The 144,179-nt window shown below is 48.9% G+C and overlaps 2 protein-coding genes and 1 non-coding gene across 4 annotated transcripts in view; 2 read left to right on the top strand and 1 right to left on the bottom strand.

Moving 5' to 3' along the window:
* The window catches only part of ADAR (adenosine deaminase RNA specific), a 29,226-nt gene extending 21,620 nt beyond the window's left edge, over window positions 1-7,606 (top strand). Inside the window, exons 3-15 of the mRNA XM_063946844.1 lie at window positions 746-929; window positions 1,234-1,364; window positions 1,850-1,985; window positions 2,823-3,037; window positions 3,731-3,884; window positions 3,990-4,161; window positions 4,242-4,335; window positions 4,547-4,663; window positions 4,941-5,074; window positions 5,255-5,437; window positions 5,710-5,822; window positions 5,919-6,043; window positions 6,297-7,606. Of these exons, the coding sequence (XP_063802914.1) occupies window positions 746-929; window positions 1,234-1,364; window positions 1,850-1,985; window positions 2,823-3,037; window positions 3,731-3,884; window positions 3,990-4,161; window positions 4,242-4,335; window positions 4,547-4,663; window positions 4,941-5,074; window positions 5,255-5,437; window positions 5,710-5,822; window positions 5,919-6,043; window positions 6,297-6,534 (1,996 nt within the window). The 3' untranslated portion in view covers window positions 6,535-7,606. The remainder of the gene's footprint in view (window positions 1-745; window positions 930-1,233; window positions 1,365-1,849; window positions 1,986-2,822; window positions 3,038-3,730; window positions 3,885-3,989; window positions 4,162-4,241; window positions 4,336-4,546; window positions 4,664-4,940; window positions 5,075-5,254; window positions 5,438-5,709; window positions 5,823-5,918; window positions 6,044-6,296) is intronic.
* An 8,528-nt stretch (window positions 7,607-16,134) lies between these two features.
* Window positions 16,135-16,255, top strand: LOC134981605 (U5 spliceosomal RNA). Its single transcript, XR_010190724.1, has one exon. It is a non-coding gene; the product is annotated as a U5 spliceosomal RNA (small nuclear RNA).
* Window positions 16,256-38,756: 22,501 nt separating this feature from the next.
* CHRNB2 (cholinergic receptor nicotinic beta 2 subunit) lies at window positions 38,757-125,543 on the bottom strand. 2 transcript variants are annotated; one of them, XM_063946839.1, is made up of 6 exons: window positions 125,388-125,543; window positions 49,248-49,393; window positions 49,007-49,051; window positions 48,011-48,120; window positions 46,529-47,501; window positions 38,757-39,275 (listed from the first exon to the last, which is right to left on the bottom strand). In XM_063946839.1, the coding sequence occupies exons 2-6, from the start codon at window positions 49,275-49,277 to the stop codon at window positions 39,105-39,107; spliced, it is 1,329 nt and encodes a 442-aa protein (XP_063802909.1). In that variant the 5' UTR covers window positions 49,278-49,393; window positions 125,388-125,543; the 3' UTR covers window positions 38,757-39,104. The 2 variants fall into 2 exon arrangements, with proteins under 2 accessions (XP_063802909.1, XP_063802908.1); XM_063946838.1 differs by lacking the exon at window positions 125,388-125,543 and adding an exon at window positions 95,519-95,830.
* Between the last annotated feature and the right edge of the window lie 18,636 nt (window positions 125,544-144,179).

The raw sequence follows: 144,179 nt of genomic DNA, 5'->3' as shown, positions 1-144,179 counted from the left end.
TACCAGGTGTATACGTATAGTCTCACATAGGAGGCGGTCATACCTGTACTACTTATATACCACTGAGTACCAGGTGTATACATATAGTCTCAGATAGGAGGCCGGTCATACCTGTACTACTTATATACCACGGAGTACCAGGTGTATACATATAGTCTCAGATAGGAGGCCGGTCATACCTGTACTACTTATATACCACTGAGTACCAGGTGTATACATATAGTCTCAGATAGGAGGCGGTCATACCTGTACTACTTATATACCACTGAGTACCAGGTGTATACATATAGTCTCAGATAGGAGGCCGGTCATACCTGTACTACTTATAAAGGAGTGATTGTAATAGAGGTGATATTATGGGTACACGCTCCCTGCTCTGCCTCGGGATCTGGGATTGAGGAGACTCTGGCTGTGTTTGCAGCGCATTGAAGACGTCTGAGAAACAGATGCAGTTCCGAAGCAGAGCAGAATAAATGTAGAACGATGACTTTTTAGGAAATGCAATGTTTTGAAGGCGTCCCATTTACTGATAAGTATAAATGATCTCTATTGCCCCTTCCTGACTTTACAGGGTGTTCTATCTAGAGGTTGTGGTCCACTCTTATAATGGTGTAACGCCCTTCGTTATAATAAGCCTAAACATGCTGGCGTGTCGCGGCCGTTGTACACCGTTTCGTACAGGTGACTTTGTTAGTGAGTCTGTAAAAGGCTCCTGCTCACCGCCCTTTTTCTCTTTGTTACACAGGTTTAAGATCCAGGCGGTGATCGACGGCCGACCTTTCCCGGAAGCTGAAGCTAGCAGCAAGAAAACTGCCAAGAAGGAGGCTGCTGCGCTTGCCATGCGCATCCTGCTGCGCGAGGCACAAGGTGGAACAGAAGAGGAGGTCCTGGCGGAGCAGTCTGCCATTCAGGAGATACAGGAGGAAGTGGTAGGGGGCTTGTTTCTCCGTCACGATATTGGTGCAGTCACAGATGTTGTAGCCTCCAGCTGTGGCTTCTGCAGTTTCGTGCTTATTAATTCATTTGAAATTGTTCTTAGCGGAGCACTGGGCTGGCCAGTGGAGGTTCTGTGGCATGGCTAGAAGGGACAGCTGACCCCTGATTGGATGACTTTCTGTCCAATCACTAGAGAGCCTGCCCTTCTTACCCTCGCACCTCCAGTGCCACTAGAGCTGTCAGTTTGAAATATGAACGTTAATGTCTTGTGTCAATCGCTGATTCCTTTCTCTGCAGAAGTCTGTACCACAGCCAGCGCTGACTATGGGTAAAAATCCAATCAGCATCTTGATGGAGCACAGCCAGAAATCTGGCAACATGTGTATATTCCAGCTGGTGAGCCAGGAGGGTCCCCCGCATGACCCCAAGTAAGTGTCTTCTCTGGATTGTCCCCACTTCCCATACGTCAGATTGTTAGCTTTCAGCCTTTGTTTAGGGGGTGTGAAGGGGTCTGAGGCATCGCTAAGCCAGTTAGGTTCTTAGAAATGGGTCCCGGACCATGTTAGTTACACTTCTCACTCCGAGTTGCGATGCCACAGTCACAACTGCCACTGCGTACTCTGCTCCAGTACGTCTGTCTGTGGTATAAATGAGTGTTGGGCTGGAGGATTTTCTAATGTAGATTATTTGTAACACTCTGAGCTGAAGCATTGGACCAATATGGCAGAATAGCTGCCTGTATTGTACATAAGCGGCTGTGTTTTAGAATAAAAGATGGCGCTGGGGGAGGACTGGGCTTCGGCGTAGATCTGACACAAGGTTAGTGATCTGCTGAATGGGCTCCTATTAGGGCCATACTCCCAGCTATGACTTCAGTCTTCCTGTAAATGTCACTTTTCTCTGTTTAATACAGGTTCACCTACATGGTGAAGATTGGCGATCAGACTTTCCCGGCCGTAGTAGCCAATAGCAAAAAGGTTGCCAAGCAGCTGGCGGCTGAGGCCGCAGTGAAGCAGCTGATCAGCGACAGCTCGTTATTCCTAGACCAGGTAAAAGCAATCCCGATCTATTGTACATAAAGGAGAATCACAGATCAAAATGGGGAACAAATCTGCAAAGATTCAGTGTTCTAATAACAGTATAAACAGGGTGGCAGCGCAGACGCTGAAGGCAAAGCTCTCCAATAGTGTAGGGTAAGTAAGATGAGCACACAAGTGATGAATACAGGAGGAAACTTGGGATAACAATTACAGTAGGCGAAACTATGGGGGGGGGGGGGGGGAATAAGCGGATGAATAATGGGCAGGGGGACGATATGGGGGAAAGGGGGAACTAAACAGATCGGGTCACACTCGGGGGCACACAATGTAGAGGCATCTGAGTAATGCATCCAACATTTGGGATACTCGGGGCAGAATGAACAGGGCTGGTAGGGAAGGGATAGGCTGTAGAATCCAGGTAGGGAGCGCGTCAGGGCCCGAGCTGTGGGTTCAGATACCTTCATTATTGAATAAAAATACTAAAATATCAAAAATTGGTCTGCTCTTACCATTCCAAAATTAGGGGAATGGGGGAAGTTCCCACCAGAGTTCCAATGTGTTCAGGTATAATATTGTGCAAATTGTAAATGTATTGGGTGGTGTGAAAGCAAGAAGGGAATAGGGGGGGGGTGTAATGTGGGTCTGCAATCTGGTATATTTCCCGAAACTGTTGGTGGAAGTGAAGTCCACCTCGGTCACATGTCACCAATTGCTGCAATCCCTTATATCTTACTGGTATAAAAGGTGGAACAAATCCCCCATTTATGTGTTGTAAGCGCTATCGTTAACTCCTTTGTGTGGGACATTGTTTCTTTGCAGCAGTATAACTATCTATTCTTGGTTCAGGCTGATCCGGTTTCTGAAGCCCCAGTCATGGAGTTTCCCTCTGTCCCAGAACTCTCGGTGGACGACATTAAGACGGCCCAGACGTCCAGCGTTGGGGATTTCATCAAATATCTCAACGCCAACCCCGTCAGCGGCCTCCTGGAGTACTCCCGTGCCAAGGGGTTTGCGGCAGAGTTTAAGATGGTCAACCAGACCGGTCCTCCGCATGATCCCAAGTAAGTAGCCACTTTGTCCTTTCTTGTGCTGGCTTTGTCTGATCAGGTCCTCAAGCTGTTGCGGTCTTGGCAGACGCTAGTGTTTCTTTCTAGCCAGCGTACAGGATTTGCCAATCACCGTGACTTAGGGATTTAACGCAACACCAAATCTGTGTGGAATGATGAGTAAATACGTGACTTGGATAGGACATTGACAACGTTGTGTCCCCACGTCCGGCTTCACTCACACTCCGCTACGGCTCTGCATCCACTGTTTTCTGTTCTCACTTTCCAACTTTATCCATATTCTTGTGATCCCAAATCTATCACACCCCTAGCGTCAGTCTGGTCCCACATTACATGTGCCACTCACTATGCATTTCTTGGGTCTTTAAAACCAGTCGCAGCCCCTGTTCCCTAACTTGGCGGATATGGGAACGTAGGTGAGGGTATGCTGGCAAGATAAATGGGCCTCTATAAATGATTGTATAAATGACGTTTTGCCATGTGGTATTCCATTTCATATCTCATCAGCGACAGTCTTTCTCGAACTTGGAAAGCTGCTGACTCTCCAGTCTGTATAATACGGAGGAGACAAATCTACACAGTGTTAAAGTGCCAGCTCCCAGTTACTGCCTACAATCTCCCCATTGTAACTGCGCTCCAGTGTCCCCTAGTGGATGAAGGAGAAATAAATTTGTGCGTCTCTTGCAGATTTGTGTTCCAAGCAAAAGTTGGGGGTCGCTGGTTCCCCCCAGTTACAGCATCCAATAAGAAACAGGCGAAGGCAGAGGCTGCGGATGCTGCCCTGAGAGTCCTGATTGGGGAGGCAGAGAAAGCTATACGAGAGGGGGACACTGTGACGGAGGTGAGACCCCATTAATCTCTCAGTAATGCATTGTGTTGCTTTGTAGCGACGGTAGAGTAAGGTTAAGTAACGGGCGCACTCACAAGGTCCTTCCTTCCCTCACAGCTCCCGGTGTTCGGCAGCACTTTCCATGACCAGATCGCCATGCTTAGCCACCAGAAATTCAACAGTCTTACGGCCAGAATTCAGAGCAGCCTACTGGGAAGGAAAATCCTGGCCGCCATCATCATGAAGCAAAACGGCACGGAGCTGGGCAAAGTGGTCAGCATTGGCACTGGTGAGCACCGCCCTCTGCACTGAGGTTCCTGTGGAGTGGGGGCCGGTATAAAGACCTTTTCTGACTGTCTTATCTTCCAGGGAATCGCTGCGTTAAGGGTGAGGAATTAAGCCTGCGAGGGGAGACTGTTAATGATTGCCATGCAGAGGTCATATCCCGGAGAGGGTTCATAAGGTGAGTTCACCTAGGACAGTGGGAGTGTTGTGTTGTGTGCCTGAGGATCTGTGCCCATGAGCTTGGTAAGACCAGCATTGGCCAACGAGCCCTTTTCAGCCCTGTTACACTACAGGTGGAAGTAGTGGTTTCCTGGTTCTTCATGACTGATCCCCTGTCTGATCTTTCGGGTCACAGCCATAAAGTGTGTGGAATTTGTTTGTCCCTGCAGATTTCTGTATGATCAGCTGATGAGGTTCAACCCGGACTCCCCAGAGGACAGCATATTTGAGGAATCCGAAGACCTGCTTAGGGTTAAACCAGCAGTGACCTTTCACCTCTACATCAGGTTAGGATTTATGGGGCTGCAGCTACAACCGCATCTTCCTGGCTATGTGTAGTGTGCCATATTAACACTGCTATAGCTGCACTCTTGGGTCTACTTTGACCAGCTGAAAATGGCAGGAGATTATCATTAACCACCTGCATCTGGATAGAAATTAGCTTTGTGAATAATGCCGTATAGGGGTAGGGTCCGATTGTGTTGGCTTTCATCGTGTATATAATCCATGTATTGTCAGGCAACTGTCTTTCTCTTTGAGTTGTAACTGTCTGTCTGCTTGCAGTACCGCTCCCTGTGGAGATGGGGCGCTGTTTGACAAGTCCTGCAGTGATCAGCCCTGCGAGGAGGGAGACAAGACCCATTATCCCCTGTTTGAGAACCCGAAGCAGGGAAAGCTGCGGACCAAAGTGGAAAACGGTATTTATATATTGCTGTGTATGGCTAGTTGTGGATATTGCAGAACTTAACATATATGGTAGAAATATCTGCGTTACTAATGCAATGGGAAATTAGCGGACTAGCGCTGCTGCTAGACTAATCTGTGGGGGCGGTTAGCGTCACCTCCACGATTTACCATGTTCTGTGTTCTCTGCGCAGGTGAAGGGACCATTCCTGTGGAGTCCAGTGATATTGTCCCCACGTGGGATGGAATACAGCACGGAGAGAGACTCCGCACCATGTCTTGCAGCGATAAGATCCTGCGCTGGAATGTTCTGGGCCTCCAGGGTGCGGCGCTGTCGCATTTCATCGAGCCGGTGTACCTCAACTCTGTCACTCTTGGTATGTAGCCAGAAGTACACGTTGCACCAGAGTGCCAGAACACACTTTAATTTTCAGTTGCCGTAATTACTGCTAATGGGTTTATCATCACTGAGATGCAGCTGGACAATACATGCTTCTCATTAAGTGGGGTACACTTGCATCTTTGATGCTTTCTGTAGCTCCATGTCCTACAAAGGTGTCTCCGTTCCACCTACTTGAATAATAGCGTTGTCCTTGGTCTCTACCCCCTGTGGAGTATCTCTAATGTCCGCTATCTGTGTATGTTCCAGGCTACCTGTTCAGTAAGGGCCATCTGACGCGGGCTATCTGCTGCCGCATGTCCAGGGATGGTGAAGCATTCCAGCAACAGTTACCAGAACTCTATATAGTCAACCACCCGGAGGTAAGGGGTCTACTCATCTTATTACTTGGCCCATGTTCACCTTGTCCTAACCGCTGCATCACGTTCAGGTCATACTTACCTCTCACTTCTTTACAGGTCGGACGGGTCAGCGTCTATGACTCGTACCGGCAGACGGGAAAAACAAAGGAGTCCAGCGTGAATTGGTGTTCTGCTGATGATGAAGTGGAGGTGCTGGATGGGACAAAGGGGAAAGTGGAAGGGTAAGAACCCTCAGGAGCCCCTTTTTTCCTGGATATTATAAGTGCATCTTGCATAGAAGTTTTTTTTACCAATCAAGGGAAGTCCATTTTAAGCATGGTTCTGGTAGTCCTGTTCTTAGCGCTTAGGCTCTCTCCCCCCCCCCCTTTTTTGAGATTATTGTAGTATAACGTGTTTCTCCACATGACTATTTTTCTATGGGGGTTTACAGACATGAGGTCATATAGGCTGAAATATTTCTGTTTTGTTATTTAGGGGCAGACTGGAAGTCTCTCGTGTCTCGAAGCTCCACATGTTCGTTTTATTCCAAAAACTCTGCACAATGCGTGGGCGCCAGGAACTCCTGCAGTGCACCTCCTACAGCGATATAAAAGCGGCAGCCACCACCTACAGGCAGGCCAAAGGACTGTTCATGAAAGCTCTGCAGGAGATGGGCTACGGGAGCTGGATCAGCAAGCCGCAAGAAGAGAAGAGCTTTAACCTCACAATATAATGACTTTCCCAGCATTTGTATGTGTATGTCTGCACTGAGAGGGGGAGGGGGGGGGGGTTAGTGTTGGTCAATGCCAGCGTGATTCTGCCAGGCACCTCCAGAAAACCAGCGTCACAGCTGACCGCTTCTCTGCTCTTGTTTTTGGATGAGTTATCGGTTTTTAGTCTCAAATGTAAAGCGCGTGGCCACTCATCTGGTAGTATTGTGTATCTGTGATATTTTTTTTTCTTTTTAACCAGGTCTCTGCTTTTCATTTTCAAATATTTATGGATCTGGAATATCAATTTGTTAAAAAAATAAAATTGCTGGCCTGAGTGCATGAAGCAGGGTCATGTATGTACTTCTCAAGTTTAGCGCAATGATCTGGACACAGGATCCACACTCTTGAGAGTTCCCAGCATTCAGTGCTGCGCTTTGTTCGTATGAACACCTGATGTTAGTAGTAAAACAAAGCAGTGGTGGCTGGTTTCTGAAGGTTTTCCTTCTGCCGCGCGTTTGTGCGATCACCTGCTGGTTTTTCTGTGAGGCTCTTGGCAGATCCTGGTTGTAGAATGTAATGCAGCAGAATTAATTTGATTTTAGGGTTGAGGATACAATTTCTTTTATATAGTTTTTGCGTTCTGTGTCTGTAACCCATCTGTTTGCCAGCACTCGCCATACTTCTCCTGTAAATACGTTTTTAAAATCTTAGACAATGGTTGGAAATTTACAATTTCCTGCTGTGTTTTTTTGTTTTAAAAAAATATATATCATTCCATATTTCAAATCTAGAATTTAGTTGTGTCCACTGAGAATTGGAAAGAATTTTTTTTTTTTAAATTGACAGCTGTCACAGTGCTACACATATAAATTCTTACCGGATCGTAGACATTGGCGCGCATGATTACTTTCATTTTCATATGTTCTAGCGTTCCTCCTAAGGTCATTGTTGGGCTTTCATTGAATTGGCCCATGGTTAAATCTCTACGGTGGTGTAAGACAAACTGCGCTGTGTCTGATCTTCGTACGATGTCTACTGTTGAGTAGTGATATATATACGTTTAAGTGACACAATAAAAGAATCTTACATCTGGTTATGTTCCTAGGTTTCATTGATGAAATTCAGCACAATGCCATCTGCACCTACTACTAAGTTCTGGAGCGGGGCACTTTCTAATAGAATGTATGGGATATTCTATCCTCCCAGAGTCTCAACCCTAATGCAGGAAACTTTCTTCTGCTCCCACCAGCACTACCACTTTCCTGAGTGTGGGAACTGAAGGGGGTGGGGCTTGTTTAGCGCATGTACTGATGGGGGAAACACAGTAGGTGGTGGTCCTTGCCTTTTGCCAATTGCGGGCAGCGATAAAAGAGGTCTCTGCACTCTGCCAGAGCTGCCCCCAAAGTTGTCAGCGAACCAATATTCTTGAGGATGCAGCTCATCCGTTCTCTAGTGACTGCATTCTTAGTGATGTGACTGGGCAGGTTGCTTTCTCAGAAGGCACTGGCTCCTAGCAACCAGATAGGCTGCCCTTTCAGTGATGTCACTGTTTCCTTGGTTCATCTTACAAAGATGTCTGCCTACACTTAAAAACTTCAGGCATTACTTGTGTGCTGAGTGTAGGACTAACATTACTGCATCACATAACATTTAGGTATATATTCAATAAGTACCTGATTCTGTCCGACAAGCATTGTCTGAAAGGATCAGACAATGACCTATTCAATATGCTCCCAACTCAGACTGTCTGATTTTGCCGCTGCTCCTCCTCACCGGCTGGGCGTCCACATCTTCCGTGCTGCTGCCCCCGGTGCTGCAGCACTGCTCTTCCTCCCTGGCCCAGAGCAGCTGGCCATCAGATAGCGGCGCCAGGTGGGGGAGCTGAAGGGGAGGGTAGCTGACTGCCGCAGCTGGCGGTGGGGGGAGGCGCTGCCAGAAGTAAGGAGCCTGGCCGGGGGGACGTCCTGCTCTATACGATTTTTTTTTTTTTTTTTTTTAATGTCTGATTGAGATTGTCAGAAAGGGGGCCAAAACCTGTCTGGTTTGGCCTTGTTTCCGACAAAAGCACACGGATCGGTGCCTATTCCGCCGATCCATGTGTTTTCCGACAAGTCAGGAATTATCCAACTTGTCGGAAAAATAGGATTTTGGTACTTACCAGGTAAATCCTTTTCTTTGAATCCATAGGGGGCACTGGAGTACTCTTGGGATATGGACGGGCGTAGCCGAACAAAGGCACTGAATATTCAAATTTAGGACTCTCCCCCCTCCATATCCCCGAGTACCTCAGTGTACTTTGTCAGTGTTTTTTACTGAGCGAACAGGATATAGAGAGGTTGACAATGGAGAATACCTATAACATAACGGACAACAACAAAGTTGACCCATAACCTTATTGTCAACTAAACAGTTGACACCATAACATAACGGACAACAACAATGTTGACCCATAACCTTACTGTCAACTAAACAGTTGACACCATAACCGATAGAACTTTATAATTTGAACCAATCGGTGAAAATGTGTTATTATAAGCTCCTCTGAGCTTAATATTAATCAAGTAAACTTGTTACCCTAAGCTCCCTTGAGCTTAAAACAACCCAGGTAAAACTGCTCTGGGTGGGCGTCCAGTGCCCCCTATGGATTCAAAGAAAAGGATTTACCTGGTAAGTACCAAAATCCTATTTTCTTTATCATCCACTAGGGGTCACTGGAGTACTCTTGGGACGTACCAAAGCTTCCCTCGTGGGCGGGAGAGCTGTTTGATACTTGTAACAGTAGGCAGCCCAAAGCTATATGCTGATGGCGCCACCATTCATAACGTGCACAAACGTGGTGCACTAAAGGCTATGTAGCCGCGTCGTAGACGCTCCACGACCCGCTGGGTCTGACATTCCCACAGAACCTGTGGGATGAGCTATTACTAACATAGGCGATTGTAACTTAGCCTTAAAGTAAGCCTGACTTGTAGTCATTATTATTATCCAACTGGAATAATGTCTGCTGAGAAACTGGCTAACCCCAGTTGGCAGTATCATAGAGAACCAACAACGTATTCATATCACGTACTGTAGACGTTCGGGACATATATAAACGCGTAATGCGTGTACCACATTCAGAATTCTAGAATGTGCTGTCCACACAAAAACCACTAATGGTATATTGATGTGAAGAATACGAAAGCGAATTCGTCCTGAGAAAACTGAAATACGGTGGCTTGGAATACAAGGCACCCAAATATGAAAACAAAAACCCTTTTCGAAGCCAAGGCTAGAAGCCAAGGCTATAAGAAAAAAAAGTGAGAAACTTAATTCCCATTTGTTGAAAAGGTCCAAAATATGAAAACTGTAAGAAATCTGAACCCCACCTCAAGTCGCCTGGCGCTGTAGGTGGGATAAATAGAGTCTGAACTTTGATGACACCTTGTAGAAATGTGTGTACAGACGCAAATCGATGCAACCGTCTTTGAATATAAGTTTACCACACCGATACCTGCACTCCTAGTGTAGATCAACGCAGTTTTCCATCCCACCCCGTTTAACAGAATACGGGTAACGTGAAGGATGATGTTGTAAACTTCCGAGGTTTACAACCTATGTAAGCACACGAAATTTTGTAATAATGAGCTGCCTTAAGCGGCTTACAAGTTAACATGGTTGGTATAACCGATACTGTAATGCTCTATTTCTTAAGAGGGCGGTCTGAACCCTCACCCCGTCAACCGCAAGTGCGGTACATAGATAATAGGTACATAGGTAACTATGGGTAAAAGAACGTTCCCTGATGTAACAGTTTGAACGTATTATGAGCGGGCCAAGATCGTGTGCAAGTATTCCTTGGAAATTCGAGAAGCAAGCTTTTCCGAAACCCTTGAGATACCACCAGTATGACTGTGACGAACTGTCTTATGATCCGTTTTAGCAACGGAGAGAGCAGCGGAAACTGGTGGGGCCAGATACACGATGCTGAATGACCACACGAATGTGAGAAACTCCACCGCCACTGCCCTTGTGATCTGTCGTTCTGTACACATACTGAGCGTTTGTAATTGTGGCGAAATGCCATCATGTATACCTGAGGGTAACCCCTTGTGTGGACTCACATATGAAACACCTCTGGATTTAATGTCCAGTTTTCAGGATCCAAATCCTGACGGGTGAGATCATCTGTCTAAGAGATGTCCACTCACGGAATGATCTCTTGACATTTTCACATAATGGTGTTCTGAGCCATTGAGGATTTGAGTTACCTGCCGCATTGCCATGCGGCTTCTTGGTTCTCCTGGTTGTTGTGTTATACAACTGCCGTTGCCTTGTCTGACTGTTCCTGGTTAGACTGAAAGCGAAGCATGTATTGCATTGTAAAATGCACGTAGTTCCAGGACCTTTTGCACATAGTTCCAGGACCCTTATTGACAGCAATCTGTCGTGATTTTGGAACCTTTGTCGCTGATATTATTTAACTACAACTCCTGAACCTCTGCGACTCTAGTCCAGAGTATATACCCCCTCGCCCCTCTGTGGGACACGCAAGTGAAGGGCGGCGAACTAAATCGCTTCGAAACACATCATTATTCTTAACAGGTGAATACACCAATGTACCGCTAGTGTGCGTGTTTTGCACTAATTACTAGCTGTACATTTGTCCTTGCTGGTGTAGTAGGTAAAAGTCTTTGATTTACCGTATTTATAATCTTACCTAAGAATTAACATCATTTAGACGGAATTAGATGCGATTATTTTTGAACTTGATCTGCTACCTCAGTCTATTTTAGTAACGCAAGTTAGAGGAACTTTGTTGAGACAGAGTCCTTATGAGCAGATCATCTAATATAAAGAAAACTCTGTTGAGACAGAGTTCTTATGTGAGATGAGCTATCATCACCAACATCACTTTGGTAAATACCCGAGGCGATAAGAAACAGTAGACCTGACATGGTTAATGTTGTGGCGATTAGCAAACGCTAGAACCTGTGATAAACCAACCAGAATGGATATGGCTGCAATATGCAAATACTAACCGCAGAAAATCCATTTCCCACTGCAGTAAGTGACTTGTGTTTGGTTTTGCTCAAACAGAGAGAAATAAGTCACTCTGACTCTGTTGGTGTACCACTGCCTGTTATAAAGACAGCTGAAAAGCAGCAGAGACTAAATGGCAACATGCCAAACTGTTCGACAGAGGCAGTTTCGCCCTTTAATCTGTAAATAGCTGAGACAACCCTGAGTTGAAGTTTTGAAACCTCGCAAATGTAACATGTAAACACGCGGTTCCACAATTGGAAAAGAGGTCATCAAACCACTGGCTTGCTGACTGTAGCGTCTTGTTTACAAGGCGTGACTGTTTTGTACCACCGCTTATAAGGGATAAAACGCCGTTTGCATTTTGATACTGGATGCGTAATGAGTGTATCAAATTTAGGAGCAAACAAGCTCTGGCCTTGTCGCGCTTAACTAGCGACGATGAAAGTAACCGGCGTTAGCAGAAGCTTTACAGATATACTCTGTAGCTTATTTTAACAGCGATCGTCATTGTTTATACATAGATTATAGTAACCCAAATGTATCCTGGGTTTTTATAAAGTTTGACAGACACGCATTTACCAATAGCGGTCAAAAACCCCCGCACTATCTGATTGCTAGACTAATGTTCCCTTCTCACACGTTTTAAATTATAATACCAGTAAAATAAACAGTCTGGTACCCAAAGGGACTTTGGCCGTTTTGGAAAGACTGTCTTTTGTTAGAGCTGACGGATTCACTTCCGAGACACCGTTACCGCTCTTTTAATTTGAATTGCCAACGTAAGCCTTTAAAATTATTTCTAGTCTGCACTAGAGCCTTGCTCGCTATGTAGACCGACACCACAATAGGCAACAGACAGACACTTGTGTGTAATATCTATATATGTTATTGTTGAACATATTAAACTGATGGTTGTTTCTCTCTACTGAAACTTTAGTAAAAAACAAAAGATTTATTCGATGTGAAGAGAAACTAGAGTTGTGAAAAGCAGTTCACATGGGCATATGAAACCCGAACCAAATTCCTACTAACCCCCCTGCGCCTCTGGTGGCTTAGAGATGTAGGGCAGGAATGTTCTAGAATTATGTAGAAATACAGATTACATGGCTAACTTATGTAAAACCTGAACCAAAAATTCCCACCAACACCCCTGCGCCTCCTTGTGGAGTAGAGGTGTATGGCTGGAATGTTCTGGAATTATAAACTGGAAAAACAGCAATGATTAAAATGGCCGTTATGCCATGCTTTCACAGAAAATCACAGTACCGGTTACCTGCTGCAGTGTTAGTATAGGCTTAATAGCCTATTATACAGTTAATATAGGCTTAATAGCCTATTATACAGTGATAACACAGGTGTAGGATACAGTAAAATACATGCATTTAATTAGCCTCCATTAATATGAACACTGCCTGCAGTGACTGTTATTATCTTGCAGCCTTAACAGAAAATAACAGAAAACATGGTTAAACCTGCAATAGGTTAAGCCACTGATAGCCTATTGCCAGCCAAAGCCTCATATATATATATATATATATATATATATATATATATATATATATATAATATATATATATATATATAATGTGCTTAAACATATAATCACAGTCCATACTGATATTATACCCAGTCTCCCTGCCAGCAAAAAGCTTCATTATATATTATATATATAAAATGTGCTGAAACATCAGTTTTATACTGATGTTATAGGCCATTACACTGTTGAAAACGCTGCCTATTGTTAACCCATGCAGCCTTTGCTGCTGCTATGGGCATTACTCCCCCTCCCCCCTCCTGCAGCTGCGCTGCTTGTGAGGTAATGTTACCTGCAGCGTACGGGGAGCGGGTGCAGGGAGAGTAGGAGAGCGCTGAGTATAGCGCCGGGGAGCCGTCCGGAAGAGCGGGCGGCGCCTTCCTACTCCGGTTAGCGGCGTGCGGTGTCCTTACTGGAAGAGCGGCCGGCGTCTGTGAGTGACGTGCGGCCGCTCTGTTAGCACACGGAGTCTCGGCGGGGCCTCTTCCTCCCTGTAGTGGTGCCGGGCAATCAGCGCTGTGAGAGCGGCCGGCGTCTGAGTGACGTGCGGCCGCTCTGCGCGTAGCAGGACCCCTTCAGCGGCGGGGTGAGGGGTCCACACCAAAGCACGGCGAGCCAACTCACTGCTGGGCTTCCGACAGACGGGATGCTGCTGTCTGCATCCCGTCTGCCAATAACACATACTGATTGCATATAAAACTCAAGTTGCAGCACACCTTTCTCTGGGACTTACTTGGTTACAGTATCACCTTCCCCCACAGCAGGGCGGCAGCGTGAGCTGACTGCCCTGACCCCACCATACCTTGTGCTGCTGTAAGCTCTGTCCATGTGACGGCTTTCATCCTGGCTGTGACGGGCTTCTGTCTGTAAGCTCCGTTTCAGCTGTAGTTTCTTCCAGCTCTTTGTCTCATCCTGGCTGTGACGGAGCTTCTTTCTGTAAGCTCTGTTCAGCTTGCAGGAGACAGTGGCTGCCTGTGGCTGTGAGGGTGCTCTTTGTGAGGACCGACACGCCATGCGCTGTCTTATAGCGCCTGTGGCTGTGAGGGTGCTCTTTGTGAGGACCGACACGCCATACGCTGCCTTGCAGCGGCACCATCCCGGACCCATGTTTTTCCAGAAACTGGGACGGGAAGTGTAAAAATTAAAAATAAAAATAAAAATTAATAAAATCTTCTGAAAAATGCCGATGTTCATGCTGTGAGCACCGAAAAAACACTGACAAAGTACACTGAGGTACTCGGGGATATGGAGGGGGGAGAGTCCTAAATTTGAATATTCAGTGCCTTTGTTCGGCTACGCCCGTCCATATCCCAAGAGTACTCCAGTGACCCCTAGTGGATGATAAAGAAAGTGCCCTCTTTGAATAGGTCGGAACACCTTCCGACAACTATTGAATACGGCCCTTTAGTCTTTGTGGTTAGATGGGGGAAATATAATTAGCCAGTATTCTATCAAATCAGGATTTTGGTACTTACCGATAAATCCCTTTCTTTTTCATCCACTAGGGGTCACTGGAGTACTCTTGGGATATGGGCGGCGTAGCAGAACAAAGGCACTGAATATTTAAATTTAGAACTCTCCACCCCTCCATATCCCTAGAGTACCTCAGTGTACGAACCCAGTGTTTTTTCTGTGCTCAAAGCACTAACATCGGCTTGTGGGATTCCCACACTTGGATGGAAGATTTATTAATTTTTCATTTTGATTTTTTTTTTAATTTTTAATTTTACACTTAGCACATCCCTTCCCAGTTTCTGGAAAAACATGGGTCCGGGATGGTGCCGCTGCAAGGCAGCGCATGGCGTGTCGGTCCTCACAAAGAGCACCCTCACAGCCACAGGCAGCCCACTGTCTCCTGCAACAGCTGGACGGAGCTTACAGAAAGAAGCCCCGTCACAGCCAGGAAGAAATGATCAAAGAGCTGGACGGAGCTTACATAAAGAAGCCCCGTCACAGCCAGCAAGAAGTTATCAAAGACGAGCTGGACGGAGCTTACAGAAGAAGCCCCGTCACAGCCAGGAACAAGCTGGACGGAGCTTACAGAAAGAAGCCCCGTCGCAGCCAGGAACAAGATGACTTGAAAGCTGGACGGAGCTTACACAGAGAAGCCCCGTCGCAGCCTTGAATAGGAGGAAGGTAAGCTGGGGAACGGGGCGGTCAGCGCAGGCTGCCGCCCCGCTAGGTGGGTCACAGTGAATGCCGCTTCCACGCACCGCCCGCCACAGCGCCCAGCCGCTACGTCTGAGACTCGCTCCAGACGGCAGCGCTACGTCCGCCCGTCCCAGCCGCTCCGTCCGGCCGACAACATCCACCCGCAGACGCTCACTAACAGCGTTAACAGGGTGACAACCGGGCCGCTGCTCCGTCCGACCGCCCAGCACCGCAGATGCCAGCCTCCCTGCAAGCCTTCCCGGCTGTTCCTGAGAAGACACAGTGTTACAGGGGGGAAGGGGGGCGGTGGAATCGGGCGACTCACTGCTGAAAGGGTATGTAAAATACATATATAAACAGCAGTTAGATATGCAGCCAGAGGTGACAGTAAATAATGCAGACATGTATTATAACCTGTCCTGTGATATAATAGGCTATTGAGCCTATATTAATGTATGTGATTATCACTGTATAATAGGCTATTGAGCCTATATATTAATATCTGTAATTATCAAATAGGCTATTGAGCCTATATTAATGCTGTATAATAGCCTATTGAGCATATATATATATTAATGTCTGTAATTATCATAGGCTATTGAGCCTATATATAAATATATATATATATATATATATATATATATATATATTTATTCATAGAGCATGTGTTGTACCCATACTGTGATTATACTGTATAAGAGGCTATATTAACACTGAACAATTGTAACTTGTTCTGTGATTATCAGGGTCAGCATGGCAAAGGGGCCATTTTAACATGCTTCCTGTTTTTCCAGTTTGTAATTCTGGAACATTCCTGCCCTACATCTCTAAGCCACCAGAGGCGCAGGGGTGTTAATGGGAATTTGGTTCGGGTTTCACATGCCCATGTGAATTGCTTTTCACATAAAGAATACTCTGGTTTCTCTTCAGATCGAATAAAGCTTTCGCTTTTTACTACAGATTTCCGTTGAGAGAAACAACCATGAGTTTCATATAAATATGCTTTTCAGCAATAAAATATATATATGATAACTTCAATAAGTCGTGCAAGTGTCTGTCCGTTGAATATTGTGGTGTCTGTCTGCATAGCGAGTAAGGCTCTAGCGCAGACTAAAAAATTGCATTGGCAATTCAAATTAAAAGAGCGGTAACGGAGTCTCGGAAGTTACTCCACCAGCACTAACGAAGGACAGTCTTTCCAAAGGGCCAATTTCCCTTTGGGTACCAGGGTGTTTATTTAACTGGTCTTATAATTTAATGCACGATTCTATGTCAAATCTCACACCGATAACTACGAGTGAGAAGGGTACATTAGTCCAGCACTCAGATAGTGCGGCCCAGTGAGTCAATGTCTACGTTTTTACAGAGACTAAGTAGACTCTAACCACTATTTAATCGTTTCCAAAATGACGCGATCCGCCATTGGTAAATGCGTCTGTGTCAAACATTCTAAAGACCCAAGATATATTTGGGTCACTAGACTATGTATGGAAACAATAAACTGTTAAAAGAAGCTGCAGAGTATATCTGTAAAGCTTCTGCTAACGCCGGTTACTTCGATTCTCACTTTTCATCGTCGCTAGTTTAAGCGCGACAAGGCCAGAGCTTGTTTGGTCCTAAATTTGATATTCAGCCATTACCGCATCCAGTATCAAAACGGAAATACTTGTGCTGGCGTTTAATCCCTTTAGACTTCAGTTTTTCAAGGCGGTGGTACAAAACAGTCACGCCTTGTAACGACAGGACGCTACAGTCAGCAAGCCAGTGGCTTGATGACCTCTTAGGCCATCTCCATTTTCCAATGTGGAAGCGCGTCTTTACACGTTACATTTGCGGGGTTTCCAGACATCAACTCATGGATGTCTCAGCTATTTACAGATTAAAGGATAAGACTGCCTCTGTCGAACGGTTTGGCAGGTTGCCATTTAGTCTCTGCTAGTTTTCAGCTGTCTTTATAACCAGGCAGTAGTACACCAACAGAGTCAGGGTTACTTATTCCCCTCTGTTTGGGGTAACAAAACCAGACAGCTCCGTCGCAGTCTCAATAAGCAAGTCACTTAATGCAGTTTGAAAATGGATTTTCTGCGGTTAGTATTTGCATATTGGAGCCACAAAATTGCATAATTTCACTTGATCTTCACAATGCGTATTTACCCATTCCGGTTTGGTCATCACAGGTTCTAGCGTTTGCAAAACGCCACAACCATTAACCATTTCAGGTCTACCATTTGGCTTCTTGTCAACGCCTCGGGTATTTACCAAAGTGATGTTGGTGATGATGGCTCATCTCAGAGACCTGCCAGTGACAATCATTCCATACTTAGACGATCTGCTCATAAGAACTCTGTCTCAACAAAGTTCCTTTAACTTGCGCTACTAATGTATACTGCGGTGGCAGATCAAGTTCAAAAACAATCGCATCTAATTCCGTCTAAACGACGTCAATTCCTAGGTAAGATTATAAATACGGTAAATCGAAGACATTTACCTACTACACCAGCAAGAACAAATGTACATCTAGTAATTAGTGCAAAACACGCACACTAGCGGTACATTGCTGTATTCGCCAACACGCGCACTAGCGGTACATTGCTGTATTCGCCTGTTAAGAATAATGATGTGTTTCAAAGCGATTTAGTTCGCCGGCCTTCACTCGCGTTTCCCACAGAGGGGCGAGGGTGTATATAATCTGGACGAGAGTCTCAGAGGTTCAGGAGTTGTAGTTAAAAAAGATCAGCGACAGAGGTTCTGAAACGGATCACGACAGATTGCTGTCGATAAATGTCCTGGAACTCCGTGCATTTTACAATGCACTACATGCTTCGCTTTCAGTCTGACCAACAGTCAGACAACGCAACGGGAGTTGCATACACAACAACCAGGGAGAACCAAGAAGTCGCATGGCAATGCGGCAGGTAGCTCGAATCCTCAATTGCCCAGAACACCATTATGTGATAATGTCAACGGGGTTCATTCCGTGAGTGGACATCTGTTAGACAGATGATCTCACCCGTCAGGATTTAGATCCTGAAAACTGGACATTAAATCCAGAGGTGTTTCATATGTGAGTCCACAGAAGGGGGTTACCCTCAGGTATACATGATGGCATCTCGCCACAATTACAAAAGCTCAGTATGTGTACAAAACAACAGATCACAAGGGCAGTGGCGGTGGAGTCTCTCACATTCGTGTGGTCATTCAGCATCGTGTATCTGGCTCCACCATTTTCCGCTACTCTCTCCGTTGCCAAAACGGATCATAAGACAGTTCGTCACAGTCATACTAGTGATATCTCATGGGTTTCGGAGAGCTTGCTTCTCGAATCTCCAAGGAATACTTGCACACGATCTTGGCCCGCTCATAATACGTCCAGCCTGTTACAACAGGGAACGTTCTTTTACCCATAGTTACCTATGTACCTATTACCTATGTACCGCAGCTGCGGTTGACGAGGTGAGGGTTCAGACCGCCCTCTTAAGAAAAGAAATAGGGCATTACAGTATTATACCAACCATGTTACAAGCTAGTAAGCCGCTTAAGGCAGCTCATTATTACAAAATTTGGTGTGCTTACATAGGTGGTAAAGCTCGGAAGTTTCCGACATCATCCTTCAAGTTACCCGTATTCTGTTAAACGGGGTGGGATGGAAAACTGCGTTTATCTGCACTGAGGGTGCAGGTATCTGTGTGGTCAACTTATTTTCAAAGACGTTTGACTCTATTGCGTCTGTACACACCTTTCTACAAGGTGTCATCAAAGTGCAGCCTCCATTTATCCCACCTACAGCGCCAGGTGACTTGAGGTTGGGTTCAGATTTCTTACAGTTTTCATATTTTGAACCCTTACAATAAATGGGGATTAAGTTTCTCACTTGGGAAAACATTTTTCTTCTAGCCTTAGCTTCGGCAAGGGTTTTGTTTTCATATTTGGGTGCCTTGTATTCCAAGCCACCGTATTTGAGTTTTCTCATGACAAAGCAGATCTTTGGACGAAGTCCGCTTTCTTATTCTTCACATCAATAAACCAATAGTGGTTCCTGTGTTGACAGCACATTCTAGAATTCAGAATATGGTACACGCATTACGCGTTTATATATGCTCCGAACGTCTACAGTACGTGATACGGATACGTTGTTTGTTCTCTATAATGCTGCCAACTGGGGTTAGCCAGTTTCTCAGCAGACATTATCCAGTGGGATAATAATGACTACAAGTCAGGCTTACTTTAAGGCTAAGTTAAAAACGCCTACGTCAGTAATAGCTCATCCCACAGGTTCTGTGGGAATGTCAGACCCAGCGGGTCGTGGAGCGTCTACGACGCGGCTACATAGCCTTCAGTGCACCACGTTTGTGCACGTTTACACGTTATGAATGGTTGCGGCATCAGCATCTAGCTTTGGCTGCCTACTGTTACAAGTGTCAAACAGCTCTCCCGCCCACGAGGGAAACTTTGGTACGTCCCAAGAGTACTCCAGTGACCCCTAGTGGATGAAAAAGAAAATAGGATTTTGGTACTTACCAGGTAAATCCTTTTCTTTGAATCCATAGGGGGCACTGGACGCCCACCCAGAGCAGTTTTATCTGGGTTGTTTTAAGCTCAAGGGAGCTTAGGGTAACAAGTTTTACTTGGTTGGTATTAAGCTCAGAGGAGCTTATGGTAACACATTTTCACCGATTGGTTCAAATTATAAAATTCTATCGGTTAAGGTGTCAACTGTTTAGTTGACAGTAAGGTTATGGGTCAACTTTGTTGTTGTACGTTATGTTATAGGAATTCTCCATTGTCAACCTCTCTATAGTAGTTCGCTCAGTAAAAACACTGGGTTCGTACACTGAGGTACTCTAGGGATATGGAGGGGTGGAGAGTTCTAAATTTAAATATTCAGTGCCTTTGTTCTGCTACGCCGCCCATATCCCAAGAGTACTCCAGTGCCCCCTATGGATTCAAAGAAAAGGATTTACCTGGTAAGTACCAAAATCCTATTTTCTCCGATTCCACAGGGGCCACTGGAGCGTAGTTACTGCCTACTATTTCCCCATTGTAACTACGCTCCAGTGGCCCCTAGTGGATGAAGGAGAAATCCTCATTATTAAAGTACACACAGTGGTGGAAACTGTCGGCCTAAAGATCCATGAGCTTGTATGTGTGTAGTATAATCTATGTAAAGATGCATACACTGAGATTTTGGCTATCTTTAATTTTTCACTGTGTGATATTAGGGTGTGTTCAGTAAGTGTTGGAAGCTGCTGTCTATTGGGAAAGACGGTAGCTTCCGACATTTAAATTTGATGGGGTTCTGACCTATTCATTAGGGCCCCGTTTTTTCCAACAATTAAAAGCCAGATTGGCAGTGTCTGGAACAGACCAAACCTGTCGGGTTTGGCCGGGGTGCTGAATATTGACCGCAAGGAAAGGCCGTTGGCTATGGCTGATTTAGACTATACTTTAGTACACAAAATCCCACTGTTACATCGCTCAGTGTGTATGTATCTTAAGTCTCTGTAGATTCATCCTATGTAATGTTGGTTGTTCTGGGCTGGAGGATATATTATCTTGACTACTTAGTGTAGGGAACAGGAGAGCCAAGTGTCACTGCTAAGTTATGGTGTAAGGACAGAAGATAGATATAAGAGAAAGTAGCAAATTATACTTACCGATAATTTCATTTCTTCAAGATACTCCATGGCAGCCATTACTCTGAGATTTATCCCTACTCCTAGATTTTAGACAGGAAGTTTTTTCTATTTTAGGCTCCGCCCCCTCTGGGAATATAGGTCCGTCCGCCTCTGGCTTCCCCAGTCTTTTGAGTGTCTCTTTGACGGAGCCTAATAAAAAACAAAGATATATTGAGGTGGGAAAACTAGGCTGCCATGGAGTATCTTGAAGAAATGAAATTATCGGTAAGTATAATTTGCTACTTTCTTCTACGCTACTCCATGGCAGCCATTACTCTGGGATATACCAAAGCATACTAGTAGGGAGGGAAATAAACCACACAGAACCCAGATGATGCTTAAAGTAAATTTTATGCAGTTGCTTCCTTCAGTACTGCTTCTCCAAAGTGACCACCAGAGACATCCAAGCCATAGTGTCTGGTGAATGTATGGATGGACGACCATGTCGCTGTTGCACATATCTCTTTAACCGACACCTGCGCTTTTCTTGCCCAGGATGTAGCCACAGCCCTCGTAGAGTGTGCCTTAATGTGGTCTGGAACTGGTCGCCCATTTTCTTGATAGGTGAATGCAATCAATTCCTTGATCCACCTAGAAATCGTATTTTTAGAAGGCGATTCGCCTTTTTTGACTCCGGAGTGTAGAACAAACAAATTCTTAACTTTCCGAAAGTCTTTGACTTTCTCCAAATATATAGAGACTGCCCGCAGAACATCCAGCATATGTAGCCTTTCTTCGTAATCATCCGTTGGGTACGGAAAGAAAGATGGTAGAATGCTTTCTTGACTCATATGGAAGTTTGATACTACTTTTGGTAGAAATTCAGGATTATTCCTCAATATTATTCTGTCTGGAAGAATATTCAGGTAGGGCTCCTCAGCCCAAAGAGCCTGTAGTTCCCCAACCCTTTTCGCTGAAGTTATTGCCGTGAGGAAAACTACCTTCCAGGTAAGCATCTTTAAAGGGATTTCCCGCAGAGGTTCGAAGGGTGAATCCATAAGTGCGTTCAGAACAAGGTTCAGATCCCAGGTTGGCATAACTGATCTGACTCTGGGACGTTCCCTCTTGATGGCTTGACAGAATCTCTGTATCAGGTTATCCTCCGACAACTTCCTATCCAGCAATACACTTAAGGCTGATATTTGTACCTTGATGGTTGATACTGCCAAACCCATCTGGAAACCTTCGCTTAAGAATTGCAGTATCTGAGGAACTTCAACCTTAGAGATTTCGGCATCATCTCCCAGCCAATCTCCAAATTTTCTCCACACTCTGTAATAGGATTTCGAAGAGGTGCTCTTCCTTGCCTTCATAAGTAAGGTGACAACCTGTTCTGAAAGGCCTTTAGTTCTCAGGATTGACCTTTCAACTTCCACGCCGTCAAATGAAGACTCTGTGGGTTTGGGTGAAAGACTGGTCCTTGACGTAGTAGCTCTGGTTCTACTGGTAAGACCCATGGACCCTGTATTGCCATTCTGAGTACCGTGGGAAACCACACTCTGTTTGGCCAGTGAGGTAGAATTATTATAACTACCGCTTTCTCCTCTCTGATTTTCCGTAGAACTCGGGGTATCATTGGCAGTGGAGGGAACACATAGCTGAGGCTGAAGTTCCACCTCTGGGAGAGAGCATCTGTCCCGTTGGCATTTGGGGACTGGTACCTTGAAAAGAAATGCTCCACTTTCGTATTCTGGGATGTAGCCATCAGGTCTATCTGAGGGTACCCAAACTTCTGTGTTATCAAGTGGAACACTTGAGGATTTAGCTCCCATTCTCCTGGTAATACCTCGTGTCTGCTCAGGTAATCCGCCACTAGATTGGATTCTCCTGGAACATGAAGGGCTGTTATGGACTTTAGATTTTGTACTGCCCAATCCAAAATCTTCGCTACTTCCACCCATAGATCTCGACTTCTGGTGCCTCCTTGTCGGTTTAAATATGCCACGACTGTCACATTGTCCGAGAACACTCTCAGATGAGACTGCACCAGCAACATCTGAAAACAACATATCGAATTCCACACTGCCCTCATTTCTCGTTTGTTGGAAGACATGAGTTTTTCTTGGGTGGACCATGACCCCTGGCATGTGTGACTTAACAGATGACCTCCCCAACCTGTGGCACTTGCATCTGTTGTTAAGACAGCGTACTTGGGTTGTGCTAAGGACACCGACCTCTGCCTTAAACTCTGGTCCATCCACCAATCCAGGGACTTCTTTGCTCCTTGAGTAAGGATTATCTTGTGGTCTAGGTCTCTGCCTATACGGACCGCTCTGATTATGTCCCACTGGAACGTTCTCATTTTCCACCTGGCCCAGGGTACTACATCTATCGTAGAAGACAGCATCCCCACAAGACGCAGACCCAGACGGAGTGAAATGCTGTCCTCTACCTGAACCAGAGATGAAAGATCTTGAATCTTTTTGCATCGGTCTTCTGATAATGCCACCGTTTACTTCTTCGAATCTATCCAAACACCCAGGAACTGCAGACCTTGTGTTGGATCTAGCTTGCTCTTCTTCCAATTCACTAGCCAACCATGAGCTTGAAGAATCTGAAGAGTCTTCTGTACAGTTATTATTAGAGTTGCTTTCGTGCTCGCACAGATCAGCAAGTCGTCCAGGTACGGCCATAATGCTATACCCATCACTCTCATATGTGCTACTAGAGCTAGAAGCACTTTTGTGAAGACTCTTGGCGAGGAAGACAGGCCGAACGGCAGGCAGGTAAACTGAAGATGTTCTCCAAGGACGTGAAACCTTAGAAACTTCTGGTCGTCCCGGTGAATTGGCACATGAAAGTATGCATCCTTCAGATCTATAGAGGCCATAAAGTCTTCCTGCTTTATCCCTAATAATATGGTCTTCAATGTTTCCATGTGAAACCTTTTCTTTATAAGGAATTTGTTCAAACTTCTTAAATCCAGAATGGCCCTGAATTCCCCTGATGGTTTCTAAATCAGGAACATCCTGGAATAAAAACCTCTTCTCTCCTCTGCCTTTGGCACCTTTACGACCGCCTGTGTTTTGATGAGGTTTTCTATAATATCCTGAAAGGCTATTATCTGTTCTTTTGATGTTAAGCTTTTTGACTTCACAAAATTCCTTCCTATCGGCTTCTTTATGAATTCTATACGATAACCCTGGGAGATTACTTTTAATACCCAGGTTTCTTGGGTTGACTCCTGCCACTGATCCGCAAATTTCATTAATCTGCCTCCTACTGGCGCAGCATTCTGGGGCATCATATAGTCAGAATTTCCTATTTCCTCTTCTGCCAGACTGACGAAAGGACTGCCTGGTAGTTGTTGGGGTGTATCTACCATACTGCCTACCTGGCCTGTATGACCTGGCCTCTTTAAACTGTTGTTTAGGTGAAGAAGCCCTAAACCTTGTTTTCCTATCAAATGGCAGTTTTGTGGATTTACCGCCTGACATTACACTAATTATGGATTCCAGCTTACTTCCAAAGAGGCGAGATCCTTCATACGGAAGAGCCACCAATCTATTTTTTGAGTGGACGTCTGCTGTCCAGGTACGTAGCCACAATGACCTTCTAGCCGCAACACCTGCCGCTAATGACTTTGCTGCATATTCTACTACCTCGAGAGGCCTCACACAGATACTCCACCGCCTTCATCATCACAGCCAGGTCTTTCTGCAGGTGATGTCTGGATACCTGATCCTCCAAATCACGATGCAGGTTGTTCCCCCATAGCCTCAGGGTTCTAGTTGTTGACGCCATCGCTACCCCAGCCTTCAGCGTCACTGCTGATGCTTTATGGACTTTTTTCAGGGAACTCTCAACCTTCTTATCCATCGCATCCTTAAGCACCGCACCATCTTCTAACAGGATTGTGGTTTTGGAGACTACTTCTGCCACAGCAGCATCCACTTTAGGTAATTCACACCACTTAGTAAATTCTACGTCCTGTACCGGAAACATACGCTCCAACCTCTTCATATAATTGAGACGCTTGTCAGCAGTCTGCCACTGCACTGACATAATCTCCTTTAACACCTTATGTACTGGAAAACATCGGCTTTTCTTAATTCTGTCTTCAAATAAAGGATCTTGAGCGCCATCCTCCTGTGCTTCATCCTTAATATTTAAAGCTCTATACATATGCTTTAATAAGCTATCCACTATATCCAGATTAAATGATCTATCTGGCTCCTGAGCTTCCTCCGACTCTGCCGGCGAGGGACTATCAGCATAATCCAGTACAACGAGACTATCTGAATCCTCAGCAACATCTAGACTGGTCTGCGACCTGGATCTTTTAGCCCCCTGAAACTCCTTTAATTCATCTTTTGTCACAAATGATTTTTTCATCCATTCCATTAGATCCTGAATCTGCTTAGATTGGCCCTGGGATGCTTCGCAATCATCGCATAACTTGCTATGTCTATCTCCAGACAAACTTCTTCTACAACCAGAACAAGCCAAATGATGTTTCTTTTTATGTGTTCTTTTCCTAGGCACATCAGACACACTGCAACCAAAGCAGATGATACACTAAGCACCCTAACTACATAAAATAATAATAAGTGCCCTAAATGAGGCTGCTTACCATTCCTGGGCACATGTAGGCGTGGAGGGGGACATCTCTTTGTCCATGTCTGCCAGATCCTCAGAATTCTCTCTCCAATACTGTTTTATTCCCTTATTATTGGGAATATCACACACTGCTCCTCTCTCACTCTCAGCGGTGGACCGCGCCATTTTTATCCTCCTTTGACTCTCAGCCTCCGGGCGGCGCATGCGCAGACCGAACCGCGGCACTTCCGGTATTCGGCCGCGCACTTCCGCCCGCCGCGTCCAGCGCTGCCCTCCAGGCTCAGCGCGACTTCCGCCCTCCAGTCTCCGGCATCTTCGGCGGTTGCTAGCGGCAACAGGCGGGGGGGACCTCACAGCAATCAGCCAGGTACTTCACACTGCCACCAATCCAATATATTCCGTGCAACAGGACATAGATTAAACAGTGCCTTTCCATATTTGTACTGCCACAGGCAGCAATTATTATGGTTTTTCCTTTCCAGCATTTGTACTGCCACAGGCAGTAATACAATGCTCCGCCATGGGTCCCGGGTGCCAAACCCCTTCCAGCCGCGGCTCACAGAGGCACATTAGGCCGGGAAAAACCTGGTAAGCCTCATATTTGAATTTAAAATAACAAACGACTACACTGTCACTATCTAAGGAGACAGGAAAAAGACTGGGGAAGCCAGAGGCGGACGGACCTATATTCCCAGAGGGGGCGGAGCCTAAAATAGAAAAAACTTCCTGTCTAAAATCTAGGAGTAGGGATAAATCTCAGAGTAATGGCTGCCATGGAGTAGCGTAGAAGAAATAAAGAATACCTTAGAGCTGGGATGGGGTCTGCAACGAATCTGCAGTTTGTAGTGACCTGGCCACATTAGGATAATCTCTGTAGAATCCAAACAGCTTTTAAGATAAGACCACAGAGTGAAGCCTTCTAGAGCTTGTTAAAGCCCCATTTCTCTATCGTCCTAGTGGATGCTGGGGTTCCTGAAAGGACCATGGGGAATAGCGGCTCTGCAGGAGACAGGGCACAAAAAGTAAAGCTTTAGGATCAGGTGGTGTGCACTGGCTCCTCCCCCTATGACCCTCCTCCAAGCCTCAGTTAGGTTTTTGTGCCCGGCCGAGAAGGGTGCAATCTAGGTGGCTCTCCTAAAGAGCTGCTTAGAAAAGTTTAGCTTAGGTTTTTTATTTTACAGTGAGTCCTGCTGGCAACAGGATCACTGCAACGAGGGACTTAGGGGAGAAGAAGTGAACTCACCTGCGTGCAGGATGGATTGGCTTCTTGGCTACTGGACATTAGCTCCAGAGGGACGATCACAGGTACAGCCTGGATGGTCACCGGAGCCTCGCCGCCGGCCCCCTTGCAAATGCTGAAACGAGAAGAGGTCCAGAATCGGCGGCAGAAGACTCCTCAGTCTTCTTAAGGTAGCGCACAGCACTGCAGCTGTGCGCCATTTTCCTCTCAGCACACTTCACACGGCAGTCACTGAGGGTGCAGGGCGCTGGGAGGGGGGCGCCCTGGGAGGCAAATGAAAACCTTTTTTGGCTAAAAATACCTCACATATAGCCTCCGGGGGCTATATGGAGATATTTAACCCCTGCCAGAATCCGTTAAGAGAGGGAGACGAGGCCGCCGAAAAAGGGGCGGGGCCTATCTCCTCAGCACACAGCGCCATTTTCCCTCACAGAAAGGCTGGAGGGAAGGCTCCCAGGCTCTCCCCTGCACTGCACTACAGAAACAGGGTTAAAACAGAGAGGGGGGGCACTAATTTGGCGTTAGAAATATATAAAAAAGATGCTATAAGGGAAAACACTTATATAAGGTTGTCCCTATATAATTATAGCGTTTTTGGTGTGTGCTGGCAAACTCTCCCTCTGTCTCTCCAAAGGGCTAGTGGGTCCTGTCCTCTATCAGAGCATTCCCTGTGTGTGTGCTGTGTGTCGGTACGTGTGTGTCGACATGTATGAGGACGATGTTGGTGAGGAGGCGGAGCAATTGCCTGTAATGGTGATGTCACTCTCTAGGGAGTCGACACCGGAATGGATGGCTTATTTAGGGAATTACGTGATAATGTCAACACGCGCCAAGGTCGGTTGACGACATGAGACGGCCGACAAACAATTAGTACCGGTCCAGACGTCTCAAAAACACCGTCAGGGGTTTTAAAACGCCCGTTTACTTTAGTCGGTCGACACAGACACAGACAGGGACACTGAATCCAGTGTCGACGGTGAATAAACAAACGTATTCCTTATTAGGGCCACACGTTAAGGGCACTGAAGGAGGGTTACATATTTCTGATACTACAAGTACCACAAAAGAGGGTATTATGTGGGATGTGAAAAAACTACCGTAGTTTTTCCTGAATCAGATAAATTAAATGAAGTGTGTGATGATGCGTGGGTTCCCCCCGATAGAAAATATGGGCGGTATACCCTTTCCCGCCAGAAGTTAGGGCGCTTTGGGAAACACCCCTTAGGGTGGATAAGGCGCTCACACGCTTATCAGAACAAGTGGCGGTACCGTCTATAGATAGGGCCGTCCTCAAGGAGCCAGCTGACAGGAGGCTGGAAAAATATCATAAAAAGTATATACACACATACTGGTGTTATACTGCGACCAGCGATCGCCTCAGCCTGGATGGGCAGAGCTGGGGTGGCTTGGTCGGATTCCCTGACTAAAAATATAGAGCATTTAAAGGATGTATTTCTATATATGCGAGATGCACAGAGGGATATTTGCACTCTGGCATCAAGAGTAAGTGCGATGTCCATATCTGCCAGAAGATGTTTATGGACACGACAGTGGTCAGGTGATGCAGATTCCAAACGGCACAAAGGTGTATTGCCGTATAAAGGAAGAGGAGTTATTTGGGGTCGGTCCATCGGACCTGGTGGCCACGGCAACTGCTGGAAAATCCACCGTTTTTACCCTAAGTCACATCTCTGCAGAAAAAGACACCGTCTTTTCAGCTTCAGTCCTTTCGTCCCTATAAGAGTCATATCTGCCCAGGGATAGAGGAAAGGGAAGAAGACTGCAGCAGGCAGCCCATTCCCAGGAACAGAAGCGTTCCACCGCTTCTGACAAGCTCTCAGCATGACGCTGAGACCGTACAGGACCCCTGGATCCTACAAGTAGTATCCCAGGGGTACAGTTTGGAATGTCGAGACGTTCCCCTGCGCAGGCTCCTGAAGGCTGCTTTACCAAGGTCTCCCTCCGACAAGGAGGCAGTATGGGAAAAAAAATAAAAAATAAATTCACGAGCTGTATTCCCAGCAGGTGATAATTAAATTACCCCTCCTACAACAAGAAAAGGGGTATTATTCCACACTATATTGTGGTACTGAAGCCAGAAGGCTAGGTGAGACCTATTCTAAATCTAAAAAAATTTGAACACTTACAAAGGTTCAAATCAAGATGGAGTCACTCAGAGCAGTGATAACGAACCGGGAAGAAGGGGACTATATGGTGTCCCGGGACATCAGGGATGCTTACCTCCATGTCCCAAATTTGCCCTGATCACTAAGGGTACCTCAGGTTCGTGGTACAGAACTGTCACTATCAGTTTCTGACGCTGCCGTTTGGATTGTCTACGCCCCCCCGGGTCTTTACCAAGGTAATGGCCGAAATGATGATTCTTCTTCGAAGAAAAGGCGTCTTAATTATCCCTTACTTGGACGATCTCCTGATAAGGGCAAAGTTCAGGGAACAGTTGGAGGTCGGAGTAGCACTATCTCGGATACTGTTACAACAGCAGGGGTGGATTCTAAATATTCCAAAATCGCAGCTGATCCCGACAACAAGTCTCCTGTGCTTAGGGATGATTCTGGACACAGTCCAGAAAAAGGTGTTTCTCCCGGAAGAGAAAGCCAGGGAGTTATCCGAGCTAGTCAGGAACCTCCTAAAATCAGTGCATCATTGCACAAGGGCCATGGTAAAAAAATGGTGACTTCCTTCGAAGCAATTCCAGTCGGCAGATTTCATGCAAGAACTTTTCAGTGGGATCTGCTGGACAAATGGTCCGGATCGCATCTTCAGATGCATCAGCGGATAACCCTATATCCAAGGACAAGGGTGTCTCTCCTGTGGTGGTTACAGAGTGCTCATCTTCTAGAGGGCCGCAGATTCGGCATTCAGTTTTGGATGTTGGTGACCACGGAGGCCAGCCCGAGAGGCTGGGGAGCAGTCACACAAGGAAAAAATTTCCAGGGAGTGTGATCAAGTCTGGAGATTTTTCTCCACATAAATATAGCTAAGGGTAAATTTATAATGCTCTAAGCTTAGCAAGACCTCTGCTTCAAGGTCAGCCGGTATTGATCCAGTGGGATAAAACATCACGGCAGTCGCCCACGTAAATAGACAGGGCGGCACAAGAAGCAGGAGGGCAGTGGCAAAAACTGCAAGGACTTTTCGCTGGGCGGAAAATCATGTGATAGCACTGTCAGCAGTGTTTCATTCCGGGAATGGAAACTGGGAAGCAGACTTCCTCAGTAGGCACGACCTCCACCCGGCAGAGTGGGAACTTCATGGGGAAGTTTTCCACATAATTGTAAACCGTTGGGAATTACCAAAGGTGGACATGATGGCGTCCCGTCTGAACCAAAAAAAAAACGGGACAGGTATTGCGCCAGGTTAAGAGACCCTCAGGCAATAGCTGTGGACGTTCTGGTAACACCGTGGGTGTACCAGTCGGTGTATGTGTTCCATCCTCTGCTTTTCATACCTAAGGTACTGAGAATTATAAGACGTAGAGGAGTAAGAACTATACTCATGGCTCCGGATTGGCCAAGAAGGACTTGGTACCCGGAACTTCAAGAGATGCTCACAGAGGACTTATGGCCTCTGCCGCTAAGAAGGGACTTGTTTCAGCAAGTACCATGTCTGTTCCAAGACTTACCGCAGCTGCGTTTGACGGCATGGCGGTGGAACGCCGGATCCTAAGGGAAAAGGCATTCAGGAAGAGGTCATTCCTACCCTGGTCAAAGCCAGAAAGGAGGTGACCTCACAACATTATCACCACATGTGGCGAAAATATGTTGCGTGGTGTGAGGCCAGGAAGGCCCCACGAAGAAATTTCAACTCGGTCGATTCCTGCATTTCTTGCAAACAGGAGTGTCTATGGGCCTCAAATTGGGGTCCATTAAGGTTCAAATTTCGGCCCTGTCGATTTTTCTTCCAGAAAGAATTGGCTTCAGTTCCTGAAGTCCAGAAGTTTGTCAAGGGAGTATTGCATATACAACCCCCTTTTGTGCCTCCAGTGGCACTGTGGGATCTCAACGTAGTTCTGGGATTCCTCAAAACACATTGGTTTAAAACCAGTCAAATCTGTGGATTTGAAGCATCTCACATGGAAAGTGAACATGCTCTTGGACCTGGCCTGGACCAGGCGAGTGTCAAATTGGTGGTTTTTTTCTCAAAAAAGCCCATATCTGTTTGTCCATTCGGACAGGGCAGAGCTGCGGACTCGTCCCCAGTTCTCTCCCTAAGGTGGTGTCAGTGTTTCACCTGAACCAGCTTATTGTGGTGTCTTGCGCCTACTAGGGACTTGGAGGACTCCAAGTTGCTAGATGTGGTCAGGGCCCTGAAAATATAGGTTCCAGGACGGCTGGAGTCAGGAAAACTGACTTGCTGTTATCCTGTATGCACCCAACAAACTGGGTGCTCTTGCTTTTAAGCAGACTTTTGCTAGTTGGATGTGTAATACAATTCAGCTTGCACATTCTGTGGCAGGCCTGCCACAGCCAAAATATGTAAATGCCCATTCCACAAGGAAGGTGGGCTCATCTTGGGCGGCTGCCCGAGGGGTCTCGGCTTTACAACTTTGCCGAGCGGCTATTTAGTCAGGGGCAAACACGTTTGTAAAAGCCTACAAATTTGATACCCTGGCTAAGGAGGACCTGGAGTTCTCTCATTCGGTGCTGCAGAGTCATCCGCACTCTCCCGCCCGTTTGGGAGCTTTGGTATAATCCCCATGGTCCTTTCAGGAACCCCAGCATCCACTAGGACGATAGAGAAAATAAGAATTTACTTACCGATAATTCTATTTCTCGGAGTCCGTAGTGGATGCTGGGCGCCCATCCCAAGTGCGGATTATCTGCATTACTTGTACATAGTTACAAAAAATAAGAATTTACTTACCGATAATTCTATTTCTCGTAGTCCGTAGTGGATGCTGGGGACTCCGTCAGGACCATGGGGAATAGCGGGCTCCGCAGGAGACAGGGCACATCTAAAAAAGCTTTTAGGTCACATGGTGTGTACTGGCTCCTCCCCCTATGACCCTCCTCCAAGCCTCAGTTAGGTACTGTGCCCGGACGAGCGTACACAATAAGGAAGGATCTTGAATCCCGGGTAAGACTCATACCAGCCACACCAATCACACCGTACAACTTGTGATCTGAACCCAGTTAACAGTATGATAACAAAACGAAGTAGCCTCCGAAAAGATGGCTCACAACAATAGTAATAACCCGATTTTTGTAACAATAACTATGTACAAGCATTGCAGACAATCCGCACTTGGGATGGGCGCCCAGCATCCACTACGGACTACGAGAAATAGAATTATCGGTAAGTAAATTCTTATTTTCTCTAACGTCCTAGTGGATGCTGGGGACTCCGTCAGGACCATGGGGATTATACCAAAGCTCCCAAACGGGCGGGAGAGTGCGGATGACTCTGCAGCACCGAATGAGAGAACTCCAGGTCCTCCTTAGCCAGAGTATCAAAATTTGTAAAATTTTACAAACGTGTTCTCCCCTGACCACGTAGCTGCTCGGCAAAGTTGTAATGCCGAGACTCCTCGGGCAGCCGCCCAGGATGAGCCCACCTTCCTTGTGGAATGGGCATCTATATATTTTGTCTGTGGCAGGCCTGCCACAGAATGTGCAAGCTGAATTGTATTACAAATCCAGCGTGCAATAGACTGCTTAGAAGCATGAGCACCCAGCTTGTTGGGTGTATACAGTATAAACAGCAAGTCAGACTTTCTGACTCCAGCCGTCCTAACTATATATATATATATATATATATATATATATATATATATTTTTAGGGCCCTGACCACGTCTAGTAACTTGGAGTCCTCCAAGTCCCTAGTAGCCGCAGGCACCACAAGAGGTTGTTTCAGGTGAAAACGCTGACACCCCTTTATGAAGAAACTGGAGACGAGTCCCAGTTCTGTCCTGTTCAAATGGAAAATTTTAACATGGGCTTTTGTAAGACAAAGCCGCCCATTCTGACAATCGCCTGGCCGAGGCCAGGGCTAACCACATGGTCACTTCCCATGTGAGATATTTGTCAACAGCATGGTCACTTTCCATGTGAGATATTTCAAATCCACAGATTTGAGCGGTTCAAACCAATATGAATTTAAGAAATCCCAACACTATGTTGAGATCTCACGGTGCCCCTAGGGGCACAAAAAAGCTGTATATGCAATACATCCTTTACAATCTGGACTTCAGGAACTGAAGTCAATTCTTTCTGGAAGAAAATCTACAGGGCCGAAATTTAAATGTTAATGAACCCCAATTTGAGGTCCAAAACACTCCTGTTTTCAGGAAGTGTAGAAATCGACCTAGTTGAATTTCCGTCGTGGAGCCTTCCTGGCCTCACCCACGCAACATATTTTCACCACATGTGGTGATGACGTTGTGCGGCCACCTCCTTCCTGGCTTTGACCAGGGTAGGTATGACCTCTTATGGAATGCCTTTTCCCCTCAGGATCCGGCATTCAACCGCCATGCCGTCAAACGCAGCCGCGGTAAGTCTTGGAATAGACATGGTACTTGCTGAATCAAGTCCCTTCTTAGCTCCCCAGGCCCTTAGTCCTCTGTGAGCATTTCTTGAAGTTCCGGGTACCAAGTCCCTCTTGGCCAATCCGGAGCCACTAGTATAGTTCATACTCCTCTATGTCTTATAATTCTCAATACCCTGGTTATGAGAAACAGAGGAGGGAACACATACACAGACTGGTACACCCACGGTGTTACCAGAACATCCACAGCTATCGCCTGAAGGTCTCATGACCTGGCGGAATACCTGTCCCGTTTTTTGTTCGGGCGGGACGCCATCATGTCCACCTTTGGTCTTTGCCAACGGTCCACAATCATGTTGAAAAACTTCCCTATGAAGTTTCCACTCTCCCGGGTGGAGGTCATGCCTGCTGAGGAAGTCTGCTTCCCAGTCGTCCACTCCCGGAAAGAACACTGCTGACAGTGCTATCACATGATTTTCCGCCTAGCGAAAAATCCTTGCAGTTTTCACTGCCCTCCTGCTTCTTGTGCCGCCCTTCTGTTTACGTGGGCGACTGCCGTGATGTTATCCCACTGGATCAATACCGGCTGACCTTGAAGCAGAGGTCTAGCTAAGTTTAGAGCATTATAAAATTGCTCTAAGCTTATTTATGCGGAGAGAATTCTCCAGACTTAATCACACTTCCCTGGAAATTTTTTCCCTGTGTGACTGTTCCCCAGCCTCTCAGGCTGGCCTCCGTGGTCACCGGCATCCAATCCTGAATGCCGAATCTGCGGCCCTCTAGAAGATGAGCACTCTGTAATCACCACAGGAGAGACACCCTTTTCCTTGGATATAGGGTTATCCGCTGATGCATCGGAGGATGCGATCCGGACCATTTGTCCAGCAGATCCCACTGAAGAGTTCTTGCGGGAAATCTGCCGAATGGAATTGCTTCGTAATAAGCCACCATTTTTACCAGGACTATTGTGCAATGATGCACTGACACTTTTCCTGGTTTTAGGAGGATCCCGATTAGCTCGGATAACTCCCTGGTTTTCTCCACTGGGAGAAACACGTTTTTCTGGACTGTGTCCAGAATCTTCCCTAGGAACAGTAGACGTGTCGTCGGAAAAAGCTGCGATTTTGGAATATTTAGAATCCACTCGTGCTGTCGTAGAACTACTTAAGATAGTGCTACTCCGACCTCCAACTGTTCTCTGGACCTTGCCCTTATCAGGAAAGCGTCCATGTTTCTTTTAAGAAAAATCATCATTCCGGCCATTACCTTGGTAAAGACCCGGGGCGCCGTGGACAATCCAAACGGCAGCGTCTGAACTGATAGTGACAGTTCTGTACCAGGAACCTGAAGTACCCTTGGTGAGAAGGGCAAATTTGGACCTGTAGGTAAACGTCCCTGATATCCAGTGACATCATATCGTCCCCTTCTTCCTGGTTCGCTATCACTGCTCCGAGTGACTCCATCTTGATTTGAACGCTTGTATGTAAGTGTTCAAATATTTCAGATCTCACCGAGCCGGTTGGCTTCAGTACCACAATATAGTGTGGAATACTACCCCCTTCCTTGTTGTAAGAAGGGTACTTTGATTATCACCTGCTGGGATTACAGCCTGTGAATTGTGTGAGGGGGAGACGTCTCGAATTTCCAATGTACACCTGGGATATTACATGTAGGATCCCGGAGTTCCCTTGCGAGTGTTGCTGAAACTCTTGAGATGACCCCCTACCGCACCTGAGTCCGCTTGTACGGCCCCAGCGTTATGCTGCGGACTTGGCAGAAGCCGTGAGGAGCTTCTGTTCCTGGGAATGAGCTGCTTGCTGCAGTCTTCTTCCCTTTCCTCTCCCCCTGGGCAGATATGACTGGCCTTCGCCCGCCTGCCCGTATGGGGACGAAAGGACTGAGACTGAAAAGACTGTGTCCTTTTCTGCCAATATGTGACTCGGGGTAACAAAAGGTGGATTTTTCAGCTGTTGCCATGGCCACCAGGTCCAATGGACCGCCCCTTTATACGGCAATACTTCCATATGCCGTCTGGAATCTGCCTCACCTGACCACTGTCGTGTCTTCATCTGGCAGATATGTACATCACATTTACTCTTGATGCCAGAATGCAAATATGCCTCTGCGCATCACACATATATAGAAATGCATCCTTAAAATGCTCTATAGACAATAAAATCCTGTCCCTGTCAAGGGTATCAAAATTTTCAGTCAGGAAATCCGACCAAGCCCCCTCAGCGCTGCACATCCAGGCTGAGGCGATTGCTGGTCGTAGTATAACACCAGTATGTGTGTATATACTGTTATGATATTTTTCAGCTTCCTATCAGCTGGCTCCTTGAGGGCGGCCGTATCTGGAAACGGTAACGCCATGTTTTTTATAAGCGTGTGAGCGCCTTGTCCACCCTAAGGTGTGTTTTCCAACTCGCCCTTACTACTGGCGGGAAAAAGGGTATACCGCCCATAACTTTCTGTCGGAGGAACCCCACGTATCATCACACACTTCATTTAATTTATCTGATTCAGGCAAAACTACAAGTAGTTTATTCCCACCCTACAAAATACCCTTATTTGTGGTACTTGTGGTATCAGAAATACGTAACACCTCCTTCATTGCCCTTAACATGTAACTTGTGGCCCTAAAGGAAAAATACGTTTGTTTCTTCACCGTCGACACTGGGGTCAGTGTCCGTGTCAGTGTCTGTCGACCGACTGAGGTAAATGGGCGTTTTTACAAGCCCCTGACGGTGTCTGAGACGCCTGGACCGATACTAATTTGTCCGCCGGCTGTCTCATGTCGTCAACCGGCTTGCAGCGTGTTGACATTATCACGTAATTCCATAAGTAAGCCATCCATTCTGGTGTCGACTCCCTAGAGAGTGACATCACCATTACAGGCAATTTTCTCCGTCTCCTCACCAACATTTTCCTCATACATGTCGACACACACGTACCGACCTACAGCACACACATACAGGGAATGCTCTGATAGAGGACAGGACCCACTAGCCCTTTGGGGAGACAGAGGGAGAGTTTGCCAGCACACACCAAAAGCGCCATAATGTATATAACAACCCTAGAAGGTGTTGTTTCTATATATGGGCTCTTAATATATAATTATATCGCCAATTTATGCCCCCCTTCTCTTTAACCCTGTTTCTGTAGTGCAGGGGAGAGTGGGAGCCTTCCTCACCAGCGGAGCTGGTCAGGAAAATGGCGCTGAGTGCTGAGGAGAATAAGCTCCGCCCCTTTCACGGCGGGCTTTTCTCCCGGTTATTAGGAAAACTGGCCTGGGTTAAATACATACATATAGCCTTAATGGCTATATGTGATGTATTTATTTGCCTCTAAGGTAATCTATATTGCTGCCCAGGGCGCCCCCAGCAGCGCCCTGCACCCTCCGTGACCGAGATCAGTGAGCCGTGTAGCAACAATGGCGCACAGCTGCAGTGCTGTGCGCTACCTTCATGAAGACTGAGGAGTCTTCTGCCGCCTGTTTCCGGACCTCCGTTCTGCCGTTCTTCAGCGTCTGTAAGGGGGATCGGCGGCGCGGCTCCGGGACGAACCCCAGGCTGACCTGTGTTCCGACTCCCTCTGGAGCTCAGTGTCCAGTAGCCTAAGACTTCAATCCTCCTGCACGCAGGTGAGTTGCAAGTCTCTCCCCTAAGTCCCTCGTTGCAGTGATCCTGTCGCCAGCAGGAATCACTGATTAGAAACCTAAAAAAAAACTTTTCTAAACAGCTCTTTAAGAGAGCCACCTAGATTGCACCCTCTCGGACGGGCACAAAAACCTAACTGAGGCTTGGAGGAGGGTCATAGGGGGAGGAGCCAGTACACACCATGTGACCTAAAAGCTTTTTTAGATGTGCCCTGTCTCCTGCGGAGCCCGCTATTCCCCATGGTCCTGACGGAGTCCCCAGCATCCACTAGGACGTTAGAGAAATCGGGTTATTATTGTTGTGAGCCATCCTTTCAGAGGCTCCGCTGTTATCATACTGTTAACTGGGTTCAGATCACAGGTTGTACAGTGTGATTGGTGTGGCTGGTATGAGTCTTACCCGGGATTCATAAATCCTTCCTTATTGTGTACGCTCGTCCGGGCACAGTACCTAACTGAGGCTTGGAGGAGGGTCATAGGGGGAGGAGCCAGTGCACACCACCTGATCCTAAAGCTTTACTTTTTGTGCCCTGTCTCCTGCGGAGCCGCTATTCCCCATGGTCCTTTCAGGAACCCCAGCATCCACTACGGACTCCGAGAAATAGAATTATCGGTAAGTAAATTCTTATTTTCACCATATACACAGAAATTTACGGAAATGTCTCCTGCGATTGTTTATAGTACTCAGTACAGGAGCTACAGTGGAGTGATCTGTTATATATCGCTGTAACTTAATAGCAATTAAACCGCCTTGTAAGGAAATAAGGGCGAACGGTCTCTGATAAACAGACCCGTAAGTTCTGGTGGTGTTCTACTATAGGTGTTCATATAATTGCTGTTATTTAATTAGCTTGGTGTAGTACCTCCATGCTGCCGGAAGATGGTGCTGTTTTACAATATTTGTCTGCAGTGCTGCTTATAGAATACAGCCTCTTCCCAGGAGCTATCAAGAAGCACAAATCAATATATAAAGACCTTACTAACACCATTAAACAATATATAAATAGCATGTGTGTATTTTCTGCGTGTATATAGTATATACTGCTCTGTGTATAACAGGTGGATTATTAACTCGGAATCCCCATGTGCAGTGCAGGTGGGGCAGATGTAACATGTGCAGAGAGTTAGATTTGGGTGGGTTACTTTGTTTCTGTGCAGGGTAAATACTGGCTGCTTTATTTTTACCCTGCAATTTAGATTTCAGTTTGAACACACCCTATCCAAATCTCACTCTCTGCACATGTTACATCTGCCCCACCTGCACTGCACATGCTTTCGCCAATTTGCAACAAACTTGCTGCTGTGATCAACTCAAAATTACCCCCATTGCGCCCTCCCGTGGTGTAATGTGGACAGTGTAGGAATAAGCTTTCCCTGTGACACGTTTGATACAAACCTGTAGTGCGCATTGTACACCCGAGACGCGGGAAAGGAGAAGAAAGCACGGAATAGGATAAGGAGTGTCAGCAGATTATTGCACAGTATCCTCATGTTACTGGCTTACAAAACTTTTTTTTTTTCCCCTATGAGCAAAGAAATAATTCAAAATCCTGGGCGTCCGTCCTGAGTTACCACGACAAGTGCGTGGGTGAGAATTGGGCCCAGCCAGGTGAAATGCATAATTTATGTGTTACGACAGAATTGACTGTTCTGCAAAAATAATCTGACTTTGAACCAGTGAGGGAAGCCTTCAACATACATGGGTGGAAGCAGGACACTGATCTGCCTAACGCACAAAGTACAGGTATTACAGAGCTTGGTCATCAATATACGTATAGCGGGGTGACGCTGCTTACCATTACATGAGGCCCACCCAGACAGGGGGGGGGGGTGTGGGGGGTGCTATCTTACACTGGATTTTTAGTCTTACGGAAAGAGATCTAACGGCTTTGGAAACAGGAATTGTCTCTGGTGCTTTATTGCTTGTAATAAGTAGTGAAATCCCCTATAACATTACCCCCCTCCCCCCAAAACCTGGACGTGTTGGGATCAAATCTGTGCAGCCATCTTGGTATCTTAATTCACAAAGAGATACTGAAGACCGTAGGGTCCATTCTCAAGGTCTTGGCAGGATAACGCATTGCTGGAGCGGTCGTTGTTTGGGGATCATCTGCCCCACCCATCCTGAGTAAGCGCTAGCTCCCCCGTGGTTTTGGCTGAAAGGGCAAAAAGTTTTTTCTAGTAAATTATAACTGTCCTCAGGTGCAGGTTGCGGCGCGGCGCCTGCACCCTCCTGCGGGGCTCAGTTGGAGGTGGGAGCAGCGTGGTTCAGCTGTAGTAGCGTGTTGGTTGTGTAGTTTTGGAAGAGCGGCTGGAGGAACATGCCAACGGTCCCGAACACGCAGACAAAGATGAAGATCCACAGGAAGAGGCGGTCTATCACCATGGCGACGTACTTCCAGTCCTCGCTCACCTGCAGCGCACGGAGAAATACAGCATTATACATAGTGTAACAACCAATGACACGTGGAATAACACTTTTATACTGGAAAGTGTAATGTGTGCATGTATCCTGTAGGTGGCGCCGGTGGACAGAACCATGATTGAGGCCCGATATGTTAGGAAGATGAAATGTAACAGGTATTCTGCAGGTGGGACATAGGGGAGGTTTATTAAAATTCTACTTATGCAGTTTTCCTAAGGGGATAAAAAGGGGGTGACATAATGACGTCATTACCGATGCGTGGCTTGCGTTGCGGAAACGATAACGACCAAACGGACAATCGGATCAAAATTTGGATTGCTCCTTGTCACGTTTTACTGTATCTACTACGGGGGCTCCTCAGGTAACGCCAAGATCCATGGATTATTATTTACTTACATTAAGATGTCTCAAATTTACATCTCTATAGATTTACCAACTGGTGATGTTGCCCATAGCAACCAATCAGATTCTATCTATGATCTTCTAGATGCAGCTAGATAAATGTTAAGTAGAATCTGATTGGTTGCTACAGGGCAACATCACTAGTTCTAAAAACTCCCCAGCACTGCTGCAGAAGCTCCCACGTGTCTTTTTATCTTAGTGCCGTGTTACAGCTGGTGGCTACAGACACTGAGAAACGTCTCTGCTGGTCAGGGGCCTGTGCGTACTCTGGGGCCTAGCGGCATGGCTCCCTGCACATAGCTATGGCGGGGTCACTGGTTTGATTGCCTGGACCAGTGGTTCTCAGACTCGGTCCTCAGGACCCCACACGGTTCACGTTTTCCATGTCACCCGGCAGCTGCACTGTGTATCACCAACTGTCACATTTTAAAAATCTACAGGTGACCTGCAAAACATGAACCGTGTGGGGTCCTGAGGACCGAGTCTGAGAACCTGTGGTCTGGACCAGTGTTATTTATAGTACCTGTTCTTTTCCTCCAGGACGCCTGATAACACTGGTAATAGTGCCAACAAATGCTCATTAGTGTGGGGTCTCTGCTGACTGGTTGCCTAGTTCCATGACCCTGAGGTCTCTGGTTTGAATCCCCAGACTAGTTTTACTTATACTACCTGTAATTTTCCTCCCGGCAGCCTTATAACACTGCTAATAGTCCCAAAATATACTCTGTAATGTGGTGGCTCGTCTGACTGCTCGCCAGGTTTCATGATAGTGAGGTCACTGGTTTGAGTCCCCAGACCAGTGTTATTTATAGTACTTGCAATTTTCCTCCAGGCTGCCTGATAACACTGGTAATAGTTTGAAGACACGCTTAGTAGTGTTGTGGCTCAGCTGATTGTTCGCCTAGTTCCAGGATACTGAGGTCACTGGTTTGCATCCCCAGATTAATTTTACTTATACCTGTAATTTTCCTCCCGGCTGCCTTAGAACACTGGTAATAGTCCTAACAAACACTCAGCAGTGTGTGGCTCTGCTGACTGGTCGCTTGGTTCCATGATGGTGAGGTCATTGGTTTGAAGCCCCAGACCAGTGTTATTTATAGTATCTGTTCTTTTCCTCCAGGTTGCCTGATAACACTGGTAATACTTCCAACATAAGCTTAGTAGTGTTGTGGTCAGGCACCAGGTTCCATAACAGTGAGGTCACTGGTTTGAATCCCCAGACCAGTGTTATAGTACCATTAATTTTCCTCCCGGCTGCCTTATAACACTGGTAATAGTCCTAAAATATGTTCTGTAATGTGGTGGCTCATCTGATTGGTCTCCTGGATTCATGACCGGGAGGTCACTGGTTTGAGTCCCCAGACCAGTGTTATTTATAGTACCTGTTCCTTTCCTCCAAGCTGCCTGATAACACTGGTAATAGTTCGAACACAAGCTTAGTAGTGTTGTGGCTCAGAGGATTGGTCGCCTGGTTACGTAACAGTGAGGTCACTGGTTTGAATCCCCAGACCAATGTTATTTCTAGAATAGAACCTGTAATTTTTCTCCCAGCAGCTGCAGCATTTTGCTATTCCTCATCAATTAAAGGAGAGAAAATAAGCAATGATTTCTATAACAATCATTGCGTCTTTTTTTCATACAGGCCCAGAGCATGTCTGATTTTTTTTTTAATCTTTATTTTTAGGAAAATCACCACAATTTGCTCTGGCACCTTTGTGGCAACCCTTCCCCCCAAGGACTAATTAAGCAACTGGAAGTTTCCAATTAACTTAATTACTCACTTCTGAAGCAGTGTCTTCTTCATCCAGTGTCAGGGTTCCCGTCCCCTGCAGAGTCGGTGTGTGTGTGTGTGTGTGTGTGTGTGTGTGTGTGTGTGTGTGTGTGTGTGTTAGTGTGTGTGTGACCCCCTCGCCCCACCCCTGGGAGATAGCAAAAGGAGAATTACATCTCCCAGCAGCCCCCTCCTCAGTGGGAAGATGAAGGGGAGAACACTGGGAGTCACAAAGACTGGGTATTTTTTTTTTTAAAGCTGAAAACCCTGCATGCATTTTTTTATTTGATACCATCAGTATCAGGGGCGCATATTCCTGCAGTAAGTCAAAAATGGTTAAACTGAATTCCCCATTATATGTCTCATTGGCTTCTGTATGGCGCTACATGAAATGGCAGAACATATGAAACTGTCCAAGTACTCAAACCCTTAGGGGTATATTGACTAAGGTGCGGGTTTATAGAAGTGGAGATGTTGCCTATAGCAACCAATCAGGTTCTGCTTATCATTTCTCTAGCACCCTCTAGAAGATAATAGCCAGAATTTGGTCGGATGCTATGGGCAACATCACTTCTATAAACACCTTAGTAAATATACCCCCTAGGTGCTTTCAGTGAAGATATACTAAAGTTACGGCAGACTGATGAGCTGAACCACGATGGGCCCTAGGTCTGCTGTCACCAAGCAAAGCTACTAGCGCTCTGAGCTACTTGTCCCGTCACTCAGTGTAATGCAGCTGCAATAAACAATAAGGGGGAATTCAATAACCCACAGCAATTTGCGGTAATAAAATAATTTTTGTGACCCATTGAGCTCCCGATTCCAGAAAAGTGCCCTGTTTTGCGATCGTGAGAACACATAGGTCCATTGCACAAAAAATAACCTGGGGTAAAGTTCAGTTTTTACAGCCTGAAAAATGATTGGGAGTAATTGAATGACCCCCGCGGTGTGTTTGGGGATGTGGACTCCAGACTCCTCAGTGGCAGGGAATAAGGCACAGGGGTATTACTACACTTTTCCCAATTATATCAACCAGTCTGAAGACATGGGCAGGCTTACCATACTATCACTTCACACCGACACACTCATGAATTACACAGCCATCTCCCACTTGTCTCCATAGCCCCCTCCCACACATCTGCATAGCCCCCTCCCACTCCTCTGCATAGCCCCCTCCCACTCCTCTGCAGAGCCACCTCCCACTCGTCTGCAGAGCCACCTCCCACTCGTCTGCAGAGCCACCTCCCACTCGCCTGCAGAGCCACCTCCCAGTCACCGCCCAGGAACAAAGAGTACATTTCTAGTGACCGAGCAGCATAATCCGTCCTGGGACTCATGTGCTGTGTGACTTCTCAGGAATTAGTTGGTGACATTTTGCATCTGTCTATGTGAACATCAGCATCAGAATGAGTCCCTAAGTGCCGGGGACATTTCCACAATGTGATCACACCGACAGCCTGAGAGATAAAACAGAAAACAAGGACGCCCCCTAGTGGAATAGGTCAGCATAACACCAATAGTGCTGTAATAAATATAACGTGGTCCAGTACCAATAACAGCCTCATATGTAATCATCACAGCTCCACAGGCCTCGCTACAGCTCCACAGCTATCACTACAGCTCCACAGCTATCACTACAGCTCCACAGCTATCACTACAGCTCCACAGCTATCACTACAGCTCCACAGGAATCCCTACAGCTCCACAGGAATCCCTACAGCTCCACAGGCCTCGCTACAGCTCCACAGCTATCACTACAGCTCCACAGCTATCACTACAGCTCCACAGGCCTCGCTACAGCTCCACAGGCCTCGCTACAGCTCCACAGCTATCACTACAGCTCCACAGCTATCACTACAGCTCCACAGGCCTCGCTACAGCTCCACAGGCCTCGCTACAGCTCCACAGGAATCACTACAGCTCCACAGGAATCGCTACAGCTCCACAGGAATCGCTACAGCTCCACAGGAATCACTACAGCTCCATAGGCATCACTACAGCGCCATAGGCATCACTACAGCGCCATAGGAATCACTCCAGCTCCATAGATATCCCTAAAGCTCCATAGATATCCCTAAAGCTCCATAGATATCCCTACAGCTCCATAGGAATCACTACAGCTCCATAGGAATCACTACAGCTCCATAGGAATCACTACAGCTCCATAGGAATCACTACAGCTCCATAGGAATCACAACAGCTCCATAGAAATCACTACAGCTCCAGAGACATCACTACAGCTCCATAGATATCACTACAGCTCCATAGGAATCACTACAGCTCCATAGGAATCACTACAGCTCCATAGATATCACTACAGCTCCATAGGAATCACTACAGCTCCACAGGAATCACTACAGCTCCATAGGCATCACTACAGCTCCATAGGAATCACTACAGCTGAATAGGAATCACTACAGCTCCACAGGCATCACTACAGCTCCATAGGAATCACTACAGCTCCACAGGAATCACTACAGCTCCATAGGCATCACTACAGCTCCACAGGCATCACTACAGCTCCATAGGAATCACTACAGCTCCACAGGAATCACTACAGCTCCATAGGAATCACTACAGCTGAATAGGAATAGTTACAGCTCCATAGGAATCACTACAGCTCCACAGGCCAGTACTCTCTGCACAATTCTTATTTACTAAAAAAGGACAAAGATACATAGCGTAATGCTGGTCAGGTATATACAGTACCAGAGTGTAACTATTATGTGTATTACACAGAGCGGCTCCCTGGGACTGGATCTGGGCTATTGGCTGTTTTTACTACTGTTTTATGTTTTGTGTCAGTTTGTTCATCTTTCTTTGTACTGGTATTTTATGGGGGGCAATACAATTAGTGGTGATGGCCGGGAGCTGCCACTCCTTGCCGTCACCCCGTAGGTACAGTATGACGCTGAGACCAGTACTAGGAGCAGAGAGTAAATCCCGACCTGTAACCAGACTAGATTATCTTTGAAGAAATAAATACAGACATGAAAAAACATGATTTGGAAAACATTCAGAATGTCTGGAAACTTGTCATGAAATCATTGCTGCTCCTTAGTGACGCCGTAACGTGCACTGACCGAATCACGAAACGCTCTCTCGTACCGGCACTGCGGGGAGCGCTGCTAAGTAATCCGCAGGGGGAAAGACGAAGGTTGGAGGTAAATTGGGGGAAAGAGGAGGGTCCTGTCTGAATGTAATTTAGTGGATTTTGGCACATTACTCATAACGCAGATAAAACGACATCGGCAAAAACCCAAAGATGAAATCATTCTGGGCCTGCAGATCAAGGTCCATCGCTAGATGCCGCCCGCGTCAGATCCTGATACCATTCATTTTATTATCACCGGCCAATCAGAGAGGACAAACAAAAACACAGGATGGCGCAAACACCGAATAAGAAGTGTAATAAAATCCTTACATTAATTATTAGCAGAGGTTTTTGGTCTCAGTCGGTGGAAGTATCCGTATAATATGGATGCGCTGTCTTGTTGAACAGTTTGCGGAGATTCCACCCGCAACCAGGGTTTATATATCTACACCCATCTATTATCTAAAAACTAAGTGGATTGCTGGGAGTGCGGTACAACAACACAATGCATCCATATTATACGGATACCTTATTATTTATTTATTAACAGTTTCTTATATAGCGCAGCAAATTCCGCTGCGTTTTACAATTGGAAATAACAATGATAGAACAAAACTGGGTTATAAACAGTCAGAGGTAGGAAGGCCCTGCTCGCAAGCGTACAATCTATAGGGAAATAGGCATGTATACACAAGGAAAGGTGCTATCTATTCCATAGCTGTCCACCAGATTGCAGAGGCTCTTGGTGGGCTGTATGATGTGGTCACACAGCAATGATGAACCGGGGGCGGGAGGAAGGGTGAGAAGACATGTGAGGATATGTGTGGACTGTGCAGAGTGGATGCAATTTGATCGGAACCACCTTCACTGCTTGAGACCAAAAAAAACTCTGGTTATAATTAATGCAAGGATTTTATTACATTTATTATTCTATGTTTGCGCCATCCTGTGTTTTTGCTTGTATTTCTAAGACCAGTGAGGGGTCTTTCACCTTCTTCATATGGGCTGCACCACTGAGTGGCGCGATCATTATTCTAATTTTAGTTTAATCAGAGAGGACAGACTGAGAATAAGGCCTGATCTGTTCCAGTAATCTCAGTTATAGATACTCTGCTTCTATACAAACACTCTATACATGACCCTGTCTTTTGCTTTTTTTTTCTTCCAGCATTAATTTAAAAGATGCTGCACATCATTGCTCTGTGCTGCTGTGGACCCTGTTCTTCCCACTATATAACTCCCAGGCATCATGTCACTGCCCCTGTCACATGCAGCCCTGTCCTCACTGACACATCACTCATCTCCTGATATACTCTGTGCTGCTGGGGACCCTGCTCCTCCCACTATATAACTCTCAGTCTGTGGCTTCCTGCTGCCTCCATTCCTCTCCACACATCATGTCACATACAGCCCTGTCCTCACTGACACATCACTCATCTCCTGATATACTCTGTGCTGCTGGGGACCCTGCTCCTCCCACTATATAACTCTCAGTCTGTGGCTTCCTGCTGCTTCCATTCCCCTCCTCACATCATGTCACTGCCCCTGTCACATGCAGCCCTGTCCTCACTGACACATCACTCATCTCCTGATATACTCTGTGCTGCTGGGGACCCTGCTCCTCCCATTATATAACTCTCAGTCTGTGGCTTCCTGCTGCCTCCATTCCCCTCCTCACATCATGTCACTGCCCCTGTCACATGCAGCCCTGTCCTCACTGACACATCACTCATCTCCTGATATACTCTGTGCTGCTGGGGTCCCTGCTCCTCCTACTATAACTCTCAATCTGTGGCTTCCTGCTGCCTCCATTCCCCTCCTCACATCATGTCACTGCCCCTGTCACATGTAGCCCCGTCCTCAATGACACATCACCCATCACCTTATATACTCTGTGCTGCTGGGGACCCTGCTCCTGTACATTTGGTGTGATGCAAACTGGTGCCTGAGATAGTAATCAATGTAGACACTCACGCTCAGGTCGTCGTCTTCGCTCTTCATGTGGTCGGCAATGAACCGCACGCCATCCACCGCCTCCTCTAGACCGCAGAGACACTGCCGCACCTTCCCCTGTCTGTCACGGAAACCGTTCACACCCTCTGGTAACTCAGGGAGCTGCCCCCCGAATTTTTTCACAGTGGCTTGGTTCACGTAGCAGGTGCAAGATTTGGCGTTGTCTCGGAGAAAGAAGCTGCCCGTGGCTTTCTCCTGGTTCTGCCGCTGCTGGCGCAGCCGTTGGCGGGCACAGTTCTGCCGCGGCTGCTTCATAAACAGGAAAGTGGGAAGTTTGTCTAGGAAGACCACTTTTACCCACGGGGGCATAGTGTGCGTGGTAGGGGAACGGTGATGCACGTTCAACACACACACGCTGGTCACAATGGAGAAAGTCACGAGAACCATGGTGAACATCAGGTATTTGCCGACCAGTGGTACATCCAGAGACGTGGGTGGGACAATCTTGGAGATCAGAAGTAAGAAGACGGTCAGTGCCAGCAGCACCGAAATGCAGAGCGTCATCTTCTCCCCGCAGTCAGATGGCAAGTAGAAGACCAGGATGGCCAGTGAAGTTATGAGGATACATGGGATGATGAGGTTGATAGTGTAGAAGAGAGGCTTGCGCCGGATAATGAAGTCATAGGTGATGTCCACGTAGGTTGGGTCCTCTGGGTTCTCGTTCCTCCTCCCCGGAAGAGCAATAATATCCCATTCCCCACTGGGCGTGAAGTCATCCAGACTAGCCACGTCACTCTTCAGAACGAGGTCTATCTCCGTTCGGTCATATGTCCACGAGCGGAATTTCATGGTGCAGTTCTGCTGGTCAAATGGGAAGTGCTTGACCTCAATTTTACAGGCGCTCTTATAGATGGCAGGCGGAAGCCAGAAGATACTCCCGTCGTAGGACACCACGGCGTTGGAGTAGAAGGACACCTCATACATTCCATCGGCACTGAGGAGAGAAAGAGAGAAGGCTCGGTTAGTTTGGAACACCGTGGAGAAGCCACTGACCATGAAAGGCAGTAAGTTACTGAACAGTAAGGGGTACTAATTCCACTCCCTCTCTAATATCCAATATAAGTGTCCAAAGTGACCTCTTCCCATCAGAAATCGTGGCCTACAGGTGTTCTGACTCCAATGCAACTCGAGACCCTTGCAGCTAACGGAATTGACCCCTACACATTTACAGAAGTCCATCCAAATACTATCGGTGATTCCCACCCCACCAACGGAACCACATGGCCCCCACACCAGATGGTACCGGCAGAGGTTCTCTTGTTGTTCCCCAACAGCTCAATACCACCAGGTGGCCTTGGCATCTCCTGGCTGATGGGCTGCACCACTAATCTTGCTAAGGAATTAATGTGTAACAATCTGCATAAGCAATTCTAGTATTTTTCACCCAAGATCCCATTTAGACACCCGAAACATTGTAATCGGAAGGAAAGCGCCCTCACTCACTTGTTGTAGAGTACGACGTCCGGCAGCCACACGTGCTTGGACGGCAGTCGCACTTTCTTCATGTTGTCAAACTCGGCCGGGTTCCAGGTTAGCCTGTAATCCTCCCATTCCTGGAAGGAAGAGCGAGAGGACCGGTAATGTTACCCGCTCAGTTCATATGGTGTTACAGACCCTAAGGGACAGTAAGGACTGGCAGGGGAGGGATGGGCGCTCACTGGCGGGCCGGCTTGGTTTCCAGATGATTGCCTATATTGCATTGGTGTTAATCCGGCACTAGATATTCCATAGGTAAACGTATTAATGTTTCTTTTAGATTTTACAGCATAATAGGAAATGCAAATATCACTTCTACTCGGTTGTCATCTCGAGTTACTAAAAAACAATTACAATCTCACATACAATTCCCATCCCCCGCAGCGGACGCCGTGTGTGTGATCCAATTCCTGCTGTCATATTGTTACATCTGCGGAGTATCAAGGTTCTGTTGTCATGGATACAGCTTTGCCTTCACCGCAGATCGGAGCGCAAATCACACACAATAACTAAGGCGCCGCGAGTGGGGGAGCTAATCGCTTATACTCACCCGTAAGGGTGAGTGACAACGCACAGCTGCAGCCCGGCCACGTCGCTGCAGTTAGAGATGCGACGCCGCAGGTGTGTGCGGAGCACCGGCGGACGCACAGTGTGATAAATAAGCAAAATACTCTCTGCAAACAGGCCTGCGCTCGGCTCTGCTGCACTGGCCTCAGTGTGCTGTACGTCAATAGATCGTCCGCGCTGGCCCATAGACTGACATTCAGAATGGGCCGCTGTAGAATAATCCGTCATTTATCAGGCTACGTGCCCCTAACATTACCCCAGCATCGCCATAAACTCAGTTATTAAATGCAGGTGTTGTGTAATACAGAGGAGTACTGCGCTCCCAGTGATCAGACCGCAGGGGGCGGCGCAGTGCGCGGTCTCGTCGTACGCATGTCAGTGCTGCTGTGAGGTTACCTGAGTCAGCCAGACGTTTGTGGTCATGATCTGCTCCCGCTCATGCTGCAAGGGGAAAATAAATCCAGGTTACATGGTAAATGGTGTCCAAACGAACAGCAACCCGTCACACCTATTCCCAGCGACCTGTCCTCTCTCTCCGGGGCGCTCCGTCCCACAGGGATATAACATGTACCAATGCATAAATATAAGCTGCCCCTGGCAGGACGGTATGACCCTACCCCCAACCTGTCTAGCTTACCACACTGATGAGCTGGGCGAGAGACACCATCAGCTGGACGGTGACTTGTTCGGAGCCGTTGGTAGCCGGACGAATGAGCTTGTTGTAGTGGGATGGATCAAGCAGAAATTCTACCAGGCGCTCCTCTGTGTCAGTGCCGAGGCTTCCTGCAAGGTACGGAGGGTGTTAGGGTCACCTCTGTGCCCGGCTGTCATCACTGAGAACCACATACAGTTATCATGACCCTTATCACTAACTGCCCCCTATAGGTGGCACTGCTGAACTACCATCGTCACCCAATAGCCGCGGTGCAGGATTAGACTGGGGTAATCCGCATCCTCTGTGAACGAGGGGAAGGGGCATGATAATGGATGAAAGGGGGAAACAGTAGAAAAAAATAAAAAAAATACATATTATATATATATATATATACTGTATATATAGTATAACCTACAAAAAACACAATAGATTAATTCTTGGCCTCTCTGCGCCCCACGGGCCTATGCTGTCTAGTGGACGATTCTTCTGTGCGAAGACGGCGATGGGCCTAATTCAGACCTGATCGTAGCAGCAAATTTGTTAGCAGTTGGGCAAAACCATGTGCACTGCAGGGGGGGCAGATGTAACATGTGCAGAGAGAGTTAGATTTGGGTGTGTTATTTTGTTTCTGTGCAGGGTAAATACTGGCTGCTTTATTTTTACACTGCTATTTAGATTTCAGTTTGAACACACCCCACCCAAATCTAACTCTCTCTGCACATGTTACATCTGCCCCACCTGCACTGCACATGGTTTTGGCCATTACAGATCAAATTTGCTGCTGTGATCAGGTCTGAATTAGGCCCTATATCTGCAAGTGAAGCTCTCGGAATCATTAGGAATGACGCCACAGGAGTTATATGTGGAATATATTATAAGACACAAATAAAACAAATTCGCTGTACATTGCGTTGTTTTAAAAGTAAAAGAATATTACGGTCACCATTCAATTTTTTTCTCACTAAAAAGGCGGAAACCAGTGTTTCCGCATGTTTTTTTTTTTTTTTTTAATAGAGTAATTTTTATTCAACAGCGTTTTTATATATACAGACATTTCAGTGTACACTGGGAAGCACATTTGGTATTGCACGTTGTTCAAAGCACGTTTGTCTCCAAGGATATACATATACATATACTAATACGAATGACATTTCCCGTGTTGCAGTTCCCGTGCATTCTTCCCACAATATACATATTTTCTGAAGTCTGTAACCAGGTCGTGATTCACATACTTAACATTTTATGATTTTCCCCCACCCAGGACCTGTATTATAATTACCCCGTCTAGCAGGCCTTATATAGCCCACAACCCCTCTACCCCCAAACAAACCCTTTAACTAACTTAAGCCTAGTTAACCTGACATATGTGTGGTGTGGTGTGGCAGCTAGATAGGTAAACAGCTATGATAGAGGAGAGATGAAGGTCCGGCCCAGCGCCCAAATAACACACCGCAACGAAGGCCGGTGCCCTCTAAGTCCGAAGGGCAAGGGATGAGTATGTGGAATTGATCCAGGGAGACCATATCTTCTCGTATTTGGTAAGGGCATTATATTTCATGTATACATAACGTTCTTTTGTTAGGGTATCATTTACCAAACCTTTAAAAGCATGTATCGTGGGAGGTCGCGGGGCCATCCACGTCCGCGCAATGCACACCTTTGCAAGAGCGCACATGCTGCGGGCGTACATGTCTTCCCAGCGGGACCCAGAGACGGGGTCGCCCACCCCCAAAATGCAGAATTTCGGAGTCAGCAAACTTCTCTGTATCCCCGTATGTTCCAGAATCGACCCGACCCCAGCCCAGAACACCTGCAGCAGCGGGCATTCCCATGTGAGGTGCCAGAATGCGCCTCCGGCAACCCCGCACTTGGGACAAGCATCAGCGCTATCTGTCCTAAATCTGGCCAGCCTGCTCGGCGTCATGTATGATCTATGCAGAATGAAAAACTGTATCTGCGATTTGGTGACCTGGCTCGGGTTACCCAGAGCGTCCTCCCAGTCCTCCCCGTCTATGGGACCCACGTCGCTCTCCCATCTCTCCCTAAGACTCGAGAGCGGGTCTGCATGTGTCGTTTGAAGGAGATACGAGTAGGTAAAAGAGATCACCTTAACTCTACCCAGTGAATGTAGAAATGCTTTTATGGGGAAGGGGAAAAGCGTCGGGGAAGAATCTGCGAATTGCGCCTGCAGGGCGTGTCTCAGTTGTAAGAATCTGTAAAAGTGAGAGTTCGGGAGTCCAAACTCCTCCTTCAATTGCTGAAATGATTTCAATGTACCATCGCTATATAGCTGGGACACCGAAACTATCGAATACGGAGCCCATACCTCCTCACCCCCCAGGGACCCCAGTTCACTGAGCAATCTGGAGTGCCACAGAGGAGTATCCGGGTCCATTCCCTCGTACCCAAGCAGGGCCTTCAATGCTAACCATATCTTCATAGCCTGGAAGACAATAGGAGGTGAGAGTCTGGAAGGGTTACCCCCCGCCAAGACCTGTGCCGGGGAAAGACCTGGGTAATAGCATCTAAGGAACGCCCAGCCTAGTCCATCTTCCTCCCCTCCTCGAAGCCACATACCAATGTGTGATAGCTGAGCAGCATAATAATACAATTGGAAGTGGGGTAAGGCCAAGCCGCCGTCCCTTTTTTGTCTGGTAAGAGTGAATAATTTTATTCTGGATCTTTTATTGGCCCATATCAAGGACGTCAGGACACTATTTAATTTTCTGAAGAAGGCTGGAAATATGTAAACAGGGGACTGCAATAGAACATACAATAGTTTAGGCAACACTACCATTTTAATGAGGCCGACCCTACCCGTCATTGTCAGTGGAAGCTTGCACCAAGCTCTCGACTTGCGCACAACCGTCTGTACCAGAGGGTCAAGGTTTAAGGGCACAAAGTCCGATGGGTCGTTAGTGACCAGGATCCCTAGGTACTTAAACTGGACTGTCCAGCACAGCGGTAAGGATATTTTCGGAGTCTGGGGGGGGGAGCCCATAACGGGCATGATAAACGATTTGGACCAGTTTATGCGGAGACCCGAGTACCCACCAAAGGTCTCAATGACCCGCAACACAATGGGCATATCCACCGCGTAGTCTCGGAGGAATAGCAACAGGTCATCCGCATAAAGGGCCAATTTGTCAGTGCAGGGACCCGTACTGATTCCCTCAATGTCCGGGTGTGACCTAATCAAACAGGCCAGGGGCTCCATGGCTATGGCAAACAGGGCAGGAGAGAGGGGGCATCCCTGTCTGGTGCCCCGTGTCAAAGGGAAGGAGGAGGAAATGTATCCATTCACCAGGACCCTGGCGCGTGGATTCTGGTATAACAGTTTGACCCATTGTATAAAGTTTGGGCCAAAGCCCATGATCCTCATGACTCCCCACAAGTAGGGCCACTCAACGCTATCAAAAGCCTTGGCCGCGTCCAGTGAAACCACGACCTCATTCGAAGGGAAATCATGAGGAGCCTGCAAAATAGTGTACAGCCTGCGCAAATTAATGGATGTGGATTTCCCAGGCATGAAGCCGGTTTGATCGGGATGGATTATAGATTCAATCACCATGTTGAGACGGACCGCAAGAATTTTTGCCAGGATCTTAGCGTCTGTGGGAATGAGGGAGATCGGCCTGTATGACTCCAAGAGTTTAGGGTCCTTACCAGGTTTTGGAAGCATTATGAGAATAGCCTCGGACATTGAGGGAGGAAGGCAGTTAGCGGCAGATATATTAACATACATGTCTAGTAGCTGAGGTCCAAAAAACTTAATGTACTGTTTATATAGTTCCGTGGGAATACCGTCACTACCCGGGGATTTACCACTAGGAGCCGCCTCCACCGCCGACGTCACCTCCTCCAAGGTCAGAGGCGCGTCCAGGGCGTCCCTAGCCTCAGGGGAAAGTTTAGAAAGGGGGATATTTGTCAGGTAGAGGTCTAGCTCCTCCCCGGAGCATGTCAGTCGACTATTATAAACCTCCCTAAAATAACAGAGGAGCAGCTGTGCAATGTCGGGGGTGTTATCTTTCATGGAGCCGTCGGCGCCAAGCAGCTGCGCTATCGTGGTCCCAGGTCGGTCATAGTGCACTAAGTGGGCCATCAAACTACCAGGTCTGTCCGCCTGCATGTATATATTATTGGCCCTGAACAAGAGGGAGCGTGCATTTTTGTCTGAGAGGTGAGCCAGCCAAGCCTCCTGAGCCGTTAGCCAGCAGGCCTTCAGCGCAGGGGTGCCCTCAGTCAGGTAGCGTGTCTCCAGGTCCCTACACTCAGTCTCAAGCTGTCTTTCCGTCGCCCTGCGAGCCACCTTGCAGGCAGCAATTTTGCCAATTAAGGTACCTCGCAAATACGCCTTGAATGCATCCCAAACAACCGGGGCCGTGTCCGCGTTATCCGCGAAAAATCCCTCCCATCTGGGCGCTAATTCTGGGCAATCGCCCAGCTGGGCAAGCCAGGATGGATGCAACCTCCAATATGACTGTCCCCTCTGACAGTCCCCAACCAGTGACAGCACCAGGGGTGAATGATCGGACACCCCCCGTGCCTCGTAATGGGCGTCCGTCACGCCAGGCAAAAGCTCAGGTGAGACCAGGGCCAGGTCGATTCTGGAAAAGGAGCCATGTGTACCCGAATAACAGGAGTATTGCAGAAGAGTAGGGTTCCGAACCCTCCAGACATCTACCCACTGCATACTGTCTAGAAACTCTGCAAATTTAGATTTGGGAGGAATCAAGTCGCCCCCCGCTCCCTGTCTCGAAGGAGCCCTCCATCTGTCCAAAGAGGCATCCAACACAGCGTTGAAGTCCCCCAGGCAGATGACAGGAGTATGGGGGGAGGAGGCAACAAATGAGGCGGCCTTTTGCAGGACATCATAGGAGAATGGGGGGGAAAACATACACAGACAATAGGAAAAAATTACGTGAAAACAGTTTGCACTCTAGAAACACATATCTACCATAAGGATCTGTATTTACCCTGATCATCTCAAACTGTACAGTCCTCCTTATCATCACCGACACCCCTCGGGAATAAGAGGAGTGCGAGGAATGATACGCCCACCCCACCCAAGGCCTGCGGAGCGACAACAGCCTATTCCCCTCCAAGTGGGTTTCACTCAAGCAAATGATATCCGGGCCATATTTCTTGATCATTTTAAATACTAGGGATCGTTTAACTTTGTTGTTGATGCCCCGGACATTCCACGCCAGAAATTTCAAGGGAGGCATGTCAGCCGAAGTATCAACAGGGACACAGCTCTTCTAGCAACTACCCGTCCAACCGGTGCTTCGCACTTGTAATCATGTCGTCCGCAGGCCCCGAGCCGGACCCCATAAAGCAGTGCAAACCCACCACACCCTCTGAGTGACAAGTATATAGGCTTCTTAAATTCAAAACAAGCAACAGAATAACTGCTGAGAGGCCAACGGCGGCCCCCAAACTTCCCCCCACCCCGTATACCTCCCCGAACTGTGGTATACCCATATCCCTAACTAAACTCTAACCCTGGATATCCCAAAGCCTACGGCAACACTGTACTAGGTGTACAGATCGAAACAACCCCAATACAAAACCCTTTTATACGTTAATGTCACTTCTCAGCAAAGTCCAGAACCATTAAACTAGAGGAAGCTCCCTGGACTTATACTTGCGGAATGTTGGCCCATATAGGAGGGCGACCCGGTGTCAGTCTGGAGCCAGCTGGCGGACCCCCGGAGCATATCTGTCCAACCGGGATGCCGCCTCCCTCGGCGAGCCGAAGAACTTTGTCTCCCCGTCCGCCACCACACGGAGCCTGGAGGGGAACAGCATCGAGTAGGGCAGATTCAAGTCTCGAAGACGTCTCTTAATGGGAAGAAACTGGGCCCGGTCTTTTTGAACGTCCGCTGCAAAGTCCGGAAATGCCGACACCCGGATTCCATTCCGGAGTAGGGGGCCCTTTACACGGCCCAGGCGCAGGACGGAGTCCCGATCCTTGTAGTGCAGGAATTTTGCTATAAAAGTTTGTGGCGGGGCGCCTGGGGGTAAAGGCCGGAAGGGCACACGGTGAGCCCGCTCCACTGCAAACTGGGAGGTAAAGGATTCAGCGCCATATGCCTCTTTTAGCCAGGACTCCAGGAAATCTTCAGGATGTGCCCCCTCCTCCTTTTCGGGGAGGCCCACGAATCTCACGTTGTTTCTGCGGAGTCTGCCCTCCATGTCCAGGAGTTTGGTTTGCATCGTCGTGACTTGTTGTGTAACTGCAGACACCGATCGCTGTAGAGGGCCACTGAGGTCCTCCAAGTTGGAGACCCTTGTCTCGGTTTCGCCCACTCTCTCCCGTATTCGCTGGACGTCCTGTCGCAGCAACGATAAATCACACTGCACCTTCTCATTTTGTCCGACAGACGTTGTTCGCTGGCCGCTATGGCCTCCAGGACCTGCTGAATGGAGGGAGCGGGTGACTGTGTATTCGCCCCCGAGTCGGCCCCGGCCGAGGGATCCATTCTGGCAGGGGGGGGGAGAGCTTAGGGGATGACTGCGTCGACTGTGTTGCAGGCTGTCGTGCAAACTTCTCCAATTTAGCCGCGGCCGCACTCTAGCCACCCCTCACCATCGTATCAATGCCCAGCAAAACTCAGAGTCTCGATATTCAGTGTCAAGAAGTATTGCAGTGGGTGGTGAATGCAGTATCAGTAGCACGCCAGGCACCGGGAGAGCCAGCTGCCAGGCCGATGGGAGAAGGGGGGACCAGGTGAGTCCAGTGGTATATAAATATCCAATATGTGGTGTTCCAAGGATAAAGGCAAAAGGCAGGGTAGCTGGGACCAGTCCAAACTCCTCCAGCCCAGCACGATCTTCACACTCTCTGCACCCTGTTGTGAGGAGGGAGACAGGAAGCTGCAGGTAAGATGGCCGCCCAGCACACTGATTTCCCCCTCTTCTCACCCTGCACCAGCCTTCAGGGGAGCTGAATTATGTCTGTGTGGAGCCCTGGGGGTGCAGGAGTGGGGTGCCGCTGTCCTCCGGAGCTGCCAGCCGCTGTGTCCGCCTCGGGCGCGCGCGCGCACACGCGCCCGGCGGAGCTCCAAAACTGAGGCCGGGGATTGAGTTGCGGCCTAGGCCCGGAGTCCGGGCGGCCGCTGGCGCGGGCCGGGAGTGCTCGTACAGGTCAGCAACTGTGCCTGCCACTTCCCCAGTGCTGCCAGGCAGGAGGGGAGACCGCAAAAAAGAGCCCCAGGATTGTTTCAGGATCAATATCCAGGGAGCTCATCGATCCTGCTGCCTAGTCCCTTGCCGCCGTGGCCACGCCCCCCCAGTGTTTCCGCATGTTAAACTTAACTCTGCTGTACAGCAAAGGGTTAACGGTGAAGATAACGCAAACTTCTCCATTCATACCCATCTCGCAGAGTATTGCACAATAGGGAGAAAGCAGATGCTCTTTATTCTGGTTTATTGTTTTAAGCTATTCAGCAAGCTTACCAATAAATATTTACTTATATAACGCCATTTCACAATGGCGCTGAAAGAGGTAAAAGACGTCGACCGATGCATTTGCATAATTGCCATGCATGCGCAGAGATAGAGTACCATCGACAATTCCGGTTGACCCTTACATATGCAGGATATACGCGGCTGCAGTCGCATCGGCGCCATGCTTTTAATGGCAGCAATCGCAGCTGACGTCAGATGTACATATTTTAATCAATGAATACACTTTTTGGGGGCATACATTTGCATTGTTAAGTGAAAGCATGACTGAGCGAGCGCAGAACCAGACATAGAAGGCTTTGTTTTCGGATTGCCGAACACCTTCTAGAACTTCGCAGGAACAGCGTGTCATCGTTTCTTGCTGAACAGCTGGGAAAAACAATATAAATATTGTCTGGATATTTCCCCATAATATTCAGGACAATATTGAGATATTTGCTGAATATTGTACTATATATGTATAGTAACGTCCAGCGTTATTGACGGCAATGCGCTATAACCAGAGCATCACAGAGCCAGTTCCTCTGCCGCCATCAGAGCAGGATGAGGGGAGGCAGGGGCGCTGCAACTGAGCATATTACAGCCTGTGCTGACAGCTCTCACCTCCTTACTGCTGGTCATCCCTCAGGGGTCTGCCAATGACACATTCTGTCACTTTCCCCTAACACTTTCCGGGTAAGTGTCACAGCGTGACCATATCCTAATGGCTCCTGAGGGGATTGCAGAAGATGGTGTCAGCAGGAGGCCTGGGAGAGACCTACAGACCGGAGCACAGACTGACGGGAGCGGAGGGCAGAGCTGCCAGGGAAGGGGGCGCAGAGGGAAGGGGGAGCAGAGCTACCAGGGAAGGGGGAGCAGAGCTGCCAGGTAAATGGGAGCAGAGCTAGCTGCCAAAGAAATGGGAGCAGAGCTGCCAGGGAAGGGGGAGCAGAGCTGCCAGGGAAGGGGGCGCAGAGGGAAGGGGGAGCAGAGCTACCAGGGAAGGGGGAGCAGAGCTGCCAGGTAAATGGGAGCAGAGCTAGCTGCCAAAGAAATGGGAGCAGAGCTGCCAGGGAAGGGGGAGCAGAGCTGCCAGGGAAGGGGGCGCAGAGGGAAGGGGGAGCAGAGCTGCCAGGGAAGGGCGCGCAGAGGGAAGGGGGAGCAGAGCTGCCAGGGAAAGAGGAGCCGAGGGAAAATAAGATTTTAAACCTACCGGTAAATCTATTTCTCCTAGTCCGTAGAGGATGCTGGGGACTCCGTAAGGCCCATGGGGTATAGACGGGCTCCGCAGGAGATAGGGCACCTAAAAAGAACTTTTACTATGGGTGTGCACTGGCTCCTCCCTCTATGCCCCTCCTCCAGACCTCAGTTAGAGAACTGTGCCCAGAGGAGATGGACAATACAAGGCAGGATTTAGAAATCCAAGGGCAAGATTCATACCAGCCCACACCAATCATAACATATAACCTGGAACATACATAACCAGTTGTATGAACAATAACAGTAACGGTCCAAGACCGATTCCAACTGTAATATAACCCTTATGTAAGCAACAACTATATACAAGTCTTGCAGAGTTTCCGCACTGGGACGGGCGCCCAGCATCCTCTACGGACTAGGAGAAATAGATTTACCGGTAGGTTTAAAATCTTATTTTCTCTTACGTCCTAGAGGATGCTGGGGACTCCGTAAGGACCATGGGGTTTATACCAAAGCATCCAATCGGGCGGGAGAGTGCGTATGACTCTGCAGCACCGACTGAACAAACGCTAGGTCCTCATCAGCCAGGGTATCAAACTTGTAGAATTTAGCAAAAGTGTTTGACCCCGACCAAGTCGCCGCTCGGCAAAGCTGTAATGCCGAGACGCCTCGGGCAGCCGCCCAAGAAGAGCCCACCTTCCTAGTGGAATGGGCCTTAACCGAATTTGGTACCAGCAATCCAGCCGTAGAACGAGCCTGCTGAATCGTATTACAGATCCAGCGAGCAATAGTCTGCTTCGAAGCAGGTGCGCCAATCTTATTAGCAGCATACAGGACAAACAGAGCCTCTGTTTTCCTAATTCTAGCCGTCCTGGCTACATAAATCTTTAAGGCCCTGACTACGTCCAGGGATCTGGAATCCTCCAGGTACCACAATAGGTTGATTCATATGGAATGAAGAAACCACTTTAGGCAAAAATTGCGGACGTGTCCTCAATTCAGCTCGATCCACATGAAAAATCAAGTAGGGGCTCTTGTGTGACAAAGCCGCCAATTCTGACACTCGCCTTGCTGATGCTAAGGCCAACAACATGACCACCTTCCAGGTAAGAAATTTTAACTCAACCTTGTTAAGCGGTTCAAACCAGTGTGATTTTAGGAACTGCAACACTACGTTCAGGTTCCATGGTGCAACCGGAGGCACAAAAGGGGGATGGATGTGCAGCACTCCCTTTACAAACGTCTGGACTTCTGGAAGAGAAGCCAATTCCTTCTGAAAGAAAATCAAGAGGGCCGAAATCTGTACCTTAACAGAGCCTAATTTCAGGCCCATATCCACTCCTGTCTGTAGGAAGTGGAGAAAACGACCCAGATGAAAATCTTCCGTAGGTGCATTCTTGGTCTCACACCAAGACACATACTTTCGCCAGATACGGTGATAATGCTTAACCGTCACCTCCTTCCTAGCCTTTATTAAAGTAGGGATGACCTTTTCTGGAATCCCCTTTTTCTCTAGGATTCGGCGTTCAACCGCCATGCCGTCAAACGTAACCGCGGTAAGTCTTGAAATACACAGGGCCCCTGTTGCAACAGGTCTTCCCTCAGAGGAAGAGGCCAGGGATCTCCTGTGAGCATCTCTTGTAGATCCGAGTACCAGGCCCTTCGTAGATCCGAGTACCAGGCCCTTCGAGGCCAGTCTGGGACAACGAGTATCGTCTGTACTCTTCTTCGTCTTATGATCCTCAACACTTTTGTGATGAGAGGAAGAGGAGGAAACACGTAGACCGATTTGAACACCCACGGTGTTACCAAAGCGTCTACTGCTACTGCCTGAGGGTCCCGAGACCTGGCACAATACCTCCGAAGCTTTTTGTTGAGGCGTGACGCCATCATGTCTATTTGAGGAGTTCCCCAAAGACGCGTTACGTCTGCAAAGACTTCTTGATGAAGTCCCCACTCTCCTGGATGGAGATCGTGTCTGCTGAGGAAGTCTGCTTCCCAGTTGTCCACTCCCGGAATGAAGACAGCCGACAGAGCGCTTACGTGATTTTCCGCCCAGCGAAGAATCCTGGTGGCTTCCGCCATCGCGACTCTGCTTCTTGTCCCGCCTTGGCGGTTCACATGAGCCACTGCTGTGACATTGTCTAATTGAATCAGAACCGGTAGGTTTCGAAGAAGACTCTCCGCTTGTCGAAAGCCGTTGTAAATGGCCCTGAGTTCCAACACATTGATGTGTAGACAGGACTCCTGGTCTGACCACAGTCCCTGAAAATTTCTTCCTTGTGTGACTGCTCCCCATCCTCGGAGGCTCGCGTCCGTGGTAACCAGGATCCAATCCTGAATTCCGAACCTGCGACCCTCCAGCAGGTGAGTACTTTGCAACCACCACAGGAGAGACACCCTGGCCCCTGGGGACAGAGTTATTTTCCGATGTAAGTGCAGATGGGACCCGGACCACTTGTCCAGAAGGTCCCATTGAAAAGTCCTTGCATGGAACCTTCCGAAGGGAATGGCCTCGTAGGCCGCCACCATTTTTCCCAGAACTCGAGTGCATTGGTGAACTGACACCCTTTTCGTTTTTAGCAGGTCTCTGACCATGTTCTGGATGTCCTGGGCTTTCTCCAGTGGGAGAAAGACCTTCATTTGTTCCGTATCCAGTATCATACCTAGGAACGTTAGCCGAGTTGTCGTAATCGACTGTGACTTCGGTAGATTTAGAATCCAACCGTGTTGCTGGAGCACTCTCAGAGAGAGCGCCACGCTGCTCAGCAATTTCTCTCTGGATCTCGCTTTTATTAGGAGATCGTCCAAGTATGGGATAATTGTGACTCTATGCTTGCGCAGGACCACCATCATTTCCGCCATTATCTTGGTGAAAATCCTCGGGGCCGTGGAAAGCCCAAACGGCAACGTCTGAAATTGGTAATGACAATCCTGTACAGCGAATCTCAGGTATTCCTGATGGGGGGAATATATGGGGACATGAAGGTACGCATCCTTTATGTCCAGAGACACCATAAACTCCCCCTCCTCCATATTGGCTATTATCGCTCCGAGTGATTCCATTTTGAATTTGAATCTTTTTATGTACAGGTTTAGGGATTTCAGATTCAAAATAGGTCTGACCGAACCGTCCGGTTTCGGGACCACAAATCGGGTTGAGTAGTAACCTCTTCCCTGCTGGTTCAGGGGAACCCTGATTATTACTTGCTGTAGACACAGCGTTTGAATTGCAGCTAAGACTACATCCCGTTCCGATGTGGAAGCTGGTAGGGCCGATTTGAAAATTCGGCGCGGGGGCACCTCCTCGAATTCCAGTTTGTAACCCTGGGAAACTATTTCCAACACCCAAGGATTCAGGCCTGAGCTGACCCAAGCCTGGCTGAAAAGTCGAAGACGTGCCCCCACCGGTGCGGACTCCCTCAGGGGAGCCCCAGCGTCATGCTGTGGGCTTTGGAGTAGCCGGGGAGGACTTTTGTTCCTGGGCACCTGCCGAAGCAGGTGCTCTTTTGCCTCTGCCCTTACCTCTGGCGAGGAAGGAGGATCCCCGACCTCTTCTGGACTTGTGCGATTGAAAGGACTGCATCTGATAGGGTGTTACTTTCTTTTGCTGTTGGGGAATAAATGGTAAAAAGTTTGATTTACCTGCTGTAGCTGTGGAAACCAGGTCCGTCAGCCCATCCCCAAACAATACATCTCCCTTATAGGGTAGAACTTCCATATGTTTTTTGGAATCTGCATCACCCGTCCATTGGTGAGTCCATAAGGATCTTCTCGCTGAGATAGACATGGCATTGGCCCTAGAAGCCAGCAAACCAATGTCCCTTTGAGCATCCCTCATAAATAAGACTGTGTCTTTAATATGGGCTAGAGTTAAGAATATAGTATCCTTCTCCATCTTATCAAAATCAGCTGTCAGCTCATCTGTCCAAGCTGAAATCGCGCTACACACCCATGCCGACGCAATTGTCGGTCTAAGGACTGCTCCAGTATGAGAATAAATACACTTTAAGGTAGTTTCTTGCCTGCGATCTGCAGGCTCCTTAAGGGCAGCTGTGTCAGGAGACGGTAGCGCCACTTTCTTGGACAAGTGCGTCAGGGCCTTGTCCACAGTGGGAGGTGATTCCCAACGTTCCCTATCCTGTTTAGGGAAGGGGTATGCCATATAAATTCTTTTGGGTATCTGCGGTCTCTTTTCCGGAGTCTCCCAAGCTTTTTCAAAGAACTCATTTAATTCATGAGATGTGGGAAAATTTATAATCGGTTTCTTTCCCTTAAACATGTGTACCCTTGTGTCGGGGACCGAGAGTTCATCCGCAATATGCAACACATCCCTTATTGCCACAATCATACACTGAATGCTTTTTGTCACCCTAGGGTGCAATTTCACTTCGTCATAGTCAACACTGGAATCAGAGTCCGTGTCGGTAGTAGTGTCTTGTGTTAAGGGACGCTTTTGAGACCCCGACGGGCCCTGTGAGTCGGTCCAATCCGAGGATTGACCCCCTGATGTCCCCCCTAATTCAGCCTTATCAAGCCTCTTATGTAAGGATGCTACACTTGCATTCAACATATGCCACATGTCCATCCATTCCAGAGTCGGCACAACCGACGGGGACACACCACTCATTTGCTCCACCTCCTCCTTGGAAAAGCCTTCCGCTTCAGGCATGTCGACACCACGTACCGACACCCCACACACACAGGGATTAACCTATAAGGGGACAAAACCCCAACCAGGCCCTTAGGAGAGAGAGAGTATGCCAGCACACACCCAGCGCTTAATAACACTGGAAAGATATGACCAGATAGCGCTTTTATATATATATATAAAATTACCAGATTCCCACTCACTGCGCTCAAAATGCCCCCCTCCTCTTTTTTCCAGCCTGAATGTTCAGCAGGGGAGAGACCAGGGAGCCAGCGTTTTCCTCATGCAGCTTCTGTGGAGAAAATGGCGCTGGTTAGTGCTGGGGATCAAGCTCCGCCCACCCGACGGCGGGCTTCGGTCCCGGTGATTTTTTTTATAGAAAATGTCGGGGGATCGTAGAATTACTGCCCAGCAGCCTAATCTACCTTGTCAGTGCCCAAATGTGAGGTTTATTGCTGCCCAGGGCGCCCCCCCCCCCTGCGCCCTGCACCCTTCAGTGCTGCTCTGTGTGTGTGAATGGGAGCAATGGCGCGCAGCTTACCGCTGCGCGCTTACCTCATGAAGAAATGATGTCTTCTGCCGCCTAAGATGTCTTCTGCCTTCTCATACTCACCCGGCTTCTATCTTCGGCATCTGTGAGGAGGACGGCGGCGCGGCTCCGGGACGAACCCCAGGTGAGACCTGTGTTCCGACTCCCTCTGGAGCTAATGGTGTCCAGTAGCCTTAGAAACAGAGCCCAACTTGACAAGCCAGCTCTGCTTCTCTCTCCTCAGTCCCACGATGCAGGGAGCCTGTTGCCAACAGGACTCCCTGAAAATAAAAAACCTAACAAAATTCTTCTTCCACAGAAAACTCTGGAGAGCTCTCTGCAGTGCACCCATTCTCCTCTGGGCACAGAATCTAACTGAGGTCTGGAGGAGGGGCATAGAGGGAGGAGCCAGTGCACACCCATAGTCAAAGTTCTTTTTAGGTGCCCTATCTCCTGCGGAGCCCGTCTATACCCCATGGTCCTTACGGAGTCCCCAGCATCCTCTAGGACATAAGAGAAATGGGAGCAGAGCTGCCATGGAAGGGGGAGCAGAGCTGCCAGTGAAGGTGGAGCAGAGGGAAGGGGGAGCAGAGCTGCCAGGGAAGGGGGAGCAGAGCTGACAGTGAAAGTGGAGCAGAGCTGACAGTGAAAGTGGAGCAGAGGGAAGGGGGAGCAGAGCTGCCAGGAAAGGGGGAGCAGAGCTGCCAGGGAAGGGGGGAGCAGAGCTGCCAGGGAAGGGGGGAGCAGAGCTGCCAGGGAAGGGGGGAGCAGAGCTACCAGGGAAGGGGGGAGCAGAGCTGCCAGGGAAGGGGGGCAGAGCTGCGAGGGAAGGGGGGAGCAGAGCTGCCAGAGAAGGGAGGGGGGGGGAGAGGAGTCTCTGGTTTAAATGTGTTAATTAATCTTTTGTCATAATTAAGTAAATGACTGTACTGAATGTATCGCTGTCAATCTCCTCTCTGCAGGGCGCAGGCCTACTGGGATTAACGGAAATCCTGACAATTTTAGTTTGTAAAACACATGATTTCTGACCACAGTGACGGGCAGCGTAGCCTGAGAGCGGGCACTGCCAGTCCCGATGCGCAGGAAGTGGCTGCTCTGGGCCCCCAGGTGCGACACAAGGTGCGCCTCCTGTGCCCAGATTCTGCCACCTTTATTATAAGACTGTTACAGGAATGACGGGAAGCGTGCAGAGTTCCTCCAGCGTAAGGGTGTGAGTGTATTATTCTTATTAATAACTGGAGCTTGTGTGACGCATCCACCTCTCAGACGGTGGCGGCGGTGGAGGGCTGCGGAGTCCCTGGCCCCCTGCCGCCTGGATTCCCCCTGCGGGAGGCTGTTACATGGAAGCTGCAGGTGACGTATACCTCTGCTGGGATTTCCATTGTGCCTGAAATATTGATGGAGTCTTAAACAGATGAATTTTGGCTTATGCCAGCGTCCTGCTGCAGTCCCGGATCTGGCTACTAAGGCCCACCGCTATCATACTACAGGCTCTGCGCAATGTAACAATAACCCACCGGGGACAAGCGTTACCCTGGTGCCCACTGAGAATCAGGACTGTCTGGGAAAACTGCTGGGATTACGCATTACATGTGGCCTTTGCCATCTCCCCGCACGTTACAGTATTCCTAGATATTTTACACACTTTAAGATGACGTGCATTAAGGTGACGGTGTCGCTTATACTACCGACATACTCAATACTGAAATGCAGCACACGGGGAGCTAGCGACATCGGGGAGGCACGAGGCACACCTTGCCTCGTTGTCACCATGAGTTTCCTGTGACCTGATGGGCTGGATTTAGCATGACCCCACCACTGCAAGCCACTGATACTGATTACACGTTCACTGGCTCAGGCCGGACACCTGCTGCTGCTTATATGGCTGCACTGGGCAGGCTGCGAGCGCAGTGCACACCACGTCACATGACGCTGTGACACATACACGCCACGTCAGGCAGAAAGAGGCCACGGCACATGCGCTTAGGGTGATGATCATACAGACGGATAATGCACATGATACGTGGAGTCTATAAATTATACACGGCCTGCTTCTGCAACGCTGAGCTGAGCCGCCGTGACAGCGCAGGGAGGGTCTCGAGTTCTATAGCGACTGTGGAAGGCCATCCGAACGTCTCCCTGCTCACCCCTGACGTCTCTACAAGCCGCCCCTCTCGGCTGCTCCATCCTCATCACTCTCCCTGGCATTCACTGACATCATTCCCCGCATCCTCCCAACCTGCTGTCACTTACCCGTCACGCTGGCTGGTGATAACTGCTGCGGTTAGCAGAATCGGCACATGAGACGTAGGGCTCCCCTGTGACTGGTGTAATTGCACAATTAGTGTATGTTATATGACAGTCAGCCACCTGACACACACACAACGCTGCACTATATTTACTATGCTACAGGCACCATGCCCAGGCCAGTGCATAATATAATAGTGGGCGTCGTACAACTACACAGCAGCAAAGGAAAGGCGCACAATTGTCATTTAATATACGCCAACTGCCGCTGAAACAAACAATGGAACGAATATTAAAATGTGTTTCAACCTATCTACTTGTGAGCTGCCGATTCAGCTACACACTGTGCCCTCACACCATATGCTGCACCGTGATAACCTCTGTCACTACACACTGTACCCTCACACCATATGCTGCACCGTGATAACCTCTGTCACTACACACTGTGCCCTCACACCATATGCTGCACCGTGATAACCTCTGTCACTACACACTGTACCCTCACACCATATGCTGCACCATGATAACCTCTGTCACTACACACTGTGCCCTCACACCATATGCTGCACCGTGATAACCTCTGTCACTACACACTGTGCCCTCACACCATATGCTGCACCATGATAACCTCTGTCACTACACACTGTGCCCTCACACCATATGCTGCACCATGATAACCTCTGTCACTACACACTGTGCCCTCACACCATATGCTGCACTATGATAACCTCTGTCACTACACACTGTGCCCTCACACCATATGCTGCACCGTGATAACCTGTCACTATACACTGTGCCCTCACACCATATGCTGCACCATGATAACCTCTGTCACTACACACTGTGCCCTCACACCATATGCTGCACCATGATAACCTCTGTCACTACACACTGTGCCCTCACACCATATGCTGCACCGTGATAACCTGTCACTATACACTGTGCCCTCACACCATATGCTGCACTGTGATAACCTGTCACTACACACTGTGCCTTCACACCATATGCTGCACCATGATAACCTCTGTCACTACACACTGTACCCTCACACCATATGCTGCACCATGATAACCTCTGTCACTACACACTGTGCCCTCACACCATATGCTGCACCGTGATAACCTCTGTCACTACACACTGTGCCCTCACACCATATGCTGCACCATGATAACCTCTGTCACTACACACTGTGCCCTCACACCATATGCTGCACCATGATAACCTCTGTCACTACACACTGTGCCCTCACACCATATGCTGCACCATGATAACCTCTGTCACTACACACTGTGCCCTCACACCATATGCTGCACCATGATAACCTCTGTCACTACACACTGTGCCCTCACACCATATGCTGCACCGTGATAACCTGTCACTATACACTGTGCCCTCACACCATATGCTGCACTGTGATAACCTGTCACTACACACTGTGCCTTCACACCATATGCTGCACCATGATAACCTCTGTCACTACACACTGTGCCCTCACACCATATGCTGCACCATGATAACCTCTGTCACTACACACTGTGCCCTCACACCATATGCTGCACTGTGATAACCTGTCACTACACACTGTGCCTTCACACCATATGCTGCACCATGATAACCTCTGTCACTACACACTGTACCCTCACACCATATGCTGCACCATGATAATCTCTGTCACTACACACTGTGCCCTCACACCATATGCTGCACCATGATAACCTGTCACTACACACTGTGCCCTCACACCATATGCTGCACCATGATAACCTGTCACTACACACTGTGCCCTAACACCATATGCTGCACCATGATAACCTCTGTCACTACACACTGTGCCCTCACACCATATGCTGCACCATGATAACCTCTGTCACTACACACTGTACCCTCACACCATATGCTGCACCATGATAACCTGTCACTATACACTGTGCCCTCACACCATGTGCTGCACCATGATAACCTCTGTCACTACACACTGTGCCCTCACACCATATGCTGCACCGTGATAACCTCTGTCACTACACACTGTGCCCTCACACTATATGCTGCACCGTGATAACCTCTGTCACTACACACTGTGCCCTCACACCATATGCTGCACCATAATAACCTCTGTCACTACACACTGTGCCCTCACACCATATGCTGCACCGTGATAACCTCTGTCACTACACACTGTGCCCTCACACCATATCCTGCACCATGATAACCTCTGTCACTACACACTGTGCCCTCACACCATATGCTGCACCGTGATAACCTCTGTCACTACACACTGTGCCCTCACACCATATGCTGCACCATGATAACATGTCACTACACACTGTGCCCTCACACCATATGCTGCACCATGATAACCTGTCACTACACACTGTGCCCTCACACCATATGCTGCACTATGATAACCTGTCACTACACACTGTGCCCTCACACCATATGCTGCACCATGATAACCTGTCACTACACACTGTGCCCTCACACCATATGCTGCACCATGATAACCTGTCACTACACACTGTGCCCTCACACCATATGCTGCACCGTGATAACCTCTGTCACTTCACACTGTGCCCTCACACCATATGCTGCACCGTGATAACCTCTGTCACTACACACTGTGCCCTCACACCATATGCTGCACCATGATAACCTCTGTCACTACCCACTGTGCCCTCACACCATATGCTGCACCGTGATAACCTCTGTCACTACATACGGTGCCCTCACACCATATGCTGCACCATGATAACCTGTCACTATACACTGTGCCCTCACACTATATGCTGCACCGTGATAACCTCTGTCACTACACACTGTGCCCTCACACCATATGCTGCACCATGATAACCTGTCACTACACACTGTGCCCTCACACCATATGCTGCACCATGATAACCTGTCACTACACACTGTGCCCTCACACCATATGCTGCACCGTGATAACCTCTGTCACTACACACTGTGCCCTCACACCATATGCTGCACCGTGATAACCTCTGTCACTACACACTGTGCCCTCACACCATATGCTGCACCATGATAACCTCTGTCACTACACACTGTGCCCTCACACCATATGCTGCACCGTGATAACCTCTGTCACTACATACTGTGCCCTCACACCATACGCTGCACCGTGATAACCTCTGTCACTACACACTGTGCCCTCACACCATATGCTACACCATGATATCCTGTCACTACACACTGTGCCCTCACACCATACGCTGCACAGTGATAACCTCTGTCACTACACACTGTGCCCTCACACCATATGCTGCACCATGATAACCTCTGTCACTACACACTGTGCCCTCACACCATATCCTGCACCATGATAACCTGTCACTACACACTGTGCCCTCACACCATATGCTGCACCATGATAACCTGTCACTACACACTGTGCCCTCACACCATATGCTGCACCGTGATTACCTCTGTCACTACACACTGTGCCCTCACACCATATGCTGCACCGTGATAACCTGTCACTACACACTGTGCCCTCACACCATATGCTGCACCATGATAACCTCTGTCACTACACACTGTGCCCTCACACCATATGCTGCACCATGATAACCTCTGTCACTACACACTGTGCCCTCACACCATATGCTGCACCATGATAACCTCTGTCACTATACACTGTGCCCTCACACCATATGCTGCACCATGATAACCTCTGTCACTACACACTGTGCCCTCACACCATATGCTGCACCATGATAACCTCTGTCACTACACACTGTGCCCTCACACCATATGCTGCACCGTGATAACCTCTGTCACTACACACTGTGCCCTCACACCATATGCTGCACCATGATAACCTGTCACTACACACTGTGCCCTCACACCATATGCTGCACCATGATAACCTCTGTCACTACACACTGTGCCCTCACACCATATGCTGCACCATGATAACCTGTCACTATACACTGTGCCCTCACACCATATGCTGCACCATGATAACCTCTGTCACTACACACTGTGCCCTAACACCATATGCTGCACCATGATAACCTCTGTCACTACACACTGTGCCCTCACACCATATGCTGCACCATGATAACCTGTCACTATACACTGTGCCCTCACACCATATGCTGCACCATGATAACCTGTCACTATACACTGTGCCTCACACCATATGCTGCACCATGATAACCTCTGTCACTACACACTGTGCCCTCACACCATATGCTGCACCATGATAACCTGTCACTACACACTGTGCCCTCACACTATATGCTGCACCTTGATAACCTCTGTCACTACACACTGTGCCCTCACACCATATGCTGCACCATGATAACCTGTCACTACACACTGTACCCTCACACCATATGCTGCACCATGATAACCTCTGTCACTACACACTGTGCCCTCACACCATATGCTGCACCATGATAACCTGTCACTATACACTGTGCCCTCACACCATATGCTGCACCATGATAACCTCTGTCACTACACACTGTGCCCTCACACCATATGCTGCACCATGATAACCTGTCACTACACACTGTGCCCTCACACCATATGCTGCACCGTGATAACCTGTCACTATACACTGTGCCCTCACACCATATGCTGCACCGTGATACCCTCTGTCACTACACACTGTGCCCTCACACCATATGCTGCACCGTGATAACCTCTGTCACTACACACTGTGCCCTCACACCATATGCTGCACCATGATAACCTCTGTCACTACACACTGTACCCTCACACCATATGCTGCACCATGATAACCTGTCACTATACACTGTGCCCTCACACCATGTGCTGCACCATGATAACCTGTCACTATACACTGTGCCCTCACACTATATGCTGCACCGTGATAACCTCTGTCACTACACACTGTGCCCTCACACCATATGCTGCACCATGATAACCTGTCACTACACACTGTGCCCTCACACCATATGCTGCACCGTGATAACCTCTGTCACTACACACTGTGCCCTCACACCATATCCTGCACCATGATAACCTCTGTCACTACACACTGTGCCCTCACACCATATGCTGCACCGTGATAACCTCTGTCACTACACACTGTGCCCTCACACCATATGCTGCACCATGATAACATGTCACTACACACTGTGCCCTCACACCATATGCTGCACCATGATAACCTGTCACTACACACTGTGCCCTCACACCATATGCTGCACTATGATAACCTGTCACTACACACTGTGCCCTCACACCATATGCTGCACCATGATAACCTGTCACTACACACTGTGCCCTCACACCATATGCTGCACCGTGATAACCTCTGTCACTACACACTGTGCCCTCACACCATATGCTGCACCGTGATAACCTCTGTCACTACACACTGTGCCCTCACACCATATGCTGCACCATGATAACCTCTGTCACTACCCACTGTGCCCTCACACCATATGCTGCACCGTGATAACCTCTGTCACTACATACGGTGCCCTCACACCATATGCTGCACCATGATAACATGTCACTACACACTGTGCCCTCACACCATATGCTGCACCATGATAACCTGTCACTATACACTGTGCCCTCACACTATATGCTGCACCGTGATAACCTCTGTCACTACACACTGTGCCCTCACACCATATGCTGCACCATGATAACCTGTCACTACACACTGTGCCCTCACACCATATGCTGCACTGTGATAACCTGTCACTACACACTGTGCCCTCACACCATATGCTGCACCATGATAACCTGTCACTATACACTGTGCCCTCACACCATATGCTGCACCGTGATAACCTGTCACTACACACTGTACCCTCACACCATATGCTGCACCGTGATAACCTCTGTCACTACACACTGTGCCCTCACACCATATGCTGCACCGTGATAACCTCTGTCACTACACACTGTGCCCTCACACCATATCCTGCACCATGATAACCTCTGTCACTACACACTGTGCCCTCACACCATATGCTGCACCGTGATAACCTCTGTCACTACACACTGTGCCCTCACACCATATGCTGCACCATGATAACATGTCACTACACACTGTGCCCTCACACCATATGCTGCACCATGATAACCTGTCACTACACACTGTGCCCTCACACCATATGCTGCACTATGATAACCTGTCACTACACACTGTGCACTCACACCATATGCTGCACCATGATAACCTGTCACTACACACTGTGCCCTCACACCATATGCTGCACCATGATAACCTGTCACTACACACTGTGCCCTCACACCATATGCTGCACCGTGATAACCTCTGTCACTACACACTGTGCCCTCACACCATATGCTGCACCGTGATAACCTCTGTCACTACACACTGTGCCCTCACACCATATGCTGCACCGTGATAACCTCTGTCACTACACACTGTACCCTCACACCATATCCTGCACCATGATAACCTCTGTCACTACACACTGTACCCTCACACCATATGCTGCACCGTGATAACCTCTGTCACTACACACTGTACCCTCACACCATATGCTGCACCATGATAACCTCTGTCACTACACACTGTGCCCTCACACCATATGCTGCACCATGATAACCTGTCACTACACACTGTACCCTCACACCATATGCTGCACCGTGATAACCTTTTTCACTACACACTGTACCCTCACACCATATGCTGCACCATGATAACCTCTGTCACTACACACTGTGCCCTCACACCATATGCTGCATCATGATAACCTGTCACTACACACTGTGCCCTCACACCATATGCTGCACCATGATAACCTGTCACTACACACTGTGCCCTCACACCATATGCTGCACCATGATAACCTCTGTCACTACACACTGTGCCCTCACACCATATGCTGCACCATGATAACCTCTGTCACTACACACTGTGCCCTCACACCATATGCTGCACCATGATAACCTCTGTCACTACACACTGTGCCCTCACACCACATGCTGCACCATGATAACCTCTGTCACTACATACTGTGCCCTCACACCATATGCTGCACTGTGATAACCTGTCACTACACACTGTACCCTCACACCATATGCTGCACCATGATAACCTGTCACTATACACTGTGCCCTCACACCATATGCTGCACCGTGATAACCTGTCACTACACACTGTACCCTCACACCATATGCTGCACCGTGATAACCTCGGTCACTACACACTGTGCCCTCACACCATATGCTGCACCGTGATAACCTGTCACTATACACTGTGCCCTCACACCATATGCTGCACCATGATATCCTGTCACTACACACTGTGCCCTCACACCATACGCTGCACCGTGATAACCTCTGTCACTACACACTGTGCCCTCACACCATATGCTACACCATGATAACCTGTCACTACACACTGTGCCCTCACACCATATGCTGCACCATGATAACCTCTGTCACTACACACTGTGCCCTCACACCATATCCTGCACCATGATAACCTGTCACTACACACTGTGCCCTCACACCATATGCTGCACCATGATAACCTGTCACTACACACTGTGCCCTCACACCATATGCTGCACCGTGATTACCTGTCACTACACACTGTACCCTCACACCATATGCTGCACCATGATAACCTCTGTCACTACACACTGTGCCCTCACACCATATGCTGCACCATGATAACCTCTGTCACTACACACTGTGCCCTCACACCATATGCTGCACCATGATAACCTCTGTCACTATACACTGTGCCCTCACACCATATGCTGCACCATGATAACCTCTGTCACTACACACTGTGCCCTCACACCATATGCTGCACCGTGATAACCTCTGTCACTACACACTGTGCCCTCACACCATATGCTGCACCATGATAACCTGTCACTACACACTGTGCCCTCACACCATATGCTGCACCATGATTACCTCTGTCACTACACACTGTGCCCTCACACCATATGCTGCACCATGATAACCTGTCACTATACACTGTGCCCTCACACCATATGCTGCACCATGATAACCTCTGTCACTACACACTGTGCCCTAACACCATATGCTGCACCATGATAACCTCTGTCACTACACACTGTGCCCTCACACCATATGCTGCACCATGATAACCTGTCACTATACACTGTGCCCTCACACCATATGCTGCACCATGATAACCTGTCACTATACACTGTGCCCTCACACCATATGCTGCACCATGATAACCTCTGTCACTACACACTGTGCCCTCACACCATATGCTGCACCATGATAACCTGTCACTACACACTGTACCCTCACATCCTATGCTGCACCATGATAACCTGTCACTACACACTGTGCCCTCACACCATATGCTGCACCATGATAACCTGTCACTACACAATGTGCCCTCACACCATATGCTGCACCATGATAACCTGTCACTACACACTGTGCCCTCACACTATATGCTGCACCTTGATAACCTCTGTCACTACACACTGTGCCCTCACACCATATGCTGCACCATGATAACCTGTCACTACACACTGTACCCTCACACCATATGCTGCACCATGATAACCTCTGTCACTACACACTGTGCCCTCACACCATATGCTGCACCATGATAACCTGTCACTATACACTGTGCCCTCACACCATATGCTGCACCATGATAACCTCTGTCACTACACACTGTGCCCTCACACCATATCCTGCACCATGATAACCTCTGTCACTACACACTGTACCCTCACACCATATGCTGCACCGTGATAACCTCTGTCACTACACACTGTGCCCTCACACCATATGCTGCACCATGATAACCTGTCACTACACACTGTACCCTCACACCATATGCTGCACCGTGATAACCTTTGTCACTACACACTGTACCCTCACACCATATGCTGCACCATGATAACCTGTCCCTACACACTGTGCCCTCACACCATATGCTGCACCATGATTACCTCTGTCACTACACACTGTGCCCTCACACCATATGCTGCACCGTGATAACCTTTGTCACTACACACTGTGCCCTCACACCATATGCTGCATCATGATAACCTGTCCCTACACACTGTGCCCTCACACCATATGCTGCACCATGATAACCTCTGTCACTACACACTGTGCCCTCACACCATATGCTGCACCATGATAACCTCTGTCACTACACACTGTGCCCTCACACCATATGCTGCACCATGATAACCTCTGTCACTACACACTGTGCCCTCACACCACATGCTGCACCATGATAACATGTCACTACACACTGTGCCCTCACACCATATGCTGCACCATGATAACCTGTCACTACACACTGTGCCCTCACACCATATGCTGCACTATGATAACCTGTCACTACACACTGTGCCCTCACACCATATGCTGCACCATGATAACCTGTCACTACACACTGTGCCCTCACACCATATGCTGCACCATGATAACCTGTCACTACACACTGTGCCCTCACACCATATGCTGCACCGTGATAACCTCTGTCACTACACACTGTGCCCTCACACCATATGCTGCACCGTGATAACCTCTGTCACTACACACTGTGCCCTCACACCATATGCTGCACCGTGATAACCTCTGTCACTACACACTGTACCCTCACACCATATCCTGCACCATGATAACCTCTGTCACTACACACTGTACCCTCACACCATATGCTGCACCGTGATAACCTCTGTCACTACACACTGTACCCTCACACCATATGCTGCACCATGATAACCTCTGTCACTACACACTGTGCCCTCACACCATATGCTGCACCATGATAACCTGTCACTACACACTGTACCCTCACACCATATGCTGCACCGTGATAACCTTTGTCACTACACACTGTACCCTCACACCATATGCTGCACCATGATAACCTCTGTCACTACACACTGTGCCCTCACACCATATGCTGCATCATGATAACCTGTCACTACACACTGTGCCCTCACACCATATGCTGCACCATGATAACCTGTCACTACACACTGTGCCCTCACACCATATGCTGCACCATGATAACCTCTGTCACTACACACTGTGCCCTCACACCATATGCTGCACCATGATAACCTCTGTCACTACACACTGTGCCCTCACACCATATGCTGCACCATGATAACCTCTGTCACTACACACTGTGCCCTCACACCACATGCTGCACCATGATAACCTCTGTCACTACATACTGTGCCCTCACACCATATGCTGCACCGTGATAACCTGTCACTACACACTGTACCCTCACACCATATGCTGCACCATGATAACCTGTCACTATACACTGTGCCCTCACACCATATGCTGCACCGTGATAACCTGTCACTACACACTGTACCCTCACACCATATGCTGCACCGTGATAACCTCGGTCACTACACACTGTGCCCTCACACCATATGCTGCACCGTGATAACCTGTCACTATACACTGTGCCCTCACACCATATGCTGCACCATGATATCCTGTCACTACACACTGTGCCCTCACACCATACGCTGCACCGTGATAACCTCTGTCACTACACACTGTGCCCTCACACCATATGCTACACCATGATAACCTGTCACTACACACTGTGCCCTCACACCATATGCTGCACCATGATAACCTCTGTCACTACACACTGTGCCCTCACACCATATCCTGCACCATGATAACCTGTCACTACACACTGTGCCCTCACACCATATGCTGCACCATGATAACCTGTCACTACACACTGTGCCCTCACACCATATGCTGCACCGTGATTACCTGTCACTACACACTGTACCCTCACACCATATGCTGCACCATGATAACCTCTGTCACTACACACTGTGCCCTCACACCATATGCTGCACCATGATAACCTCTGTCACTACACACTGTGCCCTCACACCATATGCTGCACCATGATAACCTCTGTCACTATACACTGTGCCCTCACACCATATGCTGCACCATGATAACCTCTGTCACTACACACTGTGCCCTCACACCATATGCTGCACCGTGATAACCTCTGTCACTACACACTGTGCCCTCACACCATATGCTGCACCATGATAACCTGTCACTACACACTGTGCCCTCACACCATATGCTGCACCATGATTACCTCTGTCACTACACACTGTGCCCTCACACCATATGCTGCACCATGATAACCTGTCACTATACACTGTGCCCTCACACCATATGCTGCACCATGATAACCTCTGTCACTACACACTGTGCCCTAACACCATATGCTGCACCATGATAACCTCTGTCACTACACACTGTGCCCTCACACCATATGCTGCACCATGATAACCTGTCACTATACACTGTGCCCTCACACCATATGCTGCACCATGATAACCTGTCACTATACACTGTGCCCTCACACCATATGCTGCACCATGATAACCTCTGTCACTACACACTGTGCCCTCACACCATATGCTGCACCATGATAACCTGTCACTACACACTGTACCCTCACATCCTATGCTGCACCATGATAACCTGTCACTACACACTGTGCCCTCACACCATATGCTGCACCATGATAACCTGTCACTACACAATGTGCCCTCACACCATATGCTGCACCATGATAACCTGTCACTACACACTGTGCCCTCACACTATATGCTGCACCTTGATAACCTCTGTCACTACACACTGTGCCCTCACACCATATGCTGCACCATGATAACCTGTCACTACACACTGTACCCTCACACCATATGCTGCACCATGATAACCTCTGTCACTACACACTGTGCCCTCACACCATATGCTGCACCATGATAACCTGTCACTATACACTGTGCCCTCACACCATATGCTGCACCATGATAACCTCTGTCACTACACACTGTGCCCTCACACCATATCCTGCACCATGATAACCTCTGTCACTACACACTGTACCCTCACACCATATGCTGCACCGTGATAACCTCTGTCACTACACACTGTGCCCTCACACCATATGCTGCACCATGATAACCTGTCACTACACACTGTACCCTCACACCATATGCTGCACCGTGATAACCTTTGTCACTACACACTGTACCCTCACACCATATGCTGCACCATGATAACCTGTCCCTACACACTGTGCCCTCACACCATATGCTGCACCATGATTACCTCTGTCACTACACACTGTGCCCTCACACCATATGCTGCACCGTGATAACCTTTGTCACTACACACTGTGCCCTCACACCATATGCTGCATCATGATAACCTGTCCCTACACACTGTGCCCTCACACCATATGCTGCACCATGATAACCTCTGTCACTACACACTGTGCCCTCACACCATATGCTGCACCATGATAACCTCTGTCACTACACACTGTGCCCTCACACCATATGCTGCACCATGATAACCTCTGTCACTACACACTGTGCCCTCACACCACATGCTGCACCATGATAACCTCTGTCACTACATACTGTGCCCTCACACCATATGCTGCACTGTGATAACCTGTCACTACACACTACCCTCACACCATATGCTGCACCATGATAACCTGTCACTATACACTGTGCCCTCACACCATATGCTGCACCGTGATAACCTGTCACTACACACTGTACCCTCACACCATATGCTGCACCGTGATAACCTCTGTCACTACACACTGTGCCCTCACACCATATGCTGCACCGTGATAACCTCTGTCACTACACACTGTGCCCTCACGCCATATGCTGCACCGTGATAACCTGTCACTATACACTGTGCCCTCACACCATATGCTGCACCATGATAACCTGTCACTACACACTGTACCCTCACACCATATGCTGCACCATGATAACCTGTCACTACACACTGTGCCCTCAACACCATATGCTGCACCATGATAACCTCTGTCACTACACACTGTGCCCTCACACCATATGCTGCACCATGATAACCTGTCACTATACACTGTGCCCTCAACACCATATGCTGCACCATGATAACCTCTGTCACTACACACTGTGCCCTCACACCATATGCTGCACCATGATAACCTCTGTCACTACACACTGTGCCCTCACACCATATGCTGCACCATGATAACCTGTCACTACACACTGTACCCTCACACCATATGCTGCACCGTGATAACCTCTGTCACTACACACTGTACCCTCACACCATATGCTGCACCATGATAACCTCTGTCACTACACACTGTGCCCTCACACCATATGCTGCACCATGATAACCTGTCACTATACACTGTGCCCTCACACCATATGCTGCACCATTATAACCTCTGTCACTACACACTGTGCCCTCACACCATATCCTGCACCATGATAACCTCTGTCACTACACACTGTACCCTCACACCATATGCTGCACCGTGATAACCTCTGTCACTACACACTGTACCCTCACACCATATGCTGCACCGTGATAACCTCTGTCACTACACACTGTGCCCTCACACCATATGCTGCACCATGATAACCTGTCACTACACACTGTACCCTCACACCATATGCTGCACCGTGATAACCTTTGTCACTACACACTGTATCCTCACACCATATGCTGCACCATGATAACCTCTGTCACTACACACTGTGCCCTCACACCATATGCTGCATCATGATAACCTGTCCCTACACACTGTGCCCTCACACCATATGCTGCACCATGATAACCTCTGTCACTACACACTGTGCCCTCACACCATATGCTGCACCATGATAACCTCTGTCACTACACACTGTGCCCTCACACCATATGCTGCACCATGATAACCTCTGTCACTACACACTGTGCCCTCACACCACATGCTGCACCATGATAACCTCTGTCACTACATACTGTGCCCTCACACCATATGCTGCACCGTGATAACCTGTCACTACACACTGTGCCCTCACACCATATGCTGCACCATGATAACCTGTCACTATACACTGTGCCCTCACACCATATGCTGCACCGTGATAACCTGTCACTATACACTGTGCCCTCACACCATATGCTGCACCGTGATAACCTGTCACTACACACTGTACCCTCACACCATATGCTGCACCGTGATAACCTCTGTCACTACACACTGTGCCCTCACACCATATGCTGCACCATGATAACCTCTGTCACTACACACTGTGCCCTCACACCATATGCTGCACCATGATAACCTCTGTCACTACACACTGTGCCCTCACACCATATGCTGCACCATGATAACCTCGGTCACTACACACTGTGCCCTCACACCATATGCTGCACCATGATAACCTGTCCCTACACACTGTGCCCTCACACCATATGCTGCACCATGATAACCTCTGTCACTACACACTGTGCCCTCACACCATATGCTGCACCATGATAACCTCTGTCACTACACACTGTGCCCTCACACCATATGCTGCACCGTGATAACCTGTCACTATACACTGTACCCTCACACCATATGCTGCACCGTGATAACCTGTCACTACACACTGTACCCTCACACCATATGCTGCACCGTGATAACCTCTGTCACTACACACTGTGCCCTCACACCATATGCTGCACCGTGATAACCTCTGTCACTACACACTGTGCCCTCACGCCATATGCTGCACCGTGATAACCTGTCACTACACACTGTGCCCTCACACCATATGCTGCACCATGATAACCTGTCACTACACACTGTACCCTCACACCATATGCTGCACCATGATAACCTGTCACTACACACTGTGCCCTCACACCATATGCTGCACCATGATAACCTGTCACTACACACTGTGCCCTCAACACCATATGCTGCACCATGATAACCTCTGTCACTACACACTGTGCCCTCACACCATATGCTGCACCATGATAACCTGTCACTACACACTGTACCCTCACACCATATGCTGCACCGTGATAACCTCTGTCACTACACACTGTACCCTCACACCATATGCTGCACCATGATAACCTCTGTCACTACACACTGTGCCCTCACACCATATGCTGCACCATGATAACCTCTGTCACTACACACTGTGCCCTCACACCATATTCTGCACCATGATAACCTGTCACTACACACTGTACCCTCACACCATATGCTGCACCATGATAACCTGTCACTACACACTGTGCCCTCACACCATATGCTGCACTGTGATAACCTGTCACTACACACTGTGCCCTCACTGTACTGAGAGGACACTGTAACACAGGGGTACTGTACTGAGAGGACACTGTAATACAGGGGTACTGTACTGAGAGGACACTGTAATACAGGGGTACTGTACTGAGAGGACACTGTAATACAGGGGTACTGTACTGAGAGGACACTGTAATACAGGGGTACTGTACTGAGAGGACACTGTAATACAGGGGTACTGTACTGAGAGGACACTGTAATACAGGGGTACTGTACTGAGAGGACACTGTAATACAGGGATACTGTACTGAGAGGACACTGTAATACAGGGGTATTGTACTGAGAGGACACTGTAATACAGGGGTACTGTACTGAGAGGACACTGCAATACAGGGGTACTGTACTGAGAGGACACTGTAATACAGGGGTACTGTACTGAGAGGACACTGTAATACAGGGATACTGTACTGAGAGGACACTGTAATACAGGGGTACTGTACTGAGAGGACACTGTAATACAGGGGTACTGTACTGAGAGGACACTGCAATACAGGGGTACTGTACTGAGAGGACACTGTAATACAGGGGTACTGTACTGAGAGGACACTGTAATACAGTGATAATGTACTGAGAGGTCACTGTAATACAGGGATACTGTACTGAGAGGACACTGTAATACAGGGGTACTGTACTGAGAGGACACTGTAATACAGGGGTACTGTACTGAGAGGACACTGCAATACAGTGATACTGTACTAAGAGGACACTGTAATACAGGGATACTGTACTGAGAGGACACTGTAATACAGGGATACTGTACTGAGAGGACACTGTAATACAGGGGTATTGTACTGAGAGGTCACTGTAATACAGGGGTACTGTACTGAGAGGACACTGCAATACAGGGGTACTGTACTGAGAGGACACTGTAATACAGGGGTACTGTACTGAGAGGACACTGTAATACAGGGGTACTGTACTGAGAGGACACTGTAATACAGGGGTACTGTACTGAGAGGACACTGTAATACAGGGGTACTGTACTGAGAGGACACTGTAATACAGGGGTACTGTACTGAGAGGACACTGTAATACAGTGATAATGTACTGAGAGGTCACTGTAATACAGGGATAATGTACTGAGAGGTCACTGTAATACAGGGATACTGTACTGAGAGGACACTGTAATACAGGGGTACTGTACTGAGAGGGCACTGCAATACAGTGATACTGTACTGAGAGGACACTGTAATACAGGGATACTGTACTGAGAGGACACTGTAATACAGGGATACTGTACTGAGAGGACACTGTAATACAGGGGTACTGTACTGAGAGGACACTGTAATACAGGGGTACTGTACTGAGAGGTCACTGTAATACAGGGGTACTGTACTGAGAGGACACTGTAATACAGGGGTACTGTACTGAGAGGTCACTGTAATACAGGGGTACTGTACTGAGAGGACACTGCAATACAGGGGTACTGTACTGAGAGGACACTGCAATACAGGGGTACTGTACTGAGAGGACACTGTAATACAGGGGTACTGTACTGAGAGGACACTGCAATACAGGGGTACTGTACTGAGAGGACACTGTAATACAGGGGTACTGTACTGAGAGGACACTGTAATACAGGGGTAATGTACTGAGAGGTCACTGTAATACAGGGGTACTGTACTGAGAGGACACTGTAATACAGGGGTACTGTACTGAGAGGACACTGCAATACAGGGTTACTGTACTGAGAGGACACTGTAATACAGTGATAATGTACTGAGAGGACACTGTAATACAGGGGTACTGTACTGAGAGGACACTGTAATAGAGGGATACTGTACTGAGAGGTCACTGTAATACAGTGATAATGTACTGAGAGGACACTGTAATACAGGGATACTGTACTGAGAGGACACTGTAATACAGGGGTACTGTACTGAGAGGACACTGCAATACAGGGGTAATGTACTGAGAGGACACTGCAATACAGGGTTACTGTACTGAGAGGACACTGTAATACAGTGATAATGTACTGAGAGGACACTGTAATACAGGGATACTGTACTGAGAGGACACTAATACAGGGGTACTGTACTGAGAGGACACTGTAATACAGGGGTACTGTACTGAGAGGACACTCTAATACAGGGGTACTGTACTGAGAGGACACTGTAATACAGGGGTACTGTACTGAGAGGACACTGCAATACAGGGGTACTGTACTTAGAGGTCACTGTAATACAGGGATACAGTACTGAGAGGTCACTGTAATACAGGGGTACTGTACTGAGAGGACACTGTAATACAGGGGTACTGTACTGAGAGGACACTGTAATACAGTGATAATGTACTATAAGGAAACACACAAATACAGGGATTCTGCATATGTGGGGGCACTGTAATCAGTGGCGCCAAGAGGCAGGGGGAGCGGGTATAAATTACCCAGGCCCGGGCTTCTGGAGGGGCAACGATCCGCTACACACGCTGGGCGGGGAGGAGGGACCCACTTCCAGATCAAGTAAGGCAGGAAGCGGGTCCCCCCCCCCCCCCCCCCCCCCATGCCCCCGTATGTTAAAACGGCGCCCGGCCCCGCAATTATTTTATTATTCACATATTTATATACTAAAGGGCATAGTCACGCCCACATAATAAGCCACACCCCCAGGCCTTTCCCGGGCCCACCATGGCTCTCAACGGCCCTAACTGTAATACAGGGATGATGTACAGGGGGAACACTGAATTACAGAGATGATGTACAGGGGGTACACTGTAGTGCAGGGATGCTGTACGGGGGGCGGGCACTGTAATGTAGGGATGCTGTACTGGGGGCGGGCACTGTAATGTAGGGATGCTGTACAGGGGGACACTGTAATACAGGGGCAATGTATAAGGACGATATACAAGGGGGGACACTATGATATAAAGACACTGTACGATGGGAACACTAATACAGGTACAGTATGAAGTACAAGGGGAGGCACACAGTACAGGAATAACATACAGGGAGAACAGTGCGATATAGGGACAACGGAAATGGGGGGGACACTGCGATACAGGGATGATGTCATGTGGGGGACACTGTGATACAGGAAAGACGACATGTGGGGGACACTGTGATACAGGGATGACGACATGTGGGAGGGGGGGGGGGCACTGCGATACAGGGATGATGACATGTGGGAGGGACGAAGACTCTGTGATACAGTAATGACGACGTGGGGGGTGGGACACTGTGATACAGGGATGACAACATGTGGGGGACACTGTGATACAGGGATGACAACATGTGGGGGGCACTGTGATACAGGGATGACAACATGTGGGGGGCACTGTGATACAGGAAAGACGACATGTGGGGGACACTGTGATACAGGGATGACGACATGTGGGGGGGGGGGACACTGTGATACAGGGATGACAACATGTGGGGGGCACTGTGATACAGGAAAGACGACATGTGGGGGACACTGTGATACAGGGATGACGACATGTGGGGGGGGGACACTGTGATACAGGGATGACAACATGTGGGGGGCACTGTGATACAGGGATGACGACATGTGGGGGGGCACTGTGATACAGGGATGATGACATGTGGGGGGACAAAGACTCTGTGATACAGTAATGACGACGTGGGGGGTGGGGACGACGACACTGTGATACAGGGATGACAACATATGGGGGGCACTGTAATACAGGGATGACGACATGTGGGGGGGCACTGTGATACTGAGATGACGACATGTGGGGGGACACTGTGATACAGGAATGACGACATGTGGGGGGACACTGTGATACAGGGATGACGACATGTGGGGGGACACTGTGATACAGAGATGACGACATGTGGGGGGACACTGTGATACAGGGATGACGACATGTGGGGGGACACTGTGATACAGAGATGACGACATGTGGGGGGACACTGTGATACAGGAATGACGACATGTGGGGGGACACTGTGGTACAGGAATAACGACATGTGGGGGGACACTGTGATACAGGGATGACCACATGTGGGGGGACACTGTGACACAGGGATGACCGCATGTGTGGGGACACTATGATACAGGGATGACATGTGTGGGAACACTATGATACAGGGATGACATGTGGGGGACACTGTGATACAGGGATGAAGACATGTAGGGGGACACTGTAATACTGGGATAATGTACATGGGGCACCGTTATAATAAGAATTTACTCACCGGTAATTCTATTTCTCGTAGTCCGTAGTGGATGCTGGGAACTCCGTAAGGACCATGGGGAATAGACGGGCTCCGCAGGAGACTGGGCACTCTAAAAGAAAGATTAGGTACTATCTGGTGTGCACTGGCTCCTCCCTCTATGCCCCTCCTCCAGACCTCAGTTAAGGAAACTGTGCCCGGAAGAGCTGACACAACAAGGAAAGGATTTGGAATCCAGGGTAAGACTCATACCAGCCACACCAATCACACCGTACAACTCGTGATAACTATACCCAGTTAACAGTATGAACAACAACAACCGAGCCTCAGTAACAGATGGCTCATAACAATAACCCTTTAGTTAAGCAATAACTATATACATGTATTGCAGAGAGTCCGCACTTGGGACGGGCGCCCAGCATCCACTACGGACTACGAGAAATAGAATTACCGGTGAGTAAATTCTTATTTTCTCTGACGTCCTAGTGGATGCTGGGGACTCCGTAAGGACCATGGGGATTATACCAAAGCTCCCAAACGGGCGGGAGAGTGCGGATGACTCTGCAGCACCGAATGAGCAAAGGCTAGGTCCTCCTCAGCCAGGGTATCAAACTTGTAGAACTTAGCAAATGTGTTTGAATCCGACCAAGTAGCAGCTCGGCAAAGCTGTAAAGCCGAGACCCCTCGGGCAGCCGCCCAAGAAGAGCCCACCTTCCTTGTGGAATGGGCTTTTACTGATTTAGGATGCGGCAATCCTGCCGCAGAATGAGCTTGCTGAATCGTGTTACAGATCCAGCGCGCAATAGTTTGCTTTGAAGCAGGAGCACCCAGCTTGTTGGGTGCATGCAGGATAAACAGCAAGTCAGTTTTCCTGACTCCAGCCGTCCTGGCTACATAGATTTTCAAAGCCCGGACTACGTCCAGCAACTTGGAATCCTCCAAGTCTCGAGTACCCGCAGGCACCACAATAGATTGGTTCAAATGAAACGCTGATACCACCTTAGGGAGAAATTGGGGACGAGTCCTCAATTCTGCCCTGTCCATATGGAAGATCAGATAAGGGCTTTTACATGACAAAGCCGCCAATTCTGACACACGCATAGCCGAAGCTAAGGCTAATAGCATGACCACTTTCCACGTGAGATATTTTAGCTCCACAGTCTTAAGTGGCTCAAAACCAGTGGGATTTCAGGAAATCCAACACAACGTTAAGATCCCAAGGTGCCACTGGAGGCACAAACGGGGGCTGAATATGCAGCACTCCCTTAACAAACGTCTGAACTTCAGGCAGTGAAGCCAGTTCTTTTTGAAAGAAAATAGATAGGGCCGAAATCTGGACCTTTATGGATCCTAATTTTAGGCCCATAGTCACTCCTGACTGTAGGAAGTGCAGGAATCGACCCAGCTGGAATTCCTCTGTAGGGGCCTTCCTGGCCTCACACCAAGCAACATATTTTCGCCATATACGGTGATAATGTTGTGCTGTCACGTCTTTCCTAGCCTTTATCAGCGTAGGAATCACTTCATCTGGAATGCCCTTTTCCGTTAGGATCCGGCGTTCAACCGCCATGCCGTCAAACGCAGCCGCGGTAAGTCTTGGAACAGACAGGGCCCCTGCTGTAACAGGTCCTGTCTGAGAGGCAGAGGCCATGGGTCCTCTGAGATCATTTCTTGTAGTTCTGGGTACCAAGTTCTTCTTGGCCAATCCGGAACGATGAGTATAGTTCTTACTCCTCTCTTTCTTACTATCCTCAGTACCTTGGGTATGAGAGGAAGAGGAGGGAACACATAAACCGACTGGTACACCCACGGTGTCACTAGTGCGTCCACAGCTATCGCCTGAGGGTCCCTTGACCTGGCGCAATATTTTTTTAGCTTTTTGTTGAGGCGGGACGCCATCATGTCCACCTGTGGCCGTTCCCAACGGTTTACAATCTGCGTGAAGACTTCTGGATGAAGTCCCCACTTTCCCGGGTGGAGGTCGTGCCTGCTGAGGAAGTCTGCTTCCCAGTTGTCCACTCCCGGAATGAACACTGCTGACAGTGCTAGCACGTGATTTTCCGCCCATCGGAGAATCCTTGTGGCTTCTGCCATCGCCATCCTGCTTCTTGTGCCGCCCTGGCGGTTTACATGGGCGACCGCCGTGATGTTGTCTGATTGAATCAGCACTGGTTGGTTTTGAAGCAGGGGCTCTGCTTGACCCAGGGCGTTGTAAATGACCCTTAGTTCCAGTATATTTATGTGTAGTGAAGTCTCGTGACTTGACCACTGTCCTTGGAAGTTCCTTCCCCGAGTGACTGCCCCCCATCCTCGGAGGCTTGCGTCCGTGGTCACCAGGACCCAGTCCTGTATGCCGAATCTGCGGCCCTCGAGAAGATGAGCACTCTGCAGCCACCACAGCAGAGACACCCTGGCCCTCGGGGACAGGGTGATCAACCGATGCATCTGAAGATGCGATCCGGACCATTTGTCTAACAGATCCCACTGAAAGATCCTTGCATGGAACCTGCCGAAGGGAATTGCTTCGTAAGAAGCCACCATCTTTCCCAGGACTCGCGTGCAGTGATGCACCGACACCTGTTTTGGTTTCAGGAGGTCCCTGACCAGAGATGACAATTCCTGGGCCTTCTCCACCGGGAGAAACACCTTCTTCTGTTCTGTGTCCAGAATCATGCCCAGGAAGAGCAGACGCGTCGCAGGAATCAGCTGCGACTTTGGGATATTCAGAATCCAGCCGTGCTGTTGCAACACTTCCTGAGAGAGTGCTACGCTGACTAACAACTGCTCTCTGGACCTCGCCTTTATAAGGAGATCGTCCAAGTACGGGATAATTATAACTCCCTTTTTCCGAAGGAGTATCATCATTTCGGCCATTACCTTGGTAAATACTCTCGGTGCCGTGGACAGACCAAACGGCAACGTCTAGAATTGGTAATGACAATCCTGTACCACAAACCTGAGGTACTCCTGGTGAGGTGGGTAAACGGGGACATGCAAGTAAGCATCCTTGATGTCCAGCGACACCATAAAGTCCCCCTCTTCAAGGCTTGCAATAACCGCCCTGAGCGATTCCATTTTGAACTTGAACTTCCTTATATAAGTGTTCAAGGATTTTAAATTCAGAATGGGTTTCACCGAACCGTCTGGTTTCGGTACCACAAACATTGTGGAATAGTAACCCCGTCCCTGTTGAAGGAGGGGAACCTTGATTATCACCTGCTGGAGGTACAGCTTGTGAATTGCCGCCAGTACTACCTCCCTTTCCCTGGGAGCAGCTGGCAAGGCTGATTTGAGGTAACGGCGAGGGGGAGTCGCCTCGAACTCCAGCTTGTATCCCTGAGATACAATTTGTACAGCCCAGAGATCCACTTGTGAGCGAACCCACTGGTTGCTGAAGTTTCGGAGACGCGCCCCCACCGCACCCGGCTCCGCCTGTGGAGCCCCAGCGTCATGCGGTGGACTTAGAGGAAGCGGGGGAGGATTTTTGTTCCTGGGAACTGGCTGAATGGTGCAGCTTCTTTCCTCTACCCCTGCCTCTGGGCAGAAAGGATGCGCCTCTGATTCGCTTGCCTTTCTGAGGCCGAAAGGACTGTACATGATAATACGGTGCTTTCTTAGGCTGTGAGGGAACCTGAGGTAAAAAAGTTGACTTCCCGGCTGTTGCCGTGGATACGAGGTTCGAGAGACCGTCCCCAAACAATTCCTCACCCTTGTAAGGCAAAACCTCCATGTGCCTTTTAGAATCCGCATCACCTGTCCACTGCCGAGTCCATAATACTCTCCTGGCAGAAATGGACATTGCATTAATTCTAGATGCCAGCAGGCAAATGTCCCTCTGTGCATCCCGCATATATAAGACGACGTCTTTTATATGTTCTATGGTTAGCAAAATAGTATCCCTGTCGAGGGAATCAATGTTGTCTGACAGGGAATCAGACCATGCGGCTGCAGCACTACACATCCATGCTGAAGCAATAGCAGGTCTCAGTATAGTACCTGAGTGCGTATACACAGACTTCAGGATAGCTTCCTGCTTTCTATCCGCAGGCTCCTTTAAGGCGGCCGTATCCTGAGGCGGCAGTGCCACCTTTTTTGATAAGCGTGTGAGCGCCTTGTCCACCCTAGGGGATGTTTCCCAACGTAACCTGTCCGTTGGCGGGAAAGGGTACGCCATCAGTAACCTTTTAGAAATCACTAGTTTCTTATCGGGGGAACTCCACGCTTCCTCACACAATTCATTTAATTCATCAGATGGGGGAAAAGTCAATGGCTGCTTTTTCTCCCCAAACATAATACCCTTCTTGGTGGTAACTGGGTTAATATCAGAAATGTGCAATACATTTTTCATTGCAGTAATCATGCATCGGATGGCTTTTGTAGACTGTGCATTTGTCTCATCCTCATCTACACTGGAGTCAGACTCCGTGTCGACATCTGTGTCTACCATCTGAGCTAGCGGGCGTTTATGAGCCCCTGATGGCCTCTGAGACGCCTGGGCAGGCGCAGGCTGAGATCCCGGCTGTCCCAAGGCTGCTGCGTCATCGAACCTTTTATGTAAGGAGTTGACACTGTCTGTTAAGACCTTCCACATATCCATCCAATCCGGTGTCGGCCCCGTCGGGGGCGACACCACACTTATCTGCCCTTGCTCCGCCTCCACGTAACCCTCCTCATCAAACATGTCGACACAGCCGTACCGACACACCGCGCACACACACAGGGAATGCTCTGACTGAGGACAGGACCCCACAAAGTCCTTTGGGGAGACAGAGAGAGAGTATGCCAGCACACACCACAGCGCTATATAACACAGGGATTTACACTATACTGAGTGATTTTTCCCAATAGCTGCTTATTATCTTATTTGCGCCTAAATTTATGTGCCCCCCCTCTCTTTTTTACCCTTCATGTACAGGATACTGCAGGGGAGAGCCTGGGGAGCGTCCTTCCAGCGGAGCTGTGAAGAGAAAATGGCGCTGGTGTGCTGAGGAAGAAGGCCCCGCCCCCTCAGCGGCGGGCTTCTCCCACGTTTTGTATATCTTAATGGCGTTTTTTTTTGCACATATACAGTTTTCCAGACTGTATTATGTGCATACTGTGCCAAAAGGTAATCTTATTGCTGCCCAGGGCGCCCCCCCCAGCGCCCTGCACCCTACAGTGACCGGAGTGTGTGGTGTGCAGTGGGAGCAATGGCGCACAGCTGCAGTGCTGTGCGCTACCTTAATGAAGACCGGAGTCTTCTGCCGCCGATTTCATCTCCTTCTCTTCTGTCTTCTGGCTCTGCAAGGAGGACGGCGGCGCGGCTCCGGGAACGGACGATCGAGGTCAGGCCCTGTGTTCGAACCCTCTGGAGCTAATGGTGTCCAGTAGCCTAAGAAGCACAAGCTAGCTGCACGCAGGTAGGTTTGCTTCTCTCCCCTCAGTCCCACGTAGCAGAGAGTCTGTTGCCAGCAGATCTCACTGAAAATAAAAAACCTAACAAATACTTTCTTTCTAGCAAGCTCAGAAGAGCCCACTAGGAGCACCCAGCTCTGGCCGGGCACAGATTCTAACTGGGGTCTGGAGGAGGGGCATAGAGGGAGGAGCCAGTGCACACCAGATAGTACCTAATCTTTCTTTTAGAGTGCCCAGTCTCCTGCGGTGCCCGTCTATTCCCCATGGTCCTTACGGAGTTCCCAGCATCCACTAGGACGTCAGAGAAATAGAGATGCTGTACAGGGGGAAACAAATACAGGGATGATGTATGGGGGAAGAGACACTAATACAGGGATGATGTATGGGGGGACACACTAATACAGGGATGATGTATGGGGGAAGAGACACTAATACATGGATGATGTATGGGGGGGGGGGACGACACTAATACAGGGATGATGTATGGGGGAACACTAAAACAAGGATGATGTATGGGGGGGACACTAATACAGGGATGATGTATGGGGGGACACTAATACAGGGATGATGTATGGGGGGACACTAATACAAGGATGATGTATGGGGGGGACACTAATACAAGGATGATGTATGGGGGGGACACTAATACAGGGATGATGTATGGGGGGACACTAATACAGGGATGATGTATGGGGGGACACTAATACAAGGATGATGTATGGGGGGGACACTAATACAGGGATGATGTATGGGGGGGACACTAATACAGGGATGATGTATGGGGGGGACACTAATACAGGGATGATGTATGGGGGGGGACACTAATACAGGGATGATGTATGGGGGGGACACTAATACAGGGATGATGTATGGGGGGACACTAATACAAGGATGATGTATGGGGGGACACTAATACAAGGATGATGTATGGGGGAGACACTAATACAGGGATGATGTATGGGGGGGGACACTAATACAGGGATGATGTATGGGGGGGGGGACACTAATACAGGGATGATGTATGGGGGGGGGACACTAATACAGGGATGATGTATGGGGGGACACTAATACAAGGTTGATGTATGGGGGGACACTAATACAGGGATGATGTATGGGGGGACACTAATACAGGGATGATGTATGTGGGGACACTAATACAAGGTTGATGTATGGGGGGACACTAATACAAGGTTGATGTATGGGGGGACACTAATACAGGGATGATGTATGGGGGGACACTAATACAAGGATGATGTATGGGGGGGGACACTAATACAGGGATGATGTATGGGGGGACACTAATACAGGGATGATGTATGGGGGGACACTAATACAAGGTTGATGTATGGGAACACTAATACAGGGATGATGTATGGGGGGGACACTAATACAGGGATGATGTATGGGGGGGACACTAATACAGGGATGATGTATGGGGGGACACTAATACAGGGAAGATGTATGGGGGGGATACTAATACAGGGATGATGTATGGGGGGACACTAATACAGGGATGATGTATGGGGGGACACTAATACAAGGTTGATGTATGGGGGGACACAAATACAGGGATGATGTATGGGGGGACACTAATACAAGGATGATGTATGGGGGGGGACACTAATACAGGGATGATGTATGGGGGGACACTAATACAGGGATGATGTATGGGGGTACACTAATACAGGGATGATGTATGGGGGGGACACACTAATACAGGGATGATGTATGGGGGGACACTAATACAGGGATGATGTATGGGGGGACACTAATACAGGGATGATGTATGGGGGGACACTAATACAAGGTTGATGTATGGGGGGACACTAATACAGGGATGATGTATGGGGGGTACACTAATACAGGGATGATGTATGGGAGGGGACACTAATACAGGGATGATGTATGGGGGGGACACTAATACAGGGATGATGTATGGGGGGGGGACACTAATACAGGGATGATGTATGGGGGGACACTAATACAAGGTTGATGTATGGGGGGACACTAATACAGGGATGATGTATGGGGGGACACTAATACAAGGTTGATGTATGGGGGGACACTAATACAGGGATGATGTATGGGGGGACACTAATACAAGGATGATGTATGGGGGGGGACACTAATGCAGGGATGATGTATGGGGGGACACTAATACAGGGATGATGTATGGGGGGACACTAATACAGGGATGATGTATGGGGGGGGCACTAATACAGGGATGATGTATGGGGGGACACTAATACAGGGATGATGTATGGGGGTACACTAATACAGGGATGATGTATGGGGGGGACACACTAATACAGGGATGATGTATGGGGGGACACTAATACAGGGATGATGTATGGGGGGACACTAATACAAGGTTGATGTATGGGGGGACACTAATACAGGGATGATGTATGGGGGGACACTAATACAAGGTTGATGTATGGGGGGACACTAATACAGGGATGATGTATGGGGGGTACACTAATACAGGGATGATGTATGGGGGGGGACACTAATACAGGGATGATGTATGGGGGGACACTAATACAGGGATGATGTATGGGGGGGGGACACTAATACAGGGATGATGTATGGGGGGACACTAATACAAGGTTGATGTATGGGGGGACACTAATACAGGGATGATGTATGGGGGGACACTAATACAAGGTTGATGTATGGGGGGACACTAATACAGGGATGATGTATGGGGGGACACTAATACAAGGATGATGTATGGGGGGGACACTAATGCAGGGATGATGTATGGGGGGACACTAATACAGGGATGATGTATGGGGGGACACTAATACAGGGATGATGTATGGGGGGGGCACTAATACAGGGATGATGTATGGGGGGACACTAATACAGGGATGATGTATGGGGGGACACTAATACAGGGATGATGTATGGGGGGGACACTAATACAGGGATGATGTATGGGGGGACACTAATACAGGGGTGATGTATGGGGGGGGACACTAATACAGGGATGATGTATGGGGGGACACTAATACAGGGATGATGTATGGGGGGACACTAATACAGGGATGATGTATGGGGGGGACACTAATACAGGGATGATGTATGGGGGGACACTAATACAGGGATGATGTATGGGGGGACACTAATACAGGGATAATGTATGGGGGGGACACTAATACAGGGATGATGTATGGGGGGGACACTAATACAAGGATGATGTATGGGGGGGACACTAATACAGGGATGATGTATGGGGGGGACACTAATACAGGGATGATGTATGTGGGGACACTAATACAGGGATGATGTATGGGGGGACACTAATACAGGGATGATGTATGGGGGGGGACACTAATACAGGGATGATGTATGGGGGGCCACTAATACAAGGTTGATGTATGGGGGGACACTAATACAAGGTTGATGTATGGGGGGACACTAATACAGGGATGATGTATGGGGGGACACTTATACAAGGATGATGTATGGGGGGGGACACTAATACAGGGATGATGTATGGGGGGACACTAATACAGGGATGATGTATGGGGGGACACTAATACAGGGATGATGTATGGGGGGGAGGACACTAATACAGGGATGATGTATGGGGGTCACTAATACAGGGATGATGTATGGGGGGACACTAATACAGGGATAATGTATGGGGGGGACACTAATACAGGGATGGTGTATGGGGGGGGCACTAATACAAGGATGATGTATGGGGGGGGACACTAATACAGGGATGATGTATGGGGGGGGGGGGACACTAATACAGGGATGATGTATGTGGGGACACTAATACAGGGATGATGTATGGGGGGACACTAATACAGGGATGATGTATGGGGGGGACACTAATACAGGGATGATGTATGGGGGGACACTAATACAGGGATGATGTATGGGGGGGGACACTAATACAGGGATAATGTATGGGGGACACTAATACAGGGATGATGGATGGGGGGGACACTAATACAGGGATGATGTATGGGGGGGTCACTAATACAGGGATGATGTATGGGGGGGACACTAATACAGGGATGATGTATGGGGGGGGACACTAATACAGGGATGATGTATGGGGGGGACACTAATAGAGGGATGATGTATGTGGCGACACTAATACAGGGATGATGTATGGGGGGGGGGGGACACTAATACAGGGATGATGTATGGGGGGACACTAATACAGGGATGATGTATGGGGGGACACTAATACAGGGATGATGTATGGGGGGACACTAATACAGGGATAATGTAGGGGGGGGACACTAATACAGGGATGATGTATGGGGACACTAATACCGGGATAATGTATGGGGGGGACACTAATACAGGGATGATGTATGGGGACACTAATACAGGGATGATGTATGGGGGGGGGACAATAATACAGGGATGATGTATGGGGACAGTGTAATACAGGGATGATGTAGGGGGGGACAGTGTAATACAGGGATGATGTATGGGGGGACACTAATACAGGGATGATGTATGGGGGGACACTAATACAGGGATGATGTATGGGGGGACACTAATACAGGGATGATGTATGGGGGGACACTAATACAGGGATGATGTATGGGGGGACACTAATACAGGGATAATGTATGGGGGGGGGGACACTAATACAGGGATGATGTATGGGGACACTAATACAGGGATAATGTATGGGGGGGACACTAATACAGGGATGATGTATGGGGACACTAATACAGGGATGATGTATGGGGACAGTGTAATACAGGGATGATGTAGGGGGGGACAGTGTAATACAGGGATGATGTAGGGGGGACAGTGTAATACAGGGATGATGCACAGGAGAGGGCGGACAGTGTAATACAGGGATGATGTAGGGGGGGACAGTGTAATACAGGGATGATGTAGGGGGGACAGTGTAATACAGGGATGATGCACAGGAGAGGGGGGACAGTGTAATACAGGGATGATGTAGGGGGGGACAGTGTAATACAGGGATGATGTAGGGGGGACAGTGTAATACAGGGATGATGCACAGGAGAGGGCGGACAGTGTAATACAGGGATGATGTAGGGGGGGACAGTGTAATACAGGGATGATGTAGGGGGGACAGTGTAATACAGGGATGATGCACAGGAGAGGGGGGACAGTGTAATACAGGGATGATGCACAGGAGAGGGGGGACAGTGTAATACAGGGATGATTTAGGGGGGGCAGTGTAATACAGGGATGATGCACAGGAAAGGGGGACAGTGTGACACAGGTATGATGTAGGGGGACAGTGTAATACAGGGATGATGTAGGGGGGGACAGTGTAATACAGGGATGAAGCACAGGAGAGGGGGGACAGTAATACAGGGATGATTTAGGGGGGGCAGTGTAATACAGGTATGACGCACAGGGAAGGGGGGACAGTGTGACACAGGTATGGCGCACAGGGGAGGGGGTGACGTAGGAAGGGGGTATCCCGGGGCAGTCAGTGACAGGGTGCGATGCTGTGGCCCCCGGTAGTACTCACTCCTCAGGAGCCCCAGCAGACACAGCCGCATGAAGAGAGGAGCCATCATGCTGGGATCACAGCCTCATGTCCCCGGTCCCGGCGCTCTGTACAGGGGTTCCCGTGCTCGCTTCCAGGGGGCTATACTGCAGCCAGCCGGGGGCTCATCCTCACTGCTGCTGCTGCCCCTGTGTACGATGCTGCCGCTGCTGCTGCGGGTATCCGCCTCCTCCGCCCCCGCTGCTGTCACTGGCCGCCGCTGCCGCGCAGACTCCGAGCCCGGCCGTCGGTCACTCTGCGCTGCTGCTGCTGGTGGGGGCCGGGGAGAGAGAAGAGGAGGTCTGGCTTCTCTGTCACCTGTACTGTATATACATCCCCTGTATATACCCTCATAGGAGGAGGCCTGGCTTCTCTGTCACCTGTACTGTATATACATCCCCTGTATATACCCTCATAGGAGGAGGCCTGGCTTCTCTGTCACCTGTACTGTATATACATCCCCTGTATATACCCTCATAGGAGGAGGTCTGGCTTCTCTGTCACCTGTACTGTATATACATCCCCTGTATATACCCTCATAGGAGGAGGCCTGGCTTCTCTGTCACCTGTACTGTATATACATCCCCTGTATATACCCTCATAGGAGGAGGTCTGGCTTCTCTGTCACCTGTACTGTATATACATCCCCTGTATATACCCTCATAGGAGGAGGCCTGGCTTCTCTGTCACCTGTACTGTATATACATCCCCTGTATATACCCTCATAGGAGGAGGCCTGGCTTCTCTGTCACCTGTACTGTATATACATCCCCTGTATATACCCTCATAGGAGGAGGCCTGGCTTCTCTGACACCTGTACTGTATATACATCCCCTGTATATACCCTCATAGGAGGAGGTCTGGCTTCTCTGTCACCTGTACTGTATATACATCCCCTGTATATACCCTCATAGGAGGAGGCCTGGCTTCTCTGTCACCTGTACTGTATATACATCCCCTGTATATACCCTCATAGGAGGAGGTCTGGCTTCTCTGTCACCTGTACTGTATATACATCCCCTGTATATACCCTCATAGGAGGAGGCCTGGCTTCTCTGTCACCTGTACTGTATATACATCCCCTGTATATACCCTCATAGGAGGAGGCCTGGCTTCTCTGTCACCTGTACTGTATATACATCCCCTGTATATACCCTCATAGGAGGAGGCCTGGCTTCTCTGTCACCTGTACTGTATATACATCCCCTGTATATACCCTCATAGGAGGAGGTCTGGCTTCTCTGTCACCTGTACTGTATATACATCCCCTGTATATACCCTCATAGGAGGAGGCCTGGCTTCTCTGTCACCTGTACTGTATATACATCCCCTGTATATACCCTCACAGGAGGAGGCCTGGCTTCTCTGTCACCTGTACTGTATATACATCCCCTGTATATACCCTCACAGGAGGAGGCCTGGCTTCTCTGTCACCTGTACTGTATATACATCCCCTGTATATACCCTCACAGGAGGAGGCCTGGCTTCTCTGTCACCTGTACTGTATATACATCCCCTGTATATACCCTCACAGGAGGAGGCCTGGCTTCTCTGTCACCTGTACTGTATATACATCCCCTGTATATACCCTCACAGGAGGAGGCCTGGCTTCTCTGTCACCTGTACTGTATATACATCCCCTGTATATACCCTCACAGGAGGAGGCCTGGCTTCTCTGTCACCTGTACTGTATATACATCCCCTGTATATACCCTCATAGGAGGAGGCCTGGCTTCTCTGTCACCTGTACTGTATATACATCCCCTGTATATACCCTCATAGGAGGAGGCCTGGCTTCTCTGTCACCTGTACTGTATATACATCCCCTGTATATACCCTCATAGGAGGAGGTCTGGCTTCTCTGTCACCTGTACTGTATATACATCCCCTGTATATACCCTCATAGGAGGAGGCCTGGCTTCTCTGTCACCTGTACTGTATATACATCCCCTGTATATACCCTCATAGGAGGAGGCCTGGCTTCTCTGTCACCTGTACTGTATATACATCCCCTGTATATACCCTCATAGGAGGAGGCCTGGCTTCTCTGTCACCTGTACTGTATATACATCCCCTGTATATACCCTCATAGGAGGAGGCCTGGCTTCTCTGTCACCTGTACTGTATATACATCCCCTGTATATACCCTCATAGGAGGAGGCCTGGCTTCTCTGTCACCTGTACTGTATATACATCCCCTGTATATACCCTCATAGGAGGAGGCCTGGCTTCTCTGTCACCTGTACTGTATATACATCCCCTGTATATACCCTCATAGGAGGAGGCCTGGCTTCTCTGTCACCTGTACTGTATATACATCCCCTGTATATACCCTCATAGGAGGAGGCCTGGCTTCTCTGTCACCTGTACTGTATATACATCCCCTGTATATACCCTCATAGGAGGAGGCCTGGCTTCTCTGTCACCTGTACTGTATATACATCCCCTGTATATACCCTCATAGGAGGAGGCCTGGCTTCTCTGTCACCTGTACTGTATATACATCCCCTGTATATACCCTCATAGGAGGAGGCCTGGCTTCTCTGTCACCTGTACTGTATATACATCCCCTGTATATACCCTCATAGGAGGAGGCCTGGCTTCTCTGTCACCTGTACTGTATATACATCCCCTGTATATACCCTCATAGGAGGAGGTCTGGCTTCTCTGTCACCTGTACTGTATATACATCCCCTGTATATACCCTCATAGGAGGAGGCCTGGCTTCTCTGTCACCTGTACTGTATATACATCCCCTGTATATACCCTCATAGGAGGAGGCCTGGCTTCTCTGTCACCTGTACTGTATATACATCCCCTGTATATACCCTCATAGGAGGAGGCCTGGCTTCTCTGTCACCTGTACTGTATATACATCCCCTGTATATACCCTCATAGGAGGAGGCCTGGCTTCTCTGTCACCTGTACTGTATATACATCCCCTGTATATACCCTCATAGGAGGAGGCCTGGCTTCTCTGTCACCTGTACTGTATATACATCCCCTGTATATACCCTCATAGGAGGAGGTCTGGCTTCTCTGTCACCTGTACTGTATATACATCCCCTGTATATACCCTCATAGGAGGAGGCCTGGCTTCTCTGTCACCTGTACTGTATATACATCCCCTGTATATACCCTCATAGGAGGAGGCCTGGCTTCTCTGTCACCTGTACTGTATATACATCCCCTGTATATACCCTCATAGGAGGAGGCCTGGCTTCTCTGTCACCTGTACTGTATATACATCCCCTGTATATACCCTCATAGGAGGAGGCCTGGCTTCTCTGTCACCTGTACTGTATATACATCCCCTGTATATACCCTCATAGGAGGAGGTCTGGCTTCTCTGTCACCTGTACTGTATATACATCCCCTGTATATACCCTCATAGGAGGAGGCCTGGCTTCTCTGTCACCTGTACTGTATATACATCCCCTGTATATACCCTCATAGGAGGAGGCCTGGCTTCTCTGTCACCTGTACTGTATATACATCCCCTGTATATACCCTCATAGGAGGAGGCCTGGCTTCTCTGTCACCTGTACTGTATATACATCCCCTGTATATACCCTCATAGGAGGAGGCCTGGCTTCTCTGTCACCTGTACTGTATATACATCCCCTGTATATACCCTCATAGGAGGAGGCCTGGCTTCTCTGTCACCTGTACTGTATATACATCCCCTGTATATACCCTCATAGGAGGAGGCCTGGCTTCTCTGTCACCTGTACTGTATATACATCCCCTGTATATACCCTCATAGGAGGAGGCCTGGCTTCTCTGTCACCTGTACTGTATATACATCCCCTGTATATACCCTCATAGGAGGAGGCCTGGCTTCTCTGTCACCTGTACTGTATATACATCCCCTGTATATACCCTCATAGGAGGAGGCCTGGCTTCTCTGTCACCTGTACTGTATATACATCCCCTGTATATACCCTCATAGGAGGAGGCCTGGCACCTCTACTGTATATATACATTACACTATACATCCCCTGTATATACCCTCATAGGAGGAGGTCTGGCTTCTCTGTCACCTGTACTGTATATACATCCCCTGTATATACCCTCATAGGAGGAGGCCTGGCTGGCACCTCTACTGTATATATACATTACACTATACATCCCTATATACATCTCCACAGGAGGAGGCCTGGCACCTCTACTGTATATATACATTACACTATACATCCCTATATACATCCCCACAGGAGGAGGCCTGGCTGCTCTGTCACCTGTACTGTATATACATCCCCTGTATACACCCTCATAGGAGGAGGCCTGGCACCTCTACTGTATATATACATTGCACTATATATCCCCTATATACATCCCAACAGGAGGAGGCCTGGCTTCTCTGTCACCTGTACTGTATATACATCCCCTGTATACACCCTCATAGGAGGAGGCCTGGCACCTCTACTGTATATATACATTGCACTATATATCCCTATATACATCCCCACAGGAGGAGGCCTGGCACCTCTACTGTATATATACATTGCACTATATATCCCTATATACATCCCCACAGGAGGAGGCCTGCCACCTCTACTGTATATATACATTACACTATACATCCCTATATACATCCCCACAGGAGGAGGCCTGGCTGCTCTGTCACCTGTACTGTATATACATCCCCTGTATACACCCTCATAGGAGGAGGCCTGTATATATACTGTATATATACATTACACTACATATCCCCTATATACATCCCCACAGGAGGAGGCCTGGCTGCTCTGTCACCTGTACTGTATATATACATTACACTATACATCCCCTATATACATCCCCACAGGAGGAGGCCTGGCCGCTCTGTCACCTCTACTGTATATATACATTACACTATACATCCCCTATATACATCCCCACAGGAGGAGGCCTGGCCGCTCTGTCACCTCTACTGTATATATACATTACACTATACATCCCCTATATACATCCCCACAGGAGGAGGCCTGGCCGCTCTGTCACCTCTACTGTATATATACACTGCTCAAAAAAGTAAAGGGAACTCTTAAACAACACAATGTAACTCCAAGTCAATCACACTTCTGTGAAAGCAAACTGTCCACTTAGGAAGCAACACTGATTGACAATCAATTTCACATGCTGCTGTGCAAATGGAATAGACAACAGGTGGAAATTATAGGCAATTAGCAAGACACCCCCAATAAGGAGTTTTTCTGCAGGTGGTGACCACATACCACTTCTCAGCTCCTATGCTTTCTGGCTGATGTTTTGGTCACTTTTGAAAGCTGGCGGTGCTTTCACTCTAGTGGTAGCATGAGTCTACAACCCACACAAGTGGCTCAGGTAGTGCAGCTCATCCAGGATGGCACATCTATGCGAGCTGTGGCAAGAAAATTTGCTGTGTCTGTCAGCGTAGTGTCCAGAGCATGGAGGCGCTACCAGGAGACAGGCCAGTACATCAGGAGACGTGGAGGAGGCCGTAGGAGGGCAACAACCCAGCAGCAGGACCGCTACCTCCCGCCTTTGTGCAAGGAGGAACATGAGGAGCACTGCCAAAGCCCTGCAAAATGACCTCCAGCAAGCCACAAATGTGCATGTGTCTACTCAAACGATCAGAAACAGACTCCATGAGGGTGGTATGAGGGCCCGACGTCCACAGGTGGGGGTTGTGCTTACAGCCCAACACGGTGCAGGACGTTTGGCATTTGCCACAGAACACCAAGATTGGCAAATTCGCCACTGGTGCCCTGTGCTCTTCACAGATGAAAGCAGGTTCTCACTGAGCACATGTGACAGACGTGACAGAGTCTGGAGACGCCAAGGAGAACGTTCTGCTGCCTACAACATCCTCCAGCATGATCGGTTTGGCAGTGGGTCAGTAATGGTGTGGGGTGGCATTTCTTTGGGGGGCCGCACAGCCCTCCATGTGCTCGCCAGAGGTAGCCTGACTGCCATTAGGTACCGAGATGAGATCCTCAGACCCCTTGTGAGACCATATGCTGGTGCAGTTGGCCCAGGGTTCCTCCTAATGCAAGACAATGCTAGACCTCATGTGGCTGGAGTGTGTCAGCAGTTCCTGCAAGACTGGCCCGCCCGTTCCCCAGACCTGAATCCAATTGAGCACATCTGGGACATCATGTCTCGCTCCATCCACCAACGCCACGTTGCACCACAGACTGTCCTGGAGTTGGCGGATGCTTTAGTCCAGGTCTGGGAAGAGATCCCTCAGGAGACCATCCGCCACCTCATCAGGAGCATACCCAGGCGTTGTAGGGAGGTCATACAGGCACGTGGAGGCCACACACACTACTGAGCCTCATTTTGACTTGTTTTAAGGACATAACATCAAAGTTGGATCAGCCTGTAGTGTGTTTTTCCACTTTCATTTTGAGTGTGACTCCAAATCCAGACCTCCATGGGTTAATAAATTTGATTTCCATTGATAATTTTTGTGTGATTTTGTTGTCAGCGCATTCAACTATGTAAAGAACAAAGTATTTAATAAGAATATTTCATTCATTCAGATCTAGGATGTGTTGTTTAAGTGTTCCCTTTATTTTGTGAGCAGCTTTACACTATACATCCTTATATACATCCCCACAGGAGGAGGCCAGCTCTGTACAGTCACCGCTGAGTGTCCATATACATTATATATCCCCATATACCCCTTATATGCCATCACATCTGCTCACATACCCCTTACATGCCATCCCATCTGCTCAAATACCTCTTACATGCCATCACTTCTGCTCACATACCCCTTACATGCTACCACATCTGCTCACATTCCCCTTACATGCCATCACATCTGTTCACATACCTCTTACATGCGATCTGCTCACATACCCCTTACATGCCACAACATATGCTCACATTCCCCTTACATGCCATCCCATCTGCTCACATACCCCTTGCATGCCATCTCATCTGCTCACATACCCCTTGCATGCCATCAAATCTGCTCACATACCCCTTGCATGCCATCCCATCTGCTCACATACCCCTTGCATGCCAACAAATCTGCTCACATACCCCTTGCATGCCATCCCATCTGCTCACATTCCCTTTACATGCCATCCCATCTGCTCACATTCCCTTTACATGCCATCCCATCTGTTCACATACCCCTTGCATGCCATCAAATCTGCTCACATACCCCTTGCATGCCATCCCATCTGCTCACATTTCCCTTGCATGCCATCAAATCTGCTCACATTCCCCTTGCATGCCATCCCATCTGCTCACATTCCCTTTACATGCCATCCCATCTGCTCACATTCCCTTTACATGCCATCACATCTGTTCACATACCCCTTACATGTCATCACATCTGCTCACATACCCCTTACATGCCACCACATCTGCTCACATACCCCTTACATGCCATCCCATCTGCTCACATACCCCTTACATGCCATCCCATCTGCTCACATTCCCCTTACATGCCAACCCATCTGCTCACATTCCCCTTACATGCCATCCCATCTGCTCACATTCCCCTTACATGCCTTCCCATCTGCTCACATTCCCCTTACATGCCATCCCATCTGCTCACATACCCCTTACATGCCATCCCATCTGCTCACATACCCCTTACATGCCATTCCATCTGCTCACATTCCCCTTACATGCCACCACATCTGCTCACATTCCCCTTACATGTCATCACATCTGCTCACATAACCCTTACATGCCACCACATCTGCTCACATACCCCTTACATGCCACCACATCTGCTCACATACCCCTTACATGCCATCACTTCTGCTCACATACCCCTTACATGCCATCACTTCTGCTCACATACCCCTTACATGCCATCACTTCTGCTCACATACCCCTCACATGCTACCACATCTGCTCACATTCCCCTTACATGCCATCACATCTGTTCACATACCCCTTACATGCAGATCTGCTCACATACCCCTTACATGCCATCACTTCTGCTCACATACCCCTCACATGCTACCACATCTGCTCACATTCCCCTTACATGCCATCACATCTGTTCACATACCCCTTACATGCCACATCTGCTCACATTCCCCTTACATGCCACCACATCTGCTCACATAACCCTTACATGCCAACACATCTACTCACATACCCCTTACATGCCACCACATCTGCTCACATACCCCTTATATGCCATCACATCTGCTCACATACCCCTTACATGCCACCACATCTGCTCACATACCCCTTACATGCCATCACATCTGCTCACATACCCCTTATATGCCATCAGATCTGCTCACATTCCCCTTACATGCCATCACATCTGCTCACATACCCCTTACATACACATCTGCTCACATACCCCTTACATGCCATCACTTCTGCTCACATACCCCTTACATGCCATCACATCTGCTCACATATCCCTTACATGCCACCACATCTGCTCACATACCCCTTACATGGCATCACATCTGCTCACATACCCCTTACATGCCACATCTGCTCACATTCCCCTTACATGCCACATCTGCTCACATAACTCTTATATGTTCCCTAATATCGTGTAAGCCTGGTTTTTCTCCCTCACACTTGCTAGAATTGGATGCCGGAGCCTAGGCACCTTCCCCCTTAGTGCTCCCACTAAGCTTTGTCAGGGTGTCGCACCACGAATGTAGTTACATTGCCAGCAGTCGGGATCCCGGCGGTCAGGTTACCGACGCCAGAATCTCGACCACTGACAATGCCGCCAATGGAATCCCTGCTAACAGGGGCTACTCCCACTTGTGGGTGTCCACGACACTCATAGAGAGGGTATAGAACCTGTGCCAAGCGCAGCGAGCCCGCAAGGGTCTTCATTGCGCTCACCCCCCTGCCGGCATTCTAGTGGGCTGGATCCCAGTGTCGGTATGCTGACCGCCGGGATCCCATACCCAACGCCCGCACCATGCCCATTTAGTAACTATTGAGATGATCCCTATCCGTGCTGAAGTGCGCCCTGCACGTCTCTGGAGCACGCCACACCAGGAGCATCAAGAGTTAAGTAGACCGAAGGATTGGGCACCCGGCCACAATCTTACCCCCAAAAGGTAGAAGAGGAGGGAAGACCCTGGAGCTTCCACTCAATGGCGCTGCCAGCTGAGGACTTGCTGTGCCTCTGCTCCTTCCAACATCTTCACCCTCGTATCGCGTGACCTCACAATGCGCATCACATCTTGGCCACACAGGGGTCAGATCATGCGTCTGAATCTTAAGGTGGTCGTCAGCCACAGTTTGAGAACCACTGCAGTAGTTAAATGGGAATTAATTACGCCCCTATTCACTCCTGTTGTATGGTGTGATTTGTGCAATGGCATATATGCATGTGTTTGCCTTCTGAGGGCAATCACACAAAATATGCACCTGCTCGTTAATGCAGAAATCTAACGAGCCATTCATGTAACAGCAGGTGAATGCTGGTTAAGAGGTTCAGTTGTTGTTCAGACTTAACATCAGAATGTGCACTAGGTGACTTAGACGGTGGTATGAATGCTGGTACCAAATGAAGCGGTTTGAGCATTTGACACTCCTGGGATATTACACAACTGCCTCCAGAAGTTACGGGGAATGGTGGCCCGCCAGTGAGCGGCAGTCCTGTGGGAGAAAATGCCTTGTTATTGAAGTAGAAGATGGTTCAGGCGGTGTAACAATGTGGGAGATATTTCCCTTGATAAATAAGCCTTATATCTGCTCAGGGAAACAGAATGTCCCCAGCCGAGAACTGTGGGTTTATCAATTGTCAGCACTTCTGTAAAATAAAAATGTTGTGCAGGAAGATGCGGCCGTATTGATCCCGTAATAAGCCTGGTCCTCGGTGAGGCCGTGTTAAGTAATGGCAGAATGGCTGATATTAGGCCGAGTCGCGCAGCTAATCAGGGGCCTTTCATCTGACAAATGATAGGAGATACTCTGTGTAGCGGGGGCTCTGATCAATACGTGGGGGTAATTGCGCGGTCACTGGAAGGTTGTAGCGACAAAACCCAAAAGGTTTAACTCCCATCAATCAATCCCAGTCTATTGGTAATCACTTGATCTGATGGAGCAGCCCATCCCGCGGACCTCATTCCGTGCTGGAGACAACATGAAAAGACGTTGTCCATTGTGTCCGTACAAATCCAAATTGGTTTTCTCGCTCAGTCTGTTATCTGCAATGCAGTCTTAAAATGTAATGGAATTAAAAGATTTAAGCTACAGAAGTTGCAATTTAATGAGAATATAAATAGGTTTCGCTCGGTCCCTTGGTCTCTGGAAATGATTTGAAAGCTACGGCGGCGAGGGCCGCTCTTGCGGAATTAGCTTGTATAGAGAGATGATGGCTGTGCTTTCATGTGCTTCCAAATTGCATCTCCTCTCCCTCCTCATACTTCTGCCCTTGCCAAACCTGGCATCAGCCCCCATCGCATGTGCCGGAGGTAGAGTGGAAACAGAAGAGAGATGCGGAGGGACAGCCCTTATTATTACCAATGTAATGTAACACCAACGTCTCTAAGGGGGAGTTGTATCAAAGCTTGGAGAGAAAGAAACAACTAATCAGCTCCTAGCTGTCATTTCTCAAACACAGCCTGTAACATGGCACTTAGGAGCGGATTGGTTTGTACTTTATCGCTCTCCACTTTAGCCTATGGGCTACTCACCGCACTTGTGTCTGGGCAGAGGGTACCCCCGGAAGTGTCCTCTGTGCAGCGCGGTCATTGCAGACCCCCCAGCAGCCGTCTGAGCACATTCCAGAGTCAGTCTCAGTGCCCCTGTCCCCGCGGGTGCTGGATTTTACATCCAGACGAAGAGATGGCATTAGATGCCGCCCAGACAGCATTCAATATGCAATCAATGATAAGTGGGTCCCTTAATGTGAGACAAAACATATTACATTTAGCATTGAGCTGAATAAATAAAATCCTCTTCTGTGGTACAGGTTTGTGATGGAGAGGTCTCATTTATAGGCTTTCCCAGTCTTGTCTGAGGGTGGACAGTCTTTCAGTGTGTGTGTATGGTGAGGTATCAGGATGGTGAACACCTCACTCTGGACCTGTAGCCAGGGCCGTCTCAACAGCAGTGTAGGCCCCTGGGCACAGCAATGCACTGGGCCCCCTACTCATCCTCCAGCGGTAGGGGTGGGGGGTGCTATCAGCGGCAGCTTTGATGTCCCGCGGGCGGTAGGGGGTGTTCTATCTTCCGCTCAGCATGTAGGACTGGAGCAGTAGTTTCTGCCAATCACTCCTTTACTGCACAGATGGGGCTAAACTGTAGAAGGGGCATTGGGCGGAATGAAGGGGTCCCGGTACATGACTTCCAGGGTGGTAGGGGGTGTTCAATACGCAGGGGAGGGGTGGATAGTGGAGTGGGCTTTAATAGTTATCATTTTACGGTGGGAGAGCAGCTTGCTTAACTGCAGATATCTCCAGTTCCTGGAAATAGATTTTTTAGCTTTCGATGGGATAGAAATAATAAGATTTTACTTACCGATAAATCTATTTCTCGTAGTCCGTAGTGGATGCTGGGACTCCGTCAGGACCATTGGGGATTAGCGGCTCCGCAGGAGACAGGGCACAAAAATAAAAGCTTTAGGACTAGGTGGTGTGCACTGGCTCCTCCCCCTATGACCCTCCTCCAAGCCTCAGTTAGGATACTGTGCCCGGACGAGCGTACACAATAAGGAAGGATTTTGAATCCCGGGTAAGACTCATACCAGCCACACCAATCACACCGTACAACTTGTGATCTGAACCCAGTTAACAGTATGACAAACGTAGGAGCCTCTGAACAGACGGCTCACAACAATAACAACCCGATTTTTTTGTAACAATAACTATGTACAAGTATTGCAGACAATCCGCACTTGGGATGGGCGCCCAGCATCCACTACGGACTACGAGAAATAGATTTATCGGTAAGTAAAATCTTATTTTCTCTGACGTCCTAGTGGATGCTGGGACTCCGTCAGGACCATGGGGATTATACCAAAGCTCCCAAACGGGCGGGAGAGTGCGGATGACTCTGCAGCACCGAATGAGAGAACTCCAGGTCCTCTTTAGCCAGGGTATCAAATTTGTAGAATTTTACAAACGTGTTCTCCCCCGACCACGTAGCTGCTCGGCAGAGTTGTAATGCCGAGACCCCTCGGGCAGCCGCCCAAAATGAGCCCACCTTCCTTGTGGAATGGGCCTTGATAGATTTAGGCTGTGGCAGGCCTGCCACAGAATGTGCAAGTTGAATTGTGCTACAAATCCAACGAGCAATCGTCTGCTTAGAAGCAGGAGCACCCAGCTTGTTGGGTGCATACAGTATAAACAGCGAGTCAGATTTTCTGACTCCAGCCGTCCTTGAAATATATATATTGTCAATGCCCTGACAACGTCCAGCAACTTGGAATCCTCCAAATCGCTAGTAGCCGCAGGCACCACAATAGGCTGGTTCAGGTGAAACGCTGAAACCACCTTAGGCAGAAACTGAGGACGCGTCCGCAGTTCTGCCCTGTCCGAATGGAAAATCAGATATGGGCTTTTATACGATAAAGCCGCCAATTCTGACACTCTCCTGGCTGAAGCCAGGGCCAGTAGCATGGTTACTTTCCATGTAAGATATTTCAAATCCACCGATTTGAGTGGCTCAAACCAATGGGATTTGAGAAAATCCAAAACTACATTAAGATCCCACGGAGCCACTGGGGGCACAACCGGGGGCTGTATATGTAGTACTCCTTTTACAAAAGTCTGGACTTCAGGAACTGAAGCCAATTCTTTCTGGAAGAAAATCGACAGGGCCGAAATTTGAACCTTAATGGACCCTAATTTGAGGCCCATAGACAATCCTGTTTGCAGGAAATGTAGGAATCGACTCAGTTGAAATTCCTCCGTCGGGGCCTTCCTGGCCTCACACCACGCAACATATTTTCTCCAAATGCGGTGATAATGTTGTGCAGTCACCTCCTTCCTGGCTTTTACCAGGGTAGGGATGACCTCTTCCGGAATGCCTTTTTCCCTTAGAATTCGGCGTTCAACCGCCATGCCGTCAAACGCAGCCGCGGTAAGTCTTGGAATAGACACGGTCCCTGCTGAAGCAGGTCCCGTCTTAGAGGTAGAGGCCACGGATCTTCCGTGAGCATCTCCTGAAGTTTCGGGTACCAAGTTCTTCTTGGCCAATCCGGAGCCACGAGTATCGTTATTACTCCCCTTTGCCGTATAATTCTCAGTACTTTTGGTATGAGAGGCAGAGGAGGAAACACATACACTGACTGGAACACCCACGGTGTTACCAGAGCGTCCACAGCTATTGCCTGAGGGTCTCTTGACCTGGCGCAATACCTGTCCAGTTTTTTGTTGAGGCGGGACGCCATCATATCCACCTTTGGTTTTTCCCAACGGTTCACAATCATGTGGAAGACTTCTGGATGAAGTCCCCACTCTCCCGGGTGTAGATCGTGTCTGCTGAGGAAGTCCGCTTCCCAGTTGTCCACTCCCGGAATGAACACTGCTGACAGTGCTATCACATGATCTTCCGCCCAGCGAAGAATCCTTGCAGCTTCTGCCATTGCCCTCCTGCTTCTTGTGCCGCCCTGTCTGTTTACGTGGGCGACTGCCGTGATGTTGTCCGACTGGATCAACACCGGCTGACCCTGAAGCAGGGGTTTTGCCAGGCTTAGAGCATTGTAAATCGCTCTTAGCTCCAGTATATTTATGTGAAGAGACATCTCCAGGCTTGACCACACTCCCTGGAAGTTTCTTCCCTGTGTGACCGCTCCCCAGCCTCTCAGACTGGCATCCGTGGTCACCAGGACCCAGTCCTGTATGCCGAATCTGCGGCCCTCTAACAGATGAGCACTCTGCAACCACCACAGAAGAGACACCCTTGTCCGTGGAGACAAAGTTATCCGCTGATGCATCTGCAGATGCGATCCGGACCATTTGTCCAGCAGATCCCACTGAAAAGTTCGTGCGTGGAATCTGCCGAATGGAATCGCTTCGTAAGAAGCCACCATTTTTCCCAGGACTCTTGTGCATTGATGCACAGACACTTTTCCTGGTTTTAGGAGGTTCCTGACAAGTTCGGATAACTCCCTGGCTTTCTCCTCCGGAAGAAACACCTTTTTCTGAACCGTGTCCAGAATCATTCCCAGGAACAGCAGACGTGTCGTCGGGGTCAATTGAGATTTTGGAAAATTCAGAATCCACCCGTGCTGTTGCAGCACTACTTGGGTTAGTGCTACTACGTCCCCCAGCTGTTCTCTGGACCTTGCCCTTATCAGGAGATCGTCCAAGTAAGGGATAATTAATACGCCTTTCCTTCGCAGAAGAAACATCATTTCGGCCATTACCTTGGTAAAGACCCGAGGTGCCGTGGACAATCCAAACGGCAGCGTCTGAAACTGATAATGACAGTTTTGCACCACGAACCTGAGGTACCCTTGATGTGAAGGGCAAATTGGGACATGCAGGTAAGCATCCTTGATGTCCAGGGACACCATAAAGTCCCCTTCTTCCAGATTCGCTATCACTCATAGGTGTGCGCAGGGGGGGTGCCTGGTGCGCACAGGCACCCCCTAATGTCTGGCACCCCGATCTCACATGCCTGATGCAGCGATCGCCGAGCAGGCTGATTACTGTCCCCTCTGCGCTGCACCCTGTCAGGATTGCATTACTGACTGGATGCCTGGGTTAATCAAGGGTGCCACTGACATTGGCTTTCAAATTCCCAGCTCCACCTCCATGTACAAAAAATAAGATTTTACTTACCGATAAATCTATTTCTCGGAGTCCGTAGTGGATGCTGGGGTTCCTGAAAGGACCATGGGGAATAGCGGCTCCGCAGGAGACAGGGCACAAAAAGTAAAGCTTTTTCCGATCAGGTGGTGTGCACTAGCTCCTCCCCCTATGACCCTCCTCCAGACTCCAGTTAGGTACTGTGCCCGGACGAGCGTACACAATAAGGGAGGATTTTGAATCCCGGGTAAGACTCATACCAGCCACACCAATCACACCGTACAACTTGTGATCTAAACCCAGTTAACAGTATGATAACAGCGGAGCCTCTGAAAGATGGCTTCCTACAACAATAACCCGAATAAGTTAACAATAACTATGTACAATTTATGCAGATAATCCGCACTTGGGATGGGCGCCCAGCATCCACTACGGACTCCGAGAAATAGATTTATCGGTAAGTAAAATCTTATTTTCTCTATCGTCCTAGTGGATGCTGGGGTTCCTGAAAGGACCATGGGGATTATACCAAAGCTCCCAAACGGGCGGGAGAGTGCGGATGACTCTGCAGCACCGAATGAGAGAACTCCAGGTCCTCCTTAGCCAGAGTATCAAATTTGTAAAATTTTACAAACGTGTTCTCCCCTGACCACGTAGCTGCTCGGCAAAGTTGTAATGCCGAGACCCCTCGGGCAGCCGCCCAAGATGAGCCCACCTTCCTTGTGGAGTGGGCCTTTACAGATTTAGGCTGTGGCACGCCTGCCACAGAATGTGCAAGTTGGATTGTGCTACAGATCCAACGAGCAATCGTCTGCTTAGACGCAGGAGCACCCATCTTGTTGGGTGCATACAATATAAACAACGAGTCAGATTTTCTGACTCCAGCTGTTCTTGCAATATATATTTTTAATGCTCTGACAACGTCCAGTAACTTGGAGTCCTCCAAGTCACTTGTAGCCGCAGGCACTACAATAGGCTGGTTCAGATGAAATGCTGACACCACCTTAGGGAGAAAATGCGGACGAGTCCGCAGTTCTGCCCTGTCCGAATGGAAAATCAGATATGGGCTTTTGTAAGATAAAGCTGCCAATTCTGACACTCTCCTGGCAGAAGCCAGGGCTAGAAGCATGGTCACTTTCCAAGTGAGATATTTCAAATCCACCTTATTTAGTGGTTCAAACCAATGAGATTTTAGAAAATCCAAAACTACATTGAGATCCCACGGTGCCACTGGAGGCACCACAGGAGGCTGTATATGCAGCACTCCCTTCACAAAGGTCTGGACTTCAGGGACTGAAGCCAATTCTTTTTGAAAGAAAATCGACAGGGCCGAAATTTGAACCTTAATAGATCCCAATTTGAGACCCATAGACAATCCTGATTGCAGGAAATGTAGGAATCGACCCAGTTGAAATTCCTCCGTCGGAGCACTCCGATCTTCGCACCACGCAACATATTTTCGCCAAATTCGGTGATAATGTTGCACGGTTACTTCTTTCCTTGCTTTAATCAAAGTAGGAATGACTTCTTCCGGCATGCCTATTTCCATTAGGATCCGGCGTTCAACCGCCATGCCGTCAAACGCAGCCGCGGTAAGTCTTGAAACAGACAGGGACCCTGCTGAAGCAAGTCCCTCCTTAGAGGTAGAGGCCACGGATCTTCCGTGATCATCTCTTGAAGTTCCGGGTACCAAGTCCTTCTTGGCCAATCCGGAACCACTAGTATCGTTCTTACGCCTCTTTGCCGTATAATTCTCAATACTTTTGGTATGAGAGGCAGAGGAGGAAACACATACACCGACTGGTACACCCAAGGCGTTACCAGCGCGTCCACAGCTATTGCCTGCGGATCTCTTGACCTGGCGCAATACCTGTCCAGTTTTTTGTTGAGGCGAGACGCCCTCATGTCCACCATTGGTCTTTCCCAACGGGTTACCAGCATGTGGAAGACTTCTGGATGAAGTCCCCACTCTCCCGGGTGAAGATCGTGTCTGCTGAGGAAGTCTGCTTCCCAGTTGTCCACTCCCGGGATGAACACTGCTGATAGCGCTATCACATGATTCTCTGCCCAGCGAAGAATCCTTGCAGCTTCTGCCATTGCACTCCTGCTTCTTGTGCCGCCCTGTCTGTTCACATGGGCGACTGCCGTGATGTTGTCCGACTGGATCAACACCGGTTTTCCCTGAAGCAGAGGTTCTGCCTGGCTTAGAGCATTGTATATTGCTCTTAGTTCCAGAATGTTTATGTGAAGAGACGTTTCCAGGCTCGTCCATACTCCCTGGAAGTTTCTTCCTTGTGTGACTGCTCCCCAGCCTCTCAGGCTGGCGTCCGTGGTCACCAGGATCCAATCCTGTATGCCGAATCTGCGGCCCTCCAATAGATGAGGACTCTGCAACCACCACAGAAGAGACACCCTTGTCCTTGGAGACAGGGTTATCCGTAGGTGCATCTGAAGATGCGACCCTGACCATTTGTCCAACAGATCCCTTTGGAAAATTCTTGCGTGGAATCTGCCGAATGGAATTGCTTCGTAAGAAGCCACCATTTTTCCCAGGACTCTTGTGCATTGATGTACAGACACCTTTCCTGGTTTTAGGAGGTTCCTGACAAGCTCGGATAACTCCTTGGCTTTTTCCTCCGGGAGAAAAACCTTTTTCTGAACCGTGTCCAGAATCATCCCTAGGAACAGCAGACGAGTTGTCGGCATTAACTGGGATTTTGGAATATTCAGAATCCACCCGTGCTGTTTTAGCACTTCTTGAGACAGTGCTAATCCCATCTCTAGCTGTTCTCTGGACCTCGCCCTTATTAGGAGATCGTCCAAGTATGGGATAATTAATACGCCTTTTCTTCGAAGAAGAATCATCATCTCGGCCATTACCTTTGTAAAGATCCGAGGTGCCGTGGACAATCCGAACGGCAGCGTCTGAAACTGATAGTGACAGTTTTGTACAACGAACCTGAGGTACCCCTGGTGTGAGGGGTAAATTGGAACGTGGAGATACGCATCCTTGATGTCCAAGGATACCATAAAGTCCCCCTCTTCCAGGTTCGCTATCACTGCTCTGAGTGACTCCATTTTGAACTTGAACTTCTTTATGTACAGGTTCAAGGACTTCAGATTTAGGATAGGCCTTACCGAGCCATCCGGCTTCGGTACCACAAAAAGAGTGGAATAATACCCCTTCCCTTGTTGTAGAAAAGGTACCTTGACTATCACCTGCTGAGAGTACAGCTTGTGAATGGCTTCCAAAACCGTCTCCCTTTCGGAGGGGGACGTTGGTAAAGCAGACTTCAGGAAACGGCGAGGTGGATCCGTCTCTAATTCCAACCTGTACCCTTGAGATATTATCTGCAGGATCCAGGGATCTACCTGCGAGTGAGCCCACTGCACGCTGTAATTTTTGAGACGACCGCCCACCATCCCCGAGTCCGCTTGAGAAGCCCCAGCGTCATGCTGAGGCTTTTGTAGAAGCCGGGGAGGGCTTCTGTTCCTGGGAAGGAGCTGCGTGTTGCTGTCTCTTCCCTCGACCTTTGCCTCGTGGCAGATATGAATAGCCCTTTGCTCTCTTATTTTTAAAGGAACGAAAGGGCTGCGGTTGAAAAGTCGGTGCCTTTTTCTGTGGGGGAGTGACTTGAGGTAGAAAGGTGGATTTCCCGGCTGTAGCCGTGGCCACCAAATCTGATAGACCGACTCCAAATAACTCCTCCCCTTTATACGGCAAAACTTCCATATGCCGTTTTGAATCCGCATCACCTGACCACTGTCGCGTCCATAAAGCTCTTCTGGCCGAAATGGACATAGCACTTACCCGTGATGCCAGTGTGCAGATATCCCTCTGTGCATCACGCATATAAAGAAATGCATCCTTTATTTGTTCTAACGACAGTAAAATATTGTCCCTGTCCAGGGTATCAATATTTTCAATCAGGGACTCTGACCAAACTACCCCAGCACTGCCCATCCAGGCAGTCGCTACAGCTGGTCGTAGTATAACACCTGCATGTGTGTATATACTTTTTTGGATATTTTCCATCCTCCTATCTGATGGATCTTTAAGTGCGGCCGTCTCAGGAGAGGGTAACGCCACTTGTTTAGATAAGCGTGTTAGCGCCTTGTCCACCCTAGGAGGTGTTTCCCAGCGCTCCCTAACCTCTGGCGGGAAAGGGTATAATGCCAATAATTTCTTTGAAATTATCAGTTTTTTATCAGGGGCAACCCACGCTTCATTACACACGTCATTTAATTCTTCTGATTCAGGAAAAACTATAGGTAGTTTTTTCATACCCCACATAATACCCTGTTTAGTGGTACCTGTAGTATCAGCTAAATGTAACGCCTCCTTCATTGCCAAAATCATATAACGTGTGGCCCTACTGGAAAATACGGTTGATTCGTCACCGTCACCACTGGAGTCATCGCCTGTGTCTGGGTCTGTGTCGACCGACTGAGGCAAAGGGCGTTTCACAGCCCCTGACGGTGTTTGAGTCGCCTGGACAGGCACTAATTGATTGTCCGGCCGCCTCATGTCGTCAAACGACTGCTTTAGCGTGTTGACATTATCCCGTAGTTCCATAAATAAAGGCATCCATTCCGGTGTCGACTCCCTAGGGGGTGACATCCTCATATTTGGCAATTGCTCCGCCTCCACACCAATATCGTCCTCATACATGTCGACACACACGTACCGACACACAGCAGACACACAGGGAATGCTCCTAACGAAGACAGGACCCACTAGCCCTTTGGGGAGACAGAGGGAGAGTTTGCCAGCACACACCAAAAGCGCTATATATATATCAGGGATAGCCTTATAATAAGTGCTCCCTTATAGCTGCTTTGTTATATCAAATTATCGCCATAAATGTGCCCCCCCCTCTCTGTTTTACCCTGTTTCTGTAGTGCAGTGCAGGGGAGAGACTTGGGAGCCGTCCTGACCAGCGGAACTGTGAGAGGAAATGGCGCCGTGTGCTGAGGAGATAGGCCCCGCCCCTTTTCTGGCGGGCTCGTCTCCCGCTATTTAGAGAAATCAGGCAGGGGTTAAATATCTCCATATAGCCTCTAGGGCTATATGTGAGGTATTTTTAGCCTTTATAGGTAATCATTTTGCCTCCCAGGGCGCCCCCCTCCCAGCGCCCTGCACCCTCAGTGACTGCCGTGTGAAGTGTGCTGAGAGGAAAATGGCGCACAGCTGCAGTGCTGTGCGCTACCTTTTGAAGACTGCAGGAGTCTTCAGCCGCCGATTCTGGACCTCTTCTGTCTTCAGCATCTGCAAGGGGGCCGGCGGCGTGGCTCCGGTGACCATCCAGGCTGTACCCGTGATCGTCCCTCTGGAGCTTGATGTCCAGTAGCCAAGAAGCCAATCCATCCTGCACGCAGGTGAGTTGACTCCTTCTCCCCTCAGTCCCTCGCTGCAGTGATCCTGTTGCCAGCAGGAATCACTGTAAAATAAAAAACCTAGCTAAACTTTTTCTAAGCAGCTCTTTAGGAGAGCCACCTAGATTGCACCCTTCTCGGCCGGGCACAAAAATCTAACTGGAGTCTGGAGGAGGGTCATAGGGGGAGGAGCTAGTGCACACCACCTGATCGGAAAAAGCTTTACTTTTTGTGCCCTGTCTCCTGCGGAGCCGCTATTCCCCATGGTCCTTTCAGGAACCCCAGCATCCACTAGGACGATAGAGAAACAGTGTGATGTGACGTGATTACGTCATGCTGCTCGCACACCCACCCGTCACACCCACCACATGCCCACCTCTCTCCTTCTATGCTATGCCAATGCCAGCCACTGATGAGGAGCAGCATGCAGCCAGCATTCCTCCTAGGAAGACAAATTCAATACTAGCAGACGGCCGGCAGCAGCATTGAGACGTCACTAATTTTTCCAGCAGCATCAATACTAGTCTGCGACTGTCAGTGTCAGTGAGTGACTGACTTGTAAGTAAGCTGCTGCAGCTTGCAGGGGAAAGAGAGGGGGAGCCAGACCAGGCTGAGGAGGAGCAGTGTAATTGCAGTGAGTGCATTCAGGGGTGTTTGTTTGGTGCACACCACAACATCTGACAATGTATCTGCTTTATTAGGATTGGTACAAAGATGGATATTTTATATGTGTTGACCATCAATAGATGGTACTAAACACGCCCAAAAGGCGGTGATAGACCCCCCCTCCCCCCCCCGATGGTGCACCCCCTAATAAAATGTGCTGCGCACGCCAGTGCTATCACTGCTCTGAGTGACTCCATCTTGAACTTGAATTTTTGTATGTACAGGTTCAAAGATTTCAGATTTAGAATAGGTCTTACCGAGCCGTCCGGCTTCGGTACCACAAATAGTGTGGAATAATACCCCTTTCCCTGTTGTAGGAGGGGTACCTTGACTATCACCTGCTGAGAATACAGCTTGTGAATGGCTTCCAATACCGTCGCCCTGTCTGAGGGAGACGTTGGCAGAGCAGACTTTAGGAACCGGCGAGGGGGAGACTTCTCGAATTCCAACCTGTAACCCTGAGATACTACCTGCAGGATCCAGGGGTCCACCTGTGAGTGAGCCCACTGTGCGCTGAAATTCTTGAGTCGACCCCCCACCGCCCCTGAGTCCGCTTGTAAAGCCCCAACGTCATGCTGAGGGCTTTGCAGAAGCCGGGGAGGGCTTCTGCTCCTGGGAGGGAGCTGCTTGGTGCACTCTCTTACCCTTTCCTTTGCCTCGGGGCAGATATGACTGTCCTTTTGCCCGCTTGTTCTTATAGGAACGAAAGGACTGCGGCTGAAAAGACGGTGTCTTTTTCTGTTGGGAGGGGACCTGAGGTAAAAAGGTGGATTTCCCGGCTGTTGCCGTGGCCACCAAATCCGATAGACCGACCCCAAATAATTCCTCCCCTTTATACGGCAATACTTCCATATGCCGTTTGGAATCCGCATCACCTGACCACTGTCGCGTCCATAAACTTCTTCTGGCAGATATGGACATCGCACTTACTCTCGATGCCAGAGTGCAAATATCCCTCTGAGCATCTCGCATATAAAGAAAAGCATCCTTTAATTGCTCTATAGTCAATAAAATACTGTCCCTATCCAGGGTATCAATATTTTCAGTCAGGGAATCCGACCAGACCACTCCAGCACTGCACATCCAGGCTGAGGCGATGGCTGGTCGCAGTATAACACCAGAATGAGTGTATATACTTTTCAGGGTAGTTTCCAGCCTCCTATCAGCTGGATCCTTGAGGGCGGCCGTTTCAGGAGACGGTAACGCCACTTGTTTTGATAAGCGTGTGAGTGCCTTATCCACCCTAGGGGGTGTTTCCCAGCGCGCCCTAACCTCTGGCGGGAAAGGATATAATGCCAATAACTTCTTTGAAATTAGCAGTTTTCTATCGGGGTTAACCCACGCTTCATCACACACTTCATTCAATTCCTCTGATTCAGGAAAAACTACAGGTAGTTTTTTCAGACCCCACATAATACCCCTTTTTGTGGGACTTGCAGTATCAGAGATATGCAAAGCCTCCTTCATTGCCGTGATCATATAACGTGTGGCCCTACTGGAAAATACGTTTGTTTCTTCACCGTCGACACTAGATTCGGTGTCCGTGTCTGGGTCTGTGTCGACCGACTGAGGTAAAGGGCGTTTTACAGCCCCTGACGGTGTCTGAGACGCCTGGACAGGTACTAACTGGTTTGCCGGCCTTCTCATGTCGTCAACTGATTTTTGTAACGTGCTGACATTATCACGTAATTCCATAAACAAAGCCATCCATTACGGTGTCGACTCCCTAGGGGGTGACATCACCATTACCGGCAATTGCTCCGCCTCCACACCAACATCGTCCTCATACATGTCGACACACACGTACCGACACACAGCAGACACACAGGGAATGCTCTTATCGAAGACAGGACCCCACTAGCCCTTTGGGGAGACAGAGGGAGAGTTTGCCAGCACACACCCAAGCGCTATAAATATATAGGAACAACCCTACAGAAGTGTTGTTTCCTTTATAGCAGCTTAATATATCAATATCGCCAAAAAAGTGCCCCCCCTCTCTGTTTTTTTACCCTGTTTCTGTAGTGCAGTGCAGGGGAGAGTCCTGGGAGCCTTCCTCGCAGCGGAGCTGTGCAGGAAAATGGCGCTGTGTGCTGAGGAGATAGGCCCCGCCCCCTATTTCGGCGGGCTCTTCTCCCGGTGTTTGTGAGACCTGGCAGGGGTTAAATACATCCATATAGCCCCAGGGGCTATATGTGATGTATTTTTAGCCAGAACAAGGTATTATCATTGCTGCCCAGGGCGCCCCCCCCCCAGCGCCCTGCACCCTCAGTGACCGCTGGTGTGAAGTGTGCTGACAACAATGGCGCACAGCTGCAGTGCTGTGCGCTACCTCATGAAGACTGAAAAGTCTTCTGCCGCCGGTTTCTGGACCTCTTCACTTTTCGGCATCTGCAAGGGGGTCGGCGGCGCGGCTCCGGGACCGGACTCCATGGCTGGGCCTGTGTTCGATCCCTCTGGAGCTAATGGTGTCCAGTAGCCTAAGAAGCCAATCCATCCTGCACGCAGGTGAGTTCACTTCTTCTCCCCTAAGTCCCTCGTTGCAGTGAGCCTGTTGCCAGCAGGACTCACTGAAAATAAAAAACCTAATAACTTTTTCTAAGCAGCTCTTTAGGAGAGCCACCTAGATTGCACCCTGCTCGGACGGGCACAAAAACCTAACTGAGGCTTGGAGGAGGGTCATAGGGGGAGGAGCCAGTGCACACCACCTAGTCCTAAAGCTTTTATTTTTGTGCCCTGTCTCCTGCGGAGCCGCTAATCCCCATGGTCCTGACGGAGTCCCAGCATCCACTAGGACGTCAGAGAAACTAGAGTGTTCCACCTTTCAGGAGGTACTGGGGACACCTCTCAGGAGGTACTGGGAACACCTCTCAGGAGGTACTGGGGACACCTCTCAGGAGGTACTGGGGACACCTTTCAGGAGGTACTTGGCACACCTCTCAAGAGGAACTGCGGACACCTCTCAGGAGGTACTGCGGACACCTCCCAGTAGGTGCTGGGGACACCTCTAAAGAGGTACTGGGGACACCTCTCAGGAGCCAGAGCAATCCACTGACGAAAATCTAAAACTACATACCCGGCGTGTGGAGCTGGAGATAGCTGGGGATAGTAGAGACAAGCTGCCAGTGTCCACAGAAAGGGGAGAGTCCCGGCTTTTGGATTATACCCTCTGGCTGGGAAGATCAATTATCAGGCTTGGATGGGGACCACTGCTTGAAGTCAGATATTTCCATTTCTCCAGGGCTGTTTTAAAAAAAATCTGGTACCCCTGGAATAAGAGGACGCTCAACTATCAGCCTAGTGCCCTTATACTCTTGGGGCCCTTGGCCCTGCCTGTAGGGAGGTGGATGCAGTCCAGATTATTTTGTAAATGGACAATGTTTTGTCTACTGCACATGCACCACAGTTGCAATGCGTATTTAGACGCAGGGTGACTGACAGATAGGGAATGTTTTGTGTGTGTGTGGTGACAAAAATGCAGGCATAACACTACTGTTTTGTGAGTGTCAAAAACAGCGACTGTGTCTTCAGATGCAGCGGTTTTGGACCCGGAGTACAGCTGCTCAGATGTGCGATGGTGCAACAGATGCGGCATCTTTATCTGCAAGCGGCGGATCCAATCGTCTCAGTACAAAAGAAGGCTCCTGCGTCTCTGCATAATTTCTCAGATATGCTGCGTACAAATGAGAACTTCTGTATTTAAAGAAGCAACTGTAATAAATACTAAATCAGGGTGCTTACCACTTATTTCTGTTGCTGCTTTAAAGTCATTGGTTAAAACTTTGACAAATTGACATTTAGTAAAATGTACCCCAGAGAGTGGTAGATAGACAAAGCACAAACTATAGGAAAGCGACCAAAAAACAAAACAAAGAGTTGTGGGAAGGCGTTGGGCACGGATGGCTCACGGTAGATGGTAACCTGTGGGCCAGGCAGGGCTTGGAACCTACGCGGGCCCCTGATCGCTTCCTGAACTGGCTGTTACTGGTCCTTTACTAGAATGTGCACTGTCCCACCGATGGAGCAAGGTAGTCACACTGAGGCCAGGTGAGGTGGGCCAAGAGAAAGCAGGGAGGCGGCACACGTATACAGCCGCACTGTGGCAACAGGCAGCCCATGTTCCCCCACTTGTGGGCCGCTTTCAGCAGGTGGAGGGGCACTGCCGCTGCGCATGGGTGTTTTCTGGGACATAGCCAAAAGTATTGGTTGATAAATATCCTACGCAAACAGACTGTGGATTGGGAAATGTGCATTTGTCTGCAGACTCCCAACCTTCCCATCTGCTAACACAGTAACCTTTCACACTCTCTCTCAGCTTTCAGGTACAGCGGGTCCCCGGGGCCCCCACCTCACCAGGCCTGTGAGTGACAGAGCCAGTGATCCTGTCAGACTGACCTCAATCCTTCCTGCACTCACCGAGCGATCACCGATATCCACAAACGAGTGTCATTGCCACTGTGGCTGGAGGTCAGGAGGAAGCCTCTCGGTGATCAGGAGGGGACTGCGGCCACAGGCTCAGCCTCTGCTCTGGGGACGTACAGCAAGGTCTCATATAAATAGCATATACTGTCCGCTGTATGATCCCCTGACACGACCCTGCCTGATATAAACAAACATTAATGGGAGAGACGTCGCACAAGCGTAATGCATGAATATACAGTATACATATTTACAGCATTCACCTGTATCAGCAGGAATATCACACGTACCACCACAGATTATCAGTATAAAGTCAGTCACCTGGGGAGACCAAATAACTGATTCAGAAATTCCATGTTTAGCAATGTATATGGAATTCTGCCCATACTCAGAGTCAGCCGAATCTATGTGCCCCCACTAGGGATGGGCGCCGCAGATCCAACGTGCAGAAATATCGGTCTTCATGGCTGGTACATTGACGTTGGAGCTCAGATGGATCAATAGGATCAATCCTAAAATCGTGATGCTAAATCCCGAACTACATGTGTGCGATTTTACCCCTGCTACCCGACTGCGCATGCACGAAAGTAATATTTTGTACATTTTTCTCTTAATTAAATACAGAAAAACCGATGGCGTGGCAATCCAAAAGATACAGGATCTCTGATTGGCCATCCCTAGACACCTCTCCTCCATACAAAGCCTATCTGTGCCCAATCCTTGGTGCTCCTTGGTGCAGGAGACGTGCCTGACCTCAGAAGCCTGCAATCCCGTCACCACCTTATGTACTTCTCGGGATTAGCAGGAAAGTGCTTAGAAGTAGGGAGACGTCCTTCACCAACAATGCATTATGGTGTAAGATTTACACTACACCACGACAAACAGACACTCACTTTCATTGACTACCATGCACTGGCCAGATTAAAGCAAACTCTGCAACGCCGGAGAGTCAGAGTAACAGATCATGTAAAATGCAGTCGCACGTAATCAGTTCAGACGCAGGTGCTGAAAGAGTTGTAGACATGAGATACAGGGTACGGGATCCGGTCTGAAGATCGACAGTGTCTAGGTCGACAATGTTTAGGTCGACAGTCACTAGGTCGACATGGATGGAAGGTCGACAGGGTTTCTAGGTCGACATGAGTTTTTCACATTTTTTATTTTTTTTTGGATTTTTTATACTTAACGATCCACGTGGACTACGATTGGAACGGTAAAGTGTGCAGAGCGAAGCGGTAGCGGAGCGAAGGCACCATGCCCGAAGCATGGCGAGCGAAGCGAGGGGACGCGGTGCACTAATTTGGGATCCCGGTCACTCTACGAAGAAAACGACATCAAACCCCCCCCCCCCTCATGTCGACCTTTAGACCTGTCGACCTAGAAACCCTGTCGACCTTCCATCCATGTCGACCTAGTGACTGTCGACCTATAGTGGTCGACCTAAACATTGTCGACCTAGATACGGTCGATAAAATGAACCACACCCACAGGGTACAGAGGAACCATCGCGTGGGAGCTTACAATCTAAAAGAGTGAAATGCTGAGACGATAGAGGCTAGTGGGACTCGGAGTGGAGGCGGTTCTGGAGCTGGCAGTGCACCCAGAAACGGAGGTATAATAGGATACAGTGAAGAGGTGGGTTTTCAGACAGTGCTTGAGAAAACGAAGGTTGGGGGAGAGTCTGGCAGCTGTGGGAAGGAGCACCATAAGTGAGGAACAGCAGCACTGGAGAAGTTTCGTAAGTGGGATAGTTATCATGGAGGAGGCAGATCTAAGAATATCTCATAACGAGGTCAAAGATTTATAAAGAAAAGGAGCTAGTAAGGGCAAGTAGCTAGAACAGAATCTTGGTGGGAATTGAGATCGAGCACATGGATTTCCATAGTGGTGCAAAGAATGTAAAGCGGAAGAGAGAGTGGCCATTCAGGGGCATGTAGAGTGGAAAGACGGGTGAGTAGGTCACATAGTAGAAGGTTGCAGTAGCCATGACAGGGATTGAGAGAATGGATGTAGGTTAATATAACCCTTATCTAAGGTGGAGGCGGCAAGAAAGCACAAGGACTATACGTGTAGCGCAACTCTGAGGATGGAGCGGAGAATGACACCCAAGCAGCAGACCTGGGGAACGGTGGAGATAGAGATATAGGCACCATGTGGGAGAAAGCCTTTGATGGGGAGGATGACAGACCATGATCTTGAGACACAACCAGGTAGAGGCAGCTGGGTTCCGCCTGATGAGTCAAGGTCAGGGGACAGCTAGATACTTCTACATAGAGGCGGCAGTGGAGGCCAAAGGAGCGCATTAGTTCACTGAGAGAAGAGTATGAGGGAGAAGTGGAAGGCTAAGAACAGAGGCCCTCATTCAGAGTTGTTCGCTCGTTATTTTTTTTCCGCTACGGAGCGATTAGTCGCAAACTGCACATGCGCAATGTTCGCAGTGCGCCTGCACCAAGTAAATTTGCACAAAAGTTTGTTATTTTACTCACGGCCTAACGAGGTTTTTTCATCATTCTGCTGATCGTAGTGTGATTGACAGGAAGTGGGTGTTTCTGGGCGGAAACTGACCGTTTTCTGGGAGTGTGCGGAAAAACGCAGGCGTGTCAGGGAAAAACGTGGGAGTGTCTGGAGAAACGGGGGAGTGTCTGGGCGAACGCTGGGTGTGTTTGTGACGTCAAACCGGGAACGAAACTGACTGAACTGATCGCAGTGTAGGAGTAAGTCTCGAGCTACTCAGAAACTGCTAAGAAATTTCTATTTGCAATTCTGCTAATCTTTCGTTCGTACTTCTGCTAACCTAAGATACACTCCCAGAGGGCGGCGGCCTAGCGTGTGCAATGCAGCTAAAAGCAGCTAGCGAGCGAACAACTCGGAATGAGGGCCAGAGGCTGGAGGAACCTCAGAGGGAGTGGAGAAGGGGATGCCAGCTGAAGAGAGAGAAGGAATGTTCAGAAAGGTAGGAGTTGAATCAGGAGAATTCCCTGCACTCCCTTATCCTCGCTTTCCCAGTTCCACCCATGTTATGCAATGATTCCAGCAGCTGGACACTAGCAATAATGTGACAAAGAAAAAAAAAAGAAAATGACGGTGATTAATGACTCAGTAATGCTCATGAATATTCATAGCTGTCCAGAAGATGAATAGCTTCCTGCGGAGGTGTAAGACACAGGGGATGTAACCAGGTATATGTAATCTGTGCAGACATCTGCGTAACGTGCGGCCGTGTGTCAGAGACAGGTCTGCAGCAATGGCGGTAATCCTGATTGGGGGTACCGGCGTTTCCAGCAAGAGGAAATGGGATTTATGGCGTGAGAGGAGACATTTCTCCTTCACAGACGACCTTCTGTATGTTCTGCCTCATTAATAAGTAACTATAATCATTTCTCCCATACAGCTGCTGTGGATAGAAGCGTCTCACCGCAGCAGCTTAGAGGTGTCTCCACGGACGAAGCATTATGTCTGTTTTACTGTCACGGTGGTGACGCAGCTGTGTACAGTGCAGGCTCCCGGGGACTACGCAGCGGTACGGGGACCCAGCAGAGCAGTGCCATGTCTCATGTTGTGTTGCAATGATATAGAATGAGGAACATGGCAGTGTTTCATTAGATCACGTTGTACAGGACTCTCTGACTACATGGATATCTTCTCATCAGTGGCGTAACTAGAAATTTTTCTCCCCCAAGCCAAAAAATTCTTTGGCGCCCCCCCCCCCCCCCCCCACCCGCCGCATAATTGGGAGCAAGAAAGGGATAAATATGCGCGCGCCAAAGTCGCGCGCTGCAAAAAAAGGGGCGTGGTTTTGTTGGGATGGGCGTGGTTTCTCATAAAGGGGCGTGGTATTGCAGGAAAAGACTACCTTATACCCCAGTTTTGCAACCTGCACGCCCAGACGTTAGCCACCACAGGAAAGAAAAATAATCCTGATTCATGCCCCTTACATTATTTGTCATTTTTCCTCCTTATAGTAATGCCCAGTATACATTATGCCACATACTGCAATGGCCCTTAGACATTATTCCACACACAATAATGCACATGACACATTATGCCACACACCATAATGCCCCCGACACATTATGCCACACACCGTAATGCCTGTGACACATTATGCCACACACCGTAATGCCTGTGACACATTATGCCACACACCGTAATGCCCCCGACACATTATGACAGGAATCGCAATGCCCGTTATACATTATGCTATGCACTGCAATGCCCCTGATACATTATAGCACATACAATGCCTGTGACACATTATGACACACACCGCAATGACCTTGAGACATTATACCACAATGCCCGTGATATAGTATACCATACACCGTAATGCCTGTGACACATACCGCAATGCCCTGCCCGTTATACCCTATGCCACACACCGCAATGCCCGTTATGTATTATGCCACACTGCAATGACCCTGAGACATTATACCACATACCACAATGCCCGTGATATAGTATACCACACACCGTAATGCCTGACACATTATGACACACACCGCAATGTCCGTGATACATTATGCCACACACTGCAATGACCCTGAGACATTATACCACATATCACAATGCCCGCGATATAGTATACCATACACCGTAATGCCTGTGACACATTATGACACACACCGCAATGTCCGTGATACATTATGCCACACACCGTAATGCCCATTACACATTAAGTCCTACAGTAAGGCTTCTAATTACTTTTCATTTACCTTCTCGTTGTCAGGGGTTTCATGCACTGGGTGTCATGCTCGTTGCCAGGTGTTTCATGCACTGGGTGTCATGCTCGTTGTCAGGTGTTTCATGCACTGGGTGTCATGCTCGTTGCTAGGAGGTAGTCCTTGTTGCTAGGGCTGTGCTCCCAGTGCCACATATGACCCCAGTGCCAGATATTCCCCCACGGTGCCAGGTACTCACATGCCCCCGGTGCCAAATATAGCCCCCCCCATGTGCCAGGTACACATATACCCCCCCCCCAGTGCCACATATGCCCCCAGTGACAGATATTCCCCCCCAGTGCCACATATGCCCCCAGTGACAGATATTCCCCCCGTGCCAGATATGCCGCCAGTGCCATATATTCCCCCCCAGTGCCACATATGCCCCCAGTGCCAGATATTCCCCCAGTGCCAGATATCCCCTAGTGCCAGACATCCCCCCCCCAGTGCCAGACATCCCCCCCCCAGTGCCATATATGCCCCAGTGCCAGACATCCCCCCCCCCCAGTGCCAGATATCCCCCCCAGTGCCAGACATCCCCCCCCAGTGCCAGACATCCCCCCCCAGTGCCATATATGCCCCAGTGCCAGACATCCCCCCCAGTGCCATATATGCCCCAGTGCCAGACATCCCCCCCCCAGTGCCAGATATCCCCCCCAGTGCCAGACATCCCCCCCCCAGTGCCAGATATCCCCCCCCCCCCCAGTGCCATATATGCCCCAGTGCCAGATATCCCCCCTAGTGCCAGACATCTCCCCCCCAGTGCCATATATGCCCCAGTGCCAGACATCCCCCCCAGTGCCAGATATCCCCCCCAGTGCCAGACATCCCCCCCCCCAGTGCCATATATGCCCCAGTGCCAGATATCCCCCCTAGTGCCAGATATCCCCCCCAGTGCCAGACATCCCCCCCCCCCCAGTGCCATATATGCCCCAGTGCCAGATATCCCCCCTAGTGCCAGACATCTCCCCCCCAGTGCCATATATGCCCCAGTGCCAGACATCCCCCCCCCCCCAGTACCAGATATTCCCCCCAGTGCCGCCGTCGCCGCTTATTGGAGGGACACGGAGGGCACAGCGTCTCCTGTGTCCCTCCTGCTGCATTATCTCCGGCGGCCGCGGGTCTAATAGGGGGAAGTGCCGTCCGTGAGCCAATTAGAGCTCACGGACGGCACTTCCCCCTATTAGACCCGCGGCCGCCGGAGATGATGCAGGAGGGACACAGGAGAGGCACACGCTGTGCCGTCCGTGTCCCTCCAACAAGCGGCGGCGGGAAGGAAAAGCAGACTGACATGCGGGCGCTCGTCCGCATGTCAGTCTGCTGTAATCAGTGGCGCCCCCGCAGCCCCTCGCCCCCAAGCCACCGCGAGGACTGCGGGGGCAGTAGTTACGCCACTGCTTCTCATTTACCCAGAGACTGGTCCTGGACTTGGTATACTAGGAGAGCAGATACATGCTTCCTGGTATAATGTGTATCGCCCCCAGCATCCATTGTCTAGACACGTCACTATCCTCTCTCAGTTAGTACACCCTTGTCACACATCCCCGGTCACTGATGCAGCGCTACACCCTGATCCCGAGAGCAGCAGCCGCTATTATGTGTTTCCTTATATTACAGGATAGAATGATAGATGAGCTTCCCTGCCATTATCCGGTGACTCCTATGTGGCCGCTGCAGCGACAGATCTCTGCCCTCCCCTCACACACATCACACTGTCCTGTACTCCGCTCTTCTCGTGAAACCATTACAGAAAGATTTCTGGATAAAACATTATACAATCTGAAGCCCATTACACTGGCAGGAGTGTTATTAGAATTCAGTTATTTGGAAGGCGAAACAACTTCTGTAGTAACTGTACACTATGTACATGTGATAGGAGGCACACAGTGTGTAATAACCATCCCCCACATACGTGTCCCAGGAGGCAGCACAGTGTGTAACAACCGTCCCCCACATACGTGTCCCAGGAGACAGCACAGTGTGTAACAACCGTCCCCCACATACGTGTCCCAGGAGGCAGCACAGTGTGTAATAACCATCCCCCACATACGTGTCCCAGGGGGCAGCACAGTGTGTAACAACCGTCCCCCACATACGTGTCCCAGGAGACAGCACAGTGTGTAACAACCGTCCCCCACATACGTGTCCCAGGAGGCAGCACAGTGTGTAATAACCATCCCCCACATACGTGTCCCAGGAGACAGCACAGTGTGTAACAACCGTCCCCCACATACGTGTCCCAGGAGGCAGCACAGTGTGTAATAACCATCCCCCACATACGTGTCCCAGGGGGCAGCACAGTGTGTAACAACCGTCCCCCACATACGTGTCCCAGGAGACAGCACAGTGTGTAACAACCGTCCCCCACATACGTGTCCCAGGGGGCAGCACAGTGTGTAACAACCGTCCCCCACATACGTGTCCCAGGAGACAGCACAGTGTGTAACAACCGTCCCCCACATACGTGTCCCAGGAGGCAGCACAGTGTGTAATAACCATCCCCCACATACGTGTCCCAGGAGACAGCACAGTGTGTAACAACCGTCCCCCACATACGTGTCCCAGGAGGCAGCACAGTGTGTAACAACCGTCCCCCACATACGTGTCCCAGGAGGCAGCACAGTGTGTAATAACCATCCCCCACATACGTGTCCCAGGAGGCAGCACAGTGTGTAACAACCGTCCCCCACATACGTGTCCCAGGAGACAGCACAGTGTGTAACAACCGTCCCCCACATACGTGTCCCAGGAGGCAGCACAGTGTGTAACAACCGTCCCCCACATACGTGTCCCAGGAGGCAGCACAGTGTGTAATAACCATCCCCCACATACGTGTCCCAGGAGGCAGCACAGTGTGTAACAACCGTCCCCCACATACGTGTCCCAGGAAACCGCATAGTGTGTAATAACTGTCCCCTACATACATGTCATAGGAGGTAGCATTATAATAACTGTACCCTACATATGTGTCATAGGAGGAAGTAATGTATAGTAACTGCCCCCACATACATGTTAGAGGAAGCACAGTGTATATATAGTAAGTGCCCCTCACATACATGTTAGAGGAGGAAGCACAGTGTATATAGTAAGTGCCCCTCACATACATGTTAGAGGAGGAAGCACAGTGTATATAGGAAGTACCCCCCACATACATGTTAGAGAAGGAAGCACAGTGTATATAGTAAGTGCCCCTCACATACATGTTAGAGGAGGAAGCACAGTGTATATAGTAAGTGCCCCTCACATACATGTTAGAGGAGGAAGCACAGTATATATAGTAAGTGCCCCCCATATACATGTTGTAGGAGGCAGTGCAGTATAATGGACAGCCAGTGGTGTAGACTGCAGCAATACTTGTGTGTACATTCTGTGTATAACACAGCAATCAGCTCTCTTATAAAGAGAATAGGCGTCCCTGCATTACCGCTATGCTGAGTGCGTCCCTGCATTACCGCTATGCTGGCTGCGACCCTGCCTTACCGCTATGCTGGCTGCGTCCCTGCCTTACCGCTATGCTGGCTGCGTCCCTGCCTTACCGCTATGCTGGCTGCGTCCCTGCCGTACCGCTATGCTGGCTGCGTCCCTGCAGTACCGCTATGCTGAGTGCGTCCCTGCAGAACCGCTATGCTGAGTGCGTCCCTGCAGAACCGCTATGCTGAGTGCGTCCCTGCATCTCCTCCATTTACTTTTTTCCTGTCAGTTTCATTTTTTGCCTATTAAAAAAAAAGAAGATTGAAGAGTTGTAAATTCATCCTACGGGATTTTTACGACACCTGTCCCACAGCTAAAAAGCTGCTGTAACCTGTAGCAACCAGAGAATGCCATTTGCTAGCAGTTTAGAAAATAAAATGTAGATATCTAGTTGTTACAGGTTATAGCGCGGCTTTTATTTTTTGCCAAGTTACCTGCGCAGTCCCTGTGGCTTCCAGGTCGCTATGCATTGTTGGTGTCACGGGCTGATAATTAGCGCTCCTGTCATTACGACTGCAAGTGTCATCCGCGCAATAGCTGTGGGAGTGTAGTCACGGTCACCCCCAGCCCCGGGAACCACTGACTTCTGGATGGCTGGTGTAACTGCTGCAGCACCTCTTTCCTGGTGGTTGGTTCCTCCTGACCACTTTCTGCAGATCAGAACTACTGGGCTCAAACACAGGACAAGCGGGGATGAATTAGAATGTTAGCTCTTAGGGGGGGCAGCATTTATCAAAAATAGCATTTCCAATGCGATCTGGGCGCAACTTAAGGGCACCGTACACTAGGGAGATGTATCTCAGCAATGACTTGCATCCAATTTTAGGGTATGGGTCGTTGGGTCAACCCAACTTAGGTCGACAGGTGAAAAGGTCGACATGAGGTTTTTGATGTTTTCTCCGTAATGTGACGGGGAACCCCAATGTGACACTTTTCATGCTATCCGTCTCAGGAACTCGTCTCAACTGCATGAAAACGTGCAATATCGCACTAGTGTATCGGGCCTTTAGCGGCCATGATCGCATTGCAGGACGCAGTGTAACCGGTGGCATGTATAAAACGGCACTCGCAGGAGCTATCCCTGTAACATGCTCTGCATGGAAGTAGGACTACTGCACACGTGCAATCCTGCTGACCACACGCACAGCGGACATTTCCTGGGGACCCTCTGCTGGCTAGAATTGTGATGTGTAAAATAGCTCGCTATCTTCAGATGTCCGTCCTGCCGTGGCCAATTCCACGGGAACCCTCTGACAGGTAGCGCACAATGTGTAGCCCATAGGCTACCTCCATCTTCAGCAGCAGGGGCTTCGCATTATGGAAGTTGGTAAACCTAGAAACCTATTGGGGTTGTGGCTGCCGGCAGGATAGTAGGGATCGCATAAAGTATCGATGATACCTCGGAGATACTTTAGGGGATGCTAAATATATGCAGTTAACTCCAAAACTTGGTGTTTTGGAGGATTTATCTGAAAATATTCAATGATAAAAGGGCTCCATAGTCACAGAACATTTCCTGCCATCTTTGTATTATACTTGGCATGAACACGTCTCTCTGCCAATATCAGGTCTAAAGAGGAAACTCATCGGATGAAACCTATGCCACCAGAACCACCCAGTCTGATGCACACGACAATATTCCTGATTATAGGTCATTGTACACGGCATGAGATATGGCATTACCCTGCTGCGTCACCACCGGCGGCAGTCACCTTTGTGACAGTAAAACAGACATAATGCTTCGTCCGTGGAAACACCTCTAAGCTGCTGCGGTGAGACGCTTCCATCCACAGCAGCTTTATGGGAGAAATGAATATAGTTACTTATTAATAAGGCAGAACATACAGAAGGTCGTCTGTGAAGGAGAAATGTCTCCTCTCACGCCATAAATCTCATTTCCTCTTGCTGGAAACGCCAGTACCCCCAATCGGTATTACCACCATTGCTGCAGACCTGTCTCTTACACACGGCCACACGTTACACAGATGTCAGACCACATATACCTGATTACATAGTCCATACCCTGTGTCTTGCACCTCCGCAGGAAGCTATTCATCTTCTGGGCAGCTATTAATATCATGAGCATTAAGTACAATATTATTCAAGACACAGGCAGCTGGTCACGACCCTATGGAGATCATTACCGGAGAGAAAGCCTCAACAGCAAGGAGAACTCAAATCAAGGACTAGCTGTACCAAGGGATGGACATTTAACACCATCGAAGCTCAGCCTCCATTCAATGGTAGGCTTCCAACGTCCAACACTAGCCCAGAGTACAGTCCAGCCTCTGGTGCGGATCCTGGTATAATGTGCAAAGCTTGTGAAGAGAGGTAACGTGTTGGTTAGTGCTAGGACGGTTCATGACTGGGCTGAACCAAAGTAGGTAAATCAAGAACCAGCATGGTCATGGCCAATAGTTTTGCTTGAAGATGGTAAAGTTGGAAGGCTGAGAGTAATGCTGCGGTGGAGGAGGGTGGGGAGTAGCAGCATTGACAGGCATTTTGAGATCTGGGTGGTGGCAACAGAACATAAATGGAAGAGGATGGTATAGGCACGACTAGTGGTCAGGAAACACACCCAAGACAGGAAAGAAGAACATATCACCAAAATTGGGTGAACGAAGACAGAAGGGGCTATCTGTTGGGCCAAGGTACTTCGTCCTGGAATAATCACAATATTTAACAAGTAGTAGAGTAACTGTCCCACGGTCTAATGACTCATGAGGTTGCCTGACAGGTTGAAAAGTCCACAGTCAAAGCAGAAAACCATAATTTGCAGGTTACCGAGCACCTGTGATCTCCTCAGCATTGCAGTCCTTAGAAGAACGCAGGAAAAAGCGCTAACATAAAAAAAAGGATGGTATTCTTTTAGCGTTCGGCAGCCACGTCCTAAAGAGCCGCTGGGCGAAAAGGCCAGTGACGTAGATGAACAGTACTGCTGGTTCCACAAACTCCGGAACATTAGTAGACCAAAGACTACTGCATCAATTTTGCAGAGCTCATCGCTGTTGTTCGAGCCCATCAGTGCAAGTGCCTACAGAGAGCGCGGAGATCTACAATGTTTGTTGGTGGCTGAAAAAGGACCCAAGGTCTCCTTGAATGGACTTGGGGTTCTTTATCATAATGACGGCTAATGTCAACGAATAAGGTACAGATCAAAAAAGGTGATCGCTTGTTGTCCTGAGTCATGATCAGCGCATCCCCCTCTTAGGAGTCAAAGGAAAACAATATGAAGGAATGAACAGCAGGGTCCGTAACCGGGTGGTATTCATGTGACCGCCGGTCAGCTGACCGACAGTCACATGACCTCCTCCACGAGCCCGACGGCTCACTTTACCGATGGTCGGCATGCCGACCAACAGGGACTATTTCCACTCGTGGGTGTCCGCGACACCCATAGAGTGGGAATAGAACCCGTGGCGACCGCAGGTCACCACCGAGCCCGCAAGGGGATTGCTGCACTCGCCCCTCCCCGCCGGCATCCCGGCGTCTGTATGCTGCCGGGATCCCGGTGTCGGTAAGCTGACCGCCGGTCAGCCATACTACACCCCCGTAACCATGGCCCCCGTACATATGCAGTCACAGTTGCAGGAAAGCCCTCTTGCAAGTAGATAACTGGTTGCTGCACTGTTAGTCGTAGTGATATGCAGAAGGTTCCCTTGGATACTGGAGGTCAAAGTTTATGCTGCAGAAATATTTGCAGATAAGAAACACACTGGATCTAGGAATCACAGGAGAAAATACTCCGGTAAAGAGAAGAATAAGGAGCAGCTGAGCCACAGACGCCCTCTTGTGGTGGAAGGAACACACAGCGGTAGAATAAACTGCTATCAGGAGCAGGTATGGGTCATTAGGTCGACCACTGTTGGTCAACATGCATTAGGTTGACATGGTCACTAGGTCAACATGGAAAAAGGTCGATAGAGTTTTTTTAAAACTTGTTTTGGTGTAGTTTTCTTCGTAAAGTGACGGGGAATCCCAATGAATGCACTGTGTCCCCTCACATGCTTCGGGCAAGGTTACTATTCCCAATCGTAGTCCACGTGGGTTGTAAAGTACGAAAAAGTTAAAAAATGGAAAAAAAAAAAGTGAAAAACTCATGTAGACCTTTTTCCATGTCGACCTAGTACCGGTCAACCTAATGACCATGTCAACCGATAGTGGTCGACCTAATGACCGTAAGCCATCAGTAGCTGATGCTGTAGGAACCATCAGCAAAGTAGAAGTCTCACTAGAAGTTAAAGTGAATGGAGCCGGCAGCTGGATGCTGAACCAGAGGCAGAAGTTCCACAGGAGTGGAGACTACAGATATCAAGAGGACAACTGTTGCATTAAGAGTTGCAGAAGAAAATATCGTTGACACGATGAATGCTGGAACATACTGGCAGTCTGCATGTAGCCACAGAAATCTAGGGAGTCAGCTGATGTTCCCAATAAATAAACCGGTTGCAGGTTCTGTAGGTAGGATACAGTAGTTGGGAGCAGCCTATGACCAACGGCAGATGCATTGTCAGAAGCTCTAGAGGCTGCACTCCAGCAGGCCAGTGCAGAGGAACAGGGGATATCTTGGTTGGTAGCCGCTTGAGCAGAAATTCAAGAGCAGTGGGTGGACGCGGCAGTCCAGTGCTCGCTCTTTGGCTGTAGAGAATAGAGGCTTGAAGGGTGCATGGTGACCACTGATAATAGAGTTGGCTAAAACGAATACCACGTTGGAAGCAAATGGGTCGAAAAGGCGGTTAGGTAGCGCCAATAATAAGAATTTACTCACCGGTAATTCTATTTCTCGTAGTCCGTAGTGGATGCTGGGAACTCCGTAAGGACCATGGGGAATAGCGGGCTCCGAAGGAGGCTGGACACTCTAGAAAGATTTATGACTACCTGGTGTGCACTGGCTCCTCCCACTATGACCCTCCTCCAAGCCTCAGTTAGGACACTGTGCCCGGACGAGCTGACATAATAAGGAAGGATTTTGAATCCCGGGTAAGACTCATACCAGCCACACCAATCACACTGTACAACTCGTGATACTATATCCAGTTTGACAGTATGAAAAACAACTGAGCCTCTCAACAGATGGCTCAACAATAACCCTTTAGTTTACAATAACTATTTACAAGTATTGCAGACAATCCGCACTTGGGATGGGCGCCCAGCATCCACTACGGACTACGAGAAATAGAATTACCGGTGAGTAAATTCTTATTTTCTCTGACATCCTAGTGGATGCTGGGAACTCCGTAAGGACCATGGGGATTATACCAAAGCTCCCAAACGGGCGGGAGAGTGCGGATGACTCTGCAGCACCGAATGAGAGAACTCTAGGTCCTCCTCAGCCAGGGTATCAAATTTGTAGAATTTTGCAAATGTGTTTGCCCCTGACCAAGTAGCTGCTCGGCAAAGTTGTAAAGCCGAGACCCCTCGGGCAGCCGCCCAAGATGAGCCCACTTTCCTTGTGGAATGGGCATTTACAGATTTTGGCTGTGGCAGGCCTGCCACAGAATGTGCAAGCTGAATTGTACTACAAATCCAGCGAGCAATAGTCTGCTTAGAAGCAGGAGCACCCAGCTTGTTGGGTGCATACAGGATAAACAGCGAGTCAGATTTTCTGACTCCAGCCGTCCTGGAAACATATATTTCTCTGACGTCCTAAGTGGATGCTGGGGACTCCGTCAGGACCATGGGGATTAGCGGCTCCGCAGGAGACAGGGCACAAAAGTAAAAGCTTTAGGATCAGGTGGTGTGCACTGGCTCCTCCCCCTATGACCCTCCTCCAAGCCTCAGTTAGATTTTTGTGCCCGGCCGAGAAGGGTGCAATCTAGGTGGCTCTCCTAAAGAGCTGCTTAGAGTAAAAGTTTTGTTAGGTTTTTTATTTTCAGTGAGTCCTGCTGGCAACAGGCTCACTGCTACGAGGGACTTAGGGGAGAAGAAGTGAACTCACCTGCGTGCAGGATGGATTGGCTTCTTAGGCTACTGGACACCATTAGCTCCAGAGGGATCGAACACAGGCCCAGCCATGGAGTCCGGTCCCAGAGCCGCACCGCCGACCCCCTTGCAGATGCCGAAGAGTGAAGAGGTCCAGAAACCGGCGGCAGAAGACTTTTCAGTCTTCATGAGGTAGCGCACAGCACTGCAGCTGTGCGCCATTGTTGTCAGCACACTTCACACCAGCGGTCACTGAGGGTGCAGGGCGCTGGGGGGGGCGCCCTGGGCAGCAATGAAATACCTATACTGGCTAAAAGATACATCACATATAGCCCCTGGGGCTATATGGATGTATTTAACCCCTGCCAGGTCTCAGAAAAACGGGAGAAGAAGCCAGCCGAAAAGGGGGCGGGGCCTATTCTCCTCAGCACACAGCGCCATTTTCCCTCACAGAAATGCTGGTGGGAAGGCTCCCAGGCTCTCCCCTGCACTGCACTACAGAAACAGGGTTAAAACAGAGAGGGGGGGCACTTATTTGGCGATATGATTATATATATTAAGATGCTATAAGGGAAAAACACTTATATAAAGGTTGTCCCTGTATAATTATAGCGTTTTGGTGTGTGCTGGCAAACTCTCCCTCTGTCTCCCCAAAGGGCTAGTGGGGTCCTGTCCTCTATCAGAGCATTCCCTGTGTGTGTGCTGTGTGTCGGTACGTGTGTGTCGACATGTATGAGGACGATGTTGGTGAGGAGGCGGAGCAATTGCCTGTAATGGTGATGTCACTCTCTAGGGAGTCGACACCGGAATGGATGGCTTATTTAGGGAATTACGTGATAATGTCAACACGCTGCAAGGTCGGTTGACGACATGAGACGGCCGGCAAACCAATTAGTACCTGTCCAGGCGTCTCAAACACCGTCACCTCAGTCGGTCGACACAGACACGGACACTGACTCCAGTGTCGACGGTGAAGAAACAAACGTATTTTCCATTTGGGCCACACGTTACATGTTAAGGGCAATGAAGGAGGTGTTACATATTTCTGATACTACAAGTACCACAAAAGAGGGTATTATGTGGGGTGTGAAAAAACTACCTGTAGTTTTTCCTGAATCAGATAAATTAAATGAAGTGTGTGATGATGCGTGGGTTTCCCCCGATAAAAAATTATTGGCGTTATACCCTTTCCCGCCAGAAGTTAGGGCGCGTTGGGAAACACCCCTTAGGGTGGATAAGGCGCTCACACGCTTATCAAAACAAGTGGCGTTACCGTCTCCAGATACGGCCGCCCTCAAGGAGCCAGCTGATAGGAGGCTGGAAAATATCCTAAAAAGTATATACACACATACTGGTGTTATACTGCGACCAGCGATCGCCTCAGCCTGGATGTGCAGCGCTGGGGTGGCTTGGTCGGATTCCCTGACTGAAAATATTGATACCCTTGACAGGGACAGTATTTTATTGACTATAGAGCATTTAAAGGATGCATTTCTATATATGCGAGATGCACAGAGGGATATTTGCACTCTGGCATCAAGAGTAAGTGCGATGTCCATATCTGCCAGAAGATGTTTATGGACACGACAGTGGTCAGGTGATGCAGATTCCAAACGGCACATGGAAGTATTGCCGTATAAAGGGGAGGAGTTATTTGGGGTCGGTCCATCGGACCTGGTGGCCACGGCAACAGCTGGAAAATCCACCTTTTTTACCCCAAGTCACATCTCAGCAGAAAAAGACACCGTCTTTTCAGCCTCAGTCCTTTCGTTCCCATAAGGGCAAGCAGGCAAAAGGCCAGTCATATCTGCCCAGGGATAGAGGAAAGGGAAGAAGACTGCAGCAGGCAGCCCATTCCCAGGAACAGAAGCCCTCCACCGCTTTTGCCAAGTCCTCAGCAGGACGCTGGGGCCGTACAAGCGGACTCAGGTGCGGTGGGGGGGTCGTCTCAAGAGTTTCTTTTTTTTTTTTTTTTGAAAGAATATTTTATTAGGTGAAATAGTATTAGGTTACAATTCGTGTGGGAAAAAACAGCAGGCTTATTATGAATTCTTAGCCAAACATTGTGATACTGTAATAAGCGTCTGCGGTCTAATATATATCATTGAAAATTAATAGGAGTGTAACTCATTATAACATTGAAATAGAATTTAACATTTTCTATATGTGGAGAAGAATATACTGGTCAAAAAATCTGATGAAAAAAAAATGTGTAGTAGATTGTAGGAAAGATGGAAGAGGAAAATAGTATAGAACTTTAGTGATTATATATGGGGAGAGACAGGAAGGTAGTAAGGGTGCAGATAAAGAGAATAAGAGAAAGAGAGGGGGAGAGAGAGGGTGATAGAGTGGGTGGGGGGGAGGAAGGATTGGGGATAGGAGTTACAAAACCGAAGTTGCAATCATAAGATACAAGTAGCGGGGGGGGGGGGGGGGTTGCCAGTCGGGGTGTAGCATCATACTAGGTGAATTCAGATGATTTTAGATGGTTGACAAGGGAGGTTCGGCGTTGTAGTAGTCGGTCCAAAGTGACCAAACGCGGATGAATTGAGTCGGGGTGTCATGTAGGACCGAGGAGATTCGTTCCAGCCTGTAGGTTGACCATATGGCGTTGATAGTAGCAGGGACGGGAGGGGGGGTTGTGGATTTCCAGTGCGATGCGATCTGACACTCCGCTGTATTAAGTATGTGGTTGATTAGTTTAAGCGTGGGACGTGGAAGGTTGGGGATCGGTCTGGCTAAGAGAGAATAAAAGGGCGAAGAGGGCATGTCTAAGTCAGTGATTTGTTTAATTAGTTTGTGTATTTCCTTCCAGTATTGACTTATGACAGGACACGTCCACCAAACGTGTAAGAAGGATCCTCTCTGGCCACATTGTCGCCAGCAAAGATCCGAGGCATCAGGGAAAATTGCACGGAGTCGGGCCGGCACCAAATACCATCTTGTATATAGCTTGTAAGCATTCTCTTTAATGCCCACTGAAATTGAGCATTTTGATATGGCCAGTTTAATTAGGGACCAGTCTTCGGGGGTGAGAACCTCCCCCGTGTCATTCTCCCATGCCAGTTCGTGGGATTCCTTAGCAGGTTGATTATGTGATAGTAAGATCTGATAAATTGACGAGATAAGACCTTTAGATAAGTGGTGCGAGCGACATAGGGATTCGATAGCTGAGGTGGGTGTGAGGGGAGTGCCTGGGGAGGAATGGTGAAGCGAGTGGTGGAAGTGTCGGATTTGTAAAAATTGGTAAAATACTCTGTGGGGGAGGTTAAAGCGCGATTGTAGATTAGCAAAGTCCGGGAAGGTATGTAGGGGAGCTAGATCCAAGAGGAACAAAATATTGTGGGCAGTCCAATGTGGGAAATGGCAGTGGTCTATACCAGGAGTGAAGATAGGATTGTTCCATAAGGGGACCAGGAGGGAGTGAAATGAGCGGAGTTTATATAATCGTGTGCAGGAGTCCCATATGGATAGCGTGAATCGTATTGTGGGGAGCATAGTTGAGGTTGGTGGGCGTTGTGTACGCAGGCACCATAAGAGGGTGGAAGGGGAGTATACCGATAGTGTGTGGGCTTCTATATGTGTCCAGACTTTCTGATTGGGCGGGGCGTGCCATTGAATGCATGATGCTAGGTGGGTGGCTCTGTAGTATTTGATTAGATCAGGTATGCCTATACCTCCTGTGGATTGGTGTTTGTGTAGTATTCGCATCTTAACTCTTGGTTTTTTGGTTGCCCATATAAAATTTGAAATGTCGCGCTGCAGATTTTTAAGAATTGACGTAGGGATGTGGATTGGGAGCGTCTGCCATAAATATAATAAGCGGGGTAGAACGTTCATTTTGACTGCCGCAGTACGTCCGAACCATGAAATATATTGTTTATTCCACGCTAATAGGTCCGTTTTGATAGAGGCAAGCAGTCTTGGGAAGTTGGCTGCGTATAGTCGGGGATACGATTTTGTTAGATAGACTCCCAAGTATTTAAGCTTCTCAGGTTGCCAGCGGAAAGGGAAGTTCATTTGAAGTAGTGTTAAGTCTGAGTGTGGGATGTTGATGTCTAAGAATTCTGTTTTATCTGTGTTGATGTTATAATTTGAGTGTAAGCCATAAATGTGAGTCTCAGCAAATAAGGTTGGGAGGGAGACAGTGGGGTTGGTCAATGTCAATATTACATCGTCCGCATACATTGCTATCTTGTGGTCCGAGTGACCTACTCCTATACCCGTGATATTGCTATTAAGCCTTATTCTAGCTGCGAGAGGTTCCATGACAAGGGCAAACAACAAGGGAGAGAGGGGGCAGCCCTGACGGGTGCCGTTTTTTATTTGGAAGGGCTCGGAGGCGAGGCCATTTACTAACACGGAAGCGGAAGGGTTGTGATAGAGGGAGTTAATACCATTGAGAAAAGCGCCTCGAAATCCCATATGGTGTAGGGTTTGAGTCAGAAATGGCCAAGCCACCCTGTCAAAGGCTTTCTCAGCGTCGAGCGCCACCACCAGGGTCGACAGCGAGCGGGTTGTTGCTATTTGAATAAGGTTGATCAGACGCCTCGTATTATCGGAAGCCTGCCTGTTGGGGATAAAGCCCACCTGGTCTGGGTGAACCAAGGACGTCAATATAGGGGAAAGGCGCATGGCAAGAATCTTAGCGAAAAGTTTTAAATCGACATTTAAAAGAGAGATAGGCCTATAATTGCCCATCTCTAGTGGGTCTCTCTGCGGTTTAGGGATAATTATGATGTTGGCCCTGGTGGTGGCGTCATCGAGCGTGCCTCCCTCCAGTAGTGAGATGAAGAGGGGGCGAAGCATAGGTAGCAGTGATTCTGCAAATTTTTTGTAGTATAGGGCGGTAAAGCCATCAGGCCCTGGCGCTGCAGAGCGGCGTAGCGATTTGATGGCTAATCTAATCTCTTCATCAGTGATCGTTGCATTAAGGCTTTGAAGTTGTGCTACGGACAACGTGGGTAGAGAGCATGAGTTCAAGTATTGAGTAAGGGAGGTGATATCAGATGGTACGGTAGGGGGGTTGTGTGAGAGATTGTAAAGCGATTCATAGAATTGGCGGAATTGTCTGGTCATAACTTGAGGGTCATGGGTAATAGTGCCGTCTGTGCATTTTAGCTTGAGAATACGGTTGCGAGTGCGTTTAGCTCTCAGCTTGCGAGCCAAGATGGTGTCTGCTTTATCTGATTTTTCATAAAAAGTTTGTCGAACCCACAAAAGAGTTTGTGCTGCCTTTTTAGATAAGATTTGCGATAGTTGTCCCTTAATAGCAAGTATCTTTAGATAAGTGCGTCTTTTAGGATGATTGTGGTGTAGGTCTGTCAGGGATGTTAGTATCTTTTCTAGCTCTAGTATGCGTGACATCTCTGACCTCTTAGATGCTGCTGACAAATTGATAAGGGTGCCCCGGAGGGTAGCCTTATGAGCTTCCCACAGGATGGATGTGGGGATATCAGGGGTAGTGTTGAGGGTAATAAAATCTGTGAGAGCTGCAGCGATAGTCTCAACATTTGATTGTTTCAAGAAGAGGGATTCATTTAGTCGCCAGTGGCGGGTAGGTCGGGGGCCTACATGAGAAGAAATTTCTAGTTCGATTGCTAGGTGATCTGACCATGGTATAGGGAGGGTCTGAGCGCCTACAAGAGATTGAGATGTGGCACTGTCTACAAAAAAGTAGTCAATGCGAGTGTGTAGGTCATGGGGGGGGGGGGGGGAGTAATGTGTGAAACCTCTCGCGTTGGGGTATTGTACTCTCCATGCGTCATATAGATCGTGAAGGGCCAATCGTGACATGAGCGCCTTAGATGTCTTGGCGTGTTTGGGGGGAGTGTTAGAGGGGCGTGATCTATCTAGTTTGGGGTCCGTGATAGTATTAAAATCCCCTCCTATAATGGTAAGTCCTCGGGGCATCTGGGCAAGTTGGTTAAAGAATGTGGCATAGAGAGAACCTTGTTGGTCGTTAGGGGCATAGACTGAGGCCAATATGATTGGGGCGTTGCTATACGTACCCTTGAGGATAAGAAAACGACCCAGTGGGTCGGAGATTGAGTCATGTATGGTGATAGGTGTGTTGTGGTGGATGAGAATCGCAGTACCTCGACGTTTAGCGTTCATGGAGGAGTGAAAGGCCGTGGGATATTGTTTGGTCGTGAGGGAAGTATGAGGAGTCTTGAGATGTGTCTCTTGTAGCATTACAATGCTAGATTTACGCCTGTGGAGGTATTGGATGGCCATAGCCCTTTTGGTTGGGGAGTTAAGGCCGTTTACATTGAGAGTTAAGACTGTCAACTTCATGGAGGATCAAAAGAAAAAGAGCACAGTAGTAGATGGGGTTCACACCCCGACTGGCGGGAAGGGCAGGTGGGGTGAACATGGAGAAGGTTAAAGATAGTGAGAGAGGGGTTAAGAATCAGGGGGGAGAGAAGGAGACCTACTCCTATAGTGGAGCTAGGTCCATTGTAGTCAGAGGGAGTGTCGTTCTGACACATCCATCTGAGTGTGAGGGTGTGTAAAAACAGTAAAATTCGTTGAACGTGAAACTTAGTGAACATATCAAGTTAACATCTAAAAAGAACGGGGTGGCCTAAGGGAGAACAGGGGTCAATATCAACATATTAACATATTAATGCCCGAGGCAAGAGGCTAAAGAGAAAAGGAAAGAAAAAAGGGCGCCAGGATTGTCTATAGGACAATTATCAAACTTATTGTTGAAGAGCATCGAGAAATATATGGAGAATTAACATTAATAGAGTGTGGGGTAGAGTTTTCTATGTTAGTATGACTAATGTAATTAATGTAATCAATTAATTAATTAATTAAGCCGGGGTCCATTCTTTCGATGGTGCCACGGGTCTAGAGGGTGAAGCAGATTGTCGGCTTATTTCTGGAACATCTTCTAGGAGACCAAACGACTTCAGTAAATCGTATCCTTGATTTGGGGTCTTGACAGCGTGGGTCGTGCCATTTCTGTTGACCAATAATTGGAAGGGGAAGCCCCACTTGTATTTAATAGAGTGGGTCCTCAAAGTCTTGGTGACATTCAATAGGTCTCTCCTTTTCTTTAGGGTCGATGGTGCCAGGTCTTGAAAGAGTTGAAGCTGAGACCAGGAATGGGAGACCGTTGAGAGCCCTCTAACAGCAGTCATAATTTGCTCTTTTGCTTTAAAATAATGAAAGCGGAGGATAACGTCCCGTGGTGGTTGGGTCGAGGGCGGTTTTGGGCGTAGGGCCCTGTGGGCTCGGTCCAAATGAAGGAGGTCCTCTGAGATGTCAGGGCTTATGTGGAGGAAAAGGTCCTTTAGGTAGGCTGGTAGTGCGTCGGCAGTTATTGTTTCCAGGATGTTGCGTACGCGGATGTTATTCCGCCTATTTCGGTTTTCAATATCCTCGAGCTGGTCTTTATATGTTTCCATCTCTGCCCGTAAATCCGTAAATTCTTGATCCATGACGCTTTGGTATTGGCAGATTTCATCTACCTTCTGTTCGAGAGTGCCCGTTCTGGAACCTAGGTCTTCCAATTCTGATTTAAAATCTGCTAGGGCCGATCTCATCTCTGACTGTATCGTTTTAGTGACTATGGCGATCACATCCTGAGCCGACAAAGGGGGGTCGGTACGAGAGGCGCCAGCCATGTTCAGGACGTTTTCCGCTCCAGGTGATTGTTTCGGCAGAGAACCTGCTTTTTCCCACGCCCTGATAATACTGGGTTTGGATGGAGCAGGGGCCTTTCGGCGCTTCTGTGGCATTCCGTGAGGAAAAATAAAAGTGAAAATGGAAAGTTCTGCAATACGGAATGAATATTATGGGGCTTCCCGTGAAAAAATGGCAATTAAGGTCTCATTGAAGTAGATGCATTAGAGGTATGTGACGTTAGTAATAGCAGCGTTCAGTTGAGTCCCCGTTCAGTTCAGGCCACCCCATGATCTAGAGGTAGATCTTCATCAGGCGAATTAGAGAAAACGCATGTAGTGAGGAACTGGGCTCTGTAAGATAGGAATGAAATAGAGGGCGCAGATGAGCTGCACCATCCAGAGGGAGAGGGGGTTCAGGAGCTATGTTTTGAAACGGTGGTATGTCGGCCGGTGTCTCGAGGGCCATGTGTGTGTGTGTGTGCTTCCAATAAAGCAGTAAAGCAGAGGCACAGGGTCCCAAGGAGTGTCCAGCGGGGTCCCCCAACCAGGATCCACAGTATTTGATGTGGGCGGCGGTGCTGGTGGTGTGGAGTTGCTGCCTCTGCCTCTTCTAAGATGGCCGCCAAGCGGGTCCGTTTGGTATGCGGGAGTTGAGTGCGGCAGTAGCCTGGCAATTCAGGCAGAGGTGTCCAGTGGTGAGCGGAGCCCTGTGTGAAGTCGCACTGGGCCCAGCCGAGCAATGCAAGCGGTGGTGTGGTGCCTGCTATTAGTGATTGCCACCTCCAATATGGCCGCCGGACAGTTCACTCGTGATTAGAGTGCTAATTTGTGTGAGGGTGAGTGTGAGTAGCTGTGGGGGGCTGTGTACCTTCGGGGGGGGGGGGGGGGGGGTCCGGTGGCGGGGAGGCCTCCGTAGTGTGTGTGGAGGGTTGCGTTGGTGGCGAGGAGCTCGCCGCGGCCGGACGCCACCTCCAAGATGGCCGACGGGCGGATCCGTGCGCCGAGTGCAGAGGAGCTGTGGCGAGGGTCGGAGGTCGGGCAGGTCTATGAGACGCGTCTGGCGGTGAGCGGAGCCCGGAGTCGTCGTGTGGAGAGTCTCACCGGGTCTGTCAGACAAGTGCAGCCTGCTGTGCGGGGCCCATTCCGAAAGTCTGCCCCTTCCAATATGGCCGCCGGACGGAACACTCCTGGCTGGGGCAGCACCCAGCGCCGTTTGTTTGGTGAGTGTTGCTATTAGCGGCAGCAGTGGGTAGTTAAGCACCGTTGGGAGGGGGGGGGGGTCCTGCGTCCGGAGGGTGCTCGGTGGCTTGCGGGACGGCAGGAGGCCGCGTCGGGTCCACGCCAAAATCGAGGCCCCAGGCTGGAGGGTGCGACTGGGCCTCAATCCGCAGGAGCTTTTTCCAGTTGCTCCCAGATTCTGAGGTCGCAGTCTAAGTGTCCCCCTGAGTGCTGTAGATGGGGTTCTATAAATTGGGGTACTTTGTGAGGGGTTTTTGGTTAAAAATAACCCGTTTAAGCCTTTGGGAGTGGGGAGCTCAAGGCAAGTGTGTCTGTTCCTCACAGTAGCTAGGCCACACCCCTCGTCTCAAGAGTTTCAGCGCGCAGTGGGCTCACTCGCAAGTGGACCCCTGGATCCTACAAGTAGTATCCCAGGGGTACAGATTGGAAATTCGAGACGTCTCCCCCTCGCAGGTTCCTGAAGTCTGCTTTACCAACGTCTCCCTCCGACAGGGAGGCAGTATTGGAAACAATTCACAAG

Source organism: Pseudophryne corroboree, chromosome 12, assembly GCF_028390025.1.
Source record: "Pseudophryne corroboree isolate aPseCor3 chromosome 12, aPseCor3.hap2, whole genome shotgun sequence".
Classification (NCBI taxonomy): domain Eukaryota; kingdom Metazoa; phylum Chordata; class Amphibia; order Anura; family Myobatrachidae; genus Pseudophryne; species Pseudophryne corroboree.
The sequence above is the reverse complement of the archived record's forward strand: the minus strand, read 5'-3'. Positions and strand labels throughout refer to the sequence as shown.

Coding starts and splice junctions, on each gene's coding strand:
- CHRNB2 (XM_063946838.1), bottom strand. CDS start 95,567: ATGATGGCTCCTCTCTTCATGCGGCTGTGTCTGCTGGGGCTCCTGAGG. Junction 49,394..95,518: donor TCTGCTGGGGCTCCTGAGGA/GTGAGTACTACC, acceptor CGTACCTTGCAG/GAAGCCTCGGCACTGACACA. Junction 39,276..46,528: donor GCGAAGACGACGACCTGAGC/GTGAGTGTCTAC, acceptor CGTGCGCTGCAG/GTGAGCGAGGACTGGAAGTA.